The sequence below is a fragment of the Serinus canaria genome, chromosome 3 (assembly GCF_022539315.1).
Source record: "Serinus canaria isolate serCan28SL12 chromosome 3, serCan2020, whole genome shotgun sequence".
Taxonomy (NCBI): domain Eukaryota; kingdom Metazoa; phylum Chordata; class Aves; order Passeriformes; family Fringillidae; genus Serinus; species Serinus canaria.
Window position 1 is genome coordinate 35883166 of NC_066316.1, and position 121187 is coordinate 36004352.

Genomic DNA, 121187 nt, shown 5'->3' on the forward strand with positions numbered 1-121187 from the left:
ATCTTTTCAATGGAAATTCCCTTTAATCAATTGATAACTTCCCATCTCCATTCTACATCTTTTAAAACCATCCCCTCTGGTTTTGATTTTGCCATCTTCAGGCCACCTTGTTTGCCCTTTGTGGGTTTGCTGAGATTGCATCATTCTGAGGTTAGTTTCACTCAGCCTTCAGGATGTCAGGCTGAGGTTTTCTTGTTCTAGTCCCCTTGAAAATTTCTAAATTATCTGAATAATTTCTCTGTCAGACTTTGCATATTTTTGAGTGAAAACTTTAATTTGCATCTGATTCCAATTTTTTCAGATACCTGCTTCAAATACTTTTGCTCACTGAAATGCAGCCAAGAACAAGCAAAATGGAAAGACCACAAAGGCAATTTTAAAACATTCTTAACTAAGCCTCAGTTAAAAGAGACTCAGCAAGGGCCAAGCCCTGTCTTATTTTCTAGATACTTTACAATAACTGAACACAGGAGGAAAATGCAGATATTATTCCAAAAACACCTGGAATACAGACCAAGAACCCTTGATGCTCATAATCAAAAGACATCCACCATCAACAGAAATCAAACTGGTGGAAGAACCTCATGTGTTTTAGGCAAAATTTGAATGCTCCAGAGACAAAACCCTACTGAGAACAAAGGAGGAATGAAGAGGGTTCACAGCCAAACCACACAGTTTGCAGTCTCAGAGTCTTGGCCTAAAGATGACAACCAAAGAATAGGCAAAACTCTTCACTGCCTCATTCCCTGGAGATTAGTCCATCTCTTCTCAAGCCTCAGGGTAAAGGCCTGGTGATAACTAAGTGGCAAAACTTTTCCCCAAGTGTCTTTCACATGGCCTGAAAAAAGAGGCTAACTAACAGAGCTTGTGACTCTCAAGTGGCAAACCATTAGTGCTGGGTGCCACTCTGGGAACACAGCTGCCTGAGTCATGGCTCAGGGTGGAGAGAAGCAGCTCCACTCCAGCCCATGCACGTCCAAATCTGAGATACTGCCAGGATCTTGATGAGATCTGGTGAGTCACCACTGGACACATGTTCCGCAAAATGTAGGTGTTGGCAAGATGAGGTTAAAACTGGAAGATTTGGTGAGGACAGAATGGTTTTTGCTTGAAGTTGGGAATTGGAATCTTGCAGCTGGGAATGCTAAGAAAGTAGGTGTGGGAAAACTCCATTTTTTATGCCTAGTGTTGTTCATCCTCTGCCTGCTTTGAGAAGTAGAATTCCTGTGTAGAGATAACACTCTAATAGATGTGCTTCAGCCTCCTGCTGGGAGAGAGAGATCACAAAAACACAGCCTTGTGGTAAACTGTCTGTGCAAGAAGCTTTTTAGCATGAACTGAGCCTAACCCAGCCTGTGTTCCCGTGTGCCTTTGGTCTCTAGGATGAACTGAGCCTAGCCCAGCCTGTGTTCCCATGTGCCTTTGGTCTCTAGGATGAACTGAGCCTAACCCAGCCTGTGTTCCTGTGTGTCTCAGCTGCCTGGTGTTGTTGGTGAGGTGATGCAATAATCCACCCTTCACATTTCAGCTGCATTTTGGTGGTTGCCATGGTTTCCTCTGTGTGTCAATTCACAGGGTGGGTCAAAGAAGAGCTGGTCCTCTCAGGCTCTTGACACTGCCACTTGCCTTCTGTGTCCCACACTTTAGCCTAGGGCAAAGCAGAAGGGAGCTGGTGCAAAAATTTGGGAGGTCAAGCCCAGACCACTTACCCCAAACTTTGTCACACCACACCTCCCATAAGACTGACTTTGCTATTTTGTATTCTTGCTAGTTCCTAAGATTCATCAAAAGACTCATAGTGTTAGTTCTATGGATCCCAGAACTTCCTTGTGCTGCTTACAGAAAATGGTTATTCCCTTTCCTACTTCCCAATACTGCCCAAATGGAGAAGAAGCCATCCCTCCAAAGAAATCCATCTCTTTAGGAGAAATTCCAACAGTATCACAATTACATACTTTATATAGGGTGAGTCATAGAAAGTCATGGGAGGAAAACATTTGAAATAAACATGAGCTATGAAACATCAGTTCAAATTCTTATCTACAGCTTTGTTAGAGACAATAAAGATGGAAAATAAATGATCTACCCTTGTAATAAACCTGTCAAATGGGCCACAAAGAGCGTGGCACCAAAACACCATAAGTTATGCTGTGTTTCTTTGGAAAGGAAATGCTACCAAACATCAGCCAAGGCTAAATTACTGATCAGAGAGGATGCAGTTCCAAAAGTTTTCCATGTAGCATCTAGCTAAGAGTGTTTCAAACCACTCCCCCAGAGTAAAAGGTCAGGCACTAAACAATTTGCCAAAAGAACAGATAACGTCTATGGAAGAAACATAAAAATTAAAGAAGAGATTACGTTGATCAAAAGAGGCACTCAAAACACCAATAAACAACCTGGAATTACTTCCTGAACAGAAATACAATCAAGACAGAGCTGCAAGTTCTACAACACTACCCAGGAAAACTTCCCTTCCTTCCTTAGTAGAGCAGTCAGGGTAACTGTGTCTACCCAAGTGCACCTCTGGCAAAACATAAATCTGTCAGCTCTTGGAACATGCACTATGCAAAGAGAGACCCACACCTTGAAGAGTTCACAGAACACTTTTTACAGAAACTGAAAAGGATCCAATTGCTGAGCCTCAGACAAACTACAGAATCTGAAATGGTTCACAGTCACTAATCCCCAGCACCATCCCCAGTCCAACACACACAGCAGTTTTCATTCTTGATCCTGTATCATTTCCAGTTGCCAGGCTTTAGGTATACAGATGTGCACTTCAAAACATTGATCAGGCATGCAAAATAAGGCAAAATCCAGAAAAAATCATTCCTATACCATCTTCAGATCATCCATAAAACCAACTGAGCATATCCTTCTCAGGGTGTGCTGAGGGCAAAACCATTCCTGATTCCCTGCTCCCAAGCTCAGAACTAACCCTCTGCCAAGATGGTTGTCACTCAGACCAGAAACTCGCAACTCAGACACAAAGCAGACACATACCAAGAACACTTCATTAACATTAATCACATGACAAGTTAAAGCAGCATCCTTAGGCCTTGCCATTAAATACAGATTTCTCACAACTCATTTCAAGAGAAGCCCCATGCAGGTGGCAAGAGTGCCAATTGCAGATTTCTCTGATGTACCCAGAACCAAATGCTGTTGAGGGACACTGGAAATTCCTTTATGTAGCAATCCCTTCCCTCCTAAATAACATGCTGGAAATCTGCCTTGGAGATTGAGATAAGACATGGCACCAGCTTTTGGCTAAAACACTGACACATCGGTACAAAGATATGCTTGAGCAAATTAATTTTAAACCTTGTCTTTTCAGCATCAAGTAAATTTATAGCATTAAAATGCTATATACATGCTTAGTGCAACTGGTTTTCTGAAATAGGCTTGGGAATAACCACAACCATTGAGACGGGCACTCAGAAACGCTGAGGTGAGTTGGAAAGAGGGGAATGCAAGTTGTGCCACCAAATACCATGCTTTGTTCCAGCCACCACCTCTGTCCTTTGGATGCTGACCCTTGGCAGACAAACTGTGAAGTGGGGTGTTTTGATCACACACAGGCAGGGAGAATGTTGATGAGCACCTGATCTGGTGCACAAGGAGGCCATTGTCACTGGTGCTGTGAAAGGGTGACAGAGGGACTGTGGCTGGGTTTGGTGCAAATGGATTAAAGCCAGGTGCAGTAGACAGGCACCTTAGAGGAGGAGGGACACAGAAATATGGTGTGTAAAATTGCAGCAGTGACCTGTGTTTAGGGACCTGCCTCCTGCCCTTCCTGCCCTTCCTGGGTTCCTCTGTCTCCAATGGTATCCTGAATCGAAGAGAAGGCAAAGGCTCTGAAATATTGTCACTTGTGTTACTCTGCCTCTGGGCATGGGTGGCCCTCCCAGCAGCCCAGTGTCACTCTGGCTGCACTCCATGGCAGCTCCTATTGCATTTTCACCAGTGTTTGTGGCAGCTGCCTTATTTAAGGCTGCAGCTGTCAGGAGAGCTAACAAGGTGCCTCTCACAGTACTGCTTGCTTTCACGAGACTTTACAAGGTGTTGCTAAGACTTGTTTGCTCTCACACAGCACAAGCATCTGAACAGGATGTAAACTCTTCTGTGGAAACCCAGCACAAACTGCTGAGACCCTGGGATTCCAGTAAAAGCAGGTGTCAGGACACGATCAGCCCCTGAGGGTGCAAGTGGGCACCCTGGAGCTGTGTTTGCTTTCCAGAGAGGGTGTGTGTGTGCCCCCAGGGCACATCAGTGCAGCACAGTGCCCATCACAGCTCTTGCTGTGTCTGCTGCCTCAGACTCACACACAGGGGTGAGACTGGCTGTGTGCACATCACAGAGCAGGGTACTGTCGTGTATAATTTCCCAGGAAATTAAAGTGGCCTTGCATTCTTTTTTACCCTTTTTTTCCTGGAGGAAATAAGTGATGAGGTGAGATTTCCCAAGTACAGGTGGAGCTCCAAGAAGTGAGATGAGCCAAGAAGGGCACTGAGTGACCTGTGCCACTAGCTTCAGTACCTGGAAGAGCTTGAAAATGGGGTTTTGCCTCCTAAGGAAAGGCTAGCAGAAAGCACCCTAGAGCTGAAATCAGAGACCTGCACTTCATCTGCCTAGAGGCAAGTGAGGTCCCAGAAAATTCCTCAGAATGGGGCAGATGGGTACTAGCCAGGTTCAGGCAGCCTGGGATGGAGGTAGTGCATCTCTCTGCAGACAAACTGGAGTCAGTTCTCCAGAATCTGATGTGAGATGCAAGACCTGTTACTGAGATGATTCAGCTGTGCTCAGATTCCGAGCTGAGGAAAAAATAAATTAAATCCCAAGGCAAATTCTTACATTTTGAATCTTGTAGACATAGAAACAGCAACACAGACCTAGACAGGCGTAGACAGCAACATTTCTGACATTAAAAAATTGCAGTCTAACATTGAAAGGGAAATGGGAAGGATGAAAATAAACTGAGGGAGTTGGACTGCAATCTCCCATTTTCATTTTAAGTCATTCAAATATTATTATTTTGAATTTTTTTAGAATTTATACAAATGAATGAAATTTCAAGGAAATTTATTTTCCATCTGTTTTTTAAAATAGTGGTGGAAATCAACCTTTAGTTGGTAGAAAGTGATAACACAGAATCTTTACTAATCTTCAAACTTGCCTTTAAATAAATCTTGCATGGGTGAAACAAACTCTTTGGGAGGAACTGATTTTCATTGGGTAAATTTCTGTTCATGCCAGCTGAAGCCATAATTTGGGTCAGATGTCTCAGCAATTCACAGCTTGTAATAGATGAAGAATTGTTGTGATTCACTTTGAAACACACGATGGGGTAAATTTCAATTGTCAAAATTCTTGTAAAATTGAAACAGGGTAGGTTCCTGCTGACCAGGGATACTAATGAAAAATAGCTAGCAGCAAAAGAATGGAAAAAATGAGCGGCAAAACGCAAACCAGGGAAAACAGCAAAAGCTTGAACAGGAAGCCCAGTCCTTGGGAAACATTTTGACACCCAGAGTAGGAACCTATCTTCAGTGGGATCTGTTGTCCCCATACTTCAGGCCAAGGGTGCTTTCAGAGCAGCAAGGGTTTTACTGCATTGTAATGCACCAGGAACGTGTGGTCGCTCCTTGAAGCAGCGCTGTTCCCATGCCGAAAAGAGACAGTCTGGAGCCTGCAAATGAGAGACAGCCTCTGCTGGAACGTGAAGGGACAGCTGAGAGCTGCCTGATTTCATAAGTGTCTGGGATTTTCCAAGGCAAGTGCTTAGGTACCCATTTCTCACTGGCATCCGTTGGAACAATGGCGCGCAGCCTTCCCGCTTTCCTTACAACGCCTTTAATAGTGACGGCTGGAAAGAGGCCATTTATTTTTGGAGGTAACCTGTTTGCTTCTCACATGGAAAGGAATCTCAGCTTAAAAATATTCTCATCAAGGAAGGACAAAGCTACATGGGCCTAGGAGAGCTCAGGTGCCAGGGAGCCCCAGATCCATGAATGCCCAGTGTCCATCGCTTAGCATGAGTGTCTGTGCACTGGGCATTATCCCACCTCTGCCCCTGCACCTCAGGTCTGAGCATCCCCTTGGCAAGGCCATCCATGGGGATGCTCACAGGAAGGGAGTCAGCAGGGTTTCCATGGGAGCCAGCATGTTGTAGGTACATGTACTTTGTGAGTCACTGCTCCAGGCAACAGGAATACAAAGCTGAAGTGCACCAAGGCCTCCTCCCACACAGGTATCCCTGCTGGATGCAGGTCAGACTTCCTTAGACTTCCCTAAAAGAATCCAAAAGGAAATACTTCTAAAAGCACTGTAATTTCAGAAACTGAAGCTGCAAAGTCATCCAGTGCTTAACATCTGCTAGAACTGGGAAATCTTCTCCAACCTACCTCGGCATCCTACCATACACACCAAATAGAAAAATTAGCCTTGTCTGTGGTGGCAAAGTTTGCTTAACATTTGACTTGTAACAGTGACTGCCAGATGCCAGTCTCTCAAAAAATGACAATTTCTTTGATGCTTTTCAACTGAGCAAAGTGCATGGAAAAGTACAAAAGGAAAACTTATTCAGTCCAAACTGAAAAGCCTTCACAAACCCAAAGAAAACTCAGGTTGATGTCCCCAAAGTAAATCTCACTACTGCTAGCCATTGTTGCATAAAGCAAAAAATGCTGCCCTGAAACTGCAGTGAAATTTAAAATACATTTAAAATTTAAAAGAAAACCAAGTTAGATTACGTTTTTGGTACGATGATAGTCTTGGTTTTCATCCAGCACTTATCTTGTAAACCTTTCTGCTGCAACATTCCTTCACTGCCAAATCTGGTTTACTTTCTTCCACAAGGAAAAATGCAAGAATGTGGTGATGCTTCAATCACTTGTACAACAGAGAGAAGTGGAAGTTCAGGGACACCCTGGCTGAACATATGTATAACTTGTCCTTTAGGAAATGAAGACAAGACTTTGAATGTAATTGTGCTAGCCAACAAATGTTAAGCAAGTGCTTAGGTCTAAAACAATTTGTTCTTACCAAGTTTTGCACAGAGAAAGATGAAAAGGTAATTGGCCAACTGATGCACATTTCTAAATTAATAGATCTGTGGTAATATATTTGTCTCAAATATATTACCATGTTTAGTTTATGTTTAGTGTACTTTTGTCACCTTCCAAAGTTTGTAACATAAAATTAAAAGCCCATACTGGCTGAAGTTATACCACAATAGCTTATTACAGAATAGGCTGCTGTGCTTTTAAAACCTGGTTTTGGTAATGTAGAATTAATTTTCAATACCAACTTTTATGTTGCTTTTTACCCCAATTCTCGGTTGGGAACTGTTGTTAAAGAACATAGTTGAGAATGTTATCTCTGCTGTCCAAGCGAACAAACTGGCACATTTATATAAAATCTCTTCTTCTCAACACCTTTCACTACTAGATTCAGAGGAACTAAAAGAATGAGTTCTTTTAATCTAAAAGGAATGGTGCAGAATGAGACAGAGATAGTAAGATGGAGTGTAAGTGGAAAAAAGGAATTAAAACTAAAAGAGAACAAGAAATGCCACACAGCAGGCAGCCTCAGGTGGAGATAAACAAATAATTGGTTAGTGGCTTATTTCAATAAAATAGAAACTATGTAAAATAGGATGTTTTAAAAATTTTGAATGATATATTAACTTGTGCTTTCCAGATTTAAGCAGCTTCAGTATTTTTTCATGTTTTAAATTAAAACACCCTTTTGAAATACATTTTTGACTTATACTGACTATTTATTTCTCTTTATTTACTTCTCCTCTGTCAAAATATTGAACTGAACCTGAAAACACGTTTCCATATTTCTGTCCCTGAATAGGCTACATGGCTACCTGGTCTACAAAGTACTGGCATAGCTTCTCATGCCAAAATGTTTTAAAGATCATTTGGTTGCATATATATTGCATCTCCCCCACTTTCCACAGCCTCATATTGCAGACATTAAATGGTCTGTTAGTACTACTGTTATTTTGATTTTATTTGCTTTAAGGGTGACAGGCTTCTCAGTAAGTGGAAATCTGAGAAAGATTTCTTCTGAGCTGCAGACCCATTTTGAATAATATGCATGAATTCTGGAAGAGGGAAAGAAAAATGGAAACATGTCAGGACGTGGCTTGAAGCATTTGAGAAATTTCTGCCTTGTGTTACCAATGCATATTGTGTTTTAGAATCTTCTAAAGGCAAATGCCTACTCGGTGGGTGGTGGGACAGCAGAAAGCTCCTCTTAGAAGAGCAGAGAAGCAGAGAAGGAGAGAAGGAGAGAAGAAGGAGAGAAGAAGAGGTGGCTGCTCAGTGCTTCTCTCAGCTGGACAAGTCTGTGGAAGCACTTCTATCCTCAAACCAGGGTGCAGAGGCATCAGGTGTGACCCAGTACTGATTCACAAGAAGCCCCCAACCCTTTTCATGAGCTGATTATGGCACATTTTCAATGCTGAAGCTGCTGCACATGTGCTGTCAGCATGCTATGGAATTTGTAATTGAATACGACCTTCTGTGACACTGAAAATTTGCCTGTCCATCCCAAAAGACATCCACATGTTTTAGGAAGGACAAGTGTGCTTCAAAAAACCTTTTAATCAAGTACATATGCTCGAGAAACAAGAAAGCTTTTCTTGATTTCATAAATAGCAAGACAATGTCCACCCTGTGCCAAGCAAACCATGGCACAGCTCACTGAGGTCTGTGGTACGTGTGTAATGGAGAATGGTAGCTCTGTGCCAGAGGGACCATTAGTGGTCTCCTTCTCTCGGGGCTGGGACCAGTGAGACAACTGTCTCTTCCTTCAGCTCCTGCAGGGTTGCCATGGACTCCCTGCACTCCAGCAGCAGCTCTGGAGAACAGCAGGAGCAAAGGGATCCTCATCCCTCTTCATGCCCATTTCCTTACACCGCCTCTCTAGAGTTAATCTCTTGACTGCTTTTTAAACACCCCCCAGCTCTTTTGGTTTTCATCCTGTCACATGTGTCTTGTATTCCAGTCTTTTAGTCATGTTTGCCATCTCCTGGGAATGACTCATGAGATCAACACAGATTTCTCTGCAGGCCATGCTCAGGCAGGGGTTACCAGAACAGAGAAACCACACAGCTACATGGCATAAAAATGTTAGCCAACTGCCAGCAGCACTGCCAGATTAAATGGGTTTTTTCCCACAATCTCTTTTTCAGTTTTTGAATTTAATGTCTTTTTGCTCTTGCCATTGTGGGGAGTGCCTGAAAATGGAAAGGCATTTTTCCAGTTAAATCTCCTGGCAAATTTCTGGTACCATTGTTATGTGTCCTAATGTAACACTCCTTTGTCAGATGAGTTCCACTGGAGATGTTTTGATGATTATGAATAGATGATATTATCCTTACTTTTGTTTGTACAGTCCTAATGCAGTTCACTGTTTTTGTCACAATACAGGGTGCATTTCAGGAGTGGCTGTTTTCCCACCACCCTCGATATATTTTAGCATTCTGTGATTGCTGGGAAGAAGCCAGTGGGAAGGCATGTCTCCATGGCAAGACCCCTCAAGGCTGTTAGGGTAAGTTTGATCCTCCATCAGGCCTTCCACAAGCTCTTTGGCATATGTTAGTAACTTTCAGAGAAAAGTGGGACATTCGGCCCAGGCTGTGACAGAACAATGTATGTACATCAGCAGGACATTTTTACATATTTTACTTTCAACTCCTAACAAAGGAGAAAAATTCTTTCCAATTATTTTGAGAGGAAAAAAAAGTGTTAAATTGGAAAAAAATACAATATCAGTAAAAGCCTTTTTTCCCCCCATTTAAAAAAATCCTCAGTTATGACTGTGTTCTTTTGTAGTTGCCTCTAACATTTCAGTAGCATAACTTCTCTGTTCAAATGATCATATAATAACATAGATGAAGAAAATTAAATTGCCTAAGTAAAAAAGAAAAAAAAATGGAAAAGGGCATAATAGACCCAGCTTGTTTTTATTATTCCAGATGATATTACAAGCACTAACAATAATCATGCCTCTGCTTAACGTTATTGGCACCTACTTGTAGAAACACATATTTACAATTTCATATATGCTGAATTGCCTAGGTATTTGTAAAAACACATCCGACTTTGATATGTAATACATGAATCCAGAATGTTTCCTAAGAGGCTCCAAAATTTATTTTGAGTTGTTCCTAGGTATGCACTAATTTAAATGCTCATTCTAGTTTTAGAAATTTAATTTAAGGTCATTTGAATTCATATTCCACTTGCTATCACAATTAGACATTTTTAGAAATTCTATAAAGTTGAAAGCAGACATTTGCTAAGTTTTAAAAGTGTATGAGTTCTGTATGCTTGCCAATATGTAGAACTTCTTAAGTTATGGGATTTGGCATATGGCTTAATGCAGGCAAAGTTGTTTCTCTCCTGCCATTGATGCCAAGTCAAAATGTTCTGTTTGTTCTTTTTCTTTATGTAGGTCAGCACTTAGCTAGAGTTGTCCTCTAATTCTGCCAAAATTGTGTTGATCTTACTCTAATTCTCTTAATAAAAGCCATAAATTTTAATTTTAGCTCTAGATAATGATTACAATACTTCTAACTTGAGCAAATGTACGTGGGTCTTCAAGAGACTGGCAAATGCCACATTTCTGAAACAGAGCCTAGATTCCAGTACTCTCAGCAACCATGGAGGAGGCAAAACCTAGAGAAAATGTCAGAATATCCCCACAAAGAGGTTATTCCCCTCCTCTTCCCCCAGCCCGTGCCAAGTCTCAGCATGCTGTTGAGCTGTGCTGGCTTTGGACCAGTCCTGTAAGCTCCCTGTGAGAGGAGAGCGCAGCTGATAGCGAGACCATCAAGGAAAGCCACATCTTCTGCCACTGGGACCCAAGAGGAGACTTGGCAGGAAGGGCCTCTCTGCTCTGCTCAAGTGTTCAAGCTGAGCCAAGCCTCTGGAGAAGGCTGCTGGCAGCCCTGCTCTACATGGAAGGACATCTGCTTACAGGGGACAGCATGACTTTAGAGCCACTACTCCAGAGATGCAGTTTTTGGCTCACATGCTTACCTCCTCTCATTCCTTTCCACTCACTCCACCTTTGCTCCAGCTCCTCAGATGTTCCCAAATGGACAGCAGGATAGATGGTGTCACGGACACCCTCCAGAGACACAAAAGGAGCACCATAAACAAAACAGCAATCTAAACCAGATACATCTCTTAGCACAGCCAATCCCTTAGGAAGGCAGGCTCAGCAGCTCCAGAAAGGAAGCAATCAAAAGCCTGAAGTACTGAACATGGAGATTTTGATTTTCTGCAGGATGGTCAGAGCAGCCTGGCCAAACAGAAATAAAGATTTTTATGGCCTCTCCTTTATCACTAATGGCATACCAGGCTTGCAAGTACATGGAAGGAAACAGAAAAAAGGAAACAGAAGAGCAACCAAAGATGCTTGTAACTTAAGCAAGAAGAATGACAAACTATTGCTAAAAGAATACTGCTATGAGTTACATAAAAGAAGCATCTTTCAACAGCAGAGTCTCAAAGGCAGCGTGGCCCGTGGGGTTTAAGGTCAGGCCAGCAGTGTGGCAGCCTCCCAGGCTGTGCAGTCAGCAGTGCTCCATAGTGTGCTCCATAGCGTGCTCCATAGTGTGCTTCATAGTGTGCTCCATAGTGCTCCACAGCCCGCTCCGTAGTGCTCCGTTGCGCACTCCATAGTGTGCTCCTTAATGCGCTCCATAGTGTGCTCCGTAGCGTGCTCCGTAGCCTGCTCCGTAGTGCTCCACAGCGTGCTCCGTAGTACTCCGTTGCGCGCTCCATAGTATGCTCCACAGTGTGCTCCATAGTGCTCCATGGTGTGCTCCATGGCGTGCTCCATTGCGCGCTCCATAGCATGCTCCATTGCGTGCTTTGTAGTGTGCTCCACAACGTGCTCCATAGCGTGCTCCACAGTGCTCCATAGTGGGCTCCGTAGTGGGCTCCGTAGTGCTCCATTGCACGCTCCATAGCGCTCCATAGCGTGCTCCATAGTGCTTCACAGTGCACTCTATTGCATGCTCCATAGTGTGCTCCTTAGAGTGCTCCATTGCGGTATTCCATGGTTTCCCTGGGCCTTATATGAGTCCAAATCTGGCTAGCTCAGACCCTAGCCCACACGGACCCGCATAGACAAAAGTAAAAGATGAGAGGCGCTCTTCTCCACGTGGGTAAAAGTACCTTGTTTATTGGCTTGGTGGCAAGATACTTTGGTGATGACAACAACCCAGGTAGAAAAGAGGGCTTGGAACTCTCACAAGGAAGTTTTATACCCTAGGGGATGGGGGCGGGGGAGAGAGGACCGCGGCCAATAGGATGCCATTGGGGAGGGGCAAAGGGAGGGGTACCCATGGGACAGACCAGGTGTGTATAATGGGGGGGTGTGTGAGGGGGAGACCATGTGATGAGGGAGGGGGAAAACCCATCCACCTGACCTAACATGCTCAGTAAAAATTTCCGATCACCCAGTGCAACAACAACTGAATAAACTATTTAGTGCAATACAACACTCCATAGTGCGCTCCACAGTGTGCTCCATAGTGTGCTCCATTGCATGCTCCAAAGTGTGCTCCATAGTGTGCTCCATAGCGTGCTCCATAGTGTGCTCCATAGCGTGCTCCATAGCGTGCTCCATAGCGTGCTCCATAGCGTGTTTCATAGTGTGTTTCATAGCGTGCTCCATAGCGTGCTCCATAGCGTGCTCCATAGCGTGCTCCATAGCGTGCTCCATAGCGTGCTCCATAGCGTGCTCCATAGTGTGCTCCATAGCGTGTTTCATAGCGTGCTCCATAGTGTGCTCCATAGCGTGTTTCATAGTGTGCTCCATAGCGTGTTTCATAGTGTGCTCCATAGCGTGCTCCATAGCGTGCTCCATAGCATGCTCCATAGTGTGCTCCATAGTGTGCTCCATAGCGTGCTCCATAGTGTGCTCCATAGCGTGTTTCATAGTGTGCTCCATAGTGTGCTCCATAGCGTGCTCCATAGCGTGCTCCATAGTGTGCTCCATAGTATGCTCCATAGCGTGCTCCATAGTGTGCTCCATAGCGTGCTCCATCACGGGCACAGCTGGCTTGGTGCCCAGCACGCGCGGGCTCTGCGCGAGGCGCTGCTGCCAGCAAAGCTCTCGCAGGGCGGGTGAGGCACGCTCCCCTCACTTGGGCTCCTTGGGCTATTTTAAGCTTGCAGCTCGCAGTGCTGAGGGCTGAGGGAAGTGACAGTCCCCAGCACAGCAGCCTGCTCACCAGCCAGGGAGTCGTGACTGCACACAGGGCTATAATTGCCGTTTGACTAAACAGGCACACAGGGAGAAACTGACTGATCATCTCACTCAAAAATACCTGGGGATTTTCTGGCAGGTCTCAGAAGTGAACATAGGTCTTCTGAGCGCTGGGTAAAATATTGAAACAGTCTCTCTCCTGATAAACTTCTGTTCTCTCCTCAGGCACATACTTTAGAGCAGCAAAATCTGAAGAAACAATATGAAAAAATACAGATCCCCAGGATCTCCTCTTGCATGATACTGATGAAATCTGACACAAAATGGTAGCCAATTAATAGTCTCTTGAAATTTAAGAAAAGGTTACATTCAGTTTTTCTGAAGTCAAGAGGAGTCTTCTCAAGTAATTTCAATGCATTTATGATGAATTTAGAGGGTGGGGAGGAGGCATGTAGCAAACAGAAAATAAGTGCATGTTTATCAGATACCATGCTAGTTAAACTATGAAAACCACAGATGTGTACGTAAAAAAAACCAACAAGCATCTGGTGTTAGCTTAGAGTTTATAGAACAGACCTTTTTGCTGCACCTTGTCACCTGATAACTGCGCTGAACACATCATGTTTGAGGTACTTCAAACATTCTGCTTGAATCTACAAATATATTTAATCATATGTTCAGTACACATGCTCTGCCCCACATCACACACCTGTCCTTCCCCACATTTACCCCTTGAAGACCTAGCAGCCACAGTCTCTGCTCAATTCATGACCAACCCTGTGTCTCCTCTCCAATTCCTGCTGGCACTTCAGGTGCTGGATTTCAGATCTTTAGCTGTAATGACAAAACACAAATTCTGTCTGCCTTTCACGATCCAGATGGCATTACCATGATTCTTACTGTAACTGCCAGACACAACTGATTCTCATTCTGCACAATACTTTCACAAGGGTCCCTACACTGCTTATTATATGGTTAGAAGTGGAAGTAAGTAGGCATTGGCAAATAGTGATTATGCAGCCAGGCTTTCAGCAGTTACAACACAGCAACGAGTGGTTCACAGTGGGTCACTGTTACTAGTTCAGTGCCGGAGAATAACAGAGACAAAAATTAAATCAAACTGTGAAGACAAAAAAATACACTAGGAACTAGTTGGAGATACAATCAAGAATATGAACTTTTAGCAGCCCAAGTCTAAGGAGACTGGTTTTGCAACTTCTGCATTGGGCGATCTTTACTGTCACCATTTCCCTATTTAAGATAAATGCATTGAATGGCTTACAAGAAGGTGTATAAGAATTGAACAATCCACCTCACTACCTAATCACATAAAATTTCTTCATTAATCTAATAGCATATTAATTTTACTGTTGCTGCAAATCTAATTGCACTGTTCAATGCAGTATGTGAAAAGCTGAAGACTAAAGGCTGGGCTGGTAAGTCTGTGTGTTGGTAGTTGGGTTGGTGGCTTTGTGCTTCTATTTCTTTCCTCTGGCTTCTGTTGGAGAAGCTCACCCAGGCTCCACATGACAGGTGGAAGAGGCTGGGTTACCATGTCACACTATTCTGGAGAGCTCTTTATTTCTAGGCTCTTTGCTGACTTCTTGAATTGTCAGAGTGAAGAGTATTTCTGGTATGAGCAGCACGGCTTCATAATCTCATGCTTATAACCTGAGCAGAAGTGGATTTAATAGATCCAGTAATGATTTCCTCTTGCTTCTCATAGACTCACACTTTTCAGGGCCAGAAAGTACCTAATTCATCTTCTCTAAGTGCCTAACAGAGGCCACTTCATTTTATCCAGCTACTCATGTATTGCATTCAGTAATTATACTCACCTGAAATGCACCCCCTGGAAATGCAGGCAGTCTTACTTGAAAATCACATTAGGCAATAGAGAATCAGCTACTTCTCTTTGAAAGATTATTCTATGATAGCAATTTTCAGCTTTAAAAATCATGATTTTTGATTATCATTGTCTGTTTTTTAATTCCAGATATTGGTTTTTGTTACACATTTTTCTGATAAGCTAGAGAGTCAGTTAGCATCAAGTATTTTACCTCTCTGAAGGTATTTTCAAATGTATAAATTCACCTCTCAATTTTTATAAGCAAGTAATCTTAATTATTGATTAATTGGGGTTTTTTCAGTCCTGGAGTATTTTATAGCTCATTTCAGAACTTTTGGAAACATTCTATATCATATTAATGGCAAATTTGAAGCAGGTGGCATTGTAACTTGTATGGATTCAAAAGAACCTGAAGTAACAGGGGAAAGTGGAGACAATTGAGAAGGTGGAAACACAGCGGTGCCCTGTTTCATGTGAGGTCAGGAAATGAAGGTCCTCATCTTACAAGGCATCCCATGAAATCCCACCTAAGTATGTTTATTGAGACAGTTGTTTGTATGTGCTTTAAAGACATAAATGAAGGGCTGATCTCTTGTAGTTTGTGAGGACCAAACTTGCACAAGGTGCTGAGTCAAAAATAAGCAAGGAGCTGTCCTGTCAGGAGGGAGGATATCCAGGCTCCAGGAGTCAGTTTAACAGATGCACCTCAGTGGCTCTGCAGATGCTGAGACTGGAACGACAGACACCCATAATTACTCTTCTTGCTCAGATGCATGGTTCAAGGAAAAACTTCTTTTTCACTATTTGCACTGAGCTGATTGGCTAACAAAATTGCAATTTGTACAGCCACTTTAAAAGCATAACAAAAAAAGTGTTGATTTGTGACTACGGAATTTATTTTAGAAGCTGCTAATGGCTTCAGACAGATGTAGTGGAACAAAATAAAATTAAAAATAAATATGTTCTGACAAACTCTGGCTGCATCTACACTGCTGACTTGGATGCTGCCGTGAATGGCACTGGAGGGCAACTGTTAAATTGCTAGAATGATCCTTGGCACAGTTTTGGCCTAAACCAAATAACCTCTGTTGGGATTATAATGCACGCTTTGGCACTTACTGCTGGCAAGGAGCTGTTCCCTGCAAACATCTTACATGCAAAATGTGCCCAGGAGTCTACAGACTGCCTGGAGGATCCTCACTGAAAATACAACCTGTTCTGTTCCTCTCACCAGGACGGGTCACAGTCCAAGGGACATTTACAATTCATGTGCCAGTTATTCTCAGCTGTGTCACCAATGCTTGTTTTGGTCCTGGCTCAGAGGGGACTTGCCCAAACTAAAGTTATATCCTTGATACAGCATCATCATTTTCATATTATTGCTACTTTCAGGTTGAGTTTTGTCATAAAGCCCTAAATATGAGGATTAAGAGTTTACATGAAGACATTAGATCCATTCAGTTCTTGTAATGCTGGAAGAGTAAACAACTGGAAATGAAAAACAGGGTACCACAAAGGACTAGCAATCTTAAATATAAATGTGATTATTATATGTGATGATAACCACAAAATCTGTGATAAAATGCACTGAAAGCACAAACAAATACATCCAGTCACTGAAAGAAATGTGTTACTAGCATTCAAATGGTTCACTTGGTAACTTCCCTACCCCAATTTAAAAGGAGCTGCCACAGAATTGAACAGAATCACAGAACAGCTGCGGTTGGAAAGAACTCATGGAGATATCTGGTTCAACATGCGTGTTCAAGCAGGGTCACTTAGGGCAGGCTGCCCAGGATCATGTCCAGACAGCCTTTGGATATCTCTCTTCAAGGACAGATCTCTCCACAACCTTTCTGGACAGCCTGTGCCAGTGCTCAGTCACTGTAACTGTGAAAAAGTCTGTACAGACATTCTGAGGGAGCCTCCCGTGCTCCAGTGTGTACCCACTGCCTCTGCTCCTGTCGCTGGGCACCAAAGGAATGTTCCTGGCTCCGTTCTCTTCACACCCTCCCTGCAGGTATTTTTGTGCATTGATGAGATGTGCCCTAAGCCCTCTCTTCTGGCGGCTGAGCCGGGACAGGGGGTGCTCCAGAGTGGCCCTTGCCGGGCTCTTTCCAGGAGCGCCATCTCCCTGTCCCAGCTGGAGCGCACAGCCTGCGCTCCTCCAGCTGCGGGCTGGCCGCTGCCTGAGCAGGGGGGCAGCATCGCCTCCCTCCTGCTGCTGGCAGCGCTCCTCCGGATGCAGCCCCACAGCTCTGGCACTTGCAGGTGCTAAATAACACACACAGGTGATGGTACAGAAATATTCGTGACAATGGGTCCCACTGAATTATCCCAAACGTCCCATTCTGTCTTTTATTTTTTTCTTTCTTTCTTATTTTTAAGGCTTTGGGCTACCCTGATTTGCTGCAGGATGCCTAGAGTTTTCTAGCATATGGGCATTGCTGCAGGAGGCTCCACCTGTGGAATCTCCCTTTAGGAGATGATTTGGGTACTGGAGTGCTCAGAGGAGCCCAAGTGAGACTGCTGCCTCAGGGCAGAGCAAACAGGCAGAACAAAGCAGCCCAGCCAGCCAGGAAGGTGCCTGCTTCTCGTTGAGAAAACTTTTCACACCTCCCCGTTAGAAAAAACAATTGCTAGAAGTTCAGCAAACCACAGACCTAAAGTATTTAACAAATTTCCTGTTTCTGAACTTGCTAACTAACACAACAGCTCAGAAGCATTAGGCTCTCTGATTTATATGGTTGGGAACAGATCCCACAGGGGCAAATGAGGTATTAAAATGTGTCTGCAGAACCTGGATACTCAGAAGTCACTATCCAGTCAACTCTGTATAAGGACACCAGACCTAATCTGTCCATGTCCTGCCCTCTCCTGGACTCCCCATTTCCAGGAGGAGAAACGCAGGAGCATCAGCTGGAAGTTGTGCTGAGAGCACAGTGCCACCAGCCTCAGGCTGGGCAGGAGCAGCAGTGGTGCAGTGACAAAGCCTGCTGCTGGGCTTAGGCAGGGAAACACGGCAGCAGAGGGGCTGCTCTACCTCATTTGTTACTGCCATGCATGGCAGGTAAGGGAAAAAAATACCAAAAATCAGTATGGATGCCTGGCACTTCCCCTAGTTAGGCTCTGTCTTGTGTTGTTTTTAAATTTTCCAGCTCTAACCATACAGCCTGCCATTTTCCAAGCTTGGTGCCTGTTCAAAGTTTTTGGAAAAGGTCAGCCAACAATTCAACTGTTTCTGAAAATAAAATAACTAACCAAGCTAAAAAAAAAAATAGTGGCATTTTCTTTGAGCTGCTCTAGCACCCCCAAGCTTTGGAGCATTCACATGAAATCTGTCAGGAGGTGGTCTCCCCATCTGGGACATGCCAAGAAAGAAGTCTTTGAAAATATGTGGTTTACAATGATCAGGAGAAACATATTACAGTTTATAACTAATTTCCCCAGAGAAACTGTCTGCAATGACAATGTCCCAGCTTCTGGCGAGCACAGAAACTGCAGCTCTGTGCTGTGTGGGCTCAGTGCTTTACACCAGACACCAGATGAGCAAAATTCTCTTGTGCTCCTCAAGCTCCCCCTGCTTTTCATTCTGTGATTCTCTGGCTCAGCGTCAGCGAGCCCAGACAGCCAACCTGAGTGTGTTTCCTCATCTTCTTGTAATATTGAGTGTGTAGGATGTTTTTAGTACTTGCAAACTGGAATAGGTGGGGCAGTGTGGGTGTGAAGGTACTGTCCTTCTCTGCTGAAAGAACTGTGCAGAGATCAGAATGCAAAAACCATAAATCACAGTAAGAATGTCCCCAGATAAAAGAAGATTAATTAAAGGAGAGAACTGGGCATCAGATTCTGATCTCGTGCATTTTCTATATAGATACTGTTCAAGAAAATCTGAAGTAAAAGGAAAGCCTTCAAAAGCTTTAAAATATTAAACCTCCACCTATCCTTTGTGGGCTTTGGTTTGTCATAGGTTTTCTATTTTTATATCCATTCCAGTAATGATGTGAACACACTATTAAAAATAACTTGCTGCAAAACTCTGTGTGCACTCGGTTAAAGTTAATTCTGTAAAAGATTTATTCCTCCTTCTTCACACACACACTGAACTAATCTGCCCTGTCTTCCTCCAAACCTATTCTCCCACTTTTATCAGTGTTAGGAGTACAAGTAACAGTTGCCTATTAAATTTCACAAACGAAGTTAATGCCCACTTCTCCTGTTTTATTTTACAGCTGCTTGCACAACTCAAAGGAGAGGCCTTTAACAGAGACTTATACTAACCACATGTTGTTTGGTTCCTGCTCTTCCTATGCACAAACATCTTTGACTGAAGGAAAATGAAAATAATTTTCTCTTTTCATCTAGCATGCAACACAAAGTGAAGTCATGCAGCTTCTAATGCCACTGAATGAAAATTCCTGCTAAGTAGTAAAAGACTACTTGTGACCAAGAGGGAAATGTCTATATTGGATTATTAACTCTGTGCTCTTGTGGAATTAAAAATTTTATGAGACTAGCACAATAGCAAATGGACCAAGAGGAAAATGAGAGTTCCTTATTCAGCATGGGATATATATGATGGAAACCAAACAGTGCATGGCCGTTGATGGTTCCCAGTGTATCCTAAATTCAGCCTAGCTATGTTCAAGTCAGCACTGGAAAGAGATTTGTTCAAAATTGCACCTGAGCACATGGAGGTCTGAGGAACTACATTACATAACTGTTCTTCTTATTGAGCAGTCTCATTCCAAACTGAATCCTGAGCCCTTCCTAAAGATTATACCTGTGCAACTGCATTGTGCTTTAACCCCAGCCAGCAACCAAGCACCGTGCAGCCGCTCACTCACGGAGTGACAGCCCTGCTGGCTGGTACTCCCTGCAGGACTCCAGGTCCTTTTGGTAAAAGGGACATTCTACTTTGCTCCCCCGAGCTCTGATCCTGGCTTACAGCTCTCCCAGATGAGTTTCCCGGGCCCCAGGAGGGCGCTCACACAGAACCAGCCTGCTCTCACCCAGAGCTGCAGGAGCACAGACCGTGGGGGCCAAAGAGGCACGGGTGTGTCACAAGGGGACAGGCTGAGCCTGGGGACTGCTGCACCCCAGCCATTCTGGGATTCACAGTGGGCCACAAGGATTCCTGGCTACCTCCTGAACTTAGGGAAAGAGACCCTCAGTAGTACAAAACTACCTTGATTTTCATCTGTAATTTTCTTCTGAAAAACCTCTATAGACCTCTTAGTATATAAATGACCCACAGTTTTTCTCCAGATGATTCATTTGTATGAATATATACCTATGATATATGTAATTTTGTACCTCCCATACATTTTGAACAATTCAATTCTTCAGAAAAGTTGGATTTTTCTTTTTAAATGCAAAACAAGCCAAGAGTTCTGAAGTCCCATCAGATATGCAAACAGGATATTGCCTGTACATTCTCCTCCTCTCCCTTCAAATTCAGCAGGTCTGCAAACACTTTATTGTTGAAGTATGGTTTTCAACAAACTCTCCCACTGAATTATTCACTGTTGAGATATAAAAAGCATTCAGAATATCTTTAATTTACTGGAGGGGAAAAGGTATGAATTAAATGGTCTGTGTTTTGTAGATTTATCATCCTGACCTGAGATAATTTCAGGGCAGGATTTATTACTACCTTGTGCTCCTTTGGGCTGGTGAAACAAATATCCAAATATGCTTCCATGAAAAAAACAAAGTTTAGTTTAAAAGAAAGTTTTTTTGGTGATCCTATACAAACCGCTTTTTTTTCAACACTGGACCATGCCACCTTCTCCAAATCCATGATGAACACAGATTTTGTAGCAATGCTTTCACCTTTCTCATCACAATCCCTCATGTGGTTCTTAGGCAAGAAGGAGGAATTCTCAGGAGAAGATTTGTGCAGTGGTTGAATATGATGAATAATCATGCAGTGTTTGTTTCCAGCAATGAACATAAATTCCATGGTACTTAACTAGAGAAGTGTTTCTTCTGAACCTTAATTTACAGAGCAAGAGTGGGATTCAGTTCTCCTAACACAGTTCTCTAGACATCTTTTAGAACCAGTGGAGAGAAACAAACTTTTCTAATGACAATTCATTGATCATACCTCTCATTCATTAACTCTTTGGATGAGATGAACTTCACTTTAAAGAGGTGAGATTGGACTTTTCTCCATGGACTGGAAATGGTTTCTATGTCAGTAGCTCACTGCTTCACCACTAGAAGCATTTCTGTTCATTCATCTTCCCCTGCAAGCAAGTACAGCTAGACTGCTCCAGCTTGAATCCAGCCACCCAGGATGATGAACAGGGGACTGCCTGAAGCTACCAGTGCTGGTGGAGAACACACCCCTCTCAAGTTCCTGTGCTGTGCCTCTTTTAGGGTTTTACTTTGAATACAAAGCATTCTTTAGAAGTCATCCCCAGTTAACTACTGAGCTTTGATATGCTCTCTGAAAGCCTGAGTTCACCACTGGTTCTCTTTCAGAAGGCACTATGGCAGAAGATGCATTCCATAAATGCCCCATGTGTGCTTCTCTTGCCAATGTCTCCTCAATTCACAGGATCAGGCTAGAGGCAGTTCAAAGTAATTCCCCTTGAAACTTGCATGTTATGGTTGACAAATTCTCCTATTCAACTGTTTTGCTACACAACCATTTGTTTCGGATTCCACTTCTTGGCAATTAAGATGCAGGTGGAGAATTCTAAAATCTGTCCTACAAGCACCTTCCTCCACTGATAGTTCACAGCCAGGAGCTATTGCTTGGACACAGGTACCACTGCTGCTAGCCTGTGACTATCTGTTCTGCTTTATGGCCAGTGTGGCTGGCACAGTTCTGGTCCTGCCCTCTTTCATACACAGCTGGGAGACGGCATGTACCAGAGACTGGGAGCAGCAGGCAGCCTGCAAGCAGGCAGGCATCTTCTGTGGGGGAAGAGTGCTCTGGCATGTGACTGACAGCCCTAACTAGTCACACATCTTGGAGGCCAAAAAATCCTTGACCTGTTTTACTCACTGCAACAAACATGAGCTTAGCAACTACAGCACTCTGCGAGGATAAGGGAGAAATTGTCTATGACTGAGAGAGTTCTGCTCCCCTAAGTAGCTGCCCCAAATAGGCAACATAACACAACAAGTGCCTCCTCTGAACTATAGGACCAACTAGAGCCGGTGGTTTGGTCTCCCTGTGCAAAAAGGGAATCCCCTTAAGCAGAATGCAATTGCACCACATCCTAAATCAGTGCACGCACCTTGAATAAAAATCAATTACCACCTCTGCCCCAGAAGAGCAGTTTGGTGTGGCATCCACTCCTTTGCAGAGCTGCACCCAACTGCTTTCTCTGTGGAGCTGCAAAATGACATGGATGACACTGTAATTTGTGGCCTTGAGGTGATAGGTTGCAACGGCCAGAAAAAGAGTTTAATATTCTGCTAGCTCTCCTGCTGTAATTCAGCATTCTGTTAATCTTTATCAAATGGAGATCCCAGAGCAAACGGGCAAAGAAAAGGACTGTAGTTTCAGGCAAACTTGTCAAAACTCCTTCGTGTGGTTCAGACAGAAGAGTTCCTGAGCACCCCCCAAATCTAGCACCTACCTGAGGACCACCTTCATTAAAACTTGGGGCACTTTAAAAGTTTCAGCATGCTTGGGTTATGCCAAACATGACCTGAACTCGTCAGACTCGTGGGTCTTGGACTGTGTTTTCCTAGTCCTACCGCGAGCTTCTACGTTTGCTCTTTTTCATCCGACCTTTGGCATCTGTCTGCCTTCACTCTGCACCTGCCCGCAGTGGAGCGGCACTGCCTGGCACCAGGCGCTGCTCGGCGCTGGCAGCACAGATGGCCGGGCAGCCGCAGGGCACGGTGACACACTGGGGCAGCGGAAGGGAGCTCCGCCGCTCGCTCCCACCTCGCCGGCAGCGATTGCCTCCTGCGAGGGTCAGCCCCGCTCACCTCCGGGCCGCGCCTCCGCCTCGCCCCCGCTCCGTGCCGACCGTGCGGCCTCGCCGCCCCCGGCCCTCCCTCCCTCCCTCTCTCCCTTTGCCGCCGCCGCCGCCCTCACTCCCGGCGTGGATCGGAGCGGCGGCGGGAGGGGCGGGCGCGGATCCCGGCAGTGCGGGGGACGGGAGGGAAGGGGAGAGAGACAGAGGGAGGGACTGGGGACTGCTACCCTCCAGACGGGAGGGATGGACGGGATGGAGGGGGACAGCTCCTCTCCGGGCAGGGCAGGAGAGAGGGATAGAGGGGGACAGCTCCCGTCTAGATGGGACTGGAGGGAGGGAGGGGTGGAGGGGGACAGCTCCCCTTTGGACGGGACGGAAAGGAGGAATGGATGGAGGGGAACAGCTCCCCTCTATGTGGGGAGGGGAGGGATAGAGAGGGTCAGCTCCCCTCCGGGCGGGTCGGGGCGCCTCGCCCGCTCCGGCACGGGGGGCTGCGCCCTGTGACGAGCCCGGGCGCTGGGAGGCAGCGCGGCGGGGCGGGGTGACGGCCGCGGCTCTAATAAGGCCGGGGCTGGCGCTGGCCGAGGGCTGCTTGCCCCCGCCCGCCCCCGAGCATGCAGTGCTTCCCCGGGCTGGTGCTGGCTTTGAGCTCGCTGCTGGGCGCCCTGGCGCTGCTGCAGCTCTCGCTGCACCTGCGGGTGCCGTCCCGCTACGGGAAGCACGAGGAGCGGCTGTGCCGGCCTCGGGGCCGGCTGCCGGCGCGCTGCGCCTGGTTCCTGCAGGAGCTGCCCTCCTTCCTGGTGCCCGCGCTGCTGCTGGCGCTGCGCAGCCCGCCCCGCCTCGAGCCGCTCGGCTGCCGCCTCCTCTGCTGCCTCTTCTGCTGGCACTACTTCTACAGGTACCGCCGCCGGGCACGGCTCCCCGCCGCCTCGCCTCGGGAAACCCAACCAAGGGAAGCTGCGGGAGCCGGGCGGGCGGTGCGGCCGGGGCAGGTCCTGGCTGCAGCATCGCTCCCACCGAGTCCGGCTGGCCGTCCGCGCCCCGGACTCCGCTCGGAGAGTAGGGACCGGCCGGGTGGGCATCTCTACCCTGGGGGGAGGAGCACCCAGTGGTGCTCGGGTGCTTGAAGCAGGGGAGAGATTGGATGCTTTGAATTGTCCTCTTAGGGGGAGAAAAAAAAAAAGAAAGAAAGAAAAAAGAAAAAAGAAAATAAAGAAGGTTTCGCTAAGTTGAAGCAAAGGTTTGGATAAAACTCATCCAAATATTATGTAAAGGTACATATGAATCGCTTGTTGCGGGCAGAGAAGCGCCGCGTGCGTGGCACCGGGAGTAGCGGCGGCCGCCGAACGCAGCCGTGGGAATTCGCGCGAGGGTGGCCGAGAGCAAAGCCACGGACCGCCGGGAGCGCACGGCTCTGCCCGAGCACCAGGAGCGCACGGCTTTCTCTGCCCGCAGCGCCGGGAGCGCACGGCTCTGCCCTAGCACCGGGAGCGCACGGCTCTGCCCGAGCGCCAGGAGCGCACGGCTCTCTGCCCGCAGCACCGGGAGCGCACGGCTCTCTCTGCTCGAGCGCCGGGAGCGCACGGCTCTCTCTGCCCGAGCACCGGGAACCCACGGCTCTGCCCGAGCACCGGGAGCGCACGGCTCTCTCTGCCCGAGCACCGGGAGCGCACGGCTCTCTCTGCCCGAGCGCCGGGAGCGCAAGGCTCTCTCTGCCCGAGCACCGGGAGCGCAAGGCTCTCTCTGCCCGAGCACCGGGAGCGCACGGCTCTCTCTGCCCGAGCACCGGGAGCGCACGGCTCTCTCTGCCCGAGCACCGGGAGCGCAAGGCTCTCTCTGCCCGAGCACCGGGAGCGCACGGCTCTGCCCGCAGCGCGGAGCGAGCACAGGCGCCGCGGGCGTGCGGTGCCACGGCGTCAAAATTTGTTCTTTGTGCTCAATTCGTCATTCCCGCTCCACTACAGCAGTACCAATTTGTGTTGGGTTTTTTTTCCTTTCATATATTTTCTTTTTAGGAACCTGGTCTTGTCAGAGTCAACGAATGCTGTAACTCTAATTAATTCTGTATTTGCTAATCAGGAGCTTAAATAAATAGTAGAGTTTTTATCCAGTGTTGGTAATAACTTTGAAGAGACATAGCTCTACAATTGTCACCCAGTTCTGCAGAGAATATCACCAGAATCCATCATCTCCACTTCCATTTTCTGTGGAGTTCTTTTGTGAGAAAGCTGAATTTTGTTTATGGAAGAAAATGGTTTTTATTCACAAGTGGAAGTGCACATGAAAATGTTATGCTATTATGTATTAAAGAGCAATGTAACTTCTGAGGCAAAACTTTGATTTGCCATTTTCCACCACCATTCCTATATCTGTTTTTTAGTTTTCTTCATAGAAATAGAAAACATTCTTTTAATATTTGATCAGAAATTATAATTTGCTACTCAACCAAAATCAATATATTGAAAATCCAGTTGCTGTATCTCTACCGATAGTTTAGGGATAAAAACTCAAGGCTGTTCTGGAGAAATTTCAAACAGAGAATGGTTTACGTTGCTAACACTATTTTAGGCATGTATTTGTTATCACTCCCATTGTCTTTACTGCAGGAGTCAGCTCGAGGACACACCCCTAACATATTTGGCTTCCAGAAAGCTAGATGTATTGATTTTAGGTAGTTATACAGAATTTAGTTAAATGCATTCTGTTATCAAGAATTTCTGATTGTTTGAGAAACACAGCTATCAATGAACACCACTAGACGACTGAAAGAAATGTTATCCTACCAGTGTGCACACATCTATTGACTCTGTGGCTTCTTTCCCAAATTTACTGCTGGGCTGAGGCAAAAGCACTTTTCTTTCCTAGACAGTTTGGGGATCTTCTCATCTCTCACTGGAATATCCTTCTTCTCTTGCAAAAGTAAAAGCCCTCACTTAACCAATTCTGCATAAAACTTTTCTTGCTAATACAGCATGTTATTCCAATAATATTCTCACAGGCTGCAGCTCCTTCTCGCACAAGCCATTATGACATTCTGCTGAATCAATTAATATTTGAAATGTTGTATTAAATATTAATACTCTGCTGTTATGTAAAAGAGCAGCAAAATCACAAACCAGAAGTTTTTCTGGGTTTTGCCTGATACTATAGGACAAGCAGATTCTTTGAGGGATGTTTGGCAGAATGACCTATGGCCACATGGCTGGGTTTATTAATAGAGCCTTCTTGATAGCATAAAAGTTTTAACAATCAGCACAGCTAATTGTTATCTACAATTTCTAGCAGGCAGGATAATATATTGTTACAGAGAATTTTTTAGCCTGTAGCATATCTTACAGTTAAACACAACTTCTGCAGCTTTCTTCTTTTCCAGACTTTTTAGCTACCTAGACTTTTTCAGTCCTTGGACCCTCTGAAGGTTGGGTCAAATCCTTAGCAATCAGCAAGTAGCATAATCACTGTAATCTGGATTAAGCCTTTAACCAAAAGAATGGGACTTACTCAGGCCTTGGAGGAAGATGACAACAACGGAGGAGACATCCCTGACCACTGGGCATTCACAGGTTTGCCATCCAGAGTCAGCTCCAGTCTAAGCCCACCTGCAGCTCCTGCATTTTCTAGGGAGTGCCTTATGGACATTTAGGCTTCCCTGTTCCATGCTGAGGGCCACCACATCCTGGTGACAGTGCTGGTGGGCAAGCTGTCTTATTGCAGAGCTGAAAAGGGGTGGAAAGAAGCGCACTTACATATTATGTGCACTTGCACATTATGGCTGTTTGCCTATAAAATGATGCTGAACAAATCATATAACAAGGGGTATTGATGACACTGCATTAGAAAGTTCCATTGCCATACAGTGTTTGAAAAGAGGTTCAGTAATTTGACAAAACAGTCAGGATCTAGTTTGACCTTTTGGGTTTTGTTTTGTTTTCATTTTATCATCTTTACTAGGAATAATCTAACAACAGTTTTAAATACTTCGGTGATTAAACTTGTCTGCAAGGATAATAAGATAATAATAAGATAATAAAATTGCATTTACCTAATGGGTGTAGCCTACTTCATTTTCTGACTTTAACATTTTAAAAAGAATAAAGCTGTTCCACTCTTAATCATAAAGGTATTTTGTTAATCCACTCCTACTTTTACTACTGATCATCTGGTGTCTGTACTTAAGCATTCCTCTGTGTTTGTATGACACATTTTTTTTTGTATATTGGCACATAATTTAGTGACTTCTTCCTCTTCACAGGGGATTTTTTATAATTCCTAAGCTTGTCTCATCTACTACAACAAACATACATGAGGAAGGGAACTTTCTATCAGAGTTCCCTGATGATCAGAGGTAGGCTCAGATGGACATTACAGTCCATAGTGGAGAAACACAGACTTCCAAAAGACTGCTGTGCTTAGCTACTCTACCTTTCTTTGTGTTCTAGCCAGCTGTGTTGCCTCAGTAGCTCCTTTTAGGCTGAAGCACATATTTTAGAGTAACTTCAAGTCTTCACCTGAAGACCCCTGAAAATGAAAAATACATCATTCTTAAATTGGAAAAAACCAATGTTTTCTTTGGTAGTGTTATCTTCTAAATTCTTTTACCCTTAAACATGTTTAAAATGTCTTGCTTAAATTTGAGTGGTCTTGATTTTTCTGCCAGTGGGCCTTTCTCCTTCTATCCACCCTGTGCTAATTTAAAGCACTCCCTAGTGTCCTTCAGTATTCTCTTACCATGATATCACTTACACAGCACTGGATCATGTTTTAATTTGCTTGTTACAGAGCTGTCAAGTCCTCTGTCAGCATCAGTTTGATGCAGATAATATAGGAGCACACGATCGTATTTCTGGTGCATTAATTACCACACATGATGTCGTATTTATGCTGAATTGATGGGTTTGTGGTGGATGTGTGCCAGACATAGGGGAACAGACATTACCTGACCTGACACAGAGTCAGAGTAGTGCAGACACATGATACTTCATCCGACATGAAGTTGGTCAGGATAAAATTACCTTTTCATAAATTTAGGAACAGGTTTAAGCCACCATAATTAACTTGTCCTGCTTTTGGACATGCTGTCAAATAGCTACAACAATTTCTTTTAATTTGAACTGAGGTATCGTAAACTAAGTTTATAATATCACTGAACCACAGCAGACCCTCAATGCAAGACTTCTTTTCCCCCTCTCAGTCCTCAGATAATTTCTGTGGGTTTTTTCCCCTCTCCTTTTTTTTCTATATCCATTTTAAAATGAAGATATCAGTGTGTGATGAATGATGCAGTGCCAGAGTTGTAGTAGCATGCCTAGAGAGAACATTACTTTCCTGTTCCACCATCCTACTCCGATGTTTATAGATCAGGAGAGCACTTTTCTGTTTGGAGTCATAGAGGGACATCCTATGTTTCCAGGCTACTTAGAACACTCTGGAGCTGGTGTAACCTGGATTGTAACCAAGGTTATAATCTATCACTCCTTAGGAGTTGGTTTTCGTTTATATCACTGTATTTCCTTCATTTTTAAATAACTTTTTTTATATGGGCACACTGCTTGGAAATGCTGTCCTGCCTACATTCATATTCACTGCTTGCCTAGAATTTGTGCCATGGGCCAGCTTAATCAATGGTGATTTTGTATTTATTGTCAGGCTCTTGAGGAATATGCTAGAGTGTTGAAGGGACCACCCTAAAACTGTTCTGGAAACTGGGTTAATGCTGATGGTGCCTCATTCAAGGACATTGATGGTCCTCAATTGGAGGACCTCCTGCAGGAGTCCTGTGAGCCACTTCTGGCAGGTGCTGTGCCCCACCCAGCCCACGGCTGGCAGAGAAAGGAGATGGTCACCTGGTGGTGACTGCTGGTCAGAGAGCCAGCCCTCCCCTGGTGCTACCCAGAGCACAGACTTTCTGTCTGAGAGGATTCAAGAGGGAGGGGATGGAGCCAGGAGACCTTCCCTCCATCCTGCCTTCTCCGGTGGCCCGTGGGGAACCGTGACAGCAGAATGTTTCCTGCCTTTGTCTGCCGCCGCTAGGCAGCAGCCTCTCTCTTTGTGGCTTTCAGGATGGGATGAAGGCAGGCGGCTGCTGCTGCTGCTGCTGCTGCTGCTGCTGCTGCTGCTGCTACTGAGAGGAGGAGAAGGAAGGGAGGAACCCCAGCCCCGGCCTCTTTGGCTGCTCTCCTTAGCTAGCCAGCTCTTTGTGTCTCAATGAGCACTTAATCAGCACAGCATAGCATGAATTTTGTCAAATTCAAATGCTCTCTGGTGCTAAAGATAACATTCTTAAAATTGGAATTATTTGGAATCTGAAAAAAAAATCAAAATCTGAGTTTCCACGTCTGCTTGCTCATAGCTCATAGCACCTTCACTTTCACAGGGTAGGTTCTGTGGTTGCAGGGGCCTCCAAAAGTGATGGGGTGGGAAGGCAGAGAAAAGGAAGAAGAAAGTGAGAAAAGAAATGACTGCCAAGTCTGCCATCTGTATGTGCAATCTCTGTGGAAAGCTGGTCGTGAGCTGAAAATGATGGGTGCTGTAAGATGTACGTACAGGAACACTTCTTGTGATAAATGACTTACAAAGTATTTTACTTTGAAATGTAGTTTGTAATACAGCCTTTCCTGCTGGAGGGGCTGTGCTGGGAATGCAGCAGAAGCCCTCAGGTGGCGAGGAGAAACCCGTTTGCTGCCTTTCTATTTTGCAGACCATCTTCAAACCCCAAAGGTGGGAGACATAGCATGTGGCAATGAGGGGCAACCTTTCACTCCAATCCCATCTAAATCTTCAGGCTGCATTTCTCTTGCCAGTGAGGAAGACAGAGTGATGAGGGAGCAGAGGTGATGCCACCATGCACAATAGCAGCAGGGAAGGCCTTGACCCACTGACTTATGAAGATAATCCTGAAGACAGAAGTGTAAAATATAGGGTGCTGCATTTGCCCCTTCTGTGCTGCCCTCAATAGCTGGGGCACAAGCAATTTAAAGAAGCACTTCAGTTTCAAAGACCACCTAGAATTACATTTACTTATTTATTTTCTTCTCTTGCAACTTTGTTTTCAGTCAAGTCAAATCTCTATTTTCTATTTTATTCAGTTAATATATGAATAAACCCAACTGCTGTTTTCATTTCTGAAGTGCCCTGAAGTCAATCTGAGAGACATTAAGTAAGGCTGCTCTTTGAGGTGCAGCTGGATCCCCAGACTCCTCTGATTGGAGGTGACCCATTTGGTGCACCTGTAGTTGGTTTTCTGCAAACTGACATATTTCTAAAGAGGTCAGGGAATGCAGAAATTTGTGGCAAGAGAATGAGAAATGAGGAGCATTTGAAAACTGCATCCTCACGTAAGTTTCTAACACTTCTTTTGGCCACTTTCCCTCTCTCTGGAACTAACCTGGGGGGGAAAAGGAAAAGGCTCTTGCTCTCCCCTGCTCTGCAGAATGCAGTGCCTGCCTGTGCTCCTGGCTGCTCAGCCAGCTGCTATGTTTACCTGGACACACCTGGACCAGTCCTTTTTTCAAGCAGGCATACCTACTTCTGATCAGTAAGTAAAGCAGCTCCACTCCAGAGAAATGCTGAAGGATGGAGGCTTCAAATGAGTAAATTGTTTATAAATTGACTTGCTTATAATTTTTAGAGGCATTCTGTATTAGTTCATACAGAGTTTTAGTCATGTTTTCTGAAACATGAAGTGCATAAACAGAAATAAGAGTAAGCTGAAGGTATATTTATATATTTAAGTGGCACTCTTCTTGCTAGTAGTAAATATAACAAGACCAGAAAATTACCATCAGGTCCAATAGATTCTATCCAGAGAATAATTTTTACCCCCACAGAAATAGTTATTTTATCCTTTGGTCTTACAAAGTTACCATGATTAAGTGTCAATAACCAAAGACATTTCTCTTGTTGGCCTCTTATAACCTCTATAATTAATCTCCCAATACAAAATCTGCAGGTATTTGGCAAGTAACAAATCCTGTTCTCTTTTCCTTCACCTTGATGCTTTGGAATAGATCCTGACCAGATTCCTTTTGGCCTTCACCAGCTACACAGTAGCACATTTACATCCTCTCTCCTGCTGTTTGGCCTTGGCAGTAATTCTAGATCTGTCAGCAATATCCCTAACAGAGGCTGGCCGTTTGCTCTGCCTCTTCTATGTATTCCTTGCTCCCCAGGCATCCCAGTGCATTACAGTAATGCTAATATATAAATTCTTCTCTTCTGTGAAAATAGTAGATTCATTGCTATTTTTATCCAGGTTCCTCAGATTAATGTATTAATAGCCAAGAAAAGCATCTCTTCATGTGCTTTGCCTCAGAATTGTAAAATGCTCCTGTACCCAGTGCTAGTGTGGAGTTTGCTTCCTTGCAGTCTTCTTTAGCATTATGAAGTAGCTTTCTAATTCTGTTCTCAGAGCAGAATACTATCTGATTGCCTTCCTAACAATTAGCCCAAATAATCCTATCTGTACACTCCTTTCCCAATGGGAAGTGGGCTAACATTACAGAAACCTCTCGTTCTTACCCAGCCCAAATTGTACCTGTGTGATTTTTCCTTTTGTCTTTTGGTCTGGAAGATTTTCTGCAGAGATAACTTAAGACTTTTATCTTTCTTCATTTCTTTCCAAGACATCATGCCTCTCAGGAGTATCTTTATATCTGATGCTAATTCACTTGTGCTGTTTTGTTATTACCAGGCAGCTTTAAATGCACTAAAGGAGTATTTATGCCTGCTCTGAGACCTCACTGTTGCTGTTAATTGCAAAATGACTTGGTGGGTGTCACTCCAGCTGCTCTGCAGGCAACTATCCAAACTGCAGTTCCAGGGCAGGCACCTGAGTCCCAGCCACCAGGACATCACCCAGGCACAAGAAGGTTGCTCTGATCTCCCCTGTGTGAGGTTTGAGCCCACCCAGGAGCTTAAAGCACTTGCTATCCTGTGAGCTTAAATCCCTTAGGACAATAACATTCTGAGCTCCAAACCCCACTGGGCTTTGGTAAGACTGGCAAGGATCTGGGAAAGATCTGGATTTGCATCATCACATTCCCAGCATTGATATCTTATAGAGGGTTATACTAAGACAGAGACAGAAAAAAAAAATTATATTCAGGAGTTTCTGTAAATGTTTTTACTTGAAAATAGTGATGTTTTTACCGAAGAAGAAAATGATTTGTTTTAATCATGACATGTCTGTAGTATTCCCTTATTTGGGCTACTCTTTTAAGCAGGAAATAAAAACCAAGAGAAAAGTGTTAAGGTCCACTCCATATGCCCAGGGGCAAATTTGTGATGGATCTTGCTCCTTCAAGATCCATAAATCTGATTTTTTTGATTTCTTATCATAGTAGAGGCAGCCATTAAGGAGGAAGAAGGGCTTTCATGCCAAGCAAATAAATATTGCTTGACAAAAGGACGCACTTTAATAGCCCCTTTGTGTACTCAAAAACCTGCATAATTAGGTAATTTGCCAGTTTTATTGAGCTCTTTAAAAAAAAATAAAAATAAAAATAAAAAATAAAATAAAAAAATAAAAAAAAAATAAAATTGTGAAAAAATCTACTAATAGTATGATTATAAATCAGTGCCCATCCCAGAGATTGCGTATTTCCCTTGGTGTAAGTCATATTCTTGGTATCTTCTTCAAAATTAATTTTGGTCAAGAAGGGTTATGATAAAGAAATACTTTCAATCCTGAATTAAGAGACAATTCATAATTTATACACCTCAATGTGTCCTTCTCTGTCCAGAAATTGGTTTAAATGTGGCAGGTGAATTGATCAGTAGGGTGATCCTTGATGAATTTGGTCAAATAATTAAATTCATGTCCATCTACACCCATTTAAACGTAAGAGCTGTGTTACTCTTTGCTGAGCACTCAGCTGATATTCTAGTTATTTTTGCAACATCTCTTTATTACAACAACAGCAATGGGATTGTTTTGTTGTAAAACCCAACCAAAAAAAACCCCAAAAAACTAAACAACCCAATTAAAATATTAGTTAAAATATTCCATGTAGGGAAATGGGAAAAGGCAGCTCATAAGTATAAAAACCAGAAAATTTTTCTACAGGTCCAAATTTGTTTTAAGAACCAGCTAAATTCTACCTAGCTGTGAACTTTTGAAGCACCAGTCACTACTGTATTAATACCTAGGGATGGGCAGAAAGTTTCACCATTCCTAGGAAGGTGCATCCAAATGTGACCTTCCACAGCAATGAAAAGAGGTCCTGTTTGAAGGAAGCTGGGTTTGACCTCCTCCTTCCTAACTACCCTTCATAAACATGGAGTAGCAACACCCACAGTCAGCTTTAGCCAGGTATAAGTTACCATTTTCCTTACAACAGTGCTGGAGTTCACCAACCTAATCCAACACCTGCCATGCTGGGAGACTGCCTCCCAGAAATGGCTCTGGAAAATGTCGCCTTATCCAGGCTGTCTTCAAAGAGAAGTGTTGTCTGCTGGAGAAAGAGGGTTTGCCTGGAGGAGATGCTAAGGGACAGATCAGTTCCCAGGCATGACTTTGCTCAGATCCTGAGGCAGGGTGATGACCTGCAGCTCTTTGATGCGCTGGTAAAGATGGGCTGGGTGACTTTCCTACCAAGCCAAGGCTCCTTGATCCAGGTGGCCATGCCATCATTCAGGCTGGGCAGGAAGGCTACAGAGAGCTCTAAGTTAGCTGGGCTACCCAAAGAAGCATGGTCACGTTGGCATGGTCTCCCGCTGGAGATGCACATGCAAATACCTCCAGAGAGCGTGGTCCTAAGCAAACCTTCCAGTGACTCCTGTCACACATCTCAGGTAGGACGATGCATGGACCTCTATTAAACTTCTGCTGCTCCTGAGAACAGCAGAGGAAGAAATGTTGAGAAATGACAGAATGGAAGAAAAGTACTTACATTACGCTGTTGAGGGCTTTCTTTGCCTGTTTGCTTCTCTTTAGAAACTTAAAAAAAAAAAAAAAGAAGGAAAAGAACTATTAAAGCATTCACATTTTAAAACTTGGCCCAGATTGAGGTTACTAAAGTGAGACATGTCTCTGACTCTTCCAAGGGAAAGCAATTTAAACTTGGCGCAGTTGTCTGAGAAGCGCGTTTGTATCTGCTCAAACATAAAGGTCGTCAGCTAACATTTGTAGAGTCTGTTCCTCTGGTTCAGCTGAGGCTATAATGCCAGCCTGCAATCCAGCCAAGTATGCCCTAGGCTGGCACTGTAGGGACAGAGCAAGGCTTTTCTGGCTGCTAGGATAATCAACAGAGAAGAACTAGTCTCCTAGCTGGAGTTCTGGCAACATGGATTAGGAAAAATACAACATGTCTTGAATGCAGAGAAATAAAACCACTGTGAGGTTTACAGTCAGGGCTACAAGGTGGGAAGAGACAGAAATGTCAGCTGAAAGAGCACAGGAGGGACAAGTAGGAGAGTTGTTAACAACAGCTAGGGCAGTAGTGAGGCAGGAGTGAGAAGAAATGGGAAGGAAAAGGTCATGATGTGAGAGGGCAATACCCAGGTATCAAGAGATGATGCTGACACTCTGCTGAGTGATTCACCCAGCAGCTTTCAGTGTCAGGAAAACTTTTAGCATATTTTGGGAGGAAACAGAGACAATTGTGACTCAGAATCAGCCCATGGTAGTTTTTCCTTAGGGACAAAAGAAAAGGCTTCTGAGTCTTCTGATTATTTTAATGGAAGCAAAAACTCAGGATCTGATCTGGCCACTTCAAATTTTGTTCCTTCCTATGTGTATGTACTGCCATGAGTGCCATGAGATCATGGAGGTTCAGTAGGCTGGCTGAATATAACCTGACCAAGATTTAATGTTGAATAAGGATAGATTACAAATTGTCTGTCTTCCTTTGGTCATTTCTCAGGCCCACAGAGGCAATTTATGGAAAATAATGAGACTTGATCTGATAAGTGCAGTTGTAAGAGCACAGATCTGTGCATCTTTGGATTTTGTGCCAGTTTTTATGTAGATGCATCCCCCTGTTCTGCTCATGATGTCAACCTCTGTGAACTCTTAAAACTCTGCTCCAGTGGAGTGGGGGACGTTTTGAAGTGCACAGCATAGTGTCTGATTAAGTTACTCTGGCACGTATTTCACACTTTTGGCAGACTCACACAGTTTAGCAATAGGAACAAAGTGATCTGTTTTCATAAATATCAAGTGATTATTTCTGAAGAAGAAAAGAGGGAGATACCTTTGGCTGGCTAAGGCTTTGACACACTACTGCTTAGATAAAACAACAAATATTCTCAAAACCCCTAAGTGCTGTTGCCCTTTAGATACTATCAAGTTGTAGAGGTAATCATTGAGCACTGTGAGATCTGCACATTTGTCATCAGCACAATCCATCCAGTCAAGCTGAACTTTAATCCCCACACAAGTTGTCCTGTCCTCTAATCCCCATGAAAGTACAAATCTGGACCAAGTTTAATTAGGGTTTCAACTGTGATAGCTGGCCTGGTCCTGAGTCCATCAGAGCCTCTCTTTGACTAAAATAGCACTGCATTCCCATTCCCAGGCAGTTCCTGGCCACATACAGTCCTCAAATTTTCTTCTCATTCCTGATGGACATTTGTCTAGTCCGTCCTTAACAATTGCTGCTTATTGAGATTCCTAGCATGTTCCAATGCCTCACTGTCTTTCCCTAATATCCAAGTGCATTTTCTATACACCTGCTCAGACTTGCTGCTTCTTGCTGTGTTCACAGTAGACAAGGAGAATGCTCGACTCCTTTCTTCTTTGCAGGAGCTTTTTATACAGTTGCATATTGTTACGATGTGTTCCACTGGTTTTCTCTTCGTTATTTTAAGAGCCCTGAGTCCTTCAGTTTTTCCTCACACGGCACTTCCTAGACCATAGCTGTTTGTCTTTGGGCTGCTTCCACTTTGTCTTTTATAGAGAGCTGGACAGAGTATCATTTAAGCTCCTACTAGCACCATGCAAAGGGGAAAGATTACCTCAGGTGTCTCCAACAACACATTTTAACATTTGCCTTTTTCTCAAAAGCCTGACATCATTGGCTCATGATCAGTTTGCCACCTACCAGCATGCCATCTCCTATCCAGCCCTTTCTCAGCCTGACTTTTACATTTGGTCTTAATTAAGTGTAGTATTTTGCCATTGTTTTTATTGAATCAACTGTTCTAAAACTATCAAATAAGTACTTCAAGGCTGTTCTAAACTCTGGTCTTCATTCTTGATGTGCTCAGCATCTCTCAAAGCCACGTCAGCCACAAACATTGCAAGTATTTTTTTCCCCAGAGGGATAATATTAATGAAAAAACTCCTGAGTGGTACCAGGAGAGTCTTTTGCAGAACCTCCCTCCAAAGATCTTTGTAGTTTGATAGTAAACAATTATGATCTATTCCTTGATATAATTTTTCAATCAGTTTTGCAGCTACTTAACATCCTATAAACCAGGAAACTCCAAGTTACTTAAAATTTGGTTGACATGTGAGACAGTGTAAAAAATCTAAGGTCAAGACACAGGACATCATCTGCTCCTAGCATCCCCCTCTTATAATATATCCAATTTATGTAAACTCCTTCACTCAACAAAGCTACTCCATGCAAACAGGGTTGCCTATGGAAATGAGTCCTGTCCCCTGCTGCTACAGAGACACAGGACTCTGAGTCAAAGAGGCTGTGGCAGGTATTGCTGCTCAGACAAGAAGCTGACCAGGCTGCCCATTCTGCACTCCCCTGACTTGGCTGTGGAGTGTCTGAGGACAAACTGTGAGTTTGTAGGGGATGGTACTGATTTCAGCAGGGACCTGTACAAGGATCTGTACATATCCCCTTGGCTCTATTAGCTCCACTTCACCTTCTTTGGCTATGAAAGAGAAAAGTACTTTTTAAAAAAATCCCCATCTTTCTGACGAATATGCCAAATTTGACAAGGGATGGTGAGAAAGATATTAATATCTGGTTCATCTGGCTCTTGTTTCAGTTGCCTTTGCTTGAGGGGAGTCAATCCATTCTTCCCTTTGTTTAGGGAAGAATGATCTGATCGCCTTTCTGCAATACAAACAAAAAAGAAAAAGAAGAAGTGACTGGGTTATAGCAAATGAAAAGAAAATAAATTAAGAATATTTCAAACCTATTTGGTGTTTATACCAAAAATTGAAACATTTAAGAAACAAATATGCTGGTATAAATGGATACTGAGTGTAATTTGCTGATGGCTTGTGGCTTGCTGAGGCAGCTTGATAATGCAGCAAACCCAGCAATTCTGTTCTTGGTGTCCCTTTAGGAAATGCATAATAACTGAAGTGCAGTGTTTTGATCCTGTATCTGCAAAACCAGTGTGATGCTTTTCGTGACTGAATGCCTTTTTACCAGAAGAATTCTCCTTTGTTGCTGGTAGTCACTGGGAGATACCACATTTTCTGGTGATGTTTTCAGAAAAAATGGAAGAAAACCTAGAGGAGTAATGAAGTAATTTCTGAACAAAATTGCAAAACACTTTTGAAACCTGGCCACAGTTGCAGCGAATTTGGAAAAGGAAAAATTTTTGCCTTGGAGTCAAGCCTACACAATTATTTTCTACTAATTAAAACCAAATACCCTTTTTAAGGTCTAATTCCTTTCCTTTTTCCTAAATTGTTTTCCAACCACTTTTAATAAATATAGCACACCTAATAATATCTGTATGCAATGTGAAGAGGACTAAGCTTTATCTGTAAACTGTGTTTATCCTTCTTACTTTGCTAAATGCACAGCATGCTACCAATTTATACCAATCAATGAGGCATTACTGACTAGTTCTAGCTGGTCACAATGACTAGCTCAGGTGTTTATAATGTTGGAACTGAGTATTACATAGCTCAGATTCCTTAAATCTATCCAAAGTTAAATGCATCATGGTTTTTTTTCCTTCAATGATTGATAGTGATACAGAAGCACCATTTTTTAGCCTTTCCCATGAGACACACCTGCTTTTGGAAATATTTTTTTTCCATAACCCCCTTTATTCAAAGGCAGTTGTAAGAAACTGTGCTTTTCTGACCTGTCACCAAGGTTTCCACCTGAAATCTGTTTTTAGCTCTGTGGCCACAAGTGCAGTTGCTGATTCCTCTGACTGTTCTGCAAGTGCTGTCATCCATGGTGTCAGCCTTCCTGGCACAGCAAGTACCACTCTGGAGCTTTACTCATAAATGCTGGTGTTAAGCAACTGCTAATCTATTCTGAGCAGTTTATCATCTTTGAGATGTTCAGTTTGTATAAAATGTTAGATGAGTCATGAGACATTATGAAACCCTGAAGGTATCACGCTGCATTAGAGCAGAGGCCCTTCACAGTCAGCACTCTGTCTTGGCAGAAGCCAGAGGCAGATCATGCAAAACAAAATGCAGTAAATGGTGGTCAATTGTCCTCAGCAGCTGCTACCTTCTGCCTCTCTTCAATGGAATATAATTTATCCCCTGAAATATACAAATTACTATTAATTCCAAATCTTTGTGTTCTCTTTGTTAAAGAATGTGCCTTTGTCTGTAATTTCTGATTATCCTCCCTCTCCCAGTCCTACCCAGCTCTTTACTTCAGTGTTTTTTCTATTTTACATTTAATAGAAATCCCATTCATTCATCTCCTTCATCAATCACATTCAAACCAGCTTCCTTTCAGTATCGGGGCAACTGTCGGTCACAGCTATTCAGCTGTCCCAAATAAATTATTTTCTAGTATTGTGTGTTATTTCTCATCTGAAATAAGTTTGTTCTTATTAATCTTCAGTACAAGTTCAGCAGTCCCCATGGTTCAGTATGGCAGTCACTTAGAAGTCTTTTCTCATTTCCCACTGATCCTACTGCGTTTCTGATGTCTTTGCATTAAATCAGGGCTGCCCAGACTTTCTCTTTCCCATTGCTTTGCTTCTCAAGAACTCCTTGCAACCCACTTATGGTGCCATGTGTCTCAGTCCTTCTCCCATCCCTTGATCAGATGTGTGCCTCTGTCTCTTGCCCAAGAAAGATGAGTCTGCTCCTGCCAGGAGTCTTCATCAGCCCTGGACCTGACACTAAGTGACCACAAAGAAAGACTGCCACAACAATAACAGGCTTCAGGTTGGATTTATCTTGGAAATGAACCACAAACATCCCAAGGATAGTAGATTCACCCAATTTTTTTTTAAATAGACTCCTCAGAAATTAACCAGATATGGCAGGTTCAGTATTGTTTTATACACCTGAATGATAAGATTTTAAATCATATATCTATCTTTCTTATTCCTTAAATTATAGCCATCAAAATTTGTCCAAAGATCTTTGGAGGAACATGGAAGTAGGGTATTTTGCATGTGCAAGAATATTGCTGGCTTGGAAAAGAGACTTCATTCCAACTTTTTGTCATCACTAGATAAATAAATCTGCATGATTAAAATAAAAAGGTAGTTCTCTTGCTCCCCTCACTGACTCTGTTCAATGATTTCAGATGAGCTTACAAGCTGGGCCACAGTCCAGGAAGTGATTACTGTTACTTGATGGTTTCACACTGTCCCAGTGATGCAGGAATGAGGAACATTCCTGCCCCAGTCAGGAAATGTGCCCTGCAGCTGGGATCACTGCACACCCCTGGCACTGGTGGCTCCTTGGGCAGCTCTGGCTGGCATCAGCTCCAGAAAAAGAGCTCAGCTCCTGAATTTACAGCTTCCTTACACCAGGAGATGGGATACAGCTGCAGTACAGGAGACATATGAGGTCTGCTGTCTGTCTGCACCTGCAGGGGTATTGCCAGAGGCTTGATGGGCAGTCCATGACTCCTGCCTGCTGGCATTGCTGGTGTGTCACCTGCGTGCAGCCCAGATTTTGTTCCCGAGTCTGTGACAGAGCAAGTCTCACTGTGCAGACCCTAACAAAAGGGACATGGTCCACCCTGAATAGTACAGATAGCTGCTAACAACCTACTTTCCATCTAAATATTCCTGGCTGATGATGTTCTCAGTCTGTTGCAGAGTAAGTGGAGAAGGGAAGGGTAAAGGATCTCAGGGTAGGATGTTTGAGGAGAGGAGTATGACAGGCGAGGAGTTTCTACCTGCATTGTGATGCTGGTGCATCCATAGATATCATGATAAAGGAGGGTTAAAATGCTTAATTTCACTTTTGAAAGTATTTTCAAGTATTTTCTTTTACTTTCCCTTCAAACTGATAGCAAATTAGCCTGCTGCTTGGAACTGAACATTTACCCATCATATTTGTTTTAGCCCAGTCTGGGATAACTGAAAATTTTTAATTTGCAACAGGAAAATTAGGTGCCAGATTGTGTCCTGGTGTGGACTTGACAGTTTTCTCCTATAAATATCCAATGAGAATTATTGTAGCTCAACTCAAAACCAGTAAAAGTTTAAAATTACCTCAGAGTGCCTTTAACCTACAAATAAACTACAGAATGGGGCTCAGAACGTATGTGCAGACTAATCAGCAGCAGATGTCTTTGAGACATCTAATTTGGCATCCATAACTCTCCAGAATAATTAGAGGCTTTGTGTAAGGCATCACAGCCACCCCAAATAGAAGTCCATCATGTTTGTGAACAACTTAAGCCTCTGTCCAAGTGGTCAGGTATGCCCAGGGTGCCAGCAGCTCCCTGGTAATGTGATTCCAGTGACAACCTATGGTGTCAATTGTTGGTGCAAGGAGAGCTGGTCTATGTAATCCCCCTAGGTTTAGACACCAATCTTGTCAATCTGTGCACAAGAAAGCTTGAAAGTAAATCCATGGTTTGATAGCAAGCCAATCCTCTCGTGTCTGACTGGCCTGTAGCTAGTGTAACACAAATCACAAGGCTTTTCTCATCCCCTGAGATACAGGAATTTGTACCCATAAGAAAATGAAAGCAGCCCCATAAGGAAGGAGGTGCAGTAGAGTCTAGAGAGCTGTCCTCTACTTAGAGAGGTCTTTGTTTGAGAAGGTACCAGCAGAGTGGTGAGAACGGCAGACAGCAGCTCAGCAAGGAGTTTTCAGGGAGTGAGAAAAGGAGCTGCACCATGTGCCCTCGATGGAGCAGGGTGTCTCACCTCCTGCAGGAGCCCTGCAGAGCCGCACAACACCCGCCTGTCTGCGTTTTCCAGGGTCAGCTCAGTGCACACATGAGCTGGGGGCTCCCTGAGGGCATCACCCTCATGGGAGGGCCTGGCTGCCCGCCCTGACCTGAGCCACCAGCCCTCCCCACCTTTTGTACATCTGGTGGGACAAGCAAGGAGCCAGAGCACGTGGAGCCCAGACCACGGGCAGTGGCTCTCAGGCACTTTTGCCACCTTGGCTCATCCTCACCAGGCAGGGCAGGTACTGCCCCCCACGGTCCAAGGAGAACCAAAAAATCCCTGCCAGGACTCAGAGCATTCCTGGGCAGGAGAAGTCCATAACTCTCTTCTGGAAGCTGGCCAGGGTCACAGGGGATGGGCCAGGGCATTCAGACCATGCCCCAGCATGAGCAGGACCAGGCTGGGTGATGGCCAACACCTGCCTTCAAGGAGAGAGGCACTGCATCAGCCCTGCCCACCTTGCCACCTTTCTGCTTCCTGGCCCTTCGTTCATCCTGGTTAGACCCAGAAGAAGGCCTGGAGGCACAGGCATGGATGGGCAGACACAGCAGGAGGCTGTGGAGGGAACCAGATGTCCTCCGTTCTGGGCACCCTGGACCCACTGGCCCAGGTGTGAAACACTTTGAGCTTCCAGAGTGACAAATGGGCTGTCACTGTCTGAAACACTGCATCTAGGGCCTGGAGAGGAGAAGACACAGCAGGAGCAAAAGCATCTCTGGCTGACAAGCTGTTGGAGGACTGACAACCTACTCTTAGTGGATTGTGGTAATATTTGTGAAAAGATTTCCACCTTCTGTGGAAGGAAGAGCAAACCTATACTTTCCCTGGGTTCAGGTGAGAGTCTCCAGAATTTTCAAGAAGCTGGACTAATACCTCTTTGATGCAATGTCAAATTATTTTCTCTTCAAAACCTGTTCTTTTGGAAAATAAATGATGGGGAAGAAAATTAATAATGCATTATTCATTCATTTAAAAAGAAGCTGTTGGCAATGGTTTAGTCAGATGCAGTGTCTTTGGCTGGTAAAGATAATAAAGGAGTAATGAATTAGTCATCAATACTGCACCAAACGTAAAAGGTCAAATTTGTCACTGGACTAAAACCAAAAGGCCAGATTTTTTCTGTTATTCTAAAATGGTAGTCTTCAGGCCCCCTTTGATTTTCACACTGCAAAATAGTTCCAGCAGAGCTGCAGACTCTTCCAGGGAATATTTAAAGCTATTAAATGCCCCTTCTTTATCTCTGTTGTTTTTCCAAATCTCACCAGGAATAGTTTGTGCACCCTCAACTAGCCATGTAGTGAAATCTCACACAGAGAAATGAATCTGGCCTCTAGTTTAACAGACCCACAGAGATTTCCTTGGAGAATTTGTTCCACAACAAAGATTCTTGGATGCAATCCTGACTTGGATGGTCCAAACTGCTAGGAGGCAGGATTACAGTGATGCCAGGATTTTACTACCTCAACAACTAAACAAAGCTGGTGCCTCCTGGCTCCCCTGCCATTGTACTTTTACTTTGCATGCAGATTCTTTCTGTCCTGTGTGCACTCCATGGCAGGGAGGTTTGTGGCCTCCTGTTACTGCAGGATAAATCACCTGTCGAGGGCCTATAACCTCTACAGCAGGAAGCAGCACAGAAACAGTTTTTATGGGACCTGAAAAACTTCTGTTTGCATCAGCTGTAAAAACTCAGACTCTTAAACTTGACTGGTTTCGACAAAGGATAAAGCAGTGCCAGTCCTACTTGAATCTGCTGTAAAAATTCACTTCCTAAATAATTTTGTGTGGTTTGCATCATTCCCTCTTCTAGACAATTTGCTGTCTTCAAGTCTGCATTTGAAATTTTCACACTTTTTCTCATAACTGTTCAGGTTGAATTTGTCCATATGACTTCAACAGCAGATCAGAATGCTAAAGCTGGCCTTGCTTACTCATAACTCCAGCATCACATTCCCAAAGGGCAAGATCAGTAATTATTGGTAACATTACTCCAAAGAGCATTGCTACCCCTTCTGTAATAAATATGACAAATGTGATGCCACTATCTGAAGAACATTTTCCATACCTCTTACGTTTCTCTTTCTTTAAAAGTATTTAGCGCTTCTGCATCACAGCTGCCTTAATTGCTGGAAATCTGTCTTGCCTTGCTTTGGAAAGCAGTGAATTAACATGCTGCTGCTTGTACTCTGCTTACTCACTTCCAGACATGGTATGATTTAATCTAGATTTGAAATATTATGAGATTTTATGCCTCAGCTTGCTTAAGGTGACACTTGCAACATGGGATGTGGATTACTTATCAGCAATGGTTTTATACTGGCATGATGAGCACCATCCAAAGCCCAAGAGAGCAAAAGAAAGAAATTCAGAGGGTAGATTTTTCCACTTACAGAACTTAAGTGGCCAGGTAAGAAAACACTTACTAAAAATTAATATAACTTCCTTGTTTTACACTCCCAGGGATGAAATGAATTGCCCAAAGTGTCAAGGGGGATACTCCCACCTGAAGCAAACCTGAAGCAAATATATATAAATTAAAACTGTACAAGCACCAATTCTTTGCTGACACAGATGTTAATGGCACTGTGAGCACAGCTGCTGTGTAAGAAAGCCCTAGGTGCTGTAGCTGCACATGGAAATCTTGGTGTTTAACATATTAAACTTATGGCTGTAGCTCTTCTTATTTTCAACAAAAGTTGAAAGCATGGAGGGGAGGCAGGGACTGGAGGTAAAGCAGCTCCCCAGGCAGGGAAAAACAGTGCTCTGCCCCTACACTGAAGTGTCCAAGCAGAGCAGGACAGAGCTGCTGTGTGTTAGAGATGCATGGGCGTCTCTTTCCGAGTGAAGTGGGAGAGGCTGGGACAGGGGATTACATCTTGGGCTGGATACTGCAGAGGGTGAGAGAGCCAGAGGGTCTCAACACTGTCTTCAAGCCCATCTGCCACCATGGGTTAAAGCCCTCAGGGATCAGGAATGTCTTCTCCATAACAAGCTATGCTGGTGGCATAGTAATCCTTGTTTGCAGAATCAGTATTGCAGTTGGTGCTGCCCTTCACAAACATCACTGATGTCTGAACATCATGTCCCCATGTCCCTCTGCACCAACCAATCTTCCCTTGGCCCACTGGAGCATTAAATCAAGTCTGGAAATGAAAATGCAGCTTGTGGGCACAAATTCTTCATTTTCACCAACAAGCACAGAGAAAGGTACAGAGAGATTGTCAAAGCATCACTGAATCTGGATGAGCTTTCTAACTTTCCACCTTGGGTGCAGTCCTGCAGGACCAGAAAAAGATGTGTATCTGTAGGATTTCATGTTCCAAATAAATTGCTGATCTTATATTGCTGCAGTTCTTTTCAAATTTTTTGTCTTTATTGTCCTATTTTCTACTTTGTGCTTTGTTCAAGTTTTTTTCCCTACAGCAGAGAAATTGCAAATACAATGTTATCATGAGCAATGTGCTGACTTTTTTTTCTTATCTACCTTAGGACATTTATTTACCCTTTCTTCACTAGAGGCAGACCTTTCCCACTGCAATTGCTTTTCTTTGGCATGTTATTCTGTATCTATAATGGCTTCCTCCAGGGGTACTACCTGATTTACTGCGCTGAATACCCAAACGATTGGTGCACCGACATCCGATTTACATCAGGTAATTACAGCTGCAGGATTCCCAAGATCTAATCTCCAAGCAATTTGTAAGCATTTTGAATTATGTCCTAATCTTCAGTGAACATGTGAGTCAAATCTGTTGTGATGGAAATCAGCATAAGACCTGCTTGCTGGCCCAGATAAAACAAGTAAATGTGCAGTAACTTTTTCTTTTTTCCCCTGCCAGGCAGCCACCTTTGAAGGTATGTCGTGTTATGTGTTAGTCTCAAGTCATGAGCCTTGTTTTACTGACAGCACTCCTGCTGCTGTGGGTCATGAAGATGCAATCTCAGGCCCCAGGTGCATGGGGCTGTGCCCTTGCTCAGCCAGAAGCGTGCACCCAGCAGTGGCTGCGTGCGAGCGCAAGCTGCGGCTTTCTCTTCCCTGCCACGGAGCTTTGCACTCCACGCAGCTATTCTGAGTGAGAGAGAAAAGCAGGGCAAAACCCCAGCTTGAATGAGGCTTTGGGGACAAAGAGCTCTTTTTTCTCATGTAAGGCACAGGGGAAGAAGATTAGAGATCACACACAGTCTGCTTGTATGCTAATACGATTCCTTTCTGTTCCGTAACTTAATAGCCTACCTGAATTTCACCCTGTAAAATCCCCCAGAGAATCACTGAACAAGAGCAGTTAGATGGCATTACAGATTTGGTACTGCACAGAGAGTGGTTTTAAATGTAAACACAGAAATGAGGATTAACATGGATGTTGGAGGAAATGTTTTGGATACAATAAGTACAAACTAACTAAGGTACTCTCTCTACCCTGTTTCAGACCGTGGATGCAAGTCCAGTCTTTTCAGACAGCATCACATACTAAAAATTCTGGACATTGTTTAGTAAGACCTCACATATCCAATAAAGAAAACACCATATAATTTCATTTTCATGATAAATAAAACACATATTTAATGTTAAAAAAAAAAAAGAGAAAAGAAAATCAGCATTAGCAGTACTTGAAATATTAAGGAAAAAACAAACAGTATATTCTTCCTCTATGGACTCTTACCAACTTTCTGCTGCTACTGGAAATGTTGATATTTTATCAGCATTTAGTCTTTTATGTATACATTGTAGTGCACACACTATTTCTTTTCTTGCTTTCCCATCATTGTCCGAGGTGGTTTTCTCAGTGTCCAACATGTCACAAAGTGAAGGGCATGTCACCTGTAGACTTTCTCAATCAAATGCCTGTGTTTTTTCAGTTAAATGGAATCTGGTCAATGGATCACTCTGGCCAGATAATGCCAGCATCCCTCAGCAAGTAGCTGCTTTCCATCCATGCCCAAAGCTCTGTCCAGGCAGCCTCACTGGCAGTGGACTGAGAGGTGCTGAGATGCAGGTTCCTTTCCCAGCTCCAGTGATGTGCTGGATAACTCTGAGTCTCTGTGCTCCCCTTTCCTCAGCAGGAAAAGGAGGGTGCTGGTACTTGTCTGCAGCTCAGTGCTTACTCTGCAGTAACGTGCACAGTCATGGCTGGCTGTCATCAGCTGTGGTGGCCACGGGGTACTTTGTGTCCCCCCACCAGTACTCAATAAATGGGGACTGTGGTCACCTGGAAGTTCAGCTGAAAGTGCCCTGGTGTCACCAGTCACCTGTGCTTCTGCTGTTCAATAGCCTTCTTGGCAGCAATGCATCTTTTGACTTGAAAAAGGATCCACCCACTTCACATTATGATCCCTGTCTGTCTGCTGCAAAGACAAACCTCACACACGAGCTTGAGCAGGGATATCTGGACAGAGCTGCCTTTCTAATCCATTTCTTGTTGCTTTCTTAGGCCTCCTCTTATTTCTGCTGGGAATGGGAATCAACATTCACAGTGATCTCCTGCTGCGCCAGCTGAGGAAACCTGGGGAAGTCACTTACAAGATTCCTCAAGGTATATTCTTATCCTCCCTTCCCTGAAGGAAGTAGGGCAGCAGAATAAAGAATGTTTTCTGGCTGAATTCACAGGAGAGTGACAATAATGGCAGAGAAGCTGGTCTTGCACAGGTACTGGGTTCAGGTGCCCCCCCGGGCTGCAGGGACTGGTGTGAGCTGGCTGCAGGCAGTCCAAGGAAAGCGCCAAGAGGATCTGGAAAATATGGACTGTGAGGAGAGATTTAGGAAATTGGCTGGTAATTCTGAGAAGATTGAAGTGGACACAGGAAGAGGATTTTAACTTTGCAAAAGGCAGCTGCAAAGAAGGAAATAGTCTTCTTCATGCCCAGAAAGAAGTAGCAATGGATTGCTTACTGTGCAAAAGGTGGATTCAAAGTGTAAACTTTAGGGGAAAATAAGAACACCAAGATGTTGAATTGCCTTTCCAGGAAAAGCAATTCTAGCTCTGTAGAGCAACATGGATAGGAATCCAAGAATTTCTTGGGCTTTATATTGACTCCTTCTGCTGGCTTCCCATGGATGGTGATATGTCTCTCCCAGAGTTTCTCGCCTCCAATATTTACCGGCCTCTTCTAAATGTGGCAAAAAACTGAGATCCAGATTTTGCATTCCCTGCAGGCAGTGAGGTTGCAAAATATTTCTAGAGCATGAAAAGAACTGACTAATGGTAATTATAATAATTTAAATCTAATAATGGTCTTTCTTAAGTTATTTTCCAAATGAAAATAAATGGTTGTGAAAGTGTTGGAAACATCTGAGTCAGCATCCCCCTTGATTCTTGTACTTACACATGAATTTCAAACAAGATCCCCCTTTGGCATGGCTCCACTGGCTTCAGGGAAGTGCATTTAGGTTGCTGCTATGGGCTGAATAAGAAAGAGTACATATTCTGCTGCTGACTTCATGTGAAAGAACCTTCCATGTACAGGAGATGACTGCAGTAATTAAATACTCTGTCTGTTGCTGCAGGAGGACTGTTCACCTACGTTTCTGGAGCCAACTACTTTGGAGAAATTGTGGAATGGTTTGGTTTTGCCATTGCAACCTGGTCCCTACCAGCCTTCGCCTTTGCCTTTTTCACTCTTTGCTGCATTGGTCCACGAGCTTATCACCATCACAGGTATCAAACTGTTCCTTGCCATATGCTGCTACTTCCCCTTGGAATGCAGTTTGCAAATGCCAGGGAGGACCAGAGCCAGGATTTAGGATAAAACTGAAATCTAAACCATGTACAGGAGGTGTATTGGCTTATTTGTGTAAGGCAGGCAGTCAGCTGGTGCCCCTGGCCTGACAGTCATTTAATGTGACCTGAGCTGCACCACTGCTTCACCCTGCTAAAGCCTCTCTTTCCTGAGCCTCATAAATGTGAGCCTTTCCTAAGGCTGCAACCTCTGCAGTCCTTTGCAATGGATATGCTCTGAATTCCTAAAATTTCTACTTTAGGCCTGTTAGAACCTTAGCAGTATTATCAGTTAATTAAATAACCAGGTGTAAATAGTTTTGGAGCTGCTCTTTTGCAGAGTTACACACTGAGATAACAAAGAAAGGCAGCTTGGAGCAGTTTTAAGGTTCCTCAGCTGATGTGTATTGAAACTGTGCAGTTTCCCTCCATGCATGCAGGTTCACTGTCTTGCTTATTTTCTTTCAGGTACTATCTCAAGACATTTACGGACTATCCAAAATCAAGGAAAGCCTTGATTCCTTTTGTTTTTTAATGAAGTATGGACTCTTTTTTTTTGTTTTTATAGGATTTTTTTTCCAATTCCTAGTTTTAATGCTGGGTCTGACTATAATTAATTGTATAAATGATATCCCAGGATTGTAACAGACAAGAAGGTAATATGGAATGGAAGTTCTTGTTTTAATTAGAGGGAAAATTGCAGACAGTTGTGGGTAAAAGGACTCCCCAACAAACATATTTGCTTCTCAGAGCAGTTCAATCTGTGGAAAACAAATATGTACCTGCACTGACATCAGAGAAAAAACATTGGCTAAATATTCTTGCAGAAAAGTCAAAAAGTAAGCCCATTACTTTGGAGAAAGTCTTCAGCAGCCTCTCCAAATTATAGCGGTTCTGCAAGTGCCCCTCCCTGCCTCCGCGCTGCAGCACTCGTGCCCTCACTCTGCTGGTAGTGCCCTGTGTGTTGCTGCACTTTAAACCAGACAGGGGCGTCTCATTTGCCCCAAAAAAATTACTCAGCCCATTATTTTTCATCTAAAAGCCATCTTGGCTCCCAAAAACACAATGTAACAGGAGGGAACTTGTGCTGGCACAAGGCTGGGAGCAGAGTGCCATGGCAGGGAGGTGAGGTGAGGTACACGGAGATGGAAGCTGGCACTCACAAGCACAAGGTCTGTGTTCCTTCCTTAAGCATTACTTCCCTCACTGTCAGCTGATTAATCTTCAGCCATCAGGGTTTGTTTTATTAAATGTACTTTGTTATAGCAATTGCAGCTCCATTAGCATTTCTTTTCTCTTGCAAATCCAGATATTTTTTTCAGAATAAAAATTTTCCACTCATTTGTTGTTCATAAAAAGATTTGAAATGGTGATGTATGATAAAAATTACAACAAATAAAAAGCTCTGTGTTGAAGAAAATGTTCTCTGTCACTGGCAGTACATTTTGTCTACAGAGAATATTTTCAGATACTCTTATTAGGAAGTGATGCAGAGATATTGAGTTTTTACAAACAGACAGAATGCCTCTTCCTTATTTCAGGATAGTTAGGAATTTTCCAAAAAAATGTCATTAAACCCAATAGGAAGAGATGTCCCCTTGGATGATGATAGTTTTAGTTACCCTTTATAGCATAAAATCCTGCTAGGAATTATGCTGGGCAACTGGCAAAAAAAAGACCAGACTGCGCACATGAAACATACTACCTACTGTTGGAGTGACCTGAGTGATTGTATGCAATTTCCTCCAAAACACAATAAAATTCATGTGAAACACAGAGCTGTGTTAGCCTATAATTTACTGTCTGCAGAAACAAATCTCTGTGATGTTGCTTACCACGTTCTGCTCACACCAGCTTCCTCCTTCTGGACAAACCCTCCCTTCTTTGCTCATATTATAAATCTTCTTCACTACCAGAGCAGAGCAGCCAGCTGGGGCTGGCTCCCACTGTACAGTCCCTCTACAGCCCTGAGGAGAGCCATGTGTAGGCAAAGGTAAGGGAGGGAGAAAATAAGATGCAAGCAAAATTGTTGTTGCATGGGATGAGAGTTTCTACATTAGCACCACAAAGGTGTTTTCCTTTGGTTATCACATTTAAAGCAAGGCTGGAGGCCATGAGGATACCAGGCTGGAGAATATGACCCCTTCTCCAGGGAGTGGATGCTGAGTATGAGCAGCAGCCATGCTCCCCAGAGCTCCTTCCCTCAGCATATCCTCCTTGATGATCCCTCCTTGCAATTTTCCCCTCCAAAGCCTCACAAGTGGTGAGAGAGCAAACAGCCCATGAGTGCCAGGGTTCCTAGCTGCTGTCTTCTCCATCTATGTCTGAGCCAGGGGAGAGCAGGGACCATGCTCTGCCCCATCGTTTTGACCAGAACAGGAGTTGTGCAGACTTCTCTGTCCGTCCTGCCCATCCCTCACTGTGGTATTTTTGGGGTCCCCAGGATGAAGGAGGAATTGAGAATCTGACTCCATGTTCTTAGAAGGCTAATTTATTGTTTTATGGATTTATATTATAGAAAAGAATACTATGCAAAAACTACACTAAAGAATAGAGAAAGGATACAGACAGAAAGTTACAAAGAATGATGATGAAAACTTGTGACTCCTTCCAGAGTGCTGACACAGCTGGTGCATGATTGGTCATTAAGTCAAAACAATTCACATGAAACCAATCCAACAACCACCCATTGGTAAACAATCTCCAACCACATTCCAAAGCATCAAAACAAGAGAAGCAGATCAGATAATTATTGGTTTCATTTTTCTCTGAGGCTTCTCAGCTTCTCAGGAGAAGAAATCCTGGTGAAGGGATTTTTCAGAAAATATGACAGTGATATCTCACATCCAAACAGGACTATTTCCTACATTTATTTTGTCTTGCCTAATATGTGCACCAGGTGGTCTGTTATTGCCACTGTCAGTCCCAGATACCAGTGCATGGAGCTGGGGGTCAAAGTGGGAGAACTGGTGCTGGTCCAAGGTAGGAAATGCCTGCCCACAGCCTGGCACCATGCTCTCTCTGAGCACAGGGTGCCTCCAGGTGCTGGACATCTTGCAGGAGTATCTCCATCCTCTCGTGGGCCTTGGACATGTTGCATGGAAAAACATTGGTTGCAGGCAGGAAAGGAGCACATTTTCCTTCTCCCCTGACCCGTGGCATTTTTGGACAGCAGGAGCAAGATATACATGCTTTAAACCCCCTACAAGCAATGATTGCAGTTAATTGTCATGGAGAGGTGGCACAGGCTCTCCCCACATGGAGATCCTCTGTGGGAGTGCACCAGGGCAGCACACCTCCTGAGAAATTTCTTTCATCATCCCTTACTTTTACAAGGAAAGATTTTTCTTCATGTCTGTGGGAGAAAAAATGCAGCAGACATTTTCATCTCCTTCTGCTCAAGTCTCTGGAAGTTCTGTACACATATGATTTCAGAGCTGACTGTAGAATACTTTGCAAAGCAGCACTTCCCTGACTTTCTTTGAAATGTCCTTTTGCTCTGCCAAAACCCAACAGATGTGTCCTCTGCTGGCAAGCATTTTAAAGAATAGCTCGTTCCTTTTCTCCCCCTTTTGCAATACTGTTTTTCTGTTTGGTTCCCTTCCATCATTCACATCACAGCCTTCATTAATCTTCGAGGAACATTTATGTTTGGGTGCTGTCCTCCAGGAAAGAGCCTCTCTCAGAACAGCTCTTATTGCTGCTGCTCTGACAGAAAGAGCTCTCTGATAACCCAGCCTTCATTCCTGCCATCAGTCTGCTGGGAAAATGAATCCTTTATTCCCAGGACTCTTGTTAATTTAATTATTTTTGTACTGTTAAAGTGGCTTTCTTCAAAAGCTGATTTCCCTTATAGTGCAAACATGCAGTCTGCTGCTGTGGTAATACACAAATGGTTTAATCATGCATCTGACAGCTTCTGCTGCACGACGTGTTTTCTGCACCTAAGAGACCAGACAGACCACTTATGAACTCCAGAATTTAGATACCTAATCTCTTCTGACAACCTAACCCAGAATTAAATGCTGTTCACTGGGAGGCAAAGTGGAGAACAATGGCACTTGCCAGCCCTCATTCCCATCTCAGTGTGCCACACACACTTCAGCCTTCGCCTGGCTTTAGTCCATGCTTCAGATAAGAGGTCACTCAAGACAACAGAATTTACTTCCAGGCCATGTAGGACACTCAGTTGTTGTTCTGAAGTACATATTGTGCTGCAGTTGTTTTTTTGAAGAACATATTTTATGTAATATATTTACATAAAAGGCAAACCCCCCCCCCCCATTTTTGGCCCCTGAGTGACGGTCTTTCAGACAAGCACTCATTTGAGAGCTTCACTCCTGCTCCCATTGCTCTCCTGGAATAGAGCCACTCATGCTTGGACAGCTCTGAACATGTCTGCAGAAATACCAAACCATGGTGTCTCCTGCTATCACAACTACTGAGGAACTCTCCCTAGGTAGGCAGAATGCTCTAATGCCTTAGGCTGAAGAATATCAGCTTTGCACTGTTGACCGTGCCACTGACTGACTGACAAATTCCACCCAGTGACTCACCGCTTCTGGGGTCTTTCCTTTTCCTTTTCCCTTTCCCTTTCCCTTTCCCTTTCCCCTTCCCCTTTCTCTTTCCCTTTCCCCTTTCCCTTTCCCTTTCCCTTTCCCTTTCCCTTCCTTCCCTTTCCTGTCCCTTTCCCTTCCCTCCCTTTCTCTTTCCCTTTCCCCTTTCCCCTTTCCCTTCTCTCTTCCCTTTCCCTTTCCCTTTCCCTTCCCCCTTTCCCTTTCTCTTTCCCTTTCCCTTTCCCTTTCCCTTTCCTTCCCTCTGATGAATCCACTGAACCCTATGATCATTTGCTGACAGCAGAGGTTTGTCTGCGTGTATTTGATTTACTTGTCCAATTAACAAAAGCCTTTTTAATGCAGATCACCACAGGGTCTCATTTAAATCCAAGCATAGTTCTGGAAGCCTCATGTCCTCTCCTCAGTCACCCCTGGGTCCTCCTGAAGCAGCCCAGTTTCTCAGAGCAGGCATTGCTGGAGATGTCTCCTGTCAGGCTAAAACACCACTGTCCCTGTGTGAGTAACGCAAACAGGGAATCCAGGAAATCACAGGAAATCCAGGAAATCCAGGAAACACAAACATCCCAGTTCAGAGCCAGGGCCTGCCAGCTCCTCACGAGCAGCACCATGCTCTGGGAGGAAAGCACTGACAGCCACTGACTGCTTGGGAACATGCCATCATTCACCTCAAAAAGAGGTAGCAAGTTTGATCTCTGCAGGAGCAAAACTGGGGGGCAGACACGAAGAAGTGTCTAATAGCAACACCTGGATATGCAAAGGAAGATGGGTGGATCTGGTTCTGGTCTATGTTATCACAAGTTACCACTGCCTTTCCAACAAACCTACCTTCAGTGCCCTGAGTCTGAAAGGTAAAAGAAAAAGACACAATTTTCAGAAGTTCATTATCACAGAATCACAGAATTACACAATGGTTTGGGTTGGAAGAGACCTTAAAAATGATACAGTTCCAACCCCCTGGCCATGGGCAGGGACACCTTCTACTGAACCAGGTTGCTCCTGGTCTAACTTGGTATGCAAAGTTAGTTCCTTTGCATATTAAGAGAGGAGACTGATCTTAACTGATTCAATATTTGGAATAATCTCACCATTATGCTTTTTCAGGTAGGTGTCAAGGTCTCCCCCCTCCAGCAGAGTCAGTGGAGGCATTAGCTCCTCCAGGCAGCAATTTACAACACCCAGGCTGGAAGGCTGCAATCCCAAATAGGAGATAAGGATGCTAGAAGTACATCCCAGTAAGCCCACACCCATTCATTTAATGGCATGTGCACATGCCATATAATCAAGTGGGAAACAGCTGTGTCTGGGTCCTCTGACCAGCAGTGTTATTCCCAGAACTTGAGTTATGCTGTTTGAACACCTCTCATCTCAGCTCCAGCATCACAGGTACCTGACAGGTTGCATTCCAGTTTACTTGCCTACTTTTGCTATGTAAGATTACACATAATATTGTCTTGGCCACGCTTCCCTACCGCACCAAATACTCTGTATCTGTTCAGGCTGAAAATCCCCCTGCCCTGCAGTGCTGCTGCCATGAGGCAAGGCCCTTCACTGTGGATATGTTGCATTTTTATGCTATGTGGTTAAAGAGGGGCAGCTGCTGAGGGGTTCATTTCAATGAGTTCACAGCAATCTTGCCTGGGCCTGAACTGAAATCTGTGTGGGGTGAGTTTGTTCTGCCTGAGTGTGAGAAGGGAAACAGCTCCATGAGCCCCCTGTGCCCACCAGACCTTGGGAGCTGGCCATGGGCTCCCTGCGTCCACAGGGCACTGGGTATCACACCTGTGAAGGGGAATTCAGCTTCCTTGGGAGCTGAATTCCTTGGGAGAGTCCTCCTCTGCATCCCCATCTTCATTTTTCTCATCCTCAGTCCTCCCTAACAGGGAGCCCACACCTGGGGATGTTACACCAGGGCAAAGCCCTCCTCACCCAGCACAGTCAGGCACATATGTGCAGCCCTGAGTGAATCTGTTTTCTGTCATGGAAACTCCTCAACTCCTCCACCTCCCCGGCAAGAGAGCAGCTCACAGATGATTTGGAAATCACTCTCTGCCAAAATAGGATTCCTGCCATTTGACCAGAAAATCTGTGTTTCAGATCTCTGCAGGAACAGAAACCCTGTCCTTTCACCACTTAGAAACTTGGAAGGTATTCAAGTAGAGGAAACCAAGAAAATTATGTTCACAGTGGATGTTCTAGAGATGGGGAAAGCTGGCTCTGGCAGGCCTACAGGCAATTTTAAAATACCAGCAAATATCACTCTTGGGATAAAAAGCTGGAATTAAAATACATTTACATCAATGGAGTCGCCTGATCTAAATAATCTCTTCCCTCTGCTGGTAATTTATAACTGGTAGTAAATAGGAAAACGTGTATTTCATCACTGAATGTATTCATCCTGCCTTCTGCACAGTGGGGTGAACATACTGGCAGGCTTCTATACTGAGAAACATTTCTGGGGATGGTAACTGAGTTATGCCAGGCAGTCCCCTTACATGTGATACAACTTTGGCTTCACAGCCAGAAAGTCAGAGCCTGAGCCCAAAGGGTTACAAGCATATCTGTAGATAAAGTCATAAACAGAAAAATGGGGGCTCACAGAGCTGAGCTGGACACCCTAGAGCTGTGCTGATAACAATGGGCTGAACTCAGGCTTGGCAATCAGCACTTTGAAGCATGTCAAACAGTGAAAATCTCCCTGACTTCAGCAAGGATTTGGTTTCACATGTGTTTTCTCTGCTCAGATGTACTAATGGCCTGTAGCCAGTGATTTTCAGCGCTGTTTCTACCCAGCATGTCTTAACCCTGGCAACTCGGGCAAGACTTTTTTTCATAAAACAATATTGCTGTTTTCCCTCATTTCTGCCAAGCTGCTTTTTCACAGGCATTTCAGGACTTCTTCTCTCCCTAGGTCTTGGGCTCTTAAACATTTCCTACAAGGAGAAGTAGGATAGACTGTTTGTGTACCTTTGCCTTCCCCTTCTTTTCCAGTCTGGTTTAGCTCGAGTAGAGACTGCCATTCCTGCAGCCCAGCTGAGAGCATCTGTCCTTCTGGCAGGACAGAGGCCAACCCAAACAGCTCTGCCTCAGCCTCCCATGATGGCAAAACCTTGCACCATTTCACTAACTTATTGTCTGCTCTGTTTTGGTTGGTTTTTTCATGTGCCATGAAGAACCTCCTTAAAGAGCTTCCTCTCCTTCAGTCCCCTCCAAGGTTTCAGAAGTCTTCTGAATTGTGTGGCGTTCTGTTTGGGTCTGTGTCAGCAAGTTCAGTGTCACTGTTCAGACTCCACCTGCACTGGCAGTCCCCGAGCCATGTCTTGGCTCTGTAGGGTTTCTGCCCTTCCATCTCTTACTTTTCCTCTCATCCATCTCCTAGGCTTTTTCTCCTCTCTTTTTAAAATGGATCTAAGCATTTGAGGCTCTGGGCTCTATCTGATGCTGCAGTTGGGATTTTGTCCCCCTGGGAGATGCAAGCCTGTACCCTGCATACTTTCATTATTGACCTACCCAGCATGAAGCCTAAACTCTCAGGGGGCAAAGAGAAGCCAGCAAAGGAAATAAAATTGAGTTTTCTGCCCTAAAAGCAAATTAAATTGGAAGAGACTAGAAGAGTGCTGAATTTCCACCCTTCAGCAGGTCATGGAGGAGGTGAACACAAAGGCAATTCCTTGTACTCCTTGGGAGGATCAAAAGGGTCACGTCTGGGACCAGGGCAGGGAGTCCATGGCAGGACTGGCTTGCTTAGGAGGTCAGCCCAGGTCAAATGAGGAGCTCCATAGAAGCTTCAATAACAGTAAGAAATGGGAAAGCTGTGTTCTGGGAAGGTCACTGGGAACTTTGGGGGTAAAGTTCAGGATGGCATAAAGGCATCAGTGGGGCCAGTGCTCTTTGCCAGACAAGTCATTCCCAGTCTTAGCACTACAGGCTAAGGATGAAGTGGCATCCCTAACATCAGCTCTGATGAGTATCAGTGGACTGGTCTGCATGTTCAGGGTGTCATCTTTGCTCTGAGCACGGTATCATTTTCTCTGAAGTGGGGTCATGCAGTGGTTGGTGCTGGGCTGTGAGTCCCCGGGAGTCTCTGTTGACCATGGCTCTGTTTAGACCCAGTCTGTCTCTGATTTATCCAGACTAGATGAATGGGTCCTGGCTAGAAAGGCTACTAATAAATTTACGAATTGGGCTTCCTTTATTAGGTGGATTCTAATGCTGACTCTAATGTTCCCATTTGTGCAACGTTGTCTGGATGATGTCTAGATGTTCTGCTAATCCAGACATCACCTGATTATATCCAAATAATTGTTTCCATTATTTTGAAACCAATATTCAGTGAAACTGACCCACAATTTCTGGTTGAGTCCTCACTTTGCAGGGCAGCTGGTGTCATAACACCATCTCCTCAATTTTTCTTGATCTCATTTGAGGTCTACTGACACTGTGTTGCTTTTGCTGCTCAGAGGACATGATGAGCTCTTGCCAGCCTCAGCCATCCCTGCTCCCCTGGTTGAAGCAGTGACTGGGAATTGAGTGAACTGGAATTTGAGTAAATGAAAGCAATGGGCTTGATTATGCCAGATGTCCTGGGCAATTGGAGTGTTACAGAGAGGAAAACATCTTAACCACAGCAGTGGGTCTGCCTGGGCATCCCCCAGGAGGTCAGGGAGTGGGTGATGGCTTCTGATGAGAACACCCTGCTCCCTCCACCTAACACAGTTTTGTTTGGGGTTTTCTATTGTGCTTTAACGGTGAGAGGAGGAACAGCCAAGGAGGACCTCCAAGGGAGGCTTCATCCAGCCTGGAGGGCTGATCAGCTCTTGCTGAGCAAGAAGCAGCTTGTTGGCACTGCCCAGCTGGATCTGCTGTAGGGAAGCTGTGGAGAGAGGCAGGTGCACACTCACTCTTGTGAGGTGGAGGTCATGCTCTCCCCATCCTGCTGTCTGAGAAAGTCCTTCAGCATGAAAACACACTCCCCAGCTGCCATCAGGGGAAATGGCAGAACAGGCTAAGAAAGGCATGCAAAAGAGCTCAAAGAGTAAAGAAAACTCTTTCCCCAGAAAAAAAATGCACACACCCAAGATGGGACACAGATTTATTCCCCCACTTCCTTGAGCTGACGAAGGGAACAGAAGCAGTGAGCCATGATCTCAGGTGGAAATGGTGAACACAAAGGTGATTTGGGCCTGCTTGTCTTCAAGGAGCAAGGAGTGAAGAAGGCAGATGGGTGGAGGAGTAGCTCACCCATAACCCTGCCCAAGCTGGGCTGGGCACTGCACGTCACCTGCTCCTGATGTCAGGCTCAAAACCCTTTGGTTTTTTGTCTTTTATTGCTCCTCACTGGAAGGATTTCTCAATCACAGCAAAGTGAGTTTTGGAGATATTTTTGTCCCTTGGTCTGAGGACACGTTGAAAATCTCACTTCCTACCAACTGCAACACTGCAATTGCTTAATGCAGAGTGTTGTTACATTACTAGTTTATCTGACTGAGCACTTCAAGTTTTTAACCTCTAATTCAAATGATTTGATGAAAATACCACAATAGTTTTCTTGTTATAGCCATAAAGATCAGATGCTAGGCAAGTTTCAGTCCAAACAGCCTAAAATCCCATTTATTTCAAAAAAATTACCATTGGTAATTTGTACCTTTTGTACCTTAAAATTACCATTGGTAATTTGTACCTTTTCATTTGAGAATGTGTGCATGAAGAAAATTAACTGTTTTTAGATAAAATTGCTTATTGACAGCAAATGACTATTATTTTGACTTGCACTAACAGTTGCTAATAATGCAAGATGGGGAGGGAGAGGAACATGTGTCTGTACCAGCTGTTGCTTCAAAAAGCATGAAGAAGTTGCTGGCAGTAATCACAAAAAGATTTTCTTTCTTCCTCTTCAAGCACAAGTTTAACAGCTGTTGCCTCTAGCAAATGTAATGTTTGCCCTATTGATGTTCGTCCCATACAGAGTTTTGTAACAGACCAAAGAAAAATTACTCCCCAAAATGGTAAAAGTCGTGCAATGAATCAAACTTGGCACTCAAATAAGAAAAAAATACCCCAAACCAAACTGGCCACGTGAAGATGTAATGACCCAACACCCAGACCTGCCCTGTATGAAGAAGGGCAGCAGCAGCAGGAATTATCACCCGGTTCTCCTGGTGGGGCACTGCCTCAGCTTTTCCCACAAACCCTGTCCTGTTGCTACATCAACAACTGCACTCCTTGTCCCTCTGGGCAGCAAGTCTCTTCCTTGACAGAAACTTTGTTTTCTTGTTCCCCACTGGGCCTTGTGACAAGGAAGGGGCTGCGAGGCTGCCCCCGCTCTGCTCTCTGCTGCCCGTGGACACTTGCAGGCTGTGTCTGCTCCAGCAGCATAACATCTCCTTACTTGAGCTGATGAAGTAGACGAAAACACATAATTTTGGGGATGAACACTGTTTGTTCTTATGATTGTGTAGTGTCATGGCCACCAGTTTTCCCAGGGGAGTCTCTGCCAAGGCAGCCTGGGTACTACAGCAACCAGCAACCCATAGAGTGCTAGCTCTGCAGCACAGCTAAACTTTGGCTGGGCAAACCCAATCCCTATTAATATATATCACAGAAAGATAAAATCACCTTCTCGGTACAGGCAACACCTGAGTTCTGAATTTTTTCATTTTTTTCTTTATTTTTGGCAGCCAAGCTGCTCACTTACTGTCATCAGCATCACCTTTGATTTCCCTCCATCAGCTATGAGGTTTTAACACTGTACATAGCCTACACAATTCCTTGTTTCTCTCCCTTTCATTCTGAGACCTCACCTTTGTCCCCCATCTGTCTCACCAGTACTGTATTCTGGTATTGTCCAAAAAAGTTTCAGGCTGAAGTGAAATAATGTCAACTCACTGCAAAATACCTTTAAAAGAGCTGCAGTAGTATAAAGAACTTGGAATCCCCTCTTTAAAATCCAGCAGGTTAACCACAAGACAACATACATAACTCTAAGTGCATGCTCAGGGATCCAGTGTATCAATATCAGGGTAATGTTTTTTCAGTTACAGCAGTACTTTTTTTACTGGCAGACCTCATGGGCAACATGGTCAAAAGCAGATTCTAGATCTAATACTCCTTCACAGACTTTTGATTAATAAATCAAAAAGTGGAGAGCAGCTAAAATCTCTAACATAGGCAAGGAGCTAAAATAATTTGTGATACTTTGGGACAAACCTCATTCATTCAGAAGGGAGTGGGCTGGAGAGGAGGATACTCACTCCTGTGATTTAATTTCAGCTGAAGTGAGAAGTGCTCAGCTAGCATGCAAACTGTAGCAGCATAATTTGTCATTCGACCAGAAGTCATGATTTGGATGTGGAAATGACTACGTTAAATCCAGTGATTTGTCCTTATGCAGAAAAGAGATTAGAATATTGAATCTGCTTCTTAAAGCTTGAAAAATCTGCATTTTTATTCTCCAAAGCCAGGGCCAAGTCACCGCAATTATTTTGGGGTAAAGTTATCTGATGTGCTCAAGGGCTTTGTGGACTAGAAGTCAATGGTGCCATTTGGCCCTTCAGTAGGTCCTTGTCTGCTGTTAGCTTTACAAAATTCAGGGAATGTGATGCTCATCATCCAGCATGAGCAGCTGCCCCTGGAGCTGTTCCTTGGCTGGAGTGCTGGTCAGCCAGGGGCCAGCAGTTCCTCCAAAGTATATTTAATTTTGCAGTGTAAGTTTTTGAACATCTTTCTTAAGAGGCAGTATATAAATAAATACACAGATCCACCTGCTAGCTAGTTTGAAGCAGGTCTGCTCAGATGCCAGGAAATGGGATAGCTGGTTAACTTTTCTGGCTCAATTTTGATCTGTTGAATGAATTTTGGCAAGACATTTCTCACTGCAGCTGCTTCCCTTTCAGTTTGTCAAGGTGTAAGCACTTTGCGTGACAGGAATAAATGCAGTTTGTCTTTATAGAAAGCCTGAGATGGGACTCTGATCTCAGCCAGTGCCCATAGAGCAAAGTTGTTGAATTTAGATTTTTTTAGTTAGGTACCTCTGAAAAAGAAAAAAAAAAAAAAAAAAAAAAATCAGGAGCCTATTTGTCAGCAGCAGCAGATCCAGGGGCCACAGTGAGACTGCAAGGAAATCTGAACTCTCCTCTTACAGGACAAGTCACAAAGCAAAACCAAGCAAAAGTTGCTCTCAGTGAGACCCCCAACCAGAGTCCTGTCACTGACTGGCATTATAATATCAACAATAGGAAGTGAATTCAGCTTGCTGAAAACAATCAGTTTTGGATCCCACAGCTGGTGAGGCATCTGACAGGCCACATGCACTGGCTTCTTTCCTCTGGAAACCCCTGGCAGCTTTTAAATGTCAAACTTTTTCCAAATCTTATGAAATTCTAGATGAAAAGAATCCTTCACAGGAAGTAGCTAGATGCCATTCAGCCTCCTGGCACCAGTGTGCCAGCCATGGTGCTGCAGCATCAGTGGTGGCACCCAGGAGGAGCTGGCTCTGTGGGAGGCATTGGTGGCAGGGAGGAGGCTCCTTGCCCTGTGTTCTTATTCAGTCGTTGAAATAATTTTGTATTCATCCACAGTTTGAGGCTCAGCATCAAGCAAGTATATTGTTTCTTTGTCAGCATTTTTTCAGGGAACTCCATGTTTTTCCCACAGGCTGATGTTGGACACCACTCGATCTGCAGCAGAAATGTTTGCTAGCAGAGGAGAGAAAATAGTAAATATACCTCCCTCATTAAAAAGAAATGTTTTGCTACAAGCATCAAGCAACACAAGTTGGCAAACATACTCATCTTAAATGCTCGTTGTAGGGCATCACCATCCATTTATTTCCTGAAAGCTGCACTGTCTTGTGTAATTAACATGGTTCAAGATGCCGGTGTAGTTTCTAGTGGAGGTGGGGAAACAATCCAGCTGATGCTTGCCTACAGTGATGTGTTTTAACAGAGCTGGTGCTACACAGAAGCTGGGTCTCTCTGGCAGGAAAAAGACCTCTGCCCAGAAAGCTCCTTGGAGCCCCAAGCAAAGAAGCCAAGTCTCCTACAGGTCAGGTTGTACCAATTCTGGGAGCTGTCCCAGCCATGCCAGGGACATGAGCCCAACATAAACCATCCCAGGCATTGCAGACAGGGGCTGTTAGGCAGGAGGGAAAATCATGGCATCTACCCTCCAAAGGCTCCCTTGAAGCCTGGCTGGGCATTGCCCCATGCCTGAGGCTGCCAGGGAGAGCCTCAAGCTGGTGCCACTCAGTTAATTTCCATTATGCCACTTCCAGAAAAATATTTTTTAGCTTTCAAGTGGTGGAGAAGGGGAAGCTAAAAGAGCTACTTATTCACAGTAATTCTTTGTTCCAGCAGTTAATGAGGAGATTCTGCAGACTGAGCGATGTTTCCTCTAAATTGCTCAAACCAGAGGTCACAGTGGCTCTTTCAAGGGCACTGGCTTTATGTTAGCTGTCTCTGTTTGCAGAGGATGGATCACCTTAATTTTTCAGTACAGGTGGGTCACAAACCCAACAAGGCTCTGATCACTTTCTGCAAGGCACCAAGCACACACTGACAAATGAGATGTCTTAGCACTTCTCAGGAGGTGATCAGCATCTGGCAAAACAAAAGGCTGCGGGGCTGAGCTATCCAGACAGCCTACACAACAATAAATTACACATTCAAGTTGCTGCGCTGGCAAACGTATTAGTCACCCACACTCAGCAGCACTTCTTGCACAGCTGGGCACATTGACATTAAATTTTACCTGCACTGGGAAATGACTCTTTCTCTCAAACATTTTCAAGAGCCAGTCTGTTGCAGATGGTTTGAGGAAACACAGATATCCTGAGAGCTCTCCTGCACAAGGCCATTTCTATAATTTGCTTTCTCTGTTTATAAAGGAATGGCTGGGTACTGTGTGCTTTGCAAAAATCTGTCCTTGATGGTCATTTCATCATATATGACCACATTTCTTATGAAAAAAAGCCAGTCTGGATTTTTTTTCAGGGTTGCATTTCCAGCATTTGGGGTTTTGCTACCTAAGTTTGGATTTGATTGCCTCCAAGTTTTCTAGTTAGCACCTACTGGTATTTTGACCTGAGGTCACACATGTAGAGGTGAATCACTGAAGAAAATGCCTAATGCTAATAATGTCATCGTGGTCCCCAGCTCAGCTTGTGTTGAATTAGGGCATTCCAAAATTTGAACATGATATAAACCACCTTACACATGCAGTATTTGCACAGTGATAATGAACTGTAATCAGCAGAGGGGTTTTAGTGCAAGTGGAACTGGAATGTTTTTATTTTAGACCTCAGAAAGCATCTGCAGGCTAGTTTGCAGCACCTCAGCATAGCAACACATTTCTTCACTTCAGTGCACTCAGTTAAAAATCCCCCTGCACCAGAAATCATAGGGAAACTGTATTTCCAAGTTAGATTTTAAGACCTTATTCTTTAGGATTAATTTTTTATTTTTCAAATGGGCAAGTGCATTATTCCTTTATTCAATATGAGGGGTAATGGGGATTTGTCAGACCTGGAAGAGAGGCCAGAAAAGCAATGAATAAATTAGCTGTTTTATTTTGTGGGAAAAGCTTGATTTTGGATTACTGATCATTGGGATTTATCTACAAAACCATAGGCATAAAAACCATTCTGCTCAAATGGTACAATTAATTTAGCCAGATTACACATGTGCTATGCAGGAAATTCTACTCCTAAGCTGTGTAAAGAAATATTGTTTGTTTATGCCATCGGGCATACATCTTAGGTTGGAAAGGGGTGTGTATTCTCTTCCTATCTGTTAGAGGTGGGACATTTATCTTCTGTTAACTGGGCAGTTTTCTTTATCTCTTCCACAACCAATCCTCCCTCTGGGGAGACAGCTTCTGTTAATGGGCTATTGAGTGTCACTGCACGACTGATAAAACTACATCATCCCATTGGGAGATGCTCCACCCAGGGGGAGGAGCCAGGCATTCCTACCTGGATATAATCTGAGGTTTGGAACACCCCAGGGAGCCTTTTCCACTGGATTCCTAGAGGAGCAGCTGCCTTTTCCACTGGATACCCAGAGGAAGACCAGGCCCATCTACACCACCACTGGACCTCCAGAGGAAAACTCCACCCTTCTACAGGATCACTGCTTCAATGGAACCACATCTGTCACTGCAGGAGGACTGCAGCCACCATGTAATCAGACTGCTACCAACACACTGACCCCCAGGGTGTCAGGTCATATTCTGACTCTGTCAGTGGTTTGTTTTCTCTTTTGTACTATTGCATTTGTGGTTTTAATTTTCCTAGTAAAGAACTGTTATTCCTATCCCCATATCTTTGCCTGAGAGCTCCTTAATTTCAAAATTATAATAATTCGGAGGGATGGAGTTTACATTTTCCATTTCAGGGGAGGCTCCTGCCTTCCTTAGCAGACACCTGTCTTTTCAAATCAAGACAGGCATAAACTCCACGTTTCTCAAGACATGCAGGGCAGCCCAGGTGCTCTAGAACATGAAGGTCCTTCTGTGTTGGCTGGTGGGTACTCTCATTGTGTGACCTTCATGCTGCACGAGGAGGAATGTCAGTTACCAAAAAGGGTAGGCAAGTAAAATACTGCTGGTGAACTTGGGAATTTCTTGTGCAGTCAGCTAACAAAACAACAGAAGAAAGAAACTCCCTGGTTTGAATTGACTAGTGTAAGGCATATCCACATCACCTCTGCTTACCCTTGGTTTGCTTTGATATGTTGGTTATTTTAAATACATTGAAGCAACCATCGACCTTTACCTGCACAAACCTAAAAATGAACATAAAAGGACATAAGTAAATGCATAAGTACATAAGTATTTTTACTTTACATAAGTATTTTTACATAAGTAAATGCAGGCCATAGACTTCCCTATAAAGAACTGCAGGGTAGAGACTCCTGTGTCTGGGGAGTTATTTTGCCTTTTTATTTCATGATCAGCATGGATAATTGGAAGGTTTTAGAGCAGTCTAGCAAGCATAACACATGGGAGAAGCTCACTTTATGGAGATTTAATTGGCTATTTTAATTGGCTAAACAAGGTTTGTAACCTCAGTTACTTCTCATCTCCTGGTGAACAGAGCCATAGGTAGCTACCTGAATGTGAAGCAACCTTTCCTTGCCACTTGTCTAGGTTCTCTCTAATGTTAGAGGGAGAACCAGGCACCCCAGAGGGTCTGACCTATCCAGATGTCTCTCCTACAAAGGACAAACAAGGTCTGCTGAAGTGTGCACCCTTTCCTCCAAAAAAGGAGGAAAAGGAGCCAAGATGGTTTCTTTAATTTATTGGCAGTGGTGCTGTAGGTGGGACAGAGCAAGGGAAATATGACTTAGAGGTCAGTCAGCACAGTTGAAGATAAACAGTCTATGGATGCACTAAAGTCGATACTCACCTTTCATACAGCCAAAGTCAGATGAGATAATCCTATCCTAATGACCAGTTTCTTTCTAGAAGAAATAATCTGCCTTGAAGATTCATCTGAATTCCTTCTCAGCCTTGCTATTGACAGAACCGTATTAATTTTGGGTTAACACGAAGGTTATTGTATTATGAAGAAATGCATTGACTTTGGGAGGGGAAAAGGCTTATGTGGGCATAAGCCATACCCATATGTAAAATATTTGAAATCCCTTATTTCCTCACTTTTGACTGCTTTGTGCAGATTTTAATAAACAACACGATGTCCCTAAATTATGAAATGAAAAGCCTGAATGGCATTAGCCAAGCTACTAATATTACTCAGAGGTTTCCACCTGCCTAAAGCCAGACCTTGCAGTGTTTGTCTTCTCTCTGCTGCTCATTTAGGAACAGATGTATGCAAACTAAGTGTTTGAGCAAGGACAGGTCTTCCCAGTGTCACAGCTCATACCAAACCCACTAGCCACAGAACTTCCCCAATTGCTACACACAGTAGCAGGATGACAGAGGACCAGAACAAGAAAACACTTTCCTGTCCCAATCTGATTTAAGGGAAGAAAAGCCATGTTTTCAGTCTGCAAGAGGAACACATCTAGGCTTCAGATTACAATGGAAAGAAACCCGACAACAACAACAGAATGTAAGAAAAAACAATCCCCAACCTTAGTAATATGTAATGCTGTAATGCATAAAATGCAGCTGAGAATAGCTCTGACAACCAAGCTGTAACATTTTCTACAGGAAAAACTGAGATGTGATAATACTCAATATGCTGCTTGGGAATGCAGTTTTCAAGGTCTTCTACGGTCCCTCTTTTCCTTTTTAAACTGAAATGCATACACTTCTCTCCCTCCTTATTTTTGTGACTTCATGACGCTTCTGCAACTGCAATTTCAACCCAACCACCACTTAATATTTTCTTTCTCTTTGAAATTCTGGAGTGCCTCTCTTCATATTAAATTATTGCTGCTCTAGTGGAGAATAGAAGAGATCCTGTTATATTATGTTTGGTCCATTAAGTCTCTAATTACTTTGATTTTTATATTGAAAAGCTCTAATTAATTCTTTTAATGTGCAATATTGTTAAAGCCCTACAATTGATTTAATACAATTTTAAAGGAAAAAACAGAAAATATTTATTTCCAATGAAATATATAGTAGAATTAAAGGATAAGAATACCTAAATATTACTTAAGAGATGTATAGAACTAATTGCCAGTATATCATAACCAGGCATTCTGACTCCAGAAAATTAAATTAGGATCAGACTCTTAAACTTTACAAAAATCTCAGCCGAAACAATTATATCGGCTGAAACAGTTCACAGTGAAACCTCTCAAAAAGCCCAAACACCTGCCTTTTGTGTCTGAGTCTTTTTAATTTTTGGCTTTAAAAACACCACATACACTACCAAAATAGATTCCTTCTGTGTAATTACTGAAAGGCAGTATTTAATTCCTTGTTTTTAAACTTGTACCCTTGTAATTTGGATAAGTATAACCACATTGCTGAGCATCCTGTCTCTATAAACAATCCTGTGCTTGAAAATAATCATTACACCACTGCAGCATCTTCTTCTTTGTTTCACCTTTACACCCCTGATACATGCCGAGAGCATGACCTTCATTTTAACACAGGGCTTTCTTAATCTCAGTATTTGCTTACTTTTGGTGTAGCTTACTGAAAATGCCAGACCACAGGGACCAAGAAGTGCTTGTAGAGGATGCTACTGCATGATCTTCACAATGATTTGAAAAAAATATTATCAAGCATGCAACACCTTTAATTTTAACTTCTTGAGGCAGAATCACAGATACTCAAATGCAACACAAAGGCTAAAGTGGATGCCAACTGGATGCACCAAAGCAGCAGCCACACCCCAGTGTTGGGGCAGCACAGAGCAGCTTCCCCAGAGCAGATGGTCTGACTCGGTGTTGGAGTCTTTCCTTGCACCCAGCACTGTGCTCCAGGCTTCCCACTCCTCTGGGGAAAGGTATTGCCAGAGCCAGGTACCCACATGGGTGCATTGGGACCCGGTGTCCAGACACCCGCAGCTGTACTGCAGCCAAACTGGTGCCTGGGTCTGGGGAGCTCCACTTCAGAGCTGCTGTGCTGCTGCAGCTGTGACTCCACTGATTCCCAACCCAGCCTTAACAATTAGACTTGGCAATCATTAACTTAGCTAAGTAAGAGCATAAGCTTTCTAATACAGCTTGTCCGCCAGGTTTTCAACAATCCTAACTGCCTGAAACCTGATGACATCTGGTGCACCAAGCAGCCTAATTTTTCCAGCTCAGCTGAACATTTTCCATTTGCATGCACTTTGCATACATTTTCAGCTGCAGCATCTTCCCTCTGCGCTGCATCTTCCTTCCTGCTTCCTTCTCTATTGGCACAACATGTCACTGCTTTCTTCCTGTGCTTTGACTTTGCAATCCCCACATCTCAAACCCACTTCCACTTATCTTGCTCCCAGTCTTTGCTGGTGCCACAGGCACAGAGCTCTCTTCTTTGGTTTTGCCATCCTGCTCCTTTTCTTGCTGTTGGTTCCACTTTCTCTCATCTCCTTAATTGCCTCATGCTCATTTTATCTTGTTAATTGCTCACTCTTCTCTGGCTCTTTCTCATTTCAGTAAATGCAACTATTAATACTCTTATTGTTTACAAGCCACCAACAGCTCCATCATTCCCCTCCCCAGCTGGACAGGGGAGAGAAAATGAAAGCTCGTGGGTCGAGATAAAGACAGAGAGAGATCACTCACCAGTCACTGTCATGGGCAAAACAGACTCGATTCAGTGAAAAGGAAATTAATTTTTAAAAATTATATCAGAGTGAGACAATGAGAAATAAAAGCAAAATATTAAAATACCTCGCCCCTACCCCTCCCATCTTCCGTGGTTCAACTTCACTCCTGAGTTCCTCTACCTGCTCCCCTTCCTGCAGCACAGAGGGATGGGGAATGGAGGTTGCAGCCAGCTGAGCATGCACTGTCTCTGCTGCTCCTTCCTCCTCAAGGGCAGGACACCTCACTGTTCTCCAGCCCCAGTGTGGATTCCCTCCCAGAGGAGACAGTCCTCCACAAGCTTCTCCAATGTGAATCCTTCTCACAGGCTGCAGTGCTTCATGAACTGCTCCAGTGTGGGTCCCTTTCCAAGGGTGCAGTCCTTCAAGAACAGGCTGCTCCAGCATGGGTTCCCCGTGGGATCACAAGTCCTGCCAGAAAACCTGCTCCAGTGTGGGCTCTTCTCTCTGTGGTTCCACAGGTCCTGCCAGGAGCCTACTCCAGTGTGGGTTTCCCACAGGGTCACAGACTGATTTTGGGCATCCACCTGCTCTGGCATGGACCACAGGGGACTGCAGGGGGACAGCTGCATCATGGTCTATGCCATGGGCTGCAGGGGAGTCTCTTCTCCACTGACAGAAGCATCTCCTCCCCCTCCTTCTGCACTGACCCTGGTGTCTGCAGAGCTGTTCCCCTGACATATTCTCACTCCTCTCTCTGTCTGGAATTGCACCTTTTCTTACTTTCTTAAATCTGTTACCCCATAGGAGCTACCACCATTGCTATGAACTGGCCTTAGCAGGCAGCAGGTCTGTCTTGGAGCTTCTGGGCATTGGCTCTGTCAGACATGGGGGAAGCTCCTGGCAGCTTCTCACAGAAGCCACCCTTGAGGCTCCTCCACTACCAAAACCTGGCCACACAAACCCAGTACAAACATGCACCTCTATTCTCTTTGCTTTGTAAGCTCAGTGAAAGGCTGGACTCCTCCCCATGAAACTCCTCCTCCCTCATCGGGCCCCTGCCCCCACATTCAGTCAGCACTGTTTTTGTGGAAGCCTCAAAATGACCTCCTCTTGGGTAGCTCCAGCTCTCCCCTCCATCTCCCACCACCTGTCAGGCACTTGCCACAAGTCAGCTCCCCGTGGGAGGTTATTCTCTCTGCCACATCTCTGCCCTCCCCTTTCCCTTCCCTCGCTTGACCACCATGCCTTTTGGACACTCTTCTTTATCTTGCTCTCCAGACTCTAGAATGGGTGGTATAAAATTGTGTTCTTGTCCTCTGTCTCCTCTATGCCTTATCTCCATGTAATCCCTACCACAAACATAAATTCACCTGCCAAGCAGCTTAAAAACCCAATGCTCTATTCAGATGAATCTCTAAAAGAGACATCCATCCAACCAAAAGTAAACAGGTACAGCATAGATGTCTCTACCTACAATGCCACCTAGGCTCCGATTACAGCTAATCCTATGGGAGGTATCCAAAGCCTCCCAAAGGACAGGCCCTCAGGAAAAAGCTGTTTCCTTTCCCCACCTAAAAGGGGAGTCCATCTGAATGGATTGATGACTACACAGTAGACACTTTAAACTGGGCAAGATGCATCATAAATCCTTTTTTCCAAACACTCCTTGCTCAGCTCCCTGATGCCTGCTCAGATAAGCCTTGCTGTCAGTTGAAGCCCAAGCTTGGCTAAGCCAGCTGAGTTCATCCCACGGCCCCTCAGCTGCTGTTTAGGCCACTGTTCACTTATGCCTGTGACAGGGGGGACAGCTTTGGTCCAGACTTCTCCTCGTGTCCTTATTCAGATCATACCCAAACCTTGAAAGCGCTGTTCCACAAATAATTCCTGACATGAAGCCCTTCTGTCTCCATGCGTGGAGCTAAGGCTCTCATCCATGCTGAACTGCCACTTTGAACTGTGAATTGTGACAAGTGCCAAAGCACTTGTCCTTCCCTCAGTAAATGCAGCCCTGTCCTGCACACAATCACTCTACATGTCTTTGTGAAGGATATGGGTCTGGCTGGTCCTCTGGTGCTGCCATGCCTATCTTTGCATTTCTCCCTTAGCTCCCTGCTCTCTGTCACATCAGATGAGAGCCACCTGTCCTCGCTTTGGAGCCCACCCCAGATCTGTCTCTCACGTGTAACAGGCAGCTCTGCCATCACCCATCAGCTGGTGACCAGGGCCAGGCTTCCTTCTCTGCAGGCAAATTCTGTCTCACTGACACCCTGGGACTTGTGCACAGCCTCCCCCCACCCTGGTCAGGGGCCGGGCTGGCCTGTGCAATCCTCATGGTGGGCTCCTTCTCCCTGACCTGTGCTCTTGTATGATACAAATTAATAGATCTAAAATGGCAACAGCAGCCACCAAGTCACAAAAAAGATTTGCATGATAGTATAAAGAATGGCGACTCAACATTAAGAGTGTGAAAAGTGCATATTATATGGCTCTGAAATGATATGCATATTATATGGCAGCTATTTACTATATGTATTATGTTGTATTGATTAGTAGTACTGTATTAACATTTTAATAGTATGGTAAATGTAGTTTTGTAGTTAAAATGTAACTTTTGTAGTTAAAACAGAAACTATGTATGTGGGATTTTTTTTTAAGAAAGGAATGAGGTAATCGCACTGAGATAGCAGCCACAGGACACACAAATCTTTCAGAGAAAGACAATTTATTGCTCCATTATCAGGAGAAACAAACTTCTCCCCGCCTTGCTCAGCCCTGAAGATGCCATCGGGATTAAGAGGAAGAAGTTGACACTGACCAGACAGAATCCTGTTTTTGAATGGAATTTATGCATCATGTATGAGGTGCATGAATATGCAACAGGCTATTGCTTTTAAGGGTTAATCCTCTGTTAACATGTGTCCTTTTTCAGGCTTATGCTGCCCAGGAAAAGGTACCCAGACTGTCCATAACTCTTTGTTTTTATTGTCTCATATTGTCCTAATCCAAATTGTTCAAATTTTTATTACTCTAATTATATTACTATTTTTATAACTATTTCATTACTATTAAACTATAAAAATTCTAAAAACAAGTGACTGGTGTTTTTCACAAGAGGCATAGCTGTAATTTAGGTATAATGTATGCTGGGAGAAATTAAATGCCTTTGCCACCCCTTTGATGATGCTGCCACTTCTTAGAAGCATTGCACATTTCATAGAGTCATAGAATGGCTTGGGTTGGAAGGGACTTGAAAGATCACCTTGTTCCAACATCCCTGCCATGGGCAGGGATGCCTTCCATTATACTATTTGCATTTTTTAATTTTTTTTTTAAAGTCAAAGAATGTTTTGGCCACATTAAAATACACACACTGAAAGGAGTAGCATTAAACTTGCACTTTTGACTTCATACTTTTTCTCCTTTCAGTGACTAACTGCATAACATTAATTTTATATTAATTTGTTGGGTTTTTACATACAATTTCTTACTAAAATTAAGATGAAAACGGCAGCTAAATAGCCTACCCCTTTAAATTAAATCCTTTTAAATGGGTGACCTAATGACTGGCACTACTTGAAGTGAACCTACAAGAAAGATGGACGGGGACTTTTTACAAGAGCATGACAGGAGAAGGGGGAATGGATCCAAAGAGTTCAGGTTTATATTAGATAGTGGGAGGAAGTCTTTTACTTCTACTTTCACCTTTGTGAAGGTGACGAGGCCCTGAAACAGGTTGTCCAGAGAAGCTGTGGATGCTCCATTCCTGGAAGTGTTCAAGGCCAGGCTGAAAAGGGCTTTCAGCAACCTGGTCCAGTGGGAGGTGTCCCCGCCCGTGGCAGTGGAGCTGTAACTCGATGATCTTTAGAGTCCCAACCCAAACCATTCTGTGATTCAATGAAATCTAGACAGACCGCGGAGGGAAGGCGGAGGAGCGGGTGAGCGGCTCCTGCCATGAGACAGGTACAGGTAGGCAGGGCCAGCTTTGCCCCTGCCGGCGGCTCCCCCGAGGTGCGGGGCAGGAGAGCAGAGCCGTCCCCCCGAGGTGCGGGGCAGGAGAGCACTGCCGTTCCCAGGAGGTGCGGGGCAGGAGAGCACAGCCGTCCCCAGGAGGTGCGGGGCAGGAGAGCAGAGCCGTTCCCACGGACGGGCTCTGCAGGGTGCCGGTCCTACCGGCCCAGGAACTACCGCTCCCGGCGTGCCTCGCGACAGACAGCACCAACCGGGGCGGGAGCGGAAGCGGCTGCCGCGCGGGACGCCGGGATCCGTAGTCCAGAGGCCGCCGCCGCCAGCGTCCGGGGCCGTGTCCCGCGCATTTGAAAATTCCCGCGGAGGTTCGCTGCGGATCTCGCGAGAACTCGGCCCGTTCCCCCCCATCCCGTCCCGCCCCCCGCGCGGCGGGTGAGCGAGCGAGGTGGGTGCGCGGGCGCGCGGGGCCGAGCCGTGCCGGGCCGTGCCGTTGTCGCCGCTGCGGGAGGGAGATGCCACCGGCACCGGCACGTACCGGGAGCGCGGGCTCAGCTGGGCTGGGGGCAGCGGCGCGGACAGGAGGAGGCGGCGGAGGTGGTGGCAGCGGCGACCCCCGCCCGCCTGTCTGCCTTCGTTCCTCCCTTTCTTCCTTCTCCTCCGTACCAGCGGGTACCGGGCGCTCCCGAGCCGCATAGGCCGGCACCGGCGCTGGCGCAGCGCGGGCCCGCGGGGGCCTCGGGCGGGCCCGGCCGCCCGTCCCTTATGTAAGTGACCCCCGAGCTGCGGCGCCGTGTCCGCCACACGTGCCTCGGCCCCCGGCGGCGGGGGAGGCCCGGGCGGCGCGGCCTGGGCAGCGCGCATGGGAGGCTCTGCAGCCGGGAGGCTCCGTCAGGCTGGGGGGCGTGGGAGATGTGGCGGCTGCCGCCAAGAGCTTTTCCTCCTGCCCGGCCACCCGCGCACGCCCTCTGTTCTCGCCCCTTCGGCCGTGTTTTTGGAGGGCTTTTCTTCACTTCTTTCTGATTCCGCCTCCCCCTCCCCCGCCGGGCTTCGTGGTTGTATTCCATGAGGAGGCGGGAAATGCGCTCTGTTCGTAGAGCGGCGATTGCGGGACGTAGGATGGGTACAGTGGGGAGGCCACAGCTTTGGAAGAATCCAGTGCGATCTGTGGGGCGTCTCTGGGTCTTTGCACCAAGCAAAACATCGCAAAGCAGAGTTGCTGCTGGCTTAAACAAAACTGCTCGGTGCCTTCCTTAATAAACTGTGAGTCCATGTCTGGAGCTTCTGCCAATAGAATGCTTGTTGTCAGTCTTTCAGGTCTAGTGATTGCTTCCTCATCGTGTCTGGGGAAATTGGAGGAAACTGAGGGACTTGTTTGTGTCGGGATGGCTGCACCCCTTTGGGGTATAGGGCTGAGCATGGCCGTGCAGGTGGCTTTGCAGGGCCCGTCGGTCTGGCTGGTTGTGTCAGCCTTGGATGGCAGCTGTCCCATCCACTTGGGCACACAGCTCTGAATCCTGGGGAGGACAGCTCCTCATTCACGTGCTGCCTCATCTCTCCTTCCTGCATCCATTTGCCTGGGATTGGCTTTTTCAAGCATGATGAAGTTTCAGTGAATTTTACATCTTCTGCCTAGTAAGGCGTCGGACATAGTTTTGGAGAAGCAGTGGTGACAGCCCTTTCCTGGTGTGGTGCTGGTTTGGTGGAGAGAATAGAATCCTTAAATTGGCGAGAGAGAGTCACCCTGTTGCATAGGTTACAGGTGTTTCTGTAGTAGGTCTTGTCAGGTTGCTGGTTGTAAAAACCTGTTGGAGAATTAAATGTTCCAAATCCACCTGGATACAGCCTTGGACAGCCTGCTCTAGGTGATGGCTCGAGCACAGTGTTTAGAAGAGATGTCTGTGCGTGATTCTGGCAGATCTTTCTCTTTGTTGTGATTCTGGAATTTGTGCTGGGAAGGGCCAGCAGTGGGATGGCATACCAGTGTGGTATGCTGGAAATGTCTTCCAAAAGAGTAGAACAAAGGAGCAAATATGGAGATGAGAGATGGCAGCAAGGTCTCTCTTTTGATGTCAGTGAAGTGAACATGTCCTGTGAAATCTTGTCTTCAGCTGTGACTGACCATATTTTTTAGCTTTTTCTTCAGTGAGCCTATAACGTTGTTGGCCTTTTAAACTGATTTTCGTGGAATACCATCAGTCATAGTTGACATCTCAGAACTCTGACTTGGCTGTATGTAATTCTGCTTGAACACACAATTTCTCTTTCTTTTCCCTCCTTCCCTCTCCCCCCTCTCAAGCTTTTTAATCCAAAAATTTATGACATTTTTGTCTTTGGAAATAGTTCATGCTGCTTGGAAGTTATAAGTTCCTAGGGTGAAAAAGAATGGTAATTTTGGCAATTTGCACACAGACTGCATTGCTATAGGATACAGCTGGGAGGCTGAATTCTGGTTTATTCCTGAAAGTGGAGTAAGCATGTGGCATTTTACCCTAATCTGGTTTCTAACAGAAATAAGAATGTGATTGTAGTTATTGTTTCACAGAGTGCTGAAATGCAGTTGCTGTTGGATATACCTCTTAAGGTTGAGAGGCTTTGTGCCTCTAATTTAGATCTAAGTATTTGCCCTCTGTTTTGATTTCCTAGCAGTTCTTGGTTTAACTTAGCAACATGATGCAAGGAAAGCATCCTTATAGAGAGGTCAGTATATATTGTTCATAATTTTTTAGACAGTTTCTCAGCCTTGTTCCATGCCTGATTTCTGAAAACAAAAAAAAGTGTTTAAAATGGTCATTGCCTTACTGGAGCAAAACTGAGCATGCCTGATGCTCTGGTATTTTCATTTTCTACAGAAATGGTTTAGGTCTTGGAGTTCTACTTATTTCATGGTGCTTACTGGTGTTCATGGATGGATTTTTTTAGTATTGTGGGCAGGAGTATGCTGTGTTAACATATGAGATTTCCATCAGGGAAGAATTCTTTTTAGGATGGTGCGGAGTTAGTTTTTTAAACTCAAATCTCCCCAGTAGAGGATGTTTCAATTTGATTTCCAGTTTAGCCCCACAAGGTTCTGTGCCCGTGGCATAGCAGGTAGGCAGTGTCTCAGGCAGGATCACTCAGGGTGACTCATGGAGAGCACTCAGCTGAGAGGTTTCCTTGCATGCTCTTACCTGCCCTAGTGCAAGATATTTGCTCACTCTTTTCTTAAAACTATCTTGCTATTATTGTGGTATATGGTATTAATAATCATATACTTACCACACAGACATCTCCATTCTTATTTACAAAAAAAGAAAAAAATACTCACTACAATAATTCTGGAGTTTTGTACTCTTTTCTAAGATTCCTTAGTATATGTGCTTTGTCAGGTTGGAGAAATGGGCTGACAGGAACTTTATGTAGTTAAACAAGGGAAAGTACCAAGTCCTGCACTGGGGAGGAACCACCCCAGGCACCAGTGTGTGCAGGGGCCTGACCAGCTGGACTGGGACACCCAGTTGGCCATGAGCCATCACTGTGTCCCTGCAGCAAAGAAGGCTGATGGTATCCTGCCTGGGCTCATGAGGAAGAACCTTTGCCAGCAGGTGAAGGGAGGTGATCTTTCCTCTAGTACTGCACTGGTGAGTCCTCAGCTGGAATGCTGTGTCAGCTCTAGATGAGAGATGAAGGTACTGGAGAGAGTGCAGTGAAGGGCCACGAAGATGGTTAGAGGAGATTTGGAGCAGCTCTTCTCTGACAAAAGCCAGACTGAGACTGTTCAGCCTGGAGAAGAGAAGGCTCAGGGCTTCTCATCAATGCACATAAATACCTGAAGGGAGGTAAAGCAGATGGAGCCAGGAACATTCCAGTGGTGCCCAGTGATAGGAGCGCGAGCACACGCTGAAACGTTTCAAAGATGCTATTCATCAACCAGATGTGTCTGAATTAGTATTTGGTATTATGGGTTACTCCTAAAATATATCCACTAAATTGCAATTGAACTAAGCAAGAATGCTGGTCAAATTGTGAGGCCTTTTACTCTCTGGAGCCCCTGGATACCATGCAGAAGTTGTCACTTGAAACTGATGGCAAGTACCAAAAGAGAAACTCAGCAAAACTACTGCAAGTGACTTGTCCCACTTGGAACCTGATCTGTGCTAGTAGTGAATGCTGGCTAAGTGGTCAGGCTGTCTGGCTGCAGTACTGGCTTTGCCATCAGCAACATTTTTGTCAAAATGTTGACTTGGGCTTAGTGCAGGACCCTGACTTACCCTTCTGTGCCTCACGCGCTCGTTGTCCTGCTGGCAGCAGATACGGGAGCGCAACCCAGCACTAGTGACCTGTGTATAATACCTTGAGATGTCATGAAGAAAGCAGTTCTGTTTGAACAAGACAGCTGAATTTGTCTTGTCTGTCAGAGACCTTTTCTGTAAGCCAGATGACTTGCAAAACATAAATACTTCAAGTAATTTGTATTTCCGTGCATTTGGATTATCTCATGTTTCACCGCCTGTTTAATCCTGTAAATTAGTTCAGCTCTTCAGTTTCTCCAGAAAAAAAAACCAGTCTTGACATAGTGAAATGTAAACTCCCGTAGAGTTCACCTGTATGAGCATGAAACTGTCTGGGAGGCCTAGAAATTTTTTCTCTAATACTGCAGAGATGTGATAAGGAAAGGCAATAGGAAGGAAGGGACTGGAATAAGAAATATAAAGATTTCAGCAGAGGAAAAAGAATAATATTTTGAAGTGTTGTATAATGTTCACCTCTTAAGTGTATGGCAAAATACTTCTAACTGATGAGCTGTAAGAGTCAGTATTGCTTGAAAGTATTAGCAGTATGTTTTCTGGAAGAATTTGAAGAAGAATTCGGTCAAGAACGTTGTATTTCTGAATGCCAAAAATAAGCATGCAGAAAGTAAACAAGACATGGCTGATCTGTGACATCTACTAGAAGACAATTCACAAAAATAATACTGTATTAAATCAAGGGAAAGTGCAGAGAGTTATATCTCTTACTGAGAAGCTTTTTAAAATATGATTTTTCTGAGATCACATCTTACTAACCTGTATGAGTAAGCCTGAACTCGGTGAGTTGTTCTGTTCCCTGTTATTTATCTTGTCCATCCCTCTGTGTCACTTTTTGTTGATCTCATAGGCATCGGTAAAGCTCAAGATTCTCCTTGTGCTCTGCTGTGAGATGAAAAACTGCCCCCCAAGTGCCATTTCTTTTGAGCGAAAAAGAGCTACAAATGATGCATGGGAGATTTATCACTGCATACTGATGAAGCTTGGGTCAGTCTCAAAGATATTTACAGCTGACTTGAGTCTCTTTGCCTTTTTTTCTTTCTTTCCAGTGAAGAATGCGAGACCTAACGGCTCAGGTAACGAGCAGTCTGCTGCAGTTTCCAGAGGTGACTGTTGAGGCACTTGGGGAAGATGAGATCACCCTAGACTCTGCACTGTGTGGGAAGTTTTCTGGAGGTGAGCATTTTCCTTTAAATTTGGATTTGGTGTGAAGTTGTTATTGCCTGAAGCACAGGGTCATGGCATCAGGTTGGTTGTGTGAAGTCAAATGGATCAGGTGTTCTGGTAGTGCTAACAGGATATTTTAACAATGAGGAGCAAATTGAACAATTAGGAACAATTAGAACAATTGAAAGTGCAACAGCCTGCTCCAGTCCTGTGCTGTTGAAATGATATAGCTGACCATGCCCTCCTCAGTTCTGAATGAAAGAGAAGGCAGTTTTCAAGGAAGAAATAGTGTTGTTTCAGGATGTATTCTTTTTACCAGCTCATGTATTTCCAAGGTATTTAATAGGATGCAGATTGAGGACCCAGTGAGAGTTGCTGAGAACAGCTAAGCAGATTAGGCAGTTGACTTTCTAGGTGATCTGAAGGTAGAGCTGGATGCCTGTCTGGATTCCTGGGCTTCTGTTAAGACCAGGTAGAATCTTATCTACCTGACTGTAGTTGCAGTAATGGAGCTCATCCTTCCTTTGAGCTTGAAGTTCCTCAGTAGAGGAGCAAGTGTTAAACTCTTCAGTGAAACCCCAGTTGTTAAATTCTCTCTGGGATCAGCTCATGTAAAGGTTGGAATTATGCATGCAGTGCCCATTTTAAGAAAATTTCCTGTCCAAATCCCTGCCCAGAGTAGTTGTGTGTCAAGCAAAATTCTTAACTGGAACTGAATTGGTTTAGATGGGCTGCATTTGAAGTGTGCTTTGAGACTTGTATTCCTGTACATATTTAGGTGTTTTTTAGCCTTGAGTGCAGGAATGACAAGTCCAAATGCAAAGGAATGGGGTTATTAATTTTAAGAAGTATTGGTTGAGGATTGCAGTGGGTGATTTAAAAGAATTGTCCAGGTGTAGGTAGGTTGGCCTTCCTGCCTTTGTTGCATTTGCGGGAAGGGCCCAGTGGCCTTGCTGTTGTTGCAGTTCTGCTGCTGGGCATTTGCCGAGTGTGTGTTCCTTTGCCTTGCAGGCAGAAGTGGCCTGGCGTGGCTGGCGTGTGGCCCCCAGCTGGAGGTGGTGAACTCGGTGACAGGAGAGCGGCTCTCTGCGTATCGCTTCAGCGGGGTGAACGAGCAGCCTCCCACCGTCCGTGTGGTGAAGGAGTTCTCCTGGCAGAAGAGGACTGGGCTCCTGGTCGGCTTGGAGGAAGCAGAGGGAAGTGTTCTCTGTCTGTATGACCTTGGGATCTCAAGAGTGGTTAAAGCAGTTGTTCTTCCAGGAAGGGTATGTATCTTTTGGGGAAATGAAGGTTTTGTGTTGTTTGGTCCTGCATAATCTTGTTTCATCTCTTGTACATCTCTTTGTATGACTTACCTTTTTATATTGCATTAACATACTGTCAGTTCAGATTATCTAGTCAAGAGGGCCTTGATGTAAAATCTTGGACTTAGCAGTTGCATTATCTTTTGAGTTTACTGATAGTAAAAAAAAAAAACACTGTAGAGCACATAGTGACGAAATTCTCCACTTTAAAAAAAAGGCATTGAAAACCTTTATTCTTTTTTCAGAGCAAAAAAGGAAACTCCTCTTAAATTGTCTGTAGTCTACCTTTTCTAAATGGCTAATTTCTGACACTAACAGTGTCCTTAAAGTATCACAGACTCCCATCATTGTGCTGTTAATGACTTTGACACATTCCCATCAATCTCAGACTAGGAAGCAGGTGATGTGGAAACAGAACAGGTTTTTCTTTTAACTTAGGGTTGGAAAAAAGATTTTAGTGAGTTATCTGTCAGGTAGTTGGCAGATTTACTTTCAGTCTTCAGTCCTTGGAGTCTCTTGTTTGTTGAATATAGTGTTTGTGTAGATGGGATACAGTGTTGTAATGTTGATAATTTTTTCTGCCTTCTGTAACCCTTGAATTGAAATGGTTTTGTGTCCCTGGGTCTCATTAATGCAGTGGAAACAAGAATCAGATTAAGTTATCAGAACATCAAGATTCACCGTGTTTTTATCATCTTAGAATCTGCAGCAAATAAATACTTATTTACTACTCAGTTTTCCCTCACATTATTTGGTTTGACTTACTAGAGTACAGGTCGAAGTCTTGTTAGTTGTAGTAAGCATTTGTATTAAGTTTTAAAGATACAAGTCATATCAGAGTTCCAGTGTGTTGTTTTGCTATCTGTTAAAGTTGTAGATGAAAAAGCAGGCTGTGTGCTAGCATGAGCTTAAAATAAGTAAATTATGTTTTGGTAAGTGATGTTGGTATGTTAGGTTTTATTTCTTCTATCTAAGTAAGCTGGGAAAAGCAAAGGTTAAGAAGTAAGGACTATGTTGCGCATTGAATCCGTAGCTGTGGAAGTGTTTTGAAGTAGAAGCTAGTTCCAACAATTAGTTGTATTAGAGAGTTGTTCTATACCACAAAAACTGATTCAGGAGCAGAGATGAAGCCCTGCAGTAAAGAGTTGGTTGTTGGGTGATGAAGGGTAGGAATTTTGAAATGAAGCCAAAGCTGCTCTAAAAGTTTTGTTGTTATGCCCTGAAAGCTCATGATTACAAGTATGCTTGGTCTGTTGCTTGTGTTTTGCTTCCTATGTCTTTGGTATTGTGTTAGTTCATAGTCAGGACACAGGTATTGCTAATTGGAGTTTTAACTTTCAGGCTATGAGTGGGAGTAAGGGTAAGCAAAAACAAGTAGATAAAACTTGCACTTGGCTGCTGTCCATATGTTTTGAATTCTTTCAGAAACTCATATTTGCATATTATGTAATGTATAGTTTTGGGGGGGGAAATTGATCTGCATGAATGTTTCTCTGATTTTCAGATTGATTATTTTTAAAGGTAAAATATGGGTCTTTTCTTACCATCACTTTCTGCAGTTCTGTCATTACTCTTTTGAACCTTTAATGAGTGCTGTTTTTTGGGACTGTTTTCTTAACAGGTATAAGTTCTGTGGACAGCTAAGTTGTACAGTTTAACTTAGAGCAACTCTGCTCCAAGGTGTCAAGTCGTTAGTCTATTAATACACTTACTGTGACTGTGTGAATGGTGTTTAGTGTAAGAGTGGATGTTGAGTTGTTCAGAGAATAAATAAATCAGTTAAAAAACCCAGACTCAGGAGCTTAGAATTTTGGCATAATATCTTTGCATTTGTCTGTGAGAATCTCTTGATGCCCTCTTGATATATGTATGAGATGCTGCAGGAGACTGAAAATGTTGATGAGTATGATTTGAATTGGATTCTGAATTAAAAACGTGAAGTACATCGAATTGGTTTATAACAGTTGCATGTTTCAGAACTGTTGCACGGTATTTTCCCAAATTTTCCTGGTTTGTATGAGGCAGAAGGGCAGCATTCAGATTCAGTGAGCTGAGAAAAGTTTTCTTTGTTCTTTCCCAGAATGAGTTGGCAAAGCACTGGGAGAATAGGAAAAAGCAGTGCATAGCATAGTGGAAAAATATGTCATTTCAGGAGCTTTTACATGGAAAATTGAAGTAACCAGAGAACATTTTTGGAGGCCTATGCAAAACTAATAAAGATGTATTTGGAGCCAGTTGTACAATATAAAAAATAACTTGAAAAGAACTCACAAGCAACATTTCAACTTCAGCTAGTTGCACAGCAAGATGTGTTCTGTATTTCTTCCTTGGTCCCAACACTTGGAGTGCAAGAATCTGAGTAATCAAAATACTTTTGTTGGTCCTTGGAGCAGCAGAGAGGATTAAAAATTTAATTTGAATCATAAGAAATCTGGAAGAAAACCAAGTTTCTTAAATAACTAAAGATCTTCTAAGATTGGAGTTCTTGTGTTCAAGGTGAAAGGTGAACTGTGAAGCAGGTGGCCAGGCAGTGCAGTCATAAGCAGGTGCTTGATATGGGAGAGAAAAAAACCTCAGGGGCCCTATAAGTTTGGCTATTTTCCCTCACTTTTAGAGGTAAATAAGCTGCATAAAAAGATGGACTACCTTGTGATACTCACTTCTTTGTTTCAGACAAACCTTTGTTGTTGATGAAAAGCTGTCTGCTTTCATGGTGCTGCATTTGTAAGAGGCAGAAGGTAGCCCCTGTTCCTGAGTTGTCCTGCTCCTTTAGTGCAGGAGCCCTGGTGTGCTTGTGTCACTGCTAGAGCAGTGGGTATTGTGCTGGGTGATGTGTGGGTGCTGAAGGGTCTGTTCACCTTGTGCTGAGGTCATGGGGAGTGCTTGGCATGTCAGGGAACAGAGAGAGCTCCTGCCTCAGGCTGAGCAAGTTCTTGTTTGGTCTCTCAGTGTTGGTTTAGGCTGCCTTTTACAGTTTTCCTTACCATCTGTAAGAGTGCTGGTGTGCATTTAAATTTGTTGTTGGATATTATCAGTCAAAGTGAGGGCCAGTGTAGATTTTAGTTATTCAGCATCTCCCTCCAACCCTTTCTAGGAATGTTTCATTCCCATGGAAGAGGTGTGTCTGGTGTACCCCACAGCCACCGCCTTGTTTCCTTGCAGCCCTGATTTAGCTTACAAAATGCAGGGTAAAGAAGGCCTGGACTGTATCACAGTGCTGATGGGCTTTGAGTAGTAGGAGAGCTAGATCTAGCTTGTCTTTATTATTTAAGTCCTTTACACATGGTAAAGCTTCTAGCATGTAATTGCTTTCATGTCTCTTCTTAGATGCAATTATTTCTAAGTAGGAAATAGAAACTGGTAAGCTGTAATGGCAGAATACACCATTGAAGTGGAGAGAGCTTTCTTTCTATTAATTTCCTTTCCGCTTGATACAATGGGGAGCAACGATTTGTTTTTAAATCTTATGAACCTGTATTTCCTGTCCTGTTTCTGGTGTGCTAATGCTGGCCTCCCATGTGAGGATTACTCTTGAGGCTGTCAGAGCTTTGATACTAACGTGCAGTTCCCTGCAGGTGACTGCCATCGAGCCCATCAGCAATGACGGCGGAGCCAGCGTGAGCACGCGTCACCTGCACCAGAGTCTGCGATGGCTCTTTGGAGTGGCAGCAGTGGCCACAGATGTTGGCCACGTCCTTCTGGTTGACCTTTGTTTGGATGATTTATCTTGCAGTCAAAATGAAGTAGAAGCATCGGGTAAGCTGCAGTTTTTAAACTTGAATTTAGAAGTAAGACAAAGTGTTTCCTTTCAAAACCCAGCCTGTATCCCAGTGAAGATCCCAGCGTGCTGACTGACTACTGGCATTTCTGGCATTGCCCACTGCTGGTTGCAGACAGCAGTTTGACATGGTGTGGTTCTGAACTGATCCAGAAAGGGGAGTGGCTTAATGCTCCTCCTGATGTTCAGAAGGCCTCTTGCTGCCCACATCTGTTTGTCCCTGTGATTCTTGCCAGTGTGAGGTAGGAATTTTTCCATTTGAGTCAGTGCAGCAGTGTGACAGGAAGTTGTGTCAGAGGTACCAGATTCCTTGGGAGTGTTCTGTTGTTTCCATCAATGGCTTGGGGCAAGCTTTAGGCTTGTGTTTTAAAATAAATCTGTCTTTTCAAAATCCTGCATTTGGGTGAATGAATCCTGCAATTTGTGTTTTCAGATTGCAGACACTGTTTTGGGTATTGTAAGAGTGGCTTCAGGAGTTCATATCCCTTCAAGCAGCTTCCTCATAAGGCCCAATAAAGGAATTTGTCTACAATGGTTACATTTGTACTCAGTTTTGAAATAGGAGTGAGAATACCTGTTCCATTGGAGACTCCTGCTGTTTTCTGAATAGGTGCAGAAACAGGCATAGCCAAAAAAAGGTGCTGCACAAATGGGTGTTCTCTTTGCAGAGTTAGATTATACACGTTGTATAATCACATCAGTGTAAAATGCAACTGAAATGGCATAATGCCTTTATTTCTCACCTGCTTTTATGTGTGTAGATCTAGAAGTTGTCACTAGAATTCCTGCTGAAGTTCCACAAAGAAGAGAAGCTGTGACCAGGGAAGGGAGGCATCTCTGTTTTCAATTACGAAGTCCTTCAGGAACAGCAGTATCAGTCCTGTGCTACATAAGCAGAAGCAACCAGCTCGTTGTGGGATTTTCTGATGGCTACTTGTCATTATGGAATATGAAAACTTTGAAGAGGGAGTAAGTAGTCATTTCCACTTGGCATGCTTGGAGGTGCAGGGGTCTCAATCTTTTGCTTCAGGAAGTCATGCAGTAGGGATGTGATAGAGCTGATTTTTGTAAGTCTGTTTGTTCTGTCCTATTGTATTTTGTGAACACAGGCAATGTGTGTGTTTCCGTGAAAGATTTTAGAATGATTCAGAACCAGTTACTGCAATTATGGCATCCATTGAAAGGCTTCACTGTATGAATAAAGCGATTTTGGTGATCATATTCTTTAAAGTGTCCATGATGATCTAGTGAGATATGATAATTCAACAGTTGATCTGTGTCTGAAAACACATTCTTTCCTACATTTCGGCCTTCTTAGAAATTGGTGGTCGACTCATTCCCAGACCAGTAATATAATGTGAATGAAAGTTTAATGGAAAGATTTGGAGATCAGAAGAAGGGATATATATATTTATAAGCAATAGTGGAATTTAGAGATGATTTGAAATCTGCCACTTGAAATATATGACCACATTCAGATAGGTGTTACTTTAGAAAGTCTACAGTGCCTCACCAGAAACTAAGTATGTGTTGTGGATGCATTATGGATGCATAAATAGACAGTGGACACATAATTAGATGCAAAAAAAAAAAAAAGATTGTGAAGGTGCAATTGAAGTTCTGAAGTTGAGAAGACAAATATTTAAGAAGTAGTGGCTTGTCAGTCATCAGTTGTTTTAAATGGAAGTATAACCATCTGTACTTTGACGATTAGCATGCAAGCTGCTTTTTTCCCAGAAGATGCTTCCACCCTTCTACAAACAGCCAGAGCCAGCAGGCTCTCCTTTTTTCTGTATTTTTCTTTTAAACCTGTAGGCACCACTCCCAGCTTGAAGGAGGAAGGATTCCTATCTATGCAGTTACTTTTCAAGAGCCTGAGAATGATCCCCGCAATTGTTGTTACTTGTGGGCTGTTCAGTCTACACAACAAAGGTGAATAAAATCTTGCCATAAGTCACTGGGTTTTCTTGTTTGTTTGTTTTTTTAGTTTTTTTTTTTTTTTAATATTTGTTCACATTTGGTTGATATCTGTGTATTCATTTTGTTTCTTTAACTGTACAGGAGATGAAAAGTGTTACGCTTACAGTACAATTTTATCAGGATTTTTTACATTTGTAGAAAGGGGCTTGACTCTTTACTACCTTGTGGAAGAAGGCAAAGGAAACAGTGGCTATGTTTTTGTGCTTGTAGTGTCAAATGATTTCCCTTGTTTCTTGATGACTGCTTCAAGATTTGTTTGGTATTCCCACCATGACATTCAGTATCATTTAAAGTGGTTTAGGCTGCAGATGCAGAACAGTAAATATCATCAGCAAGCTACTTAATCAGCACAGCTGTTCATAGGCTGGTAGTCTTCTTAAGTTCAACTTAAAAGCAGTTTTCGTGGAGAAAGCTTTGCTGTTGTGAGCTATTTCCAGCAATTCAGCAATTTTTTCCTCCATGTTGCATATTAAAGCTTTCCAAACAAAGGCATAGTCAAAATTTCTGTTTTAATGGCTAAATGTGACCAGTTACCATGTTTTGGGAAGCAGTGCTTTTCTTTTCAGTGAGAATGTGCTCTTAAATAAGTTTCAGCCTGGATCTAATAAAATGACAATGAGAACTGTAAAGCAGCTTTTAATCAAATTTTCTTATTTAAACCTTTTCCAGTGAAGGTGATGTTGTGAGTTTACATCTGTTGCAGTTAGCATTTGGTGACAGGAAACGCCTGGCATCAGGACAAGTCATGTATGAGGTAAGACAGGCCTGTATGTGAGAAGTTGAAAATAGTAATTTTGTCCAAGTATTAGTTAAGTTGACCAGATTAATATTTACCATGAAAGATCAGTGAGACTTAAGAAAAAAGTCGTTTGATGAGTCCTTTTAGGCATTCTTTTGTCTGTACTTTTCAAAATAAGTCATAGAATCATGGAATGGTTTTGGTTGGAAGACCTTAAATATCATCTATTCCAATCCCCTGCCATGAGTATGGATGCCACCCACTAGATCAGTTTGTTAGGGCCCCATCCACCCCAGCCTTGAGCACTTCCAGGAATGGGACATCTACTGCATCTCTGGGCAGCCTGACCTCCAGATCCTCACTACTCTCACAGTAAAAAATTTCTTACTAACATCTAATCTAAATTTCCTGTTTTAGTTGAAAATCCCTTCTCCTTTGTCCTATCATATCTGCCCTTGTAAAATGTCAAAGCCTCCCTCTTTTTTGTAAGCTCCCTTTATGTGCTGAAAGGCTGCGCTGAGGTCTCCCAGGATGAGGTTGGAGTTCTGGGCTACGAGTGCATATTGCTTCCTGTCCACCAGAACTCCCACATCCTTCTTGGCAGGGCTGCTCTCAGTCACTTTTCTCAGTCTGTAGTCATATCTGGGATTGCCCCCTTCCAGGTGCAGGACCTTGTGCTTGGACTTGCTGACCTTCATGTCCTGAGATTCCCATTGGTCCACCTCTCAGGCTTCTCCAGATCCTTCTGGGTGACATCCCAGCCTTTTGTTTTGTCAACTGCACCTTTCAGCCTTGTGTTACCTTAAAACTTGATTAAGGTGCACTTGATCTCACTGTTTGTGTCATTGATAAAGGTATTGAAGAGCCCCAGTCTCCACACAGGTTTCTGAGGGACACACTCAACATCAGTATGCCTGGAGACAGACTTTACCACAACTCTCTGGCTTGATCCTTCCAACCAATTCCTTATCCACTGAGTAGTCCACCCTCCAAATCTGCCTGTCTTCAATTTAGAGATGGTGATGTCATGAGGGATTGTGTCAAAGACTTTGTAGAAGTCTAGGTAGATGACATCGGTCAGTTTTCCCTCATCAGGTGTTTCAGTCATTCCATCGTAGAAGATGACTAGATTGGTCAAACACAATCTGTCCATGCTGAAGCCATACAATTTTATGCTTCAGTGTCATGAGTTCCACCGAGATTCATCTGCAAGGAGCCATTACACATCTGATTCCTGAAGAGGAAATAGCTGTTACAAATGAAATTACTCTTAATTTAAGCATCACATGAATGGCATGTAGGAAGAGAAGACAAGGCTTTGAATAGCTTTGTGTTACCAAACTGTAGATCTGAGGAAGCTTCTGTCTGTCTCCCTTTCTTACAATATGGTCATATATAATTTCTTTATAGAGATTTTTCTAATCTCTCTTTTATAATCTTGTTTTTCTTTTAAACTCTATCAGCCTGACTTCAAATACACCTACAGAAATACCTACAATGTCTCTTCAGTGTTGATTCTGAAACTCAGTAGCTATAAAGATGACTCCTGTTTTGAGTTTTGGATGCGTTGTCTCTGAAATCTACTCTTAAAGCCAGCAAAAGATGTACATACAATGTACAGTGATATTATTTGGTCAGAAAAGTCTCCATAAATTTTTAGAACTGGTTCCAGAGATGCTGTGGTGTAGAAAAGTTAAAATAAAGAAGGGGCGTCATTAGGACTCAGATAACCTAATAGAGGCAAGAGGCACCTCTATAATGTTTAATTCTATTCAGCAGTATGCACGAAACTCTACCAAGATCTTTTTGATGGGAAAGTAATCCTTAATTCACAGCAAGTCTTTCCTCCTATTTGACACTTGTCTTTGTATGTTCTCAGGTGTACAAAATGAAATTGAGATAATTCTTGGATTGTGGTTCAAAGATTTTTTTTTTAATAGGGTCTTTGAGTTTTGAATTTTTTGAATGAGTTTGAATTTTATGCTTTTTTCCTTTTGTCTGGAGGAAAGGACCTTCCTGATGTGGAAGTGCTTTTTAGCAGATAAAGGTTAGATGTTCAGAGGAGGTGGTGTTTCTTTAAAATACATCATTCTTCATGGTGATGAAGTAGAAATACCTTTAAGTGGTTCAGCATGTCTGAATATGCATGTCATATCTCCATGTGCAGTTTTTAAGTGACAAAAATATACAGTGCTCTAGAGGAACAGAACACCTTGTTTACTTGGGGGTTTTTTGTGTTTGGTTTTGGGTTTGTTTTTTTTAAGGGTTTTCATTGCAGGTCACTCCTGCATCTTGTAGTGCTCTAAGCACTTTGGCAGGTTGATAGGAGAAAGTTTCTTTAATTTTCTCAGGATTTGCTTTTAAATTTCAGTTTTGCTTTATCCTCTTAAAAGAAAATTTTCAGCTAAGTATTAGCGGTGACAAGGACAATACCTTTTACTGTGTGCTGCATGGGGGAAAAAGCAATTGTCTCTATTTCCCTCGTGGCTACTACTTTTTTCCATCTGAACAATTTAATGTTAAAATGTGAGACCTTTAACTATTTGGCAGTTATTTGTCTTTTCTGAACAAGATGTGACAAATGTCAGTTTATACCTCAGAGAGTTGAAATGTTTCATCAGTCTTCAAAAATGGATTTACTAGAAATTCCAGTTGACGCTCTTAGAAAAAAAGCACACAAAGTGATAAAAAATGTTACTGTGTTGGTGACCTGAAAAACTGTGGTGTAGTTAAAGTAAGACTTGCATCCCTTGCATCCCTGTACAGACTGTACAGCCAGTAGTACATTCACAGGCATGTGTTGAAAGATTATAACAGGAACCAATCTTAGAAGGCTGTTGAAGAGAGCTGAACACCCTCTGAGGAGGAAAGACAGGTTCTTCAGCTGGCTTACAGATAAACCACTTAATCGTGTACTTTCGTGTACTTTTTTTTCTACTTCCAAAAAATCCCCACTAAACAATTCTTAATCCCTTCCCAAGGGATGCATCACAGTAGCATCTGTGCTCACCAGTGGTCACTTAAGTGTTGGAATACTTATTGTGGTCACAGATTGGTCAGTATGACATGATGGTTCTCTTCTTGTTGGTCTTCAGTGACATAAAATTTAAGAGTTGTTCCCATTTACCAGGCCAAGCTTGAGTAAACAAGGAGAAAATAATCTACTGCTGCTCCTTGTTCACTGAGTTTAAGTTGTAGGAGCTTAAAACATTTGTCTGCTTACATCACTGCTGTACGTCCCAGGAATCAGACTTGAGGCTATGAAATCATGCATCTTTGATTTCATATCATGGTAAAAGTCACCAATGGACCTTTTGGAACATGTGGCACTGTGTTTTTATAAACACGTGTCAGACTTGAGTCTCTGTTGCCTTCAAGGTTGGTTTAAATCTGCTCAAGTAAGAAAACTGAAAGATATGCTTAAATGAGACTTGCACTGACCTCTTTTAGGTCATCTCAGCAGCTGCTGTATCTTGCAGATCAGTTCATGGTTCTGGAGCATATCCTTACCTTTGTTCTGCACAAGGCTTGAGGACAGTCTCTGCGTTCATGTCAGAGTCTGACCAGTGCAACTCCTTTGAACGCTGTCCTGTTTAACTGGTCTGGAACGTCATTAATATCTTCTATGCACTGGAGTTCCTTAACTTAGATTTGCTTACCCCAGAGTGGAAAACTTAAAATACGCAGCTTTGGTTAGGAAGTTGTCTTTGGCAGGAACTATTTGGTATTACTTTCTTCTTCCCCTCTGCACTGAAAGGTGGAATGGCTCTTCATATATGAATGAAAGCAGAAATTTCTAGTCATTAAAATTAATGCAGGACAGGTTTATGGAATTTTAGTGCTTTATCTTGTGGAACTGTCTTTTGGAATGGTGAATTTCTTGTTCAGGACATCATCTCTGTTAAAATTGGTTTTACTGATTAGTTATCCTACAGTGAAGATGAGGTTCTTTGCATAGGCTTCATGTTAATTTGTCAAAGAAATGGCTTTGATTTTTCTCATCTGCCCTGCATAGATCTGTTATTTCCAAAATTCCTTAATAAAACAGTGTGAACTGTGCATGCTTCAGAGCAAAGTATGGTAAGCAAATGCTAATATTTGAAAATGTGCAAAGCCTTTTCAGCCAATATCTATTAAAATTTGACACTTACTTCTCTTGAATGTCAGATGTAGTTTTTATTTGCTATCAGAAATAAGTTAAATAGTACAATATTCATGTTATATTAGATATATACATTCTTTTTTAGTGGATCTAATGAAAATTACCTTTTTTTCTTTTTTTTTTTTTTTTTTTTTCTTTTTTTTTTTTTTTTTCTTTTTCCAACAGGGTTTGGAATACTGTGATGAAAGGTACAGTTTAGACCTCACTGGTGGAATCTTTCCCTTGAGAGGGCAGACCAGCAATACTAAATTACTCAGCTGTCAGACCATAGAAAAATTTCGCAACCATGCTGACAGAGAGGATAACGTTAATGAAGGTTTGTTCTGATGTCCCTGCTTGGTTATTCTGAACTACATGGTTTGGAAATCTAAGCAATGAATACTGTTATGTACCCACAGTCCTAAAGTCTTAAATTTTCATCTAGCTGACCTAGTTGGGCTTATTTTAAAAGCAAAATTGTTTGCTGAAGTTATGTGGGACTTTTTTATCCCTCTGAACATCATTCTTTAAGGGAAAAAGGAGGCTTTTTTTTGCTGGGATGCTGGAGCAGAGTATGGGGTCATCTGTATAAGGCTGGTCAGTCAGTTTGTTCTGCAAGTTGTCTTCATTGAACAGTAAGATCATTCTGTGTATTGCTTAGGAATATTACCTTATCAAATCTCTGCCTGCATTCATTTAGCACCTGGTCACTGGTGGTGTTCCCCAGGGCTTAGTATTGGAGCCAGTTCTATTTAATACCTTTTTTTGATTATCTGGATGAACAACTTGATGAGCTAATAATTGTGTATTTGGTTTGTTGTGGAACAGATACACTTTGAAAAAGAAAGAGGCAGTATGATTAAAACCGATCACATGGACAGTTGCTACTCTGTATATTGTTTTTATCATTCCTAATAAAGTGTTGTGTGTCTTGGGTGAAATAACAGAATTAAGTCAAAATAGAAAGTGATATTTTAAAACCAGCAAAAATCTCGTATTTTCTACAACAAGAAACAATGTCTTGTTTTTGACAGTAATCTCTCCTGACACCAGTGTATCAATCTTCAGTTGGCAAGTGAATACCTATGGTCAGGGAAAACCATCTACTTATTTGGGAGTGTTTGACATCAATCGCTGGTATCATGCCCAAATGCCAGACTCACTGAGGTAGGTTTTAAGAGGTTTCAAAATCCCTACAAAGGGTGAATTTGAAAATTGCTATTGAACATATGCACTTGTTTTCTTTAAGGCCAGAAGAATTCCTTCACGATTGCCCCTATTTTGCACTGTGGTCACTGGATCCTGTCATAAGCATGACTTCTCCAAACCTCATTTTGGATATTCTGGTACACGAGCGTAGTCTGAGTCGGGGGGTTCCTCCTTCTTATCCACCACCTGAACAGTTTTTTAATCCAAGCACCTATAATTTTGGTAGGTATTTCACTGCTTTTCTTTTGAATAGTGGCAAGCTTTGGTGGAGGTCAAATGCTGCTTGAGTGGTTCTCTTGTTCATTGTTTGTCACACGAAAACCAAACCAAAAAAAGCCCCCCAAACCTTCTCCAATCTGCTTACCTTGTCCTGATAGGGTACTTAGCCTTGTGAAACATATCTGACAGGCAGCTGAATTTTGGGGCTTCTGTAACATGGCCTGGGAAGGGGTGATGGTCACAAAATGAAATGCCTTTGAGCTGAGGTCCAAAGCACAGCACTGGGTAGCACTCAAGTTCCTGGAGACAGAGAGTAACTCCTTTTTATGGGGACATGTGTGAGTGATGTGATGAAGGAAAGGGGTGCTGGAGGTTTGTCTTTGCAGACAGCACTATTTAAAAAGCATCAACTGGTAAGAAGGTGCCAAGGTCTGTCAAATGTTCCTTCTTTCTGCAGATGTGACGTGCTTGCTCAACTCGGGAGTTGTTCACATGACTTGCACTGGCTTCCAGAAGGAGGTGACTTTTTTATTGCATTGAGAGTGTCAAGAGACGAACCTTTTGTAACTTTTTTCTTACTGTGCTTTGAGTGTCAGAGGCCACTTGATGCTCACCCTGCCCATCCACATGCCTAGCTGCAGTTATATCCTGCCAGTCTCATGCAAATGGCAGTGTTCTAGGGAGGCATGAGCAGGGATTGAATGGCTAGAAAGGACAAGTGTGGTGGGAGCTGGGGAAAGTGTTTATTTCTTTGTGTAGAGTGGAGTTAGGGTTTTGATCCCTGATGAACTTGAGAAAGGAGGACAACATGGAGAAAGGGAAAAGTGATTTAATTGTTGAGGAAGAAATGCATGTTTTTTTCTATCAACCTTGGCCAAATTCTAATTTCTGAGCCACTGCACAGCTTTTGACAAACTCTTTCAAATTAAGTTCCAGCTCAGTAAATATACCCATATACATCGTCTTCCTCACAAACAAGCATAGAGTCTTTAAAAGAGTGATTTGTAGTTGTGTTAGTTTTAACCTCTACAAAATGTAATTTGTGTCAATATTCAGGGAAAAGCAGACAGAGAGGCTGGAAAATACTTTCTTGCCTTCAGCATTACGAAGGTTTTTTCTTCTATAGGATGTTTTTTTAGAAACCCCAACTATTGGTTTTCTGCTGTCTCTAAGACTACACATTGCAATGCTTACTAAAATTGCTAACCTAAAGCCTGCTGCTACTAATGCAGCTTTCTGACAGTCTAAGTGATCTTAGTGATTGAATGCTGTCTTAACCTGTGTGTTTTGATTGATGTTTCAGACCCTGAAGTTTTTGAAGAAATCTGGTCCTTTAATAAGTGAAGCCATTCGTGACAGCTACACTCGGTGTCTTGTAGCTGGCTTGCTGTCTCCAAGACTGGTTGATGTCCAGCCATCCAGTCTGAGTCAGGTGGGTGTATGCTGGGGAATCCAGGGGGAAATATATCCATCTTGTCTGAAGGCTGTAGATGCTACAAGACCATGATTTTTGATTGCAAGCTTCTCTGAGGCAGGTTTTGACATACAGTTAGCAGTAGTAATAATGTTCTTCGATCCAGTCTTCTGACTGTGAACAGCCCTGAGAGGTTTGTCTTCAGTGACCCGTCTGTAAATTCCATGCCCCAGGTCTTCGTGCCGGAGCATTCAGTCAGTGCTGGGCACATGCATCAGAAAGCAGCTCTCCTTGGGAGCAGCCTTCATCCTCTTCATGCCCTCAGTATCTCAGAGCCTTGGGTGCAGTGCAGTAGGTGGCCCCTATGGTACCTCTCTCAGATGTGCACTATTGCAAACACCAGCTTGCTGCACTTGACGTTATTTCCTTCCAAGGAAGTGCTAACCAGTTATAATGGTTCTCTCTACCTGACAATTGCATCACCACTTCCTCTCATTTTCCCTTCATCAGGGAATTTCCCTTCCCGGCACTCTCCCAAATTTTACCTTTGTAGCCTTTGCCTTGAGCTGTGGTAGCTCGATTTCCTCCTCTTAGACTGCCCTCTTGCTGCAGCACCTGCATCACCTGTATCTCTCAACACTGCTGCATTCTGTCTGTCACCACAGTGGCTTCACACCCCTCTCATGGGTTTTCCATTTTCGGTGCAGCAAACTTTGTTTCTCATCTGAAGGGTTTCAGGAAAGAAGGAGCCTTTGTGATGAACAGGCTATCTTTCTCCAGGCAGGGTCAAAGCTGAAGGGTTAGATGATCATCATGGAGTGGAGCAGCAAGCACTAGGAAGGGGAGAACAGTCTTCCCCCTGCCTTCATCTTCCTGTCTGTGGGATTCTTCACCAGACTGTAGAAATGTGTCAGGAAAAATAACACTTCTGTTTAGCATGGTAGCTAAAACAAATTTAGCAAGGAGACCCAGACCGTAGAATGCTTATTTTGCAAGCCTGATGTAGGCTTTTACATTTTGATTAGATTTTCTGATGTCAACTCTGGTGTGAAATTACTTTGGATAGCAAGAAATTTTATGATGCCCTTTGCTGAATTGTGACTATATTGTTCAGATACTGCATTAAGTAAAGACTGCTTTTCAATACTAGAAGGAAAAAATTCAGATTTAGGGTGAAATAACTTGGAATTTTGTTTACTACCCTAGGCAGTATTTGGCATGTTTCATTGTCTGAAATGCATTTTCAGAAAATGATGGAAATATCCTGTATGTCTTCTAATATGTAGAAATCGCTCGTAAATGTCATGATTTTACTTAGAATGGAAACTTTTAAAATTTGTTTAAAAAAAGATAGAGGAAAGAAAAATTTGCTCCAGGATCATTTCACTTGAAATAAATGTCTGAGCTTGAATAAGCTGCTACATGATTTCCCATGTGTGGGCATGCCTGTGCATTATCCTTCTCAAGGACTGCCATGGCATTAGAATACAGTAATTGAACAGGCTGAAATTCCAACCCATTAGAACTGAAATGTTTCACTTCTTTATGGTACTTTAACAAATTGTAGCTTATGTTTGGCTGTCAAAGCTGCTTCCTGTTTTGCTAATCTCAGGAGCTGCTTGGCCTCAGCTTCACTGTTTCCATGCAAACACAGTGGTGTTGGCTCTGTCCCCCTCTCATGTTCCTGATGGCAAAGGGGTGTGCCCAAAGTGCATAATGGGTATTAGCAGAGGATGTGACTGGAACTAGTGAATTTGGACTCTGTAAATGAAGACTGAAACCCTGAGGCACAGAAATGGAGACTGAAACTAGCCTGCATGAAGTTGAAATGTCAGAGGAAAAGGTTCCTGTGTTCCTCAAACCAACAAGCAGTGCAGCCTGTGGCTAGAATGGAGAAAGAATCAAGAATGTGGAACTAGCTGCCTTTGAAACTAATGTCTGAATGGGTAACCAGTAGGAGCAAACACTTCTGTCAGTGGCTCAGGTAGTGTCTGATTCAGGACTGCTACATGGGTCACTGACAGAAACTCCATTGTTTGTCAAGGTGAGACTTAGAGGAAAAGTCTGTGAGGTTGTGATTTGCTTTTGTTGTTCTGTTCAGGAGGAGCAGTTAGAGGCAGTGTTGTCAGCTGCTGTGCAGACAGGCTCTTTAGAGCTTCTGACGGGATGCATTAAACACTGGACTTCTGAAGGTAATGCTGCTTCCATTGTTTCTATGTTGTGTGTGTTTTGGTTAGGAATTGTGGCTTCATGTCCTTTTTGTTTTCTGTTTTTAAAGAGCAGCCAAGTTCTGCTGTAAATTTACGGTTTGTTCTCGAGTGGACGTGGAACAAAGTGATCTGTACAAAAGATGAACTGGACCAAATATGTGAGTAGTGTTGTGGTGGTGTTTGAAACCTGGAGTCATTCTTTGTAAAGGATCTTCTTCAGTAGTCTGCCAGTGTATGCTGCTGGTTCTTTAAGTGGTTCTTTAAGTGTCTTGTGGTAGTTGAAGTGTTTAAGTTTGGAAGTGTGCAGTTGCTGTGCTGAGTGATGATTTAATATTTCTCCTTGACAAGGTGTTCCGCTGTTTGACGGCTCCTGCAACTTCATTGACCCGCAGACATTACAGTCCCTTCAGCACTGCCAGCTGCTGCTGAGCAACCTCAGCACAGTCCTGAACTGTTTTCTAACAGAAGCCCGCGAGCTTACTGAGAAAGGTTGGTGAGAGCACTGCTAGGCCTTTGGTCTGATAGTTAACGTTTGGAAAGATGCCTGGGTAGTAACTGTGGGGACAGGATCTGTTCTTGTTTTGGATGATTGGAAGAGAGTCAGGTTGAGCTGGGAGGAGAGGCTTAAATCTGAGCAGTTGGGACTTTGATTTAAGCCACTTTGAGTTCAGGGGAGCAGCTTGAGGTGGAATTCATGAGGCTGTGGGGAGGCTACGCTGTTCAGCACTGAGCTGAGTAAGCACCTGGACAGCAGTTGCAGCAACTGAGTGTGGTAATGCTGAGAAATGTTCTTAATTGTTAGCTAGCAATTGATGTGTGTGCAAATTGCTGGGAAATACAATAGAATCTGAAATGTGTAATGTGTAAAGGAAGTTCCTTGAGTTCTTTTTGGCTTCTGATTTTATAAATTGTTGTTGGCATGTTGAGGGAAAAAGAGGACTATAATCTCTTTTGCTGAAGTAAAAATCTCTGATACATGGAAAACAAATGTCTTCTTTTTCCTTATCTAATAGATATATCTATCTTATCTAATAGACTATAATTTTTTAATTTTAATCTTTAGTGATTCTGTTTGTTTGTAGTGATTGGTTTTTGTTTTGAGGGTGGTTTTCTTTCCTTCAAATTCATAAGTGATCCAGGGGGACAACTACACGTAAGAAGAGTTCCACCAGGGTGTTTTATACCATGTGTTTGTTCTGCTGAAGGGAGCTTTGTAAAAAAGAGAGGAATGTCCAAAACATCTTATTCCTTTTTTTCAGGTTTTACAGACTTGACAAATAAGCAGATGGTAACAAGCCTCATTTCTTTGTATGCACAAGTGGTGATCTGGTTCTGTCGATCCAGTCTCCTTCCCGAGGGTTTAGGTAAGCAGAACCTGTAGTACCAAAACACTTGAGGTTGTGTGATTTCTCTCTGTCTAGACCCAAGATTTAGTTGAAAAACCTGGTTCTTACTTCTTTAACTTGCTTTTACTTTATCACCTGTAGATGATCACATGCATTTGTCCAGACCTTTCTACAATTACCCTCTGATTCAGAGCTACTATACAGGTCACCGACAGAAACTCGAGCGCTTATCAAGGTAAGACTTTGAGGAATTCTCTAGAAAGCTGGCACTGTCAGACTGTGTGAGAGTGGTTATTTTTGCAGTTAAAACCCTTTGTCTGCACTCCTTGGCATTACATGTAACAGAGCATGAAAGCAAATGTGGAACCCAAAAGGTCATTGCAACTCTTCTCTTGGGTTTTGCTTTGGACTCCTTAATTAATAAGTTCATTGTGAGCTAAGGACCATCCTTCCTCTAACTCTGAAATTGTGACACTGTGAGGCTGGAATGAGTGTTTCACTCTGTGCAAGCCCTCGCTCCCTTTTGTTGCAGAGGCAAATGGGATTCTGACTGCTTGATGATTGATGGAATGGTTTCCCAGTTGGGAGAGGAAGTGGAGAAGTTGTGGCAGAGAGATGAAGGCGGCACTGGGAAATACCCACCTGTCAGTTTACATGTGAGTGTTCTGTTCACTGAAAACCCCAGCAGCAGCAGCAGCAGCAGTCCCCTAAAGCCAATGATGGTGAAAGACAAGAGCATTAGAAAACCTTTTCATCTTTCATTTCAGGCACTGCTGGATCTCTATTTGCTAGAAAGCATTGAAGAAAGCGACAAACATGCAATTGTATCCTTTCCTGATTTTATTACTTCTTCAATGTGTGCACATAAAAGTTTTTACATACTTGTCACCTGTGTGTGGTTAACAACACTTTTAAGTTTATGTCTCAAACACAGTGTGAGTGAACACATTTAGAATAGAATTAAGGCCTTGACAGAAGCATTGCTTAATTTCTTTCTAGACTGGAATTTTTCTGATTTTTTTTTTAAATGTTTTGTTGCAAAGTCTCTTCTCATATGAGAAAACATGTTCTCTAAGTTGTATTCAAGATAAAAACCTTGCTTAGTACTTCTCAAATTTTAATGCAGTTACAAACTTTTTAAGACAATGCTATATGTAGCATATGACTGCTTATGAGTATGGTGCCCTAAAATGTACTGTTTCAGAGTAAAAGGGTTTGTAACAGTGGTTTTCCAGTTGCTGATTATTGCCAAAATAATTGGTTTCCCAGCCTTGCTAAGACTGTTTGGTTTTGGGAGTTTTTTTGTGTCAAAAGTGCAGGCACACTGAATATTCATTGGGCTGAAGCCCAATTTTTAGGCTGCTGGAACATGCAGAATTACCTTTGTTGTTTGTGGGCTAAACCATGAGTGGAGCCTGGAGAGCAAAGGGGTTAAAAATGGTTATAGTCTCAAGCTGCCTTACTCAGACATGTTCCTAACATGGGATGTCCGAAAGGGATGATGACACTTTGAGTGAGGGATTCACGGGCAGTTTGAACACAGTTTCAGTCAGTCAGTGCTAAGTTGCATTGTAAGGGCACCATAATTTGTGTTGGTTTTGTGAAGACAGGAAATGAGGAGAACAAAACAGCTGTAGAACTTGTTTTCTTTAATGATTAGGCATTGGATGTTGCAGTGTGTTGGGTGTCCAACTGGTAGCTTCACTGACAGAAGCAGAAGCCTGGGTTTGTAACAGCAGTATATAGACACTAATATCTGCCATTTTGATTGCCTTACAGAAATCCAAGAAAGTGTTTCTTTCTGGAATTATATTCAGAATACAGTTTTGAGATTAGGACCTGACTATTAGTAGAATGGGTTTTAATAGCTTAAAATGGCAAGATCAATACCTTGGGATGTTCTGCTTTCTACTATTTTCATATTTTTATTTCAGTGTTTTGCTAACTGTAATGTGATAGAAGTTTTTGGTCTTAGCGATTTATTCACCTTAATTAGATACTCTCAGACAATTTACTTGCTGCTGGATATTATGCATTCCTTTCCAAATAAAACAGAAACTTCAATTGACTCCTTTCCAACTGCCTTTGCCATCCCTTGGGGTCTTGTTAAGCTGATTCAAGGGTTTTGGCTTCTAGATCACAATGATTATGAAGTAAGTATGAAACAGTTGGGTTAGACCACACATTGCACTGCAGAGCTGTAATCAATAAAAATATTTTTTAAGTTGGTACTTACTGATAAGGAGCTGTTAAAGCATTGGAAGCTTTTTTTTAACACTGGTCTGACATTTTCAGCAACAAATTATGATTTGAAATTTTGCTTTAACTACTTAACCAGGAAATTGATTGAACAATGGAGCAATCAGCATAAATAATGCTTAATATTTGAATTTTCAAAGCAATCTCTGTCTGTGGTAGGTTTTCAGCAGACTTGTTGGGTACTGTTTCTAGAGGAGTGTTTGAGTACTTTGAAGTATGGAAACTGTGATGGTAACAGGAATATTCGAGACAAAAGACTGCAGGGAGTGACTTTTCAACCTAATAGCTATTTTTCCTGGTGCTGAATGTTGTTCTTGTCACTGTGCTAATTCGATCAATTTTTTAATTATGTAAATTAATCGAATAATGTATTTATAAAAAGGGATGTCTGTACACGGGGTTAAGTGAACTTAGAAAAATCTGAATTGTTCCTCTTAAAGCATTCACTTTGTTCTGGGTGGCTAATTTTTTTTTTTCCTGCAAATACTGAAGAATTTTTACTGATGTGTCCTGGATCAAGTATTTTGTTATTTAGACATGTAAGTTGGTGTAACCCAGGTCCAGCCTTGCAGCAGAAAGTTTTGACTCTTGCATGGGTGTGTGTATCTATGATAACGAAGCTGTTCTCAACTTGTCCAGAATTCCCTGGCCCTGCTCTTCCATCCAGCTACACTCAAGACTGTGTCATGGCAACACATGAGGATAATCCAGTCCCTCATGTGCCAGGGAGAGCACAGGCGAGCCCTCAGGTACATGCAGATGATGAAGCCGTCGATGTCCAGCAGCAGTGAAGTGCGGCTGTTCCTCACCGTGTTGCTGTCCAACAGGTAAGGAAACCTCCACTGTTTTGGCATTCACATATTGGGAGATGTGGGGAGCTGGTGACATGGACACGGGGCTCCCCTCCATTTCCTTTGAGCTTTGAATGGATACCATCACTGTGGGGCATCTTTTGGGCCTCAGTGTTCCCATTCCTTTTTGTGTGCAAAACCTTAACTGCAGGTGCATGGTGGAGGCTTGGGGTCTGTTGCAGCAGCATACCACAAAGTTAAACATAGAAGAGCTGCTCAAGCACATGTATGAAATCTGTCAGGAGATGGGGCTGATGGAGGATTTGCTGAAGCTGCCCTTCACAGACACAGAAAAAGTGAGTTTGGAGAAGAAACCAAAACATCTTGTCTGTTTGGCAAGAGAAGAGGCAGAATCGTAATGATGCTTGAAACGTGTTATTTCTCACAGGAGTGTTTGGAGAAGTTTTTACAGACCAAATCTGGTGTTCAGAATCATGAATTCCTCTTAGTCCACCATCTGCAGCGTGCCAACTACATCCCAGCACTCCAGCTGAATCAGTCCATGAAGGCCAATCTGATGGTAAGGGTAGCAGTCCTGCTGTGTGGAATCATGAATCAAAACTTACAGACCGTTACTGACTCCAGTTAAAAGAGTTTGTTTGCATCTGAGGAATAAATATATATCTTGTCTTTTCATTCAGTTCTTCAGATCCCTCTGTAATGTATGGTTTATGTATGTTTTGTATGTTATGCATGGAAGTTGTTTGTGTTACTTGTTTCTGTGGAATGAAGAGTATGTTGTATGTCACGTCTTGTATCTGGCTTTTACCTGAGAGCAGTCTTGATGCTCCACAGGTAAAATTCGCCTTATGGGTTTTAGTTGTGAGTTTTGGGGTTGTTTGGGGTTTTTATATTTTTGGGTTTTTTTACTAGTCTTCCTTGCAGTTACCCAAATCTACCAGGTGAAATTGGTGTGTGCTGCTGGCTGGAACCTAGAACTTGCTGTGGTTCTGTTCGCTGGATATGTTCTCATTTGTCTGTAGAGCAAATTTAGGCTTTAGTTAGAAAGAGCAGGTAATTCTGTGCAATGAATTTCTGGTGAATTGTTAATTTCTTGCTTTACGTATTTCCTTTGTCAGAATGATCGTGATCCTCGCTTGAGAGAGAGAGCAGTAGCCAGAAATTCTCTATTAGACCAATATGGCAAGATCCTTCCCACAGTTCAAAGGAAGCTGGCAGTAGAGAGAGCCAAGCCGTACCGTTTGCCTTCGTCAGTCTTAAGAGAAGGTAATTTTAGAGGAGGGAACTGGGATGTGCAGCTGGCCATCCCTTTGATTACACAAGGCTGATACTTTTCCCTCTTGCTTTACAGTCCCAAGGCCAAAGCCATTATCAACAGCAACAAGGCAGGCTAATGCAGGAAATGTGCATACAAGAGCAACTTTCATCAGTAAAGTGTTGTCCAAAATTGGAGAAGTATGGTTAGGAAATGAGGAGAAAACAAATATCTCACAATATCATAGGTAAGCAGCCTTTTATAACAGTTACTCTTCAGCTGCATGTTTGAAGAAGGAGGTGAAGATAGAGTGAGTTGTAGGGGGAGAGAAAGAGATTTCAGTTTGACTTGTGTTAGTTTTTTGGTGAGAAGGTGAACATAAATAAAGCTTTGTTTTGCATTTCTGCACATATATAACAGCTAACAATCAATTCCTCATGTGTGGTGTTTGAAGATTTTTTTCTGCTATGATAATCTCTATACAAATGCATGTATTTACATTATGGCGAATGTGTTTACAGTGTTTAGGAAGCTGAAACTCAAACTGTCACTACCATGAAGCTGTTGGTGTACCAACTTTTATAGACTCATTTGTGTGATCACATAGTAATCTTTTACCACTTCCTGCTTGGTTATTTAAAAATAAACAGAATTAGTAAGAGTGGAGAAGAGGCTTATAATTGTCAGGTGGTTGTCCTACATGAGATGTAGGTAGATAAACTTTAATTCTGATATGGCTGGACTTTGAGGGAATAAAAATCTATTATGTTTTCATTTTCCTTCTAGTCCTAGAAGTACAGAGCCAGCAGTCAGTACACATCCTCTCCCTAGTGCAGAGTTGCCTGATGCATTTCTTGGGACACCTATTACAAGACTTTCTCAAAAATGTTCAAGGTATAGTAGATCTGCAGATTTTATATTTCAAAATTGTATTGTTTGTCATGTATATACATGTGTATGTGTGTATGCTTTTTTGGTTTACCAAGGGTTCTGTTGGGTTTAGTGTTGTATCTCAAAGAAAAAGTCAACTTAGGGACAAAATTAGGTACACAATTTGAAATGGTCCCTGCATTGAAATGTAGATTAGTTTTCTCCACTGCTGAGAATTGGGTCACTTGTGCAATATGTATTTGGGTGTTCTTATGTCAGAGGCAGGGATTTAGGAAAGAGGTATGAAATGTAAAGAAATAATTAAAAAATGCCCCAAAGTGCCTGTCACTTGTTTGTGGGACTGATTGATCACACCCTGCAGTGAAGTTGTATTTCTTGTTCGTCCAGTGTTTTTGTTCTGCATCATCTGAGATAATCACAGCATGCTTTTTTTCATTTATTTATTGATGTTCCTAGTTTAAAATGAGTATTTTAACAGGTTGCTGGATTTGGTGGTTCGTCCTGTTCCTTTCCGCTCTGTGGCACAAGATGAAACCCAGCAGTCCCCATGCAGAGCTTCTACTTCTTTTGTGGCATCCAGCCCCCTGAGATCAAATACACATCGCTCCAGCTCCCAAAACAATCTGCCAAGAGCATCAGAGTTGAATTTACTGGAAACTCCTCGTGTGGTCAAGGTTTGTATTGTAAAAACTCAGTAGCAACCAACAAAATGAAAAACTGGTGAGGTTTGCTTTAAGTGAAATCACCAAAGTACTTAGTAGAAGTGCTTCTGGATTGAAGTTTTCAGTATGCATGTGGTTATTACATACACAGCCCTTTTGGAAGCAGTAAGTTTGGAACAATCTTTAAGCAGGAAACTTTAGTTCTCAGTTGATTGCAGTGGACAGCTTGTCCCATAACTTTGTGAACTAATTTTTTTTTTATTGTATGGAACAAAATTCCATCTTTTCACCTTCTTGTGAAGTACCATCCATACAAATGAACTAGCTTCATCCTCCTCTTTTGAAACCCTTTCAATACTGTAAAATAAGCTGAGATAAGAACAGCCAAATGCTTCTACATGAAGACGTGTAGGTATTTCTGCAGCAGTGTCACTTCCTCTTGTGTGCAGCTGATGAATTAATGAAAAAGGTGTGTCCGTTCCTTTGCAGAATGACTGTCAGATGCAGCGACTGAAAACTCTACTGTGCAGAGTGAAGCTGTGTGCCTTTTATAAGAGCAGTGTAGGAATTGCAAAAATTAGTGGGATAGGAGATAACCTCGCAGAAAACAAGATGTCATATCCTTGTTTCCTGAAGAAGTAATTTTGAAAAATAACTTTTATTTTGTTGGCTTTACAAAGACGAATGAAAGGGAACATAAAAAGCATACATTTTTATCTTTAAAATATTGGTATTTTTGGAAGAACAGTGCAGAGGCAAAACTTTCTGCTGCTATAAACCCAGTTCACAGTTTAGGGTAATTATATTTTTGTAATTTAAGCACAGTCTTCTGTTTTGAAGATTTAACTGGTTCTAAATTAAGTGTTTTTATTTCTTTTCCTAGAGAGCTAAAGTTTTGGCCACATCTTCTGGTTTTCCTGGGTTTACTCCTCAGTCGATTCTCAGGTCCAGTCTTCGCACTACACCCCTAGCAACTCCCTCTGCATCCCCAGGACGATCAGTTACTCCTCCTCTACGGGCAAAGGAACCTAGAATATCTTTCAGGGAAGAGAGCTCACATGCAAAGTGGACTGTTGGGGTAAGCTGGACTGCAGTTAGTGAGTTTTGCAGATGATGCTGTGATTTAATTTAGACTTATCTATATTCCTTACACTGAGAATCTGGTTTGTGAATCAGAATGGCAGAATTTGGTTTGAAGAAAGATTGTGTTATGCTAGGCATTTTGTAACATAATGTTCTTGCAGGAACATATTCATAGCAAACATCAGGGACCATGGTGGGTTTTACTCAGATGTTGTTCAGAATGTTAGTTCACCTTTCAGCTGTACGTTTTCAAATAGTAGTGTTGCAGGAAGGTAAGGAATATAGATGCAGCCTCTTGTTTGGGATTGTTAAGTTTTGTAAATTTAACATCTGTGAAAGTAACAAAAGTCATAAAGATGCATTGACTCTCAACCTCTCATTTTGCAACGTTGGATTTACTTAAATTATGGTAAAAAGAGACTCCTGATAAAGAGAACTGTAGTGTTTTGTTCTGTCAGGCCTGATGTTCTCAGGTTTGCTTCTTGTCTTGCACCAGGAATAGCATCCATGTAGTTTTCAAATGCACTGGGTCCATCTGACCAGCTGCAGTCCCTTCTGCTCCTGCAGCTGTGTAGCTGGATTCTGTGGTTCAGCCCATCAGCCACTTGCCAGCAAAATGTGCCCAAATGGGGGGCACAAGAGGGGCATGTGCTGCCATCCCATGTGTGAGTAGCTTGTGTATGTTACAAGGAACTACTCAATTGTAACAAGATGTACTCTCTCCTGTATGAAATTCTTACTAATAGTGGCACTATGGGCAAATTAATTTGCTTGTTCCATGCCACGGGCACAGTTGAACACCAGCATATTTTAGTAGTTGAAAGGGCAACTATAAAATAGAGAAATCTTGAGTTAGGTTTTACTAGGCAAAGCTTTTCTTCCTGAAAACACACTAGTAAACCCAGTGAAGAGCCTTGAGATGACATTGTGAGCAAGACTGATTTAATCTTAATTCTTCAATGTCATGGAAATTCAATAAGCAATCTAAAGTGTAATTAATTTCTATACTCAGCCTTAAATCTAAGATAGTGCTAGAATGAGAATTAATTTTGCATTGCCTCACTAAGGGGACATGTGGTACCTAGAAATATCAGTATTTGTTGGGTTTTTTGTTTTGCTTTGATAACAAACGGACTCATGTTGTTGATCTGAACTTTTATTTTAGGAGACAGAAGATGATAAAGCACTATTTGGAGCTTCATCTGAGCATCACCGTGCCTTGGTAGAGGATGCTTGGTCTGAAAGTAGAACTAAACCAACTCTGTTTACTCTGAGCAGTCCTGGGGAAGATCGTGCTGAATTGCAGGAGTCTTTAGAAAGCATACCTGGAGATAATTTGGAAAAGCTGGATGTCAGCAAGGAAAATAGTAACTTCTCTGTCAGATCAGACCAGACTACTTTGGAGTATCATGATGCAAAATCACCCGGTGATTTTGAAGATGATGTCATCTTTATATCTGCTAAACCAGCTAATTCCTCCTCTGAACAGACTGTTGATGTTCAAGAATTGGAGAAGGAGGAAGAAAGTGAAATGGTTGAAGATAAACCTTTCCAGATGAAACAACCAGATTATTCAGGACAAAGAAAAGAAGCAGGTATGTTTCACCTGTGATAACCTAAGTTTCTGAATTTTTCACATGTCTTCAAAAGATTGATTTACTGAGGAGTGCAGCAATTACTGATGAGTTTTCACAAGTGCTCTAGGCTTTTAAAATTACATCTATGTTTTAAGTCCTTTTTTTGGTATCCTGGACCTTATGAATGTGTACTTTCCTTGGCTGACTTTTTTTGGTGTAGTTGCAGCTGAAAGGCAGCAGTGTGGGAGTTTTGAAAGGGATACATGTTTAAAACTTTGGCTTCTGGTTATGTTTTAGGGGTACCTATAATTTGCAGGAACTTTTACGTTGTTTGAGTGAAATTATGCATCAGGCTTCTTGTTCTGCTGGAAAGAAGAACACAGGCCATCTGTGCACTTGAAGTCTTGGTAGCATTATTTTGTTAAGTCTCTATCCTAGGTGACATGCATAAAGGACTACTTTAAACTCATGAGCAGTTTAAAAGAAGTTATGTTGAGTGCAACAGGGAAGTCATCTGTCTCTTCATTTTGTAGGATTTGTGGAAGAATCAAATGCTGAATATCGTACCCTTCCTGAGTATAAGACGGTGTTTAAAGCTGCTGTGGCTGCCACTTCTGGGGCTGGAAGTGAAGGGTGAGCATATGAAGTAGATACATCTTGGGGTTCACATAACATATAGGTGCTGGCTTTTCTGTGTTTGAAAACTGATTTTGACCTGGGATTAGTTCTTTCCTATGTTCTTATATGTAAGGGCCTGTCTATTCCATTCTGCCTGTGACCAAAAGTAATCTGGCATGAATGTAATGCATATTGACTAGCTGTCAATTTGAGCCTTTTTTCTTAAATCATTGCAGACCACAAAGTATGATGATAAAGACTTCATTCAACAGTCCCATACAGACCTTGGGAGAGTTACTAAGCAGATGTGAACATAAGCCCTGGGATTTTTTTCCTGAGAATTGTGTAGTTAAAAAGGAATCCTGTGATTCCTGTAACTTCAGTGGGTTTATTTTTGAGTTTGAATGCTTTCTGACAGTATTTTTTACACTTAATTTTTGTTTTCTGTGTGTGCTCAACTAGCATCTATTTGTTTATTGAAAGGGAAGCTGTTTTCTCAACAGGTACTTTAAAAGCTGCAACTGCTGAGTGATAAAGACAGAATGTCAGCAATGAGAGAACCTTTAATTTCAAGTGCTGACTTTCACCTGTACAGACTTATGTTCAGTTGGTTCTGAACCTCTTATTGTAGTTGACTTCTTTCTATGGAAGACAAATAATACCTTATTCTGTAATACACCTCTCCTATATTATTTAGTGTTGGATAGCTGGAAGGAATGTTAAGTACTTGATTCATTGCATAAAATGAGTTACAAAGTGAATTACAAATTGAGTCACAATTAGAGGAATTCCTAATTTTTCTTGTATTTTTTGTGATGTGAAACTTGAAGATTTTACAGTGAGAAAGTAACTTGTAAAGCTCTTAAAGGTGTGTTTTCAAGCTTTATGATGAATTTCTCTCTTTTCATGAAGTGCAACAACTTACCAGGAGTCTGAAATGACCTCTTCATCAGAAGAAAAAGCCATACTGGTTGCAACAAATCCACATCTCGCTGAATCCCCGGAGGCAGACAGTGAATGTATGTTGGAAATGTTCTGTGTGGTAGGGTAGCAGAACTCCTCAAGTGAAATGTGTAGTTTGCCATACCACTGTAGGTGTCTCAGATTGAAATAGTAGTAGCAGATTGAAATAATAGTAGTTACTGCTAACTTTCGTTGAACTGTAGAGAGAACACCCTCCTTAAAGAAAGTCCTTGGAGAAAGTGCTTAGTGAATCTTTTCATTCTTGATCAAAGTATTGAGATGCTGGTAGGACTTAGAGTATTATAAGGAGAAATCAGTATTTATTTTAATGTTGTACACCACTACCAATTTGTGTGCCATGGGATGTGCTGCTTGATTTAATATTTTAAAAGATGATGCATCCTCAGTATTCCGAATGAAGCAACTGTCTACCAGTGTGCCTTTCCAGCCACATTTTCCTCTTTTTTTCCCCCTCCATGGGCTTGACAATTGATTTTCTCCTCCTTCTTCCTTGCTGTGGGGCTGCATCCTTTACCCCATCTATAGTTGTCAGTTTAGACCCAGTTGACAACTAAGCCCTGCACAGCCACTCATTCATTTCCCCTGGGCGAATGGGGGAGAGAATCAGAGAGCTAAAGGTGAGAAAACTCATGGATTGAGATAAAGACACCTTAATAAGGAAAGAAAAAGTCTTGCATGCAAGTCAGGATTCAAAGAATTCATTCACCACTTCCAATTGTCGGGCAGGTATTTAGCCATCTCCAGGAAAGCAGGAAAATGAGTCATAGGAAGGAAGACAAAGACCATAACTTCTAATGTCTCCTGCTTCTTCCTTCTTTCACTTGCCTTTTAAGCTGAGCATGATGCTATAATATGGGATTCCATTTTATGGGATGTCAGTTGTGGTCAGCTGTCCTGGCTGTGTCCCCTCCCATCTCCTCATGCACCCCCAGCCCACTCATTGCTGGCATGGTGTGTGAAGCAGGAAAGGCCTTGGCCTTGGCGCTCCTCAGCAGTAACTAAAACATCCCTGTTACCAACGCTGCCTTCAGCACAAATTCAGAATTAGAGCAGTACCAGCTACTATCAAGAAAATTACTATCCCAGCCAAAACCAGCACAATAGTTTTAGCTTTTGGAGAAAGCCCAATATATGTGGCAGGATGGAGAACCCTGTTGTTTGCTCTTGCTAGCTCTGCTACTTCTTTTTGCTTAAACTTACATCATTTATATAAAGGTTAAGGTAAAATTACATAAATCTCTTCTAGCTGTGATAAGTATCCTTGACAGTGAGGACATGGTCAGTGCTCCGTCTCAAAATCGCCTTGAGGGCAAGTGTGTGGATTTACCTGAAGAATGTAACCCTGAAGCAACTGAAGCTGAAGAAGTCCCTGTTTCTAACAATCCTCCAAAAACTGAGGAAATCAATGTAAGTAAACTATTTTCCCGTTTTCTACACAATAGAACAGTTTGCAAATTGAGAACAGACCTGTTCTACTGACAATTTGGAGACACTCAAAAATGGGTCTGTTTCTTGAGCTGCTTAACAAAAGTTAAAAACCTCAGTGTTGTACAGGCAGATGTGTTTTTATCTTCTGTATTCTCTGTTCCTATAACATGAATGGGGCGTGTCAAGACTTAGGCCTTTGAGAGCAAACAAAACCAAAATAAAAGCCTAAACTATTTTTGAAACCAGTTAGGAATTGATTTGATTTACTTGAATTCAAACTTTATTTTACTTTAAAAATAGTTTTAATGTTAAAGAGAGTAAGAAAGCTACAAGAGTGCAGCTTCTTTGTACTGGTAATCAGTTACCAAAGGACAAAAATATGTGGGAACCACTCTCAGAATTATTTAGATGCTTAGGTCGTTTGTTCCTTCTTAACACACAGAATTCCCAGTAATGAGCATATTTTGGTGTCAAGATATTTCTTCAAGAGGTGGAGGTATTTAGAAACTATGTGTTTTCTCATGCAATCCAAATGACTCCTCAAAGTGCATTGTTGAGTTGTTGGATGTGATACCTGGCCAGTGTAAGTGCTGCTGTCAGAACTATCATGACTGAAGCTTTAAGCACTGGGGACCCAATTGTATTTTGCCCTGTCAGAGGCAGTGGGTCACTCTGGCTGTGGAGCAGGGCAGAGGGCACTGCAATGGGATGGTCACCCCTGGTTGCGTACACACCTTGTGTTGGAAAACTGCTCCTGGTTGTGGGCAGTGGCAAATGGTCAGTTCTGAATTGTGCCTCAAATACATCAACTCTCAGCTGGAGTAAAAAAGCACATTGTTTCACATTCAGGGGTGGTCTTAAAGGAACTTCCTCAGTTTCATATAGCTCAGTGTGAAGTTAGTCTGTTTGGTATTGAATAAAGTATTAACAGACATTTTTTAACTTTAGGTTATAGAAGATACCTCAGAACCAGCACCTGAAACATCACCATATAGTGAGCTAGATCCATCAAACGTTCTTCATTATAGCTATGAAAATATAGAGCAACAATTTGCATGTGATTTGCCTGATAATAAAGATAGTGAATGTGATGCAGCTGAGGGAGATGGAGACCTTTTTCTATCTCAGAATAATTTTACCTTAGTTTTGGAAGGAGAAGAAGGGGAAGCAGAGACGGGAGACCCTACATCAGTAGATGCTTCTAAACCAGATGACACAACAACAGAAGAAAAGCCTGTGACCAATTTAGGAAATACTGAAAGCCAGGAACATGTTACAAACTCAGTGTCCACTGTAACTGCTGATCAGGAATCTCAGAATATTGCAGAGTCACTCCCATATGTGCCTGAACCTATTAAGGTTGCCATTGCTGAGAACTTATTGGATGTAATCAAGGACACGAGAAGTAAAGAATTTACATCTGAAGTTGTAGAACAATCAATTCATAAAACCATAGGTAAAAAGGTTACTAGATTCCAGAAGGCAAAAGCTCCCTTAACACCTGTGCTAGAAGCAGTGGCAGAGGAACCCAGCAGACCTCATTATGGCACTGCTCCAAGAACACGCACAAGGGGACAGCTGGGTAGAAGTCCGGGTGTTCTGTCAGCAGGCACTCAGCAGCTGCTGAAGACAGACAGCCCTGCTCTGCTTGGACTGTCTCCTCGGAGAAGTACCAGGCGAACAAAAGAAGCACCTGAGACTCCCAAGCTCCAAACAGAGGAAAATGCTCAAGAGGAGCAAATACCTGTGACACCTGTTACTCCCAGGAGAGGTAGGAAACCTAAACTGTCTAATTTAGAAAAAACAGAGAGCAGCCATTCTGATGGACAAACCTTGTCTGACAGTACACGGCCTGTTACTCCTAGAAGAGGATTAAGGAGAGCAAAGGAAGCTGCATCTGAACTCCAAGAAGAGGCTAATGAGGAAACACCTCTTGCTGAAGGCAGTGTTACTACTACTTTCACTTCCAGAAGGACTAAGGGAGGAAAAAGTTTAGGTGGAAATCCAGAAACTGGCAAGATTGATACTGATCATCAAGTTAAAACAGCAGTCAGTCCCAGTAGAAGTACAAGAAAATTGAAAAGCTTTAGTTTACAATTTACTGAAGATACTGTCAAGGATCAACAGGTGCAGCTTAGTGACCAACTCCTTTTACCTGTGCCAAGTAAAAGAGGCAGAAGAAGAAAGATTAGTTCATCAGAAGTTTCAGAAAATTCTGATCTTGATGTGTCTAAATCATCTCTTCCTCAAACAGAATTTAAACTTCCTGTCACGCCTAGAAGAAGTGCTAGGAAGGCGGCACAAAACCTCTTGGCAGACCCAGAGTCTACCTCTTCTCAGGAAGACATACATTCAGGTGTGAAAGCAGAAGCCCTTGATACTCCTAAGAGAAAAACTAGGAGAGTGCCACAAGAGAACCCAGAAAAAGTGGATACTCATGAACAAACTCCTGCAGAGCCAAGTGAGGAGCCAACCACGCCCAGGACTACAGTGGGGAGAGGGCGTCGGGGCAGGAAGAGGAGATCAGTGTCCAAGGAGACCTCCCAAGGACCTGGTGGCAGTCCTTTGCTGCTTGAAGACATAAACCCCTCAGGACATGATCAGACATCAAGAGCTCTGACAGATCGTGTTACAAGAACCAGATCCCGCAGGACTGCCATCCATCAGAAACTGTCTGTTGAGGAAAATGAGGCTTTCCTGTTCTCTCCTCCTCTCACAAAGCTGACAAAGAAGTTTGAAGGTAGGTGCACTATGTTTATATGCAAAAGAGGGCATAGCCTCTTCTTTAAACCACTGAAAACAAACTGTGAGGATGGCTTTAAGTATTGTAAAGAATGTAAGTGTGCAAAATAAGAAGTTTGCCAAGAGGCAGTTCATCTTTTGGCTGAAGTCTGTGTGACTGTCTGCTTAGTTCTGGTAGAAATAGATTATGAAGCTGATCTAAGCCATGAAATTAGATTTAAGCTAAATTTTTGTAATGAATCTAATTTCTGTCACATTTTGAAAACCGGAGATTATTTGTGAATATGTGATTGCCATCCCTTCCCCCCCTCCAACAGAGAAATAAAGGATGTGTGTTTCCAAATTCTGTTCAGTTTTCAAGTTCAGATGTGCAGCATCTTGCAACAAACTGTACAGCTGTTTAATTACGTGATTCTTTTTCATGAGTGTATACTTTGTCAGTGAAGTTTTTTAATTAGAGTACATGATAAAATTTTTTGAAATGTGTAAGGACTGTTGGTGCCTCTGGAGTATAATATCTTTGATTATGTTAGGTGCAGGTAAAATCAGTACATTGGCTTAGTTTTGTTTCACTATTTATGGTAAAAGAATGAATCCCAAGAAGCAGTTACTGGGGGTAAAATGCCTTTCCATGGAGCATTTATAAAGGTAATTGGACCTTTATTTTGGGAAGCTATTGTGCTCTTACTTGTCAGCTGTAATTTAATATTACTGTCCCTCATGTATAATATATGGGCATGCTAACAATGCATTTTTTTTTTTAGCTGGAAAAACAGACCATCCTGTGCAGTTCCAGGATTTAGACCCGGATTTGTCTTCTCAATTTGTCTTTTCACCCCCTCTTTTGAGGTCAAGGAGAAAAGCTGTAGCTAGCATTTCCCGAATTGTGAAAGAAGCAGTAAGTAAAAACTCCAGTCGTCCTATGTTCTTGATTTTAATTCTGTACCATTATTTGAGATCATGCTTTGCCTTTTTCATTGGAAACATATCTAAAAAGAGCTTTAAATGAATCAGCTAAAAATTTTACTGCTTTTCTTCATGAAAACTAGCTACAAAAGTCAGTTTTGAATCTATCTAGATCAAGATTTGATAAATACTGTTTTGCCTTTAGCACAATGGCTCTCTTAAAACTTACTTGGTATGTTATCGGTTAATTTCAGAATTTTAACTTTTAGGATGGTAAAATAATTTGATGTGGAAGGTTTGTTTTTGCAAACAAGGGGTACTTTTGGAAATAACTTTGGCATGATTTTGTAATGAAAAAAACCATTATTATTCCATAGAAGTCTAAGAACTTGTTCATGAGTAACATTTTTGTTGTCTTAACATAGGAGCTTCCAGCTAAAGAGGAAGAGGATACCAAATCCATAGAGTCTGGAGGAAAGCAAAAATTGAAGAGAGGTAGAACTCCAAAATCAAAAATGAAGACAGCAAGCAAGTATGAAATAAGTTTTGAACAGTTCTTTTCCTTTCTTAATGTGATGGTGACTCAGCTGTTAAGTGCCTGACTACTTCTTCCTCACTCGGCTGTGCAGATTTTCTCTGACTTGTCCAGCTTGCTGGTCAAATAGGCACCTTTCCCCATTTAAGGGTTTGGTTTGCTAATGGAAATGGAAGAGGGAAGGAATAGAAAAGGGCAGGTGGATACTAATTGTAGTGGTGACATTGCAATGCTCTTACATTGTCTTATTCCACCTTATGAACTCAAACTCTTCCAGTTTAGCTACTCATACAAGGTGGGAGATGGCCAAACAATGAATAAAAGGAATGAAAGCAAAACAAACCTGATTTATGTACCTTTTCTACCTTAATTCCATCTACAGCGAAGCTCATGCATTTATTTTTTTTAATTGATTTTGGAATTCCATGTCATTATTTTCCTTGATTAAATACTGTTAATACTGAAAAATTGATTTGATGCCTCTCCTCCTTTTCAGAACCACAAAAGATTCTTGGTCACCTCCACCAGTAGAAATAAAATTCATCTCTCCTTTTGGAAGTCCAGTGGATGGAACAAAAACCAAACAGAAAGAAACTACAGATGCAGCAGGGAAGACACTAAGAAAGAACAAAAAAAGACTGTCTAATTTTCCAAAGCCAGTTGTGCGCCGGAAGATGCTGTAACTGTTTTTTAAAGTTTATAATGTACACCACTGTTTATAAAGTCATCAAAATTGTGTGAATTAGTAAAAAGAAGAAAAATCATCTAATTTGGAAGAGATAATTTATATAAATTATTGTAAAATTTCATAAAAAATGGTCTTCAGTAAGTAACTCCATATGGAGTGTGATTTCCTCAGTCAATGCAGTTTTCTATTTTATATTAAGACTTCATACATTTATATAATATGTAAATACAGCTTATTTTAGGAATGTTAAATAAAAATGTATACTTCACAATGTGCTTACTGTCTGATAGCTTTTTGAGGGAATATTGGGTTGAATGACCTGTATTGCTCAGAACTTTTAATGTTGGTTTGTGGGAGTTACAGACTCCCAAAAGTGATTCCAAAAGTTTTAAAAAGTTTGTTTAGAATTCCTGTAACAAGTAAACATTTTAAACATACTAGTTTTAATTTTAAAATTATGTTTGACCTTCTGGCACAAATGATTGGACTTGCAATACAAACTGGTAATTCCTTACATTCATGGTTAAGTTGTACTGTATTGAAGTCAGAATGTAAACAATTGTGTTTTAAGCTGTGCAATATATATTTTTTTGTATTTGTCTTAAACTTTGGGAAAGCTGCTCTTTAGTTCATAAAACCAGATCACACCTCAGATGTCTCATTATTTCTTGAAATTTGTTGTCAGCAAAAGGTTAACTGTACAGATGGTGTGATGCTTACAATAGCATATCAGATTTAAAGGGATACTACCCAGATACTTGGAAATTTGAGCCAAAATTATATTCGTAGTATGACTGCTACTGTAATGGAAATGCTTACTGTCTGTAAACATGCTCTGCAGTATTTGAAACCTGCATATCACAGCACTGAAAACCTGATGGTAAAGCCTATATAATAGTCTGAAAAAGGTACAAAAATGTACAGGAATCTTAGTTACAAACCGTATTTTTGAATAATTATTTCATTAACAGTCTTGGGTTAAGAAGTATATGTCCCTATAAAGTTTCAATTTGTATAAATAAAGTCACAAACCTATTCTTTTAAAAGCAGACATGGAAGTACTATTTTGATGTGCAGTCTTTAAGACAATGGATTATTTTTCTGTATGTTAATTTATATATGGATGCAACTTTGAAGACTACAGAATGGTGGAACCTGATATTAAACTTTTTAATTAGTAAAAACTACTACAGTTATTTAAGACATGTTATTTATTAACTAATAGCTTGTACATAGTGAATGAATGTATTAATAAGAGTAAGCTTGTGAAAGAAGATTGTTCTGGGTCTGTGATTTTTCTGTCTCAGAACAGATCATTCTAAAGAAGCAATTACATGCACTTGAATATTTTTCTCCTTGGGGAAGTATTAATGACTGAATGAAAGCTTAAAAAAAAATTAATCAAAAGTTTAAAATGTGAAAGTGGCAGTAGATTGAGACCTTTGAGTCAAGTTAGTAATTATTTTTTCTGTTTATTTTGTATGTGAGTGACTATAAATATGGTCAAAGGAAAGGTGAAGGAAGTTTAGCAATTTTTGTATTCACATTTCTCAGAAGTGCTGTGAATAGCTCAAATAGGGGTAAAAGGTCAAATTTTCAAAATTTGAATAGAATACAGATGAAAAATCTGACTTTTTTTGTAGTGTGCAAGAGTATTTGTAAAATACTCTGATTATTGTCGAATTGATGAAATGCTAGTGAAGATTGCTTAATAGGATTTTAATGCATTTCTGTAATTTATACTTATATATGTATATTTTCTGTATGAAAATATTTAGAAAAAATGAAAATATAGCATTAGCAGATTTTATTAGTTTTTAGCGTCTATTTTATTTACACTTCAGCTAAAATATCCTCATTTGTCTGTGCTTAGGAAGAAAGCAAGCAATAGCAAAAGACAATTGGCAATAGATTTAATAACTTCCTAAAGGTTTGCAATTTTCTAGTAACTTTTTACTTCAAAGGAGTTTTAATTATGTGTTGAAATGTTTACTCTTTTTTCTCTTTTTTTTGTAACTTGGATTTGATGCACAGTTTTCCAGTGCAGACCAGTTTCCCCAAGGAGCAGTTTAAAAAGGAGCCTGAGCATAATGTGTAACAAGGAGTGGGCACTGAGAAATTTGAAGGACATAGAAGGAAATGGAAGCAAAACTGTGACTCCGTTTAGAGCCTGAGAAAAGGAAGAAGCTGCGGAACAGTGTTAAGGCACCAGCTCAAGGATGGGTTTATAATGGAGTGGAGAAAATAGACTTTTATGTGGGTGCTTTCTGTGTAGGCTTGCTACATGTGTGAAGGACGAGTGGAAAAGATTTGCAGCTGTTTGCACATGGATCTGAGAGGGAGAGAGTTGTAGTGCCAGAGAAGGGCAGGAGGGACCTGTGAGATGAGGTGGGATGCACTGTGGTGGTGGATGGATGCAGAAAGCTGTGGGGGCAGAGAGCTGACATTTTCTAGGTGGGAATTTCACAGGAGCTACTATTAGCATTGCTAAATAGAATAGTCTGAGGTTTTTCTATAGAAAGGGAAGTAATTCCTTGATTCCTTAATGTTTTTATCCCCTAAAGAAGTGCTGGATGGCTAAAAGCTGAAAAGCTGAAGCCAGATTGTGCATCTGTACCTTTGGGGTATAACCCCAGAGAAAACTCCACTGGGAGGTTGACCACCTTGGGACAGCAAAATCTTAGCTTTCAGGAAGAATAAAATGGGGTGCAATGGCAGATTTTATTTCCAGGAAGCACACAGCAGGAGGTATTAGTGACAGGAGTATGAATAACATTAAGGGCTGTTGGAAGGTATTTTGTAAGAAAAGAAATGTTACAGTGGAAATTATTCTCTTGAGTTACCTCACAAACTTCTTCGAATATTTCTAAGCTAAGGCTGATGAAAGTATTTGTTATAGGTTATAACATGAAGGAGAGTTAAATCTATTACTTTCAATAGCTACTCAGTGCTTGAAGTGCTAATTGATTCATGTTGGCTTTGTTTATTTTCCTTAATATTTGTACATGTCCAGTGTGCAAGTAAGGGTACAGATAACTATTTAATCTCCCATCAGGACTTCCTCTCATGGAAGGCTACTCTCAGGGTTGTCAGTGCAATAAATTTGTTTGCTGCAATTTCGTTACTTCCCATGTAACTAATATATAGCAAAGTTGTTGATTTGTGGTGGGGAAAAAAAGAAGCTATAGCAGAAAACAACTTACAGGTTCTCATGAGTAGTTAGGCAATGCTTGCAACCAATTAGTCTAGGCTTATCTGAAAATACTGAAATAATAGAATTTTAGGTAATAAGACAGTGTTTCTTTTGTTCATACTTTTGTCTTCTGTGCAAACTTCGGGGTTTCCATTCCAGGAATGCTTTTTTCACCAAAGCAGTCAAGATAATGAGTCCCTTTGATGTGCTTGAAGATAAATGTTCTGTGGTTCCTGATGAATTAAAGCTGTTCCTAAAATAAAATGCATTTTCCAGCATTGGGCTGCGTGGATGACCAATATGTGAGGTAGAGTGAAAAATGCAAGTTATGGTTACTGATGTGACCGTTCAGGTCAGTTCCTCCTTGGCTGTGTCATGACTCACAGCAGGCATTGATGTGCTGGGCATTGCTGCAGAGCTTGGCTTAAACCTGAACTGAAGCATAAATTCTTAGTGAATGACTGCTTGCTTGTGTTTTGATACTGCAACTGGGATTTTAATAACAGTGAGAGAAGGATGAAAGAGGTGGGTGTGTGATTTCTGTGAGAAGCAACAGCACAAGCATATATGATCCCAAGAGTCAGGGGCACTGAAAAACCTTTGCTTTTGACCTGTCCTTTCCTGGCTTCTGACCCTGGTGTCTCCCTTAAAGGACAAGAACAGTGTGTTCATCTCAGCAGGTCCCAACAGGTACATGGACCAGGTAAGATCTTATTCAAAGAAGCAACTAAAATCATTTTTCACTAATACACTGCTGTAGACTGGTCTGGTTTTTTATCTCTCCTTATTAACATTCGCCTAAGTGTAATGCACGTGTCTGGTGTTCATAGGTTTGAAGTGTTATGCAGTGTTACCTGCATTTCTTTCATCCTAGAACTGAACACCAAAATGTAGCACATGCTCTCACCCAGAATCACAGAATAAACGGAGTTGGAAGGGACCCACAAAGATCCTGGCCCTAAACACACCATATGCCTGAGAGCATCGTCCAAACACTTCTTGAGCTCTGTCAGGCTGGTGCTGTGACCACTTCCCTGGGGAGCCTGTTCCAGTGCCCAGCCACCCTCTGGGTGAAGAATCTTTTCCTAAGACCCAGCCTAAACTTCCCCTGACACAACTCTAGGCCATTCCCTCGGGTTCTGTCACTGGGCACCGCAGAGATCGGTGCCTGCCCCTCCTCTCACAAGGAAGGTGTAACTGCAGTGAGGTCTGCCCTCAGTCTTCCCCAGGCTGATCAGATCAAGAAACCTCAGCCACTCCTCATACATCTTCCTCCCTAGGCCCATCCTCCTTGTCCTCTGATTGCTCTCCCAGGGCTCAGTATCCTCCTGCCGTGGTGACTCCCGGGCCCGAGGGTGCCGGCTGCATGGATGGATACCTTGTTTCTGGGAGCAGCCAGCCGCAGCTGCCCCGGGCAGGCGCTGCCGGTAGAGGCGGGGGGTGCGCCCGGCGCGGCCCTGACGACGACATGGCTGCGCCTTAGCCGGCCTGTAGCGATCCTGCGGGCGCCCTGCTCCTGACCGCCCAGGACTGCCTGACTTGCTGCTCTGGGAATTAAGGTGTCAGACATCGTTTTGGACAAACAGTGGTTACAGGCCTTTCCTGTCACCAGCGCCTGCTGGTGTGGTGGAGAGGGCAGAATCCTTAAGCTGGCAGGAGGGAGTCAGCAAACACCAGGCCCTGTTGCATGGGTTGCAGATGTTTCTGCTGTTGCTCTTGGCAGATGCTGATTGTAAAAACCTGTTGGAGAGCTAAATGTCCCAAATCCAACTGGATACAGCCTTGGGCAGCCTGCTCTAGGTGATGGCTTCAGCAGCAGGGCAGTTCTATGAGATGACTGCCAGTGGTTCCAGGCCATTCTAGAATTATAAAGCCAAGATTACAGAACTTTTGCTGGGAGGGACAAGCAGTGAAGTACCTCACTGCTGTTTCTGTGTTGAGCCCCTTGGCACTTATGTCTGTCTGTCCACGTAAAGGAAGCAATGTAGAGATAAGCATTGACTCAGCACAGACTTTAGGAACTTTTGCCTGCTTAGCCATGTTAGACAGGCTGCAACTCTTGAATGAAATGAGTCATGTCAGACAAGAGCCACAGCACTCAGCTAGGTAAATTTGCTGTAATGTCCAATTGTGATCTGTGCTGGTTTTGTTTTCTCACTTAAAGGAAAATCAAACCTTTGGTCTGCATCTAATACAGAATCTTAGCTGTTGGGAGTTATTGGGATAGAGTGCTGAAATACTTTCTAATTCTTAACTTCTGCTGTAGGTTTATGCTTCCTGGCAATCACAAACTTTTAAAACTATTATTTTTCTGAGATCAAATCTTGCTAACCTGTATGAGTAGACTTGAACTTGGTGTGTTGTTCTATTCCCTGTTATTTATCTTGTCCATCCCTCTGTGTCACTTTTTGTTGATCTCATAGGCATCGGTAAAGCTCAAGATTCTCCTTGTGCTCTGCTGTGAGATGAAAAACTGCCCCCCAAGTGCCATTTCTTTTGAGCAAAAAAGAGCTACAAATGATGCATGGGAGATTTATCACTGCATACTGATGAAGCTTGGGTCAGTCGCAAAGATATTTACAGCTGACTTGAGTCTCTTTGCCTTTTTTTCTTTCTTTCCAGTGAAGAATGCGAGACCTAACGGCTCAGGTAACGAGCAGTCTGCTGCAGTTTCCAGAGGTGACTGTTGAGGCACTTGGGGAAGATGAGATCACCCTAGACTCTGCACTGTGTGGGAAGTTTTCTGGAGGTGAGCATTTTCCTTTAAATTTGGATTTGGTGTGAAGTTGTTATTGCCTGAAGCACAGGGTCATGGCATCAGGTTGGTTGTGTGAAGTCAAATGGATCAGTTGTTCTGGTAGTGCTAACAGGATATTTTAACAATGAGGAGCAAATTGAACAATTAGGAACAATTAGAACAATTGAAAGTGCAACAGCCTGCTCCAGTCCTGTGCTGTTGAAATGGTATAGCTGACCATGCCCTCCTCAGTTCTGAATGAAAGAGAAGGCAGTTTTCAAGGAAGAAATAGTGTTGTTTCAGGATGTATTCTTTTTATCATGTATTTCCAAGGTATTTAATAGGATGCAGATTGAGGACCCAGTGAGAGTTGCTGAGAACAGCTAAGCAGATTAGGCAGTTGACTTTCTAGGTGATCTGAAGGTAGAGCTGGATGCCTGTCTGGATGCTTGGGCTTCTGTTAAGACCAGGTAGAATCTTATCTACCTGACTGTAGTTGCAGTAATGGAGCTCATCCTTCCTTTGAGCTTGAAGTTCCTCAGTAGAGGAGCAAGTGTTAAACTCTTCAGTGAAACCCCAGTTGTTAAATTCTCTCTGGGATCAGCTCATGTAAAGGTTGGAATTATGCATGCAGTGCCCATTTTAAGAAAATTTCCTGTCCAAATCCCTGCCCAGAGTAGTTGTGTGTCAAGCAAAATTCTTAACTGGAACTGAATTGGTTTAGATGGGCTGCATTTGAAGTGTGCTTTGAGACTTGTATTCCTGTACATATTTAGGTGTTTTTTAGCCTTGAGTGCAGGAATGACAAGTCCAAATGCAAAGGAATGGGGTTATTATTTTTAAGAAGTATTGGTTGAGGATTGCAGTGAGTGATTTAAAAGAATTGTCCAGGTGTAGGTAGGTTGGCCTTCCTGCCTTTGTTGCATTTGCGGGAAGGGCCCAGTGGCCTTGCTGTTGTTGCGGTTCTGCTGCTGGGCATTTGCTGAGTGGTGTTCCTTTGCCTTGCAGGCAGAAGTGGCCTGGCGTGGCTGGCGTGTGGCCCCCAGCTGGAGGTGGTGAACTCAGTGACAGGAGAGCGGCTCTCTGCGTATCGCTTCAGCGGGGTGAACGAGCAGCCTCCCACCGTCCGTGTGGTGAAGGAGTTCTCCTGGCAGAAGAGGACTGGGCTCCTGGTCGGCTTGGAGGAAGCAGAGGGAAGTGTTCTCTGTCTGTATGACCTTGGGATCTCAAAAGTGGTTAAAGCAGTTGCTCTTTCAGGAAGGGTATGTATCTTTTGGGGAAATGAAGGTTTTGTGTTGCTGGTGCTGCATAATCCTGTTTCAGGAAAAGCTTTGGAGCAGCTCTTTGAAGGTTGTATGTTTTTTGAATTGTATTGACATACTGTCAGTTCAGAGTACCCAGCCAAGAGAGCCTTTTTCTCAACACCCCTTTCTGCATTTCTGTCATTTTTGTTTTAAGGCTCTAAGGGCACCATGTTTCTGATATTATTTTCCTTGTGGGTTTATTGTGATTGCATGTTTCAGGACTTCCGCATGGTATTTTCTCAAATTTTCCTGGTTTATATGAGGCAGAAGGTCAGCATTCAGAAAATGAGGAGTTTTCTTTGTTCTTCCCCAGAATAAGTTTGCAGTACACTAGGAGAATAGGAAAAAGCAGTGCATAGCATAGTGGGAAAAAATGTCATTTCAGGAGCTTCAGCATTTCAACAGAGGAAAATTGTTGGAAGACTCTATGCAGAGCTAGTAAAGATACATTTGAATCCAGTTGTACAATGAAAAAAAATCTTAAAAGAAAAAAGTTAGAAGCAGCAACCCTTGAACCTTGTCTAATTGCTCAGCAAGATGTGTTCTGTATTTCCTCAGCACAGTCACTAAGACTTGAAGGACAAGAATTTGAATAATCAAAATATTATTGTTAGTCCTCTGAGCAGCATTGAAGATTAAAAATTTAATTTGAACTGTAGGAATTCTGAAAGAAAATAAAGTTTCCTGAATTTGCTAGAGGTAGCTGTAAGCTTGGAGTTCTTGTATTCAAGGTGAAAGGTGACCTGTGAAGCAGGTGGACAGGCAGTGCAGTCATAAGCAGGTGCTTGATACGGGACAGAAGAAAACCTCAGGGGCCCTATAAGTTTGGATATTTTCCCCCACTTCTAGGGGTAAATAAGCTGCATAAAAAGATGGACTACCTTGTGATACTCACTTCTTTGTTTCAGACAAACCTTTGTTGTTGATGAAAAGCTGTCTGCTTTCATGGTGCTGCATTTGTAAGAGGCAGAAGGTAGCCCCTGTTCCTGAGTTGTCCTGCTCCTTTAGTGCAGGAGCCCTGGTGTGCTTGTGTCTCTGCTAGAGCAGTGGGTATTGTGCTGGGTGATGTGTGGGTGCTGAAGGGTCTGTTCACCTTGTGCTGAGGTCATGGGGAGTGCTTGGCGTGTCAGGGAACAGAGAGAGCTCCTGCCTCAGGCTGAGCAAGTTCTTGTTTGGTCTCTCGGTGTTGGTTTAGGCTGCCTTTTACAGTTTTCCTTACCATCTGTAAGAGTGCTGGTGTGCATTTAAATTTTTTGTTGGATATTATCAGTCAAAGTGAGGGCCAGTGTAGATTTTAGTTATTCAGCATCTCCCTCCAACCCTTTCTAGGAGTGTTTCATTCCCATGGAAGAGGTGTGTCTGGTGTACCCCACAGCCACCGCCTTGTTTCCTTGCAGCCCTGATTTAGCTTACAAAATGCAGGGTAAAGAAGGCCTGGACTGTATCACAGTGCTGATGGGCTTTGAGTAGTAGGAGAGCTAGATCTAGCTTGTCTTTATTATTTAAGTCCTTTACACATGGTAAAGCTTCTAGCATGTAATTGCTTTCATGTCTCTTCTTAGATGCAATTATTTCTAAGTAGGAAATAGAAACTGGTAAGCTGTAATGGCAGAATACGCCATTGAAGTGGAGAGAGCTTTCTTTCTATTAATTTCCTTTCCGCTTGATACAATGGGGAGCAACGATTTGTTTTTAAATCTTATGAACCTGTATTTCCTGTCCTGTTTCTGGTGTGCTAATGCTGGCCTCCCATGTGAGGATTACTCTTGAGGCTGTCAGAGCTTTGATACTAACGTGCAGTTCCCTGCAGGTGACTGCCATCGAGCCCATCAGCAATGACGGCGGAGCCAGCGTGAGCACGCGGCACCTGCACCAGAGTCTGCGATGGCTCTTTGGAGTGGCAGCAGTGGCCACAGATGTTGGCCACGTCCTTCTGGTTGACCTTTGTTTGGATGATTTATCTTGCAGTCAGAATGAAGTAGAAGCATCGGGTAAGCTGCAGTTTTTAAACTTGAATTTAGAAGTAAGATAAAGTGTTTCCTTTCAAAACCCAGCCTGTATCCCAGTGAAGATCCCAGCGTGCTGACTGACTACTGGCATTTCTGGCATTGCCCACTGCTGGTTGCAGACAGCAGTTTGACATGGTGTGGTTCTGAACTGATCCAGAAATGGGAGTGGCTTAAAGCTCCTCCTGATGTTCAGAAGGCCTCTTGCTGCCTGCA

The 121187-nt window shown here is 42.9% G+C and overlaps 2 protein-coding genes across 3 annotated transcripts; both read left to right on the top strand.

Moving 5' to 3' along the window:
* The first annotated feature begins 23620 nt into the window (after window positions 1-23620).
* Window positions 23621-49562, top strand: SRD5A2 (steroid 5 alpha-reductase 2). The gene is made up of 5 exons (XM_030236534.2): window positions 23621-23935; window positions 44563-44726; window positions 46503-46604; window positions 47576-47726; window positions 48255-49562. The coding sequence occupies exons 1-5, from the start codon at window positions 23652-23654 to the stop codon at window positions 48319-48321; spliced, it is 768 nt and encodes a 255-aa protein (XP_030092394.1). The 5' UTR covers window positions 23621-23651; the 3' UTR covers window positions 48322-49562.
* Window positions 49563-71798: 22236 nt separating this feature from the next.
* On the top strand, window positions 71799-115202 carry AHCTF1 (AT-hook containing transcription factor 1). 2 transcript variants are annotated; one of them, XM_050973094.1, is made up of 36 exons: window positions 71799-71946; window positions 76834-76960; window positions 77963-78216; window positions 81831-82011; window positions 82795-83002; window positions 83849-83965; window positions 84683-84767; window positions 89080-89230; window positions 89928-90060; window positions 90143-90324; window positions 90779-90840; window positions 91625-91753; window positions 93807-93927; window positions 94014-94103; window positions 94294-94434; window positions 95205-95309; window positions 95433-95526; window positions 95824-95947; window positions 96059-96115; window positions 97298-97444; window positions 98190-98377; window positions 98553-98697; window positions 98790-98921; window positions 99481-99628; window positions 99714-99864; window positions 100404-100511; window positions 100987-101182; window positions 102054-102248; window positions 103419-103848; window positions 104364-104463; window positions 105361-105467; window positions 106679-106839; window positions 107809-109600; window positions 110367-110500; window positions 110934-111040; window positions 111540-115202. In XM_050973094.1, exons 2-36 carry the CDS (start codon window positions 76840-76842, stop codon window positions 111724-111726), a joined length of 6783 nt encoding a protein of 2260 aa, XP_050829051.1. In that variant the 5' UTR covers window positions 71799-71946; window positions 76834-76839; the 3' UTR covers window positions 111727-115202. The 2 variants fall into 2 exon arrangements, with proteins under 2 accessions (XP_050829051.1, XP_050829052.1); XM_050973095.1 differs by having other exon boundaries at window positions 93837-93927.
* Window positions 115203-121187: the final 5985 nt, after the last annotated feature.

Coding starts and splice junctions, on each gene's coding strand:
- SRD5A2 (XM_030236534.2), top strand. CDS start 23,652: ATGCAGTGCTTCCCCGGGCTGGTGCTGGCTTTGAGCTCGCTGCTGGGC. Junction 46,605..47,575: donor CACTTACAAGATTCCTCAAG/GTATATTCTTAT, acceptor CTGTTGCTGCAG/GAGGACTGTTCACCTACGTT. Junction 47,727..48,254: donor CGAGCTTATCACCATCACAG/GTATCAAACTGT, acceptor ATTTTCTTTCAG/GTACTATCTCAAGACATTTA.
- AHCTF1 (XM_050973094.1), top strand. CDS start 76,840: ATGCGAGACCTAACGGCTCAGGTAACGAGCAGTCTGCTGCAGTTTCCA. Junction 78,217..81,830: donor CAGTTGTTCTTCCAGGAAGG/GTATGTATCTTT, acceptor AGTTCCCTGCAG/GTGACTGCCATCGAGCCCAT. Junction 98,698..98,789: donor CCTTCACAGACACAGAAAAA/GTGAGTTTGGAG, acceptor TATTTCTCACAG/GAGTGTTTGGAGAAGTTTTT.